Source organism: Mus musculus, chromosome 11, assembly GCF_000001635.26.
Source record: "Mus musculus strain C57BL/6J chromosome 11, GRCm38.p6 C57BL/6J".
Taxonomy (NCBI): Eukaryota; Metazoa; Chordata; class Mammalia; order Rodentia; family Muridae; genus Mus; species Mus musculus.
In genome coordinates, this window is record NC_000077.6 from 94986993 (window position 1) to 95095564 (window position 108572).

The 108572-nt window shown below is 52.4% G+C and overlaps 4 protein-coding genes and 3 long non-coding RNA genes across 19 annotated transcripts; 4 read left to right on the forward strand and 3 right to left on the reverse strand.

The window, feature by feature from the left end:
• The first annotated feature begins 4219 nt into the window (after positions 1–4219).
• Ppp1r9b (protein phosphatase 1, regulatory subunit 9B) lies at positions 4220–19906 on the forward strand. Its single transcript, NM_172261.3, has 10 exons — positions 4220–5926; positions 9543–9675; positions 11002–11122; positions 13215–13319; positions 14227–14362; positions 14850–15002; positions 15087–15140; positions 17569–17798; positions 18029–18125; positions 18313–19906. Exons 1-10 carry the CDS (start codon positions 4556–4558, stop codon positions 18364–18366), a joined length of 2454 nt encoding a protein of 817 aa, NP_758465.2. The 5' UTR covers positions 4220–4555; the 3' UTR covers positions 18367–19906.
• On the reverse strand, positions 19587–22342 carry Gm51875. Its single transcript, XR_003949594.1, has 2 exons — positions 22172–22342; positions 19587–20967 (listed from the first exon to the last, which is right to left on the reverse strand). It is a non-coding gene; the product is annotated as a predicted gene, 51875 (long non-coding RNA).
• A 60-nt stretch (positions 22343–22402) lies between these two features.
• Positions 22403–39095, forward strand: Samd14 (sterile alpha motif domain containing 14). Of its 6 annotated transcripts, none has more exons than XM_006533011.3 (10): positions 22403–23584; positions 27360–27414; positions 32369–32530; positions 32938–33226; positions 34206–34293; positions 34394–34468; positions 34557–34716; positions 36267–36386; positions 36468–36623; positions 37586–39095. In XM_006533011.3, exons 2-10 carry the CDS (start codon positions 27403–27405, stop codon positions 37739–37741), a joined length of 1218 nt encoding a protein of 405 aa, XP_006533074.1. In that variant the 5' UTR covers positions 22403–23584; positions 27360–27402; the 3' UTR covers positions 37742–39095. The 6 variants fall into 6 exon arrangements, with proteins under 6 accessions (XP_006533074.1, XP_011247238.1, XP_030101717.1 ...); NM_001364135.1 differs by having other exon boundaries at positions 22887–23584; positions 32369–32541; NM_146025.2 differs by having other exon boundaries at positions 22887–23584; positions 32369–32535.
• A 170-nt stretch (positions 39096–39265) lies between these two features.
• Positions 39266–54379, reverse strand: Pdk2 (pyruvate dehydrogenase kinase, isoenzyme 2). Of its 2 annotated transcripts, none has more exons than NM_133667.2 (11): positions 54147–54379; positions 52357–52498; positions 45473–45544; positions 44844–45028; positions 42925–43014; positions 42662–42739; positions 41930–42006; positions 41706–41804; positions 41487–41594; positions 40873–40986; positions 39266–40330 (listed from the first exon to the last, which is right to left on the reverse strand). In NM_133667.2, the coding sequence occupies exons 1-11, from the start codon at positions 54262–54264 to the stop codon at positions 40190–40192; spliced, it is 1224 nt and encodes a 407-aa protein (NP_598428.2). In that variant the 5' UTR covers positions 54265–54379; the 3' UTR covers positions 39266–40189. The 2 variants fall into 2 exon arrangements, with proteins under 2 accessions (NP_598428.2, NP_001348844.1); NM_001361915.1 differs by lacking the exon at positions 54147–54379 and adding an exon at positions 53544–53883.
• Positions 44018–45750, forward strand: LOC115486429. Its single transcript, XR_880156.3, has 3 exons — positions 44018–44117; positions 45136–45238; positions 45611–45750. It is a non-coding gene; the product is annotated as an uncharacterized LOC115486429 (long non-coding RNA).
• Positions 45765–51291, forward strand: Gm11513. 3 transcript variants are annotated; one of them, XR_003949596.1, is made up of 3 exons: positions 45765–46031; positions 50643–50714; positions 50879–51291. It is a non-coding gene; the product is annotated as a predicted gene 11513 (long non-coding RNA). The 3 variants fall into 3 exon arrangements; XR_003949595.1 differs by having other exon boundaries at positions 50643–51291; XR_003949597.1 differs by lacking the exon at positions 45765–46031 and adding an exon at positions 46666–47149 and having other exon boundaries at positions 50643–51291.
• A 3103-nt stretch (positions 54380–57482) lies between the features above and the next one.
• On the reverse strand, positions 57483–89852 carry Itga3 (integrin alpha 3). 5 transcript variants are annotated; one of them, XM_006532311.4, is made up of 26 exons: positions 89139–89852; positions 81720–81847; positions 81233–81312; positions 78771–79020; positions 76143–76229; positions 75561–75771; positions 74886–75082; positions 72787–72875; positions 72564–72700; positions 72332–72418; positions 71220–71287; positions 70975–71111; positions 70279–70428; positions 70092–70189; positions 69712–69859; positions 69449–69520; positions 68865–68944; positions 68704–68781; positions 67083–67185; positions 66740–66922; positions 66233–66355; positions 65452–65565; positions 64460–64558; positions 59929–60054; positions 59485–59598; positions 57483–58771 (listed from the first exon to the last, which is right to left on the reverse strand). In XM_006532311.4, the coding sequence occupies exons 1-25, from the start codon at positions 89342–89344 to the stop codon at positions 59488–59490; spliced, it is 3162 nt and encodes a 1053-aa protein (XP_006532374.1). In that variant the 5' UTR covers positions 89345–89852; the 3' UTR covers positions 57483–58771; positions 59485–59487. The 5 variants fall into 5 exon arrangements, with proteins under 5 accessions (XP_006532374.1, NP_001293091.1, NP_038593.1 ...); NM_001306162.1 differs by lacking the exon at positions 59485–59598 and having other exon boundaries at positions 89139–89666; positions 89776–89819; NM_013565.3 differs by having other exon boundaries at positions 59457–59598; positions 89139–89722.
• Between the last annotated feature and the right edge of the window lie 18720 nt (positions 89853–108572).

A 108572-nucleotide genomic window follows, 5' to 3' on the forward strand; every position in this document is an offset into this window, starting at 1 on the left:
TTGGAGGAGCCATGGGCGGGAATGCTTATAGAGCAGAATTTCACATAATGGACCTTAAAAAGAAGCAGAGGCCCAGTGTCTCACTAAAAGAGATTCAAGAGCTGTAGACACCAGAGCTCATTCCCAGCCACGTACCTGCCCACACTGTGCATGCGCACCCCGATACATGCTCCAATACACGTGCATTCATTGGCAGGGGCAGCCCACACTAAGCTCCAACCTCTGCGCTTTCTGCATTCAGGATCTCTCTAGTGCCCTGGGCAGCTCCTTGAGGTTGATCTATTGTCTCCCAGCTTACAAATGAAGAGATCTGGTGAAGTCCTTTAGCTTGGAAGTGGCAGCTTGAGGGGGGAGGGGGGGGTCTGTTCAAACAAAAATGGCCTGATTTCAAAGCCCCGTTCCAGCCTGTGCCTCACAGGAAGTAGGAGACACCCAGGGTCATCCATGGTCAGAAGATTTCAGACATTCAGGTTGAACGTGTTAGGAACTGAGGAATCCAAAATAACTAGCCCAAGGTCATGGAGCAAATGGGAGGAGCTAGGACTCAATTCAGACCTGCAGAACCCTAGCTGGGACTTGTGTGAGCCGGTGTTGCTCACTCCTTCCTGTTCCCAGGGACTCTAACTCCTCACCACCACCCCACCCCGGCACCACCACGCTGGGTGCTGGGTGAGCTCTCCTATTTGGAAATGTGGGTACACAAGCATAGCTTCACCGTGGATCCCAGAACTAGCTCAAGGCCCTAGGCAACAAAGGGGAAGAACTGGGGTGAACATTATTGAGGAGCCATAGAACAGCCAGAGGGCAGGATCTAGATCAGAGTCTTCACAGTGGCCAGGAAACAAACAAACAAACAAACAAAAACTGCTTTCAGAAGTTCTCTCAAAGGCCCAGGGCTGGGAAGAGCAGTCAGCCTTGGCACCCAGCCCATGCCTGAGCCCAGGGTGCTGAAGGCTGGGACTTATCGCACATCAGACTCTCTCCACCCATCTTCATCAGCATCTTTGCTGTTACACCTGCCATTTAAAGCAGGCAAGCCTCCAGGCATGTCATCAAAGAGCGCCTTCTGAGAGGGGCCATCCTGAGAAACAAGGGCGTTCAGGCCGGGAGAGGGCGGATAATCATTGCCTGTTGCAGTTTCTATTTCTTAGCCATTGCCCGGGAGACTTCTCCTTCCTCTACACAGGGTCATACGTTTCTGGGCTGCTGGCACCTCTCGCAGGCCTCAGTTTATCCCCTGGAAGCACTGAGGAGATACACGACTTCTGCCAGGTCACCCAGATAATAAGTGGTATAGCCAAGATCCTGGCCCGACTTTGGGGACCACTCCCCTCTCCTCTCTATACGGGACAAAGGAATGGCAGAAAGTTCCATCCCAAGACCACCAGGTACATTGGCGATGGCATCAACAGATTTCCTCTACCTGGGCCCCCGGGGAAACCAGAAGGTTCAAATTATCCTGAGATGCTAAACAGTCAAGAATCAGTGAACTTACAGCCCGAGGAATGAAAGTTTACCTCAGACAGGCAGGGACAGGATGGAGGTGACACCCCGTGCCCCACCCATCTCTTAGGCAGATTGGGTCGTGCCTGATTCCAAGGAAAGAGTGATGGTTAAAGCGGTTACCACTCAGCTCCCTTAAACGCTTCTTCAGAAGTTCCGGCTTGGGTGCTGCTCAGCTCCATCTAGGAGCCCAGGAAAAAATAATCTCCACTCATTAGCGGCAGCCACCCAAGCTCCACACTCACCGTACTTTCTCACATCCCAAAGCCCTTAAAGGAGTTTTACTCTGAGAAATCACTGAACAAGGGAGACCTGAGGGTACCTTTAAATCCAGTCCATCCTAAATTTCTGCCAAGGGTGTTGGGAAAGGGACTAACAGCTGGTTCCCAACCCCTCCTCCCACCTGGCCAGGAGTGTGGGTACAGACCCCTTGGGCTGGGGCCAGTGAAAAATGACTCACCACAAAGGGTGTGGGAGATTCTGGGCAGAACACCCAGGGCCCTGGGCCCTCCACCAAGTCCACAGAGGAACTCTAAGAACACTGCTCAGATTCCCAACTGGCAATGGGGTGAGCAGAAGGGCATCGCCCAACCACTGCAGAGGGAGCTGGGGATGTAAAACAGTTGCTAAAATGCTTGCTGAGCAAGAAGGAAGCCCTCGGTTGGAGTAACTGCTCAAGCCTGTAATTCCAGCACTCAGGAGGTGGCGGCAGTTGGATCAGAAAAGTTCAAGGTCATCCTTGACTAAGTATTTAGTTCGAAGCCAGCACAGGATACTGCAGGCCCTTTCTCAAAAAACAAGCCACTGACTGCCGTAGCCGGGTTAGGGTGAAGGGCTCAAGCCCCAGACTTGAATTTGAGAACATGTCCTAAAGCTTGTTCATGAAAGATGGGTCAGGAGGGGAGACGGAACCTGGATGGCTTCTTTACCCTGCACAGATCCCCAAACGCAGAACTGGGGAGGGGTAAGTCTCCTGCCCACTGTGCAAAAATGCAGGGGGCATCCGAAAGCCTGAGATTTGGGTTCATCTCCGGCTCCAGATGAGAGCCAAAAAATCTTCCCTCTCCTGGCACACTACTCTAGGGAGCCAGTCCAGTGGTTCTTGGCTCCTCCCCATCCCAATCTTCAGGGTTCCCAGGCGGTTTCCCCACGTCCCATCCCCCCCATGCACAGAGCTCTTTCGCACGTGCCATGGGTTAGTGTCCCACAAAACCCACACACGGAGAACGGAAGGGTAGAGGGTTCCCTCTATGAGCTGGGCCAGGCCAACCGGAGAGAGTGAGAAAACGGGAAGAGGAGGAAGAGGATGGAGGGGAAGAGGGCGGGGGAGGAGGCAGAGGCCGCAGGAAGGCCTGAGATGCAGGAAGCAGCTGGGGAGAGGGGGGAGGCTTTGTGCCTGAGTTGTTTTCTGGGTCCTAGTGTCCACCCTGTTCAGTTCCTGGGAATCTACCAACGACTGGAGGAGCTACACATCTAGACCTGACTGAATATTGGACGGATCCTCACTGCTAGATTGGGGAAGGATAACGGGCATAACAAGGCCCCTTGTTGTGTATGTGAGGAATGAAGGAGCTCTAAAGAAGCTGAGTTTTCAAGGTGGGATTTGTAGGGTACACACACACACAAACACGCTTGCACACAAGTGACCAGAATCCTCTAAGTCTGAGACCCAACGTAGAACTCTCAATAGGGAAACTTTAGCCCTGGGACTCTAGAATCATTCCTTCCAACCTCCCCCAACACCTTACAAACCTTCCTGTTTCAGAGATCTTTTCTGGCAGGTTATGAAGGCCAGGATTCTATACCTCTCCCCAAAGGGGTAGGTGAACAACGTCATTTTAAGACTTCCCAAGGCAAAAAAGCATCTTTGGTAATCTCCTGCCATATGGGTGATGTAACCCCCAACCCTGTCCCTTTCTTCATTTCTCCTCCGGACAGAGCACCACAAAGATTGCTGGGCCCAAGTTTTACATTCTGAAAGATGAAAAAAAAAAAATTCCTATGGGGAATTGTTAAAATGAAGAATCCCAGGTTCCGCCTCTGAGATTCCCCTTCACCTTTGGGAAGGAGCTAGAAATTATGTACTTTGATCTAGCACCCAAAAGTTTTGTTGCTGGTACCCCTGAACACTCTAAGGACCTTTAGAGAAATGATTAAGGGCCCTCCCCACAGAACCCCTTCACTTTGTGGGAGGAGAAGGCCAGTTCCTGCTGTGGCTGGATGGCTCCCCGCCCCCAGGGTTAAATGAGGGGACGCCTAAGTGGATTGTGAAAAGCCGAGTTTGGGATGGGAGGGCTGAAGAAGAATAGCCAAGGTCGGTGAAGCTGCGGAAGGCTGTCCGCCAACTATGAGTAGGAGAGACCAGGCGACAGGGTGGAAGGGAAGGGGAGGGCTCACAGGCTCCGGCCCCGGAAATCCGATCCCTTTAGGACCCAGTGGTACCAGTCCCCCAGCGGCGGCGGCGAGAAGGGCAGCCGCTCGGTCTCCGGCAGCCGCGGTTCGGGCAGAGCTAGAGAAAGACCGAGGCTCGGGGCGCGGGGGGGAGGGAGGGAGGGAGGGAGGCGCGGCGGAGCGGCCCGGGTCAGCGGAGCAGCCACGGGCGCGGGGATGCCGGGCACCCCGAGAGCCAAGGCCCCCGGCCGGAGTAGGGGGCGCCTGCGCCGCCAGCGCCGCTGACACCGCCTCGGAGGATGTGAGCCGGTGCCGTGGCCGCTGCTTCGCGGGCTGGGCGCGCGGTCCCAGCAGCTCCAGCCAGCCTCCGCTTCTTCAATTTGGGTGGGGGCGACCGCACCAGGCCGCTAGAGCTTTCGAAGGGGGCTGGCTGTCTTTGGCAGCTTGGTTGGGGGAGGCGACCCACACAGGGCGCTCGGAGATTTTTTTTTTTTAAAGCAGGGTTAACTGTTTTTTGGCAGCTTGGTTTCTGGGGGACTCTATAGAAGGCCTTTCGGGATTTCTTTCTTTGGGGGGAGGGGGCGGTGGTCCCGACTTGGCCAGCCGCCTGCTGGAGGGGGGCAGCGGGGAGCAGGGGGATGCGAACCCGGCTCCCCCAACCATGATGAAGACGGAGCCTCGGGGGCCCGGGGGTCCCCTCCGGAGCGCCTCCCCGCACCGCAGCGCCTACGAAGCGGGCATCCAGGCACTAAAGCCTCCCGATGCACCCGGGCCCGACGAGGCACCCAAGGCGGCCCACCATAAGAAATATGGCTCCAACGTCCACCGCATCAAAAGTATGTTCCTGCAGATGGGCACCACCGCGGGGCCGCCGGGTGAGGCAGGCGGAGGCGCAGGCATGGCCGAGGCCCCACGGGCGTCCGATCGCGGGGTGCGCCTGTCCCTGCCGCGGGCCAGCAGCCTGAACGAGAACGTAGACCACAGTGCCCTGCTCAAGCTGGGCACCAGTGTGTCGGAGCGCGTGAGCCGCTTCGACTCCAAGCCCGCGCCCTCGGCGCAGCCCGCTCCTCCGCCGCACCCGCCGTCCCGGCTGCAGGAGACGCGGAAGCTGTTCGAACGGAGCGTCCCCGCGGCCTCGGGTGGCGACAAGGAGGCCGTGGCGCGGCGGCTGCTGAGGCAGGAGCGCGCCGGCCTGCAGGACCGGAAGCTGGACGTCGTGGTGCGCTTTAACGGCAGCACCGAGGCGCTGGACAAGCTGGATGCTGACGCCGTGTCGCCGACGGTCAGCCAGCTCAGTGCGGTCTTCGAGAAAGCCGACTCGAGGACCGGCCTTCACCGTGCACCCGGCCCCCCTCGGGCAGCCGGGGCGCCCCAGGTCAACTCGAAGCTGGTCACTAAGCGGTCCCGGGTGTTCCAGCCACCGCCGCCGCCTCCCGCCCCGTCGGGGGATGGCGCGACCGAGAAGGAGCGTGGCCCCGGAGGGCAGCAGCCCCCACAGCACCGGGTGGCCCCTGCCCGACCTCCGCCTAAGCCGCGGGAGGTGCGCAAGATCAAGCCGGTGGAGGTTGAAGAAAGTGGGGAGTCTGAGGCCGAGTCGGCTCCCGGGGAAGTGATCCAGGCCGAGGTGACGGTCCATGCAGCCTTGGAGAATGGCAGCACCCCGGCCACCACAGCCAGCCCTGCACCCGAGGAACCCAAGGCCGAAGCGGTCCCCGAGGAGGAGGCGGCGGCGTCAGTGGCGACGCTAGAGAGGGGGGTGGACAATGGCCGGGCCCCGGACATGGCACCTGAGGAGGTGGATGAATCCAAGAAGGAGGACTTCTCGGAAGCGGACTTGGTGGATGTGAGCGCCTACAGTGGACTCGGGGAGGACTCTGGGGGCAGTGCCCTGGAGGAGGACGATGAAGAAGACGAAGAGGACGGGGAGCCCCCCTATGAGCCGGAGTCAGGGTGTGTGGAGATTCCCGGGCTCTCAGAGGAAGAGGACCCGGCCCCGAGCCGGAAGATCCATTTCAGCACCGCACCGATCCAAGTGAGTGACCCCCCTTGGGCCCCCCGAGCTGCCCTTGCCACGTGCGTGTGGTCGCTCCCGCCCAGACATCCGTGTTTGGCAGGCTGAGTCAGCCCCTGCCACCCAGCCGGGTTCCCAGAAGTTCCCACAATGAGGGAGGCGTGGGGGAACTTCCAGCTGTTTGTCAGAGTGGGAAGGTTTTCAGGTCTGTGATTGTGAAGGTAGCCTGCTGCGACCTGCCCTCAGGTTCCTAACCCCGCCCAGCATCCCTCCCTACTCCACGCCTACTCTGGGACACCTGCTCTCTCTTCCTCCCCCAGACATTCTTTCTTCCAGAAGCTGCCAGAGGCTGGGACTTGGCTGCCCTGAAGGGGTGTGGGACATGTCCTGGGGATACTGTTCCTACACATGTGCTGTCAGGAAGAGAAAGGTGGGGAGCTTAGGGACGCTTCCTGCTTCTGGATGTGTGAGGCTTGGCTCTGTCTGGGGTGACAGAGGGGAGCTAGGAACTTCCCCAAACAAAGATACAGTGGAAGGCTGACCCTCTTCCCTGCTAGTACTCCCACTCCCACTTTGCAGAAGTGAAAGAAGGAAGCAGTCTTCTAGGGTGAGCTGGACCAAGGCCATGTGACTGGGGCTGGGAGAAAGAACCCTACTCCTTAAGTCTGTGCTGGGCCAGCTTCCCATATCCAGGGTTGCATCCAGGAAAGGGGCATCTTATATGGTCCCTGAAGGAGCAGGCCCTACAGGAAGAGGGGGGTGAGTTTGGAAGTTCCCCTAAGGTGCCTGGGCAGGCTTTTCATGCCTATAGCCTTCCATATTCTCTATGGACTTTAAAAGAGGCTGGGGGCTTGCTTGTTCAGCCCCTCTCCCCCTTTCTCTAGCACCACTATTGAAGATTGGTTTGTGAACTGTGCCAGCCAGTGCTTTGAGATCCTCTGAGTAGTGGTGGTAGAGAAAAGATGTCCCCTGGGGAGAATTAAGCTCAGGAGACCACTCCCATTCCCCCCTGCCCTGTGAGCCCAGCTGGCACGTCCAGCTTGGATGGTCTTTTCTTCCCTACCCAAGCTCTATGGAGCCTAGCACCTGGCCTGTCCCTGGGGGAGCATACAGCACCAAGGACTTTCGTTGGCCTCGACCCTGCTCCTTCCTCCTTGCCCTCTGAAGCCAAACCCCATTGTGTTTGTTACTCCTGGACACCAAAGCTGCCCAAGTTTCTCTCACTCTCCACCTCCTCCTTTCCCCCCAGGCCAGTAGAGGTCCAGGAGGTTAAGGGTGGCCAGCCTTTCTTCCCTCCCTGCTCTGGGGTTTGGAAGACTCTTCCATGCCCTGTTCCCCTTGAAGGCAGTGGGATCCAGGAAGGAGTGGAGGCTGGTGGGAGGGTGTCAGAGGCAGTTGTCCAATCCCCATGGGGTTTGTGAGCAGCCCCATGCCCTCATGGAGAGAGAATGTGGTCTGGGCCTCTGTCTATATCTGACGCCTTACCCTGATTTTTTTGGTAAAAAATAGCACATGATTTGGAGCAGTGCTCCGGACTCCCTGGTGACTCTGGAGCAAGCCGGCCACTAGCGTGAAAGCCAGAGCAGTGCAGATGCCCCACGTGTCTGACTTTTGGCCTTACTGGGGCTTTTAGCCTCCTCAGCCTGGCTAGGGCCCCAGGCTTTTTCTCCTTTGCCACCTCCACACTAATTCTGAAGCCAGGGTTCTCCGCCCCTCCCTGACCCAGTTGTCACCGTTATGGAGGTCGGGGTATCTGCTCAGGGCAGAGGATATGATTCCAAACTGTCAGCCGAGGAGATAGCTGAACCCAGGGCCTTCTGATAGGAGGTGTGGTTTCTGGTGGTCCCTGGCCTCTGAGCCTGAGGCCTGCCTGGGATTCCCACGGGGGGCAGGATGCAAAAGGTGATCAGGTTGTGGACAGAAGCCAAGGCCCAGATCAGTTCCCCAGAGTGTTTTGGGAGACAGCGTGGAGTGTGTGATGGGGTGTGGAGATGGGTTGGGTGATGGGAAGGGGCTAGGGGCAACACTGTCTCTGGGCACAGGGGAAAGGCCAGAGGCCTCAGGTAAAGAGATGGGACAAGGCCAGTTTGCTGACCCAGGCTGAGGCCATTCTTTGTCCTAAAGCTTGGAACACCTTTGAAGTAGGGAACTAAGTCACTAGTGACCCGCCTACCACAGCCCATCTAGAATCTGATGCTGCCCCGCTACTGGATGAGCAACCCCTGTGACCTTGGGTAATGGATTATATGTGGAATAGAGTCTGTTGCTTCAAGGCTGGGACCGCTGGCCAGATGTTGGGGACCGCTGTCCAGATGTTGGGGAGCAATCTGCTGACCCGTGCACAGTAGCTGGACGAGCATGAAAGTGTCTGATACAGTAGAGTCGAGGGCATTAACTAGGTGAGCCCATAAACCCCAGCTGTGCTGATGGCTGGTCCTAGAAGTGTCCTCTCTGCCTCCCACCATGACAGTGTGCCTCTGTGATGAGACTGGAGATTTGAATGGCATTCAGTAAGCCCCAACAAAGGGGTAACCCTGCCTGCAGGGTGCCCATGAGCATGCTCCTAGAGCAGAGGAGGCCCTGGCACAGGTCTTGCTGGAGACAGTGTCTTCCTTTAACCCTTCTGGTCCATACAGCTGATAAGAGCTGCCTCTACCACTCCTGCCCCAACTTGACTTTAAGCGATGCCAACTTAGCTACCAGTAAAGCCACAAAAAAAAAACCAACAAAAAAACAAAAACCACCGTGGTTCCTCTTCATGAACACCAGGTACCTACAAAGCCCGTCTCCTTTTCTCTGATCCTATGAAAAGGTCTGAGTTAGACACCTAGAAGGAGAGAGACAGCAGAGGGGCACAGGGACTGCCGTGCAGGGGCAGACAGATTCCCACCTCACATGATCTGTGGTCCCTTTAGAGCCCCAGTCTTGGGGCCTATGCCTGGCTCTTCCGGTACCTGTGGACAGGGTTATTGTTCTTCAGGGACACAGTTCTGGCTTGTGGGAGGGCCATAGGGGCTCCACTTTCTCCCCTACTCTTGCTCTCTGGGGCCTACCTGGAATTTCACAGCCTTCCCTTCTCCAGGGAAGTAGGAACTTCTCTGCTTCCTCCCCACCCCTCTGTGACGTCCATTTCAGCATCTGGGTAGGGAAGGGTCCTGGTGCCTCTTTCCTCCTTTCCTCCTTCTCCCCTCCCCTTCCCCATCTGGCATCCTCCAGTGTCTTCGCCATCTTTCCTCCCCTCCTCCTCTTCCTGTCTTCTGCTCAGCCCGTTCCTCCTCTGTGTCTGTGTCCACCCTCAGCTGTCTGGCTCTTAGGTCTTGTCTCTTCCTTTCTCTCTGCCCTGGTATTGGAGATTCCCAGACCTTGCAGCCTCCCTGGGAGCGTCCATCTGGTCCCCCCCAGACTATACCATGTGGAATGGATTTCTTGCTCTCTTGTTCCTGGGGCTCTAGAACTAGGAAGCCCTTTTGCTGGGAGGTGGATTCCTTGTGAGATCAGTGGAAGGGAAGGGCCTCTGGGTGGACGGACGGACAGACGGATGGACACGGGGCTTCATGCGACTCAGCTGGCCCAAGGGCCTTCTCCTGCCAATGTGCTCTTGCCCTCCTACGGGCCTCTGAGAACTGCTCCTCCCCAGGTATTCAGCACCTACTCCAACGAGGACTATGACCGACGCAATGAGGATGTGGATCCCATGGCAGCCTCTGCGGAATATGAGCTAGAGAAGCGAGTGGAGAGGTTGGAGCTGTTTCCTGTGGAGCTGGAGAAGGGTGAGAGACCAGGCCAATCTAAGGCACACACTGGGGTCTCCCGTGATGCTAGCCTCGGCCCCGCCACCCCTGTGGGTACCCGCATGCTAGGCTTCTTGACTCTATCTGCCTTTCTTGGCATCCCTTGTCCGCATCAATAGCCACCAGTGTCTGCAGTGTATTGCCAAGGGATGGTACGTGGTGGACACATCTCCTAAGTACTGTGTAGGTGATCCTGGGCTCTGTTGGAGGCACAGAGACAGGTAAAAGCAGGCTCCCAGGGAGATGACTCCTCTAACTTCTTACTTCAGTGCTGGGAGGAAAGAGAGGCCACGTTTGATAGAGCCTCACCAAGGGAGTACGCTCTACAGTGAGCCCTTCAGAGCTGAGCTTTAAAGAGGAACCGTTTGGAAAGTGGGGTTGAACACAGAGGTACCCTCAGCACAGGATGAATGCATGGCCAGGGTGGCATGGACCATGGTGAGAGCACGGTCATTTCTGAGAGGGATTGGGAGCTATTGTAGGGACGGGGAAAGCTCTTCTAGAAATTCAGCGTCCAGGCAGTGGTGGTACACATGCCTTTGGGAGGCAGAGGCAGGCGTATCTCTTGAGGTCTAGGTCAAACTGTTCTACAGAGCAAGTTTCAGGACAGCCAGGGCTACACAGAAAAACCTTGTCTTGGGGGTGGGGAGAGAAAGAAAAAGAAAAAAAAGGAAGGGGAAAAAAAGAAAGATCACCGAGGCATGGGTACAGAGAGGAGTCATAGTGGATGATGGCCTCCAATGGTGGGGTCAGCAGTCGCTTAGTGGAAGTGGATGCACGGGGCAGGATCAATCAACAAGTGCTTGGTGGCCACTCGACCTAGCAGAGCCCGGAACTGGGAGAGAGGAATCTGGATGCTTCCCAGGCCTGGCATCTCATGGGTAAAGGTGCCCGTCCTCAGGGAGCGTTGGTAAGGAAGGTCATATGTTTGGATGCCAGAGGTCCATAGGTCAGGCAGGGCAGGTGTAGCTAGGCAGTGGGTATCCACGTTTGGTCAGTGACGCTCTGGGCTCAGAAGAGAATAATAGGAGATCAAAGGCTCAGGGCTAAGACCTGGCTCAGTCCCCATCCCAGCCACACACCCTTATCTGTATGCACAATAGCCTACCACACCCCAGCCACCCCTCACACACCCTGCTGCCTGTCAGCTCGTTGGATAGGGCAAAGGGCAGGAAGTAACCCGTATGAGTTAGCCTGGCAAAAGGGAGGTGGGAGGAACCATAATTCTTTCCCATCATGGGGTGACTCGTAAGCTTGGGTAGAAGATCCCTGCCAGTCATGGCTTACCCCCCTTCTGCCTCACAGACTCTGAGGGCTTGGGCATCAGCATCATTGGCATGGGCGCCGGAGCCGACATGGGCCTGGAGAAGCTGGGCATCTTCGTCAAGACTGTGACTGAGGGTGGTGCAGCCCATCGGGATGGCAGGTACCACCCTCCCTCCGCTCCCCTCCCCTCCCCAGGTCTCTCTTGGCAGTCATCATCTGGGGTGGGGGGGCGGTAGCCCCTGGGAGGCCTGCGTGTGTGTTGTGTGTGTCTTCGGATGTTCACGGAGCACCGCTGTGCAGGTGCTGTGCCAGGCTTTGGGGTGACAGCCGCAAACAGATGGAAGCCCTCCCCAGGGCCCCACACATTCTGTGGGGGAGGGGTGCGAAGCTCAGCTGTACCTAGTACGGTGTGTACTGGCTTAGGGGGTGTGTTGGCCCTCGCAGGAAGTACACAGGCTGCGTGTCTGGAATAAGGCTTCGCATTTCTTTCCTTTAACAAATACTGAGGGCCTCGCTCCCACTGGGCTGGTGCCAGGGCCTGGCAGTCAATGTAGAGGGCCTTACCCTCGGAAAGCAAGCAGTGTAGTAAAGTAGACAGATACCAGACAGAACAAACAGACTGGAAGAGTGGAGAGGAATATATGAAAGCCCAAAGTAGGAGAGCCTAGCCAGGAGTGGTGGCGCATGCCTTTAGTACTGACACTTGGGAGGCAGAGGCAGGTGCATTTCTGTGAGTTCGAGGCCAGCCTGGTCTACAAAGAGAGTTCCAGGACAGCCATAGCTATACACAGAGAAACCCTGTTCAAAACACAAAACAAACAAACAATAAAGTATGAGGGCCTGACCACTCTGACAGGTGGGCTTCTTGGAAGAAGTGATATTGAAAGAGCTGCAGGCCAAGCAGGAGCTAGCAAGGCCAAGTGAGGATATATAAAAGGTTCCTTGTAGTCAGGTGGAGTGGCTTAAGCCTTTAATCCCAGCATTTGGGAGGCAGAAGCAGGTGGATCTATGTGTTTTGAGGCCAGCCTGGTCAACACATAATGAGTTCCCAGATAGCCAGGAGTACATAGTGAGATCCTGTCTTGAAAAACAAAACGAAAATAAATAGAGATAAAAGGTTCCCTGTGAGCACAGAGCATCATGCATGCAGCATGACTCTGCCAGCTGAGCTATGTGCCCCCAGCCAGGTGGAAACCAATGGGGCAGGAATGTAGATAGCCAGGGATGCAGGGATGGATAGGATTGGGCTAGTTGTGGCCATGTTCTGGAGCCAAGGCTGCTCATTGCGTGTGCATAGGTGTGTGTGCCTGTGTGAAATATCTGTGGCCAGAGGCCTGGGGTTCCGTAAGTCAGAAGGTTCTCGAAGGGCATTAGAGCTCTGGCACCCGGGCTCCTCTGTGCCAGGTTTTCGGTTGTGTGTGTTGCAGGGGGAGGAAGTGGGAACGGCTAGGCTTTCCCTCAGGAAAGCTGTGAAGGGTTGACACCCACACCCCCTCCACGTGCCAGGCATGAGTGGTGAGGGCTGGGTTACTGTAGGTAGGGTCATGTTAGAGGCATGGGGGCCCACGTAAGAGGGCTTTTGCCTGCTGCAGCATAGGTGGCAGGAAAGCAGCGGGGACAGAAAGGATGGCGTCCTTCGGGCACTTCCCTCCCTTTCCAGAGCTTGGCCATTGCCACCTGTGTGCTAGCAGAGCAGGTATGTCAGCATCCTGGGCGAAGGTGGCCTATAAGGGGGAAAACTGCTCGCCTCAGGCATTCTCTCTATTTCCACCTGAAGCCCCAAGAGGCTCAAAACCTCCCAGGAGGTGGAAGAAGATATCCAAGTCTTCCCCCATCTTCTGCTCTTGTGTGTGTGTGGGGGGCAGGACACCCCCACAGCTAGATTGTGCCGGGGTGTGCAACTTTGTGGATGTGGATTGGTGTGTGAGCAGGAGAGGAGAACGCTTGGGTTCAAGGCATTTGGGTGGGCATTGGGGTAGTGGCATATGTCATGTAAAAATGAGCTCTGAGCAGGTCACATCACCCCATTGAGTATGACTGGAGACAAGAGTATGGTTGTTCCAGGAAGTATGCTGGCCACCTTTCGTAGTCCTGGATAACTGCATCTGTGTTGCCTGGCTCTCTCTCGGTTCTCTCGGACCTTTTCTGGGAACCTTGTCGGGACTGAGCCTTGAGTTTCCAGTGGGAAGAGTCCACCTTTAACCCAGCTCCTGTCCCTCTCATGACCCCCTAACCAACCTCACTTTCCCTAGGATCCAAGTGAACGACCTGCTGGTGGAGGTGGATGGGACGAGCCTGGTGGGAGTGACCCAGAGCTTTGCAGCCTCTGTACTTAGGAACACCAAAGGCCGAGTGCGGTGAGAGTCAAGGGAACAGTCAGAAAGCTGGTCCTCTCCGCACCAGGTCCCTGCCCGGGGAATTGTGCCTGCAGCCCCCTGCCAGGCCTGCCTTCCCATCCTGAGATCCCTGATCACCACTGAGACTCAGGCTTCCACTCTCCTTGTTCCTCCATGTTCTCCTCTCGGTTTATTCTCCTCTTCTTCTGCCTCTGGCTCGCCTATGGAAAACCAAACTAGCTTCTCCCACCTAGAGCTTCATCCCAGGTCCTGTTGGGCTCCACTAAGTCTGTGTGCTCCTCTGGCAGGTCACCTGGGAACTGCTGCCTGCCCCACTTCTAGAGGGGCACTGCCCCCAGGAAAGGGTGTTAGAGAGAAACAGGATGTGGGTGGCCAGGGGAGGGGGGAGGAGCTGATGCCTGGAAGTCCCACTGTTTCCTCCCCGTGCTAATCTGCAGTTGCCATCATCCTGCCCCTTCCTGACCCGGGGCTTGGAGCACACCCAAGTCACACCTCTACAGGCTATTCCCCATTCCCGAGGATGGGCCATTTTGCCCACTCCTGTGCTGTTGGCTTGGCTTGGCTTTGTGGTTGTTGTTTCCTCTTTGGTGGGAACAGCTCCTATGCCGAGAGCCCCTGAGCCCATGTCCCCTGTAGCCCCGAAGCATGGTTGACAGCCCCTTCCCACAGCTGGCCAGGAAGGTGAGCAGGTCTTCCTGCTTCTCCTGGTAGGCAGCCATGTGAGAGCCCCAGCTCCCCTATTCATTATTTATTCTACAGCTTCTGGACTCAGGCTCTCAGTTCACCTCCCCTGGGAGGGCCTAGGTTTGGAGGGAGGGCCCCACACAACAAGGAAGGCAGTGGCATTCCCAGCTGTAGCCAGGCTGGGGTGACGCCAGAATGACAGATGACTCTGGTGCCCCTGCAGGTTCATGATTGGCCGGGAGCGGCCTGGAGAACAGAGTGAAGTGGCCCAGCTAATTCAGCAGACCTTGGAGCAGGAGCGATGGCAGCGGGAGATGATGGAGCAGAGATACGCCCAGTATGGAGAGGATGATGAGGAGGTAGGGCCGTGACTGCCCTCTGGTGGTTAGATGAAGCAGCGCACTCATTTGCCTCAACTACTTTTTCCAGGCTTGGTAAAACAAAAAGCAAAAAACAAAACAATAACAACAAAAAACCCCCAAGTCCCAGGGGAACTTATGGTCTGAGAGAGAAGCAGACCCTCCCCTCAGAGAACTCCGGGTCAAACAGGAGAGTCCCACTCTTCTGCCTCCCTATAATTAGAAGGAAAACACAGTCCTCTCTGAGTCTTTTCTCTGGGGGGAGCCCCTAATCTAGGGAGCCTGATTAGGAGAGCGATGGGTCCTCAAGGAAGCCGAGTTATGGAGGAAACAGTACAGGGGGTTCTGCAGGCCTGCAGTGTCCCTATTCTAGCCGTGGAGACCCCCCAGTCCAACATGAGCATACTGCTGCTGGTGTCCGGCCTGGCTGCAGGGTTGCTGAGGGAAGTGGAGTAGATGGACCCACATTGCCTGCATCCCTCCACAGACAGGAGAGTATGCCACCGACGAAGATGAAGAACTGAGCCCAACGTTCCCAGGGGGTGAAATGGCCATTGAGGTGTTTGAACTAGCAGAGAACGAGGATGCGCTGTCCCCCGTGGAGATGGAGCCCGAAAAGCTGGTGCACAAGTTCAAGGAGGTTGGAAAAGGGGGGCCCTGGGACAGTGGGGGAAGGCAGATGGGTAGCTGGCCCTAGGAGCTGAGTGCCACCCTCTGTCCGCAGCTCCAGATCAAGCATGCTGTCACTGAAGCGGAAATCCAGCAGCTGAAACGGAAGGTGAGGGTGCGCGTGCCTGTGTGCTCGTGAGTGCCTGCTGAAGACCCCGGCTGAACGCTGGAGGAGGGAGCTCTGCCTTCACACAGGCAGCCTCCTAACATACGACGGTTTACCATGGGCTACTGTGAGACCAGGGATATCAGGATTAAGGGCCCAAGAGCTCTGGCCCATCTGTTCCCCTATTCATTCACTTGGGTGTCTTCCCCCTCATATGTAAGGTGTGGTATAAGAGCATAGAGCTGGGTAGATGAGAAGCCACTGGGACGATATATGGAAATCCTGCAGCAGAGCCAGGAAGGCTGCAGCCTGCTTTAGGGTCAGTGCTCAGTCGAGAGTCAGTATCAGCAAGTCCACGGTGATGAACCAAGTCTTACTCCTTGTGTATGTGTGTCCTGCTCAGCAGCCATCCACTCTGCACGGGCCCTGAGATAAGATAGAGACTTTTTGACACAGTGGTGCATATAGTGACACACGCCAGCCTGAATCCACAGACCCATTCAGTTAGACACCTACACACTCCGTCTGCACCGATAATGATTTCCAGACACCCGTGATCGATTCTGTCAGGGGCATTGTGGCCTGAGTAGGTAGACCCATTCTGTCCTTGAGGTTCCAGAAGCGCACAGACACAACCACCATTCAGGCCACCCGGCCTAGGAAGAGTGTCAGAGGACGTGCACAGTTTTACCTGGGCCAGCAGCACACATGCTCGTACTAACAGCACCAGCTGGTAACCACACATGGCTACTGTACATGCCTACCAGATGCTTACAAGCACATTGGGTACCCACACGCTCCCAGGCATTGGAGACACACAGATTTCTATATATTGAAGGAGTCCCAACTCCCACGGGGTTTCCGGGATAGTAGGATAAACCAATCTCCAGGGGCCATGGAGATGCAGCACAATAGGAATATGTGTGTCCTCTCCCACATAGATGGAGGAGGGCAGGGGACGGGCATCCAGGGCAGTGCAGGGGTTTCTGGGAGCTTGCAGGCTGACTTTGGAAGGAGGCCTGGTAGGGTATGGTAGCTGTTCCTGCTGAGAGAGGTGAAGAGGCAGCTAGATGGTGGGAAAGCTAGAAAAATCGACACTGTGTAGACCTCACCCTTCAAGAACTGTAGCCTCGGTTCTGCAGGCACGGAGCTGTGGACCCTAGAATTGTGTTCGAAGTTCACCATCTAGGAAATGGGGGCGGGTGTGGGAAGGAGGCTTGGGGGTAAGAAAGACTTGAATATGGACAAACTGGTTAGAGGCTTTGTCGGAGGCTGTCAGGGAGAGTCAGGATACAGGCCAGGGATGAGAAGGAAGGACCAGGCTGCATTTTTTTGGGGGGGTGGGTGCTCTCAGGACATGAAGCAGACGGTGGGTCACAGGTGGTTTCAGGAGTCACAGGTGGTTTCAGGCTCAGAAAGCAAAGAGGCATTCAACTGACAGACATCTAAGGTAACTTCCAGACAGCTAATGCCACTTCAGGCACAGTTAGGAGTAAAGGCAGAATTGACCCTGGTCCTCGTGTGTCTTAATGAGTCTGCATACTGTTATGTTTCTACCTCAGCCTCTAGCTCAGGAAGAACCCTGTCCCGTTGCAGGGCAGGGAATGCTGCCCTACTGAAGTCCCAGCAGGCTTCTCTGGGAAATTGGTACACAACAGGCTTACAAGGAAGGGTAGATGGGGCATTCCTAGCAGAAGGAACTACCTGAAAAGGCCTTGTGGCAAGTGTGAGGGTCTGCAGGAAGGCCTGAGGCATCTAGGCTTAGAAAGCACGAGGTGTTTGCAGCAAGCAAGACAGAAGTACAACCAGGACCCGTTTGGACTGCTGTGGGACAGCAGCATCTTCCACCAGGCAGGGAAGTGATAAGAGCAGGCTCAGGCTGGGGGGGGGGGGGGTCCAGGGAACAGTGCCGTTTGGGGCATGGTACCTCAGACTTCGAGGTGGGTCTAGATTAGGTACAGGATCCTGCGGGAGCTCAGGACTTGGGGCTCTGTGCATAGAACTGCTGTGTGAGGTGCTGCTGTTTGAAGCTACAGAGAGCAGAATGCAGACTGAGCTGTCAGGAATCCAGTCCCCTGGGAGCTGGAAAGGGGCTGGATTATTCAGGAATCTCCAAAGATAGGGACTGGTCAACAAACCAGGGCTACAGAGGGCTGGCTCAGAGCTGGTCTGGTGGTGACTGTCTTTCGTAGCTACCATCTCCCTAGCCCTGAGGCATGTCACTCCCATCTTTAGGATAAGGCAGAAGTTGCTAATTGGTGGTGACTCATGGGTGCCTGCTACCGCCCCTAGCAGAACTCTAAGGTCAGCCTCAGAGAATTAGTAGCTGGGGGCCAGTTGGCTCCAAGAGTGCAGGAATCCTTAGAAGCTGTTGGCTCCCCCCAGGGCTCACTCTGGTCTCCTCCAACCCAGGGCTGCTCTTTTCTCACAGTTGCAGAGTCTGGAGCAGGAGAAAGGGCGCTGGCGGGTAGAGAAGGCCCAGCTGGAGCAGAGCGTGGAGGAGAATAAGGAGCGGATGGAGAAGCTAGAGGGCTACTGGGGTGAGGCCCAGAGCCTGTGCCAGGCTGTGGATGAGCACCTGCGGGAGACCCAGGCCCAGTATCAGGCCCTGGAGCGCAAGTACAGCAAGGCCAAGCGTCTCATCAAGGACTACCAGCAAAAGTATGTGTCAAGAGCGTTGGGTCTAGGCCCAGGCAGGTGGAGGGGCCTTTAGTGGTAGTCCCCACCCCAGCCTTCCTCCCGCTGAGGAGGGAGACAGTGGACACAGAGTTAGAGGGCACCACGATGGGGTACCAGACTCAGCCCTATGGGCCTTGGGAAAGCCTGCTTCTCTCTGGACCAAAGCCACACCATTCACCCGAACCCACCATCTGTTCCTTGCCTGTCTCCAGGGAGATCGAGTTCCTGAAAAAAGAGACAGCCCAGCGTCGGGTACTGGAAGAGTCGGAGCTAGCCAGGAAGGAGGAAATGGACAAACTTCTGGACAAGGTAGCGCCCTGGGCAGCCTACAGAGTGAGCAGCATGGAAGCTGGAATCCAGTACTCACTTAATCCATGGTGTTTGGGAAGGATTGTGGTGCTGGCTGGGAGCTCAGGGTCGTAGCTTAGGGTGGGGGTAAAGTTACAGGGCCCGTGCTGAGTGGCCAGGCCTGATGCCTCCTCTCTTTGTTCTCTAGATCTCAGAACTGGAAGGAAACCTGCAGACACTGAGGAACTCCAATTCTACTTAACAGGAATAACTCCTTGGCCGGACAATAATAATCCCCTCCCATTATCCTCACCCCCTGTCCTCAATCCCCACCCCACCCCTACCAGCCTGGGGACAGGTGCCCCGACTTCCCCTACTCCTCCACCCCACCTCCCCCAGCTTCAGGGACCAGAGGGCCCATATTACAGGCCCCTTTAGGGTGGCCAGGGCAGACAATGCTGGCTGGAAGAGTGGTCTCCTTGCCCTGTGGGGCTGAGGCGCAGAGGCCGAGAGAAGCTAAGAGCTGGCCTGGGTGGTGGATGGACACGAGGACCTGCAGACCAAACTGCCAGACTTTATAACCTCCAGCCTGTGTCTCTGGACCGGAGTGGAGCTGGGGCTCTCCCAGCATCTCACCACTTGGAGGCTGCTCCCTGCCCACAGGGTCCGTATGGCCCCTGGGCCTCTTGACTTGAGATTCTCCGTTCTTGGCCCTTTCCTCTTCCCCCATCATTGTGCTGTCTGTTGCATTCTGGCCTCCTGCTTGGAGGGGTTGCCTCAACATCTCCCACCCCTGCTCCCCATCCCAGGAGGGATAGAGCCCACCCTTGAGCCAGAGGCTGGGCCTGGGCCTGCACTGATTTGTATCCTTCAGGGGGAGGTGATTGGGCGTCGGGGGAAGGGTCAGTCCAGCACACCTGGGGTCCAGCACCCCTTTCCTAGGAAGGGCAACAGCCCTCAACTTCTCCTTGTGCCTCCCCTCTCCCAGGTGCCAAACAGCCATAGGCGTCCTCCTGGAACTGCCCTGAGGCCACTCTGGGCTTCTGGTTTCCTTGGTCTAGCCCAGGAATGCCAGGAGGGAGGGAGGTCAGCTTAGATGGTGTGCCTGCAGAGCTCTCCCTGGGGAGCTAGGCCCTGCCTAGGGCCACACCTGGAGGCCTTGTATTACCATCGAGGAGACTCTGCCTCCCCTCTTCCCCTCCCCCGCTGTTTTCCAACGTTTTCACTGGAGGGCAAAATTTTACTAATCTTTTTGGAGACCAGGGCTGCTTGCTGTCAGCCTGCTTTCTAAGTGAAATTGACTCAGTTTCCCCACTTTAACCCCAAATTGGGGCTTGGACCAAGGGAGGTGAGACCCCCTCAGGTACCCTCCCCTTTCAGAATCCATCTCTTGCCACTTCCACATTACCACCCTTGCCCTAAGCCTAAATTTCTGTTCCTTTTTTTCTTCTTTTGAAAACGACCCAGTTCTATCCTTTTCGGTTTCTCCGAGTCCCCTGTAAATAGACCATGCCATCAATCAGTATTTCTTGCCCGTCTCTTCCGTCCCTAGACGTGCCCCCGACTCCCCGGAAAGAGCTGGCTGTCACTGTGCCCGGCCCCTGCACTTCACCCAGGCAGATGGAGGGGGTGGAGCCGGGTGGGCGGGTCCTCGATGTACTTCCGGTTTTGACCGGCAGCGCTCCTGCCCCGCCCTTGGAGGACCCCGTCTCTGTATATAATATATATATGTATGTATTGTTCCTGGTTTTGTACGGACCATGCCCTCTGTCAGGTCGTCCCCATAAAAGCAGCCCCCAGAGCCTCGTCGCCTGGTTTCTTGATGCGCTGGAGTGGGGAGGGGAAGAGATGCTAGAAAGTCCTCTCCTTTTACTAATTTTGCACATGATCTAGAGAGGATCTTAATGCTGGTTCGGTTCTCCGACCCCAGCAAACTCACTTGCCACCACTCCCTAGTTTTCTTGAGCTCTCTAGACGATGTCTTTAGGTCTGTTTTTCACGAGGTCTTTAGAGTAGCCAGGGATGGGCTGCACACAGGGAAAGCAACTCCCCTTCCCTGAAAACCGAGCAATCTGCAAGACCCCAGAGGTCTCAAAGTACCAGGAGGACCAAAGATTCCCTAGGAGATAAGTTGTCAGAGCATTGTCCTCACGGTCAAAGAGAATGTTCTTTGGCCCTCCTGAGCTGGCTTGAGAGGCCTCATATAGTCCTAGCTGCCCCCTTAGCTAGCTCTCAGTTCCAGGAATCAGTTTTGGTGAGTCGCAGAAGTGAATTGTAATGAGACTTCTGCAGTACACAACACAGCCATTTCTTGTACAGATCCTTGGGAGGCAAATATGTTCAGTAGCTTGGGGTGGGGTTGGGGGGTGATTCTCATCTTTCCTTCTGTGATAAGCAAAAGGCCCCGTCTCCAGGCTCTTTGGTCACTTTGGTTAGCCCCTGATAATATCAGATATGAGTGAGTTCTCTATATATGAATGCCACTAAGCCCCTGGGGGAGCCACTCCCTAGCAGCTAGTTCCATTGCAGAGCTTGTTCCTGTCAGGCCAAATAATAGCTTCCTGTTAATCTACCCTCAAAACCGGTTCTGCACCTCGGAGGCCATGCAGGACCTGTCCAGCTCTGACACCTACTTTCAGGTCATCAGAAAACTAGCAATGGTGGTGGCCTCTCAGTGTGTCTCCTCTCTTCAGATCATCCTTGGAACATTGGGAGGCTGGGGAATCCAGGTAGATCCAGGGGTGGCTGAATCCCATGAAAGCAGCTTCCCCAAACATGAAGACTCAGGTCACCAGGTCACCATGCCTAGGTGAGAGGTCGCTGCTCAGGAGTCCTCGCCAAGAAACGAAGCAGCTGGCGCCTCCTGGGTGGGGAAACAAATGAGGGTCTGTAGGAGCCATGCCTACCTCATGGAGGGGACCTTTCCTAGATGTTCCAAGGAATGCTTGAATGGTAGCTCGTGTTTAAATATTGAGTATGTTGTATGGCTGACCATCTTGTGTGTGTCTTTTCTGGGAGTTTCTCAGGCCTGAGCTGTGTCTTACCCATGAAATATGTCCATTTGGGGGTCTGTCAAATGGTGTGGGTAGATTGTGGTCATATTAATTCCATCAACCAAAGTAAATACTCCATTACCATCATCTACTGAGGTTAGATTTGCCTTAACCCAGGCATGTGCTGTAGAGGAGGAGTTCAGGTAGGGTTCCCCCCATATCTCAGCACCTTAGGCCTGACTAGGAGAAACATTCCATTCAAGCATTGAAAGACACACACACACACACACACACACACACACACACACCCTATAATGGCCCTAGAGCCACAGTGCTTAACCTGTGGGCTGAGACCCCGCTTCCCAGGGATCATCTAAGACCATCTGAAAACATATTTACATTATGATTCACAACTAGCAAAATTATAGTTATGAAATAGCAACAAAAATATGGTTTATGGTTGCAGCATCAGGAAGATTGAGGACCACTGCCCTAGAGAGTGTCTATCTGCACAGGTGGTCGGTCACCAGAGACATCATCTCCTCCGTGTGAACCTACAGCCTAGCCAGACTTTCTGCAGGTTCTACATCTATCCAGAGGTCCGCAAGCTCTGGGATGCCCTGAGACCCACTGATGCTGTTCCTACTCACAGTTATCAGGAACTCCTGGCTCAACATGCTGCTGCCCACGGGCCCTTGGCAGTGTCCCATTCCCACAAGCCATCAGGAGTACTCTATCTCTCCAGACTCTACTACGCTAAGTCCTGGGCTCTCTCCAAGGTTGCCACCTACTCCTAAACAAGTCATTTCCTTTTTGTGAGTGTGTGGTCTGTGTACCTTAGAGGACAAGAGAAACCCCTAACTTAGAGGTTTATTGGGAGGGTGAAGTTAAAGAATCTGAGAAGTACCTGACATACCCCGAGCCTTGCTCCTCGGTAGCTAGCTGATGATCACACCCACCACCTCTGACCTGCCACCATCTCTGGCTCACCAAGTCCAAGTCTGAGCTCATCCACTCCACGTCCCACCCCTAGCATCAGAATTGCCAGGCCCCCAGCCAAGACCCACAGCCAACCTAGACTCCTCCTTCTCTCTCAGTTCTTTGTCTAGCCGGCTCCAAATCCTGTCTGTGTCTTCAATTCTATAGCCAGAATAGCTCTCAGCCTGATCTTTAATCTTCATGCCCACTGCTGTCATCATTCAACAATCCCTTGAGGCCAGCGCCCAGACTTCCGGTTGCCCTCTACAGTCCGTTCTCCACTGGGGTGCCCAAAGAATCTTTCTAAAATCTATGTTGGAACTCCTTCCTCCTCGGTTAACCTTTTATTGGGGGGCGGGGCAGGAAGTAATAGAATGAAGTATCAACCCTCCCACCTCAATTTTCTCTACTGGTCCATCCACCCTGCAATGCCCAGGAGTAAGTCTCCCATAGCTTGGCCAGCAGGAGTAGCCACACTTCTCTAGGAATCTTCCCTGTGTCCTTCTCCAGTGCCTCGGGTGCACGCCCCCTCCAGAACTTAAAGAGTCTTTCCCGCTCCTGGGCCCACAGTTCTCAGGCTTGGGAAGTCCCATTTGGCTGAATCAAGACTACACCGGACCACGTCTGTTCTGTTCAACGGCGGTCCCCTTCTGCTTCAGCGCCCCAGGCTGGCCGCTCGCCCGGCAAATGCTTGTTGAATAAGAGAATCAGAAGCCCTCACAGACCCTGCAGAGGAGATGGAAAGCCCCGTGCGTCCTAAGGCGGGACCGCCTCCCTGGTCGCTTCCCTGCCATTCGCGCGCAGACTCCCTAGCGCTGAGACTCCCGCGGTCCGAGAAGTAGCGGCAATTGGGATCCCGGGGCCGGCCGCGGGCACCCGCCGCCTCCTCCCCTCGGTCCTAGCTGCTTCCGCCCCGCCCGCCCTCCTCTTCCCTCCTTCCCTACCGTTCTTTGTCTCCCGGGCGCTCGGCCTCCCCATAAGCGTATCGCCCCCCCCGCCCCCCCCGTCGCCTTATCCCGGGCGACCCCCCACGGACCTAGCCACTGCGACGCTACACAAATCGGCCGGTGGCGCGAGGGTTCGCGACCCCCGGGGTTTGGCGGGGGCGGGGCGGGAGGTGGCGTTCAGGTTCTCTCTCTCTCTCTCTCTCTCTCTCTCTCTCTCTCTCTCTCACACACACACACACACACACACACACACACATACACGTACACGCACGCACACACGGAGCATCCTCCCGTCAGGTTTCCCCGTCCAGCCCCGCCCGCGCCTCCTGCTTCCCGCAGACCTTCTCCCTGCATCCCTACACACCTCGCCTCTCCATTCTTTCCGGGACTCTCCCCGCCGATCCCCCACAACACCCTGGAATGGAGCGACTCCAGCCAGCCCGGAGCCCCCCGCGACCGGGGTGAAAGTCCTTCGCCCCTCTCCTGCCCGGCAGTCGCCCCGAACACCATGGGCCTGAGGGGTTCCCGGGGCGCCGGACGCTGAAAATGACGGATGCTGGAGGTGAGGGGCCGGGTCCCCTAGGGTGGAAGGGGAAGCGTGGCTAGCGACTACTGGACTCAAGGTGGGACCCTCAGTAGGGCTAAATGGATTTAAGCCACAAGGGCCTTTCTTTCTCTATCCCTAGGGAGACCTCACTGGAGGGGGGAGCTGGGCTGTCGGGAGGGAGCAGAAATAGGGTTTGTGTCCCTAATCCCATTTCTCCCGCCTGAGGAAATTAATAAGAGAGAGAGGAGAGAAAGGGAGAGAGAGAGAGAGAGAGAGAGACAGAGAGAGAGAGAGAGAGAGAGAGAAGAGAAGAGAAGAGAAGAGAAGAGAAGAGAAGAGAAGAGAAGAGAAGAGAAGAGAAGAGAAGAGAAGAGAAGAGAAGAGAAGAGAAGAGAAGAGAAGAGGAGAGGAAAGAATGAAGAGAAAAAGAAATAAGAAAAACTGGTGTGGGGGCAGGGGGAGAGGCCTTAACTCCTTCCTATCTGGCAGTTAGACCTATGGGTTGAAGAAACTGTTCTATCCTCTGAGATTGGGGAGAGGGGATTCTATGATAGGTGTAGGTGCACTGTCCATTAACCCCATTTTCTAGGACGCTTGGAAGAGCTGTCAAACTCCTGCGGACAGCTCCAAGCCTGGGGCTGGCTGAAGACTGGGGGCCTGGGAGGGGCTCGGCTCCTTAGCTGCTCTACAACTGCCTCCCCCATCTCCAGCCTGCATGTCAACCACTTCTGGGACTTGTCGGCTCTGTGTGTGTGTGTGTGTGTGTGTGTGTGTGTGTGTGTGTGTGTCTGTGTGTCTGTGTGTGTGTGTGTGTGTGTCTGTGTGTCTGTGTGTCTGTGTGTGTGTGTCTCTTTTCTGACTCCATCTCTCTGTCTCTCTGTCTCTCTGTCTCTCTCCCTCCCCTACTCAGGATCCTTCTCCCTTCTTGCTTGTGGGGCAGGCATTCTGTTCTATTCTCTCACCCCATGATGGGGTGTCAGGGCTACCCAGCTGCTTTCCCTGAGCCTCCTGGGTCTGTTCTTTCTTGATCTTTCTTCCCAGCTCCCAGTGGACACTGCCAGTCTCTCCCTCTGCATCTGCTAGTTCCTCCTTCTGTTCCACCCGCAGGTTGTAGACCTTTTGTTTGGCTTTCTCCTTCCCTTGGGCTCCAGGTAGCTTGGAACTCACCTGCCTTTCCTTTTTCCAGAGAAAGGTCAGAGGTCCCTAATGGTCCTCCAGGAACTGGAAGCTGTTGGGGAAGGGAGTGGTCTGTTGACCAGGGAGCCCAGAGGTTGTCCAAGGGGACAGGTTCATTTGCATCCTTGTGTAGTTAACACTCCTGAGTAAGAGTGTGAGCCAAAGAGGGAAGAGAGGTGAGGTGGGGATTTAATTTTCCTAGGGTGTGTTTTAGGGAGGAGAGAGTTCAGTGACAGGGGCAGGTGACCCGAATACTATGCATCCATGGAGTTTTACATGGGACAGAGCGGGAAGGCTCCCTGACAGTTATGGGAGCTGGCTGTTAAAGATAGAGATGAAGAAAGCAGTTTGTGCTGAATCAGGATGGGCTGAAAGGCTGAGCTGGAGGCCCCAGTCTACCCAAGGGGGCCTAAAATAGGCCTTAGTGCACAGGCTCTCATCACTGGATTGGGACCATCAGGAAAGAACGCAGGCTGGCCTGCTCTGTTTAAGAGAGGAGGTGTCACCACTGTCTGTAGAGAGCAGCCACTCTGATAGGAGAAGCAGCTACTATCCTGAGTCTCCAGTCTGAAGGGAGGGCACATGGCTCATCTGTCAGGGAGAGATAAAACCCACATAGGAAACCAGTAAAGAAACGACAAGGTCTTCATTTCTCAGAATTGGAGTAGCTTTAGACAAATAGGGGCGGCATCCTAGGACAGGGATCTGGAGAAGGGACAGCTGGATCCTAATCAGAGAAAGTTTTGCAATCCAATGATGAGACACTGTTTATGTTGAGGACCGACCTACCTTAATCTGGCCTCTCAGGCCTGGAGAGAATATTCTAGATATTCAGGGGGCTGTTAGTCCCCAGAGTTCAAAAACAGCAAAGGGGTCCCTTGCTGAGACATCCTGGACCTCTCCTGTATGGCATTGTTTGGCTCAGCTCCAAGCATCCCTCTAGCCTAGTGGAGGTGGTTTTAATGCTTGCCTTAATCCCAGCCGGTGCAAACCAGATCCCCCCTCCCTTTACCCCAGCCCTCCCCTGAGAGTACCCTTTCCTCATGAGCAGCGCCAGAACTGCAGATCATGCATTCTGGATAGAGCTGAGAAACAGGAGACAGGGGTCAATGTCAGCATCTACCTCTGAGCTCTTGCATATTAATGTTCACACCTGTAAAGTGGGGATACCAAGATGCTAATAAGCCTAGCAGCTCACAGAGAAATGTCTGTGCAGCGAAAGGAGAGCTAAAGGGCACGTGGTCTGGTCCAGTGCCCTGCCCTTCTCCCAGGAACCATCGTATTAGAAGTAACTGGAGATTGTGTCTCAGCCATTCAGCGGCTCCCTACCCTAGGTTGTCTTCTGTATCAGGCTTCTATCCTGCTAAGAAGCCTGCCTGCCTGCCTACGGTGTTTCTGATGCATTCCCCCTGCTTCCCTTCCTTACCTGCCTGCTCTTCTTTGATTCCAACCACAAACCAAACCAAATGCCCAAACCTAAACATTACAACTCTGCCCATCTACATTCCTTCCCAGAATGCTTTAGAGATGTTCTGCTGTGGAAACTTAATGTCTCGATCCATCTGCAAGTCAAGAACTGTGGGGACTAGCTGGGCGTGGTGGTGCATGCCTTTAATCCCAGCACTTGGGAGGCAGAGGCAGGTGGATTTCTGGGTTCAAGGCCAGCCTGATCTACAGAGTGAGTTTCAGGACAGCCAGGGCTATACAGAGAAACCCTGTCTCAAAAGAAGAAGAAGAAGAAGAAGAAGAAGAAGAAGAAGAAGAAGAAGAAGAAGAAGAAGAAGAAGAAGAAGAAGAAGAAGAAGAAGAAGAAGAAGAAGAGGAAGAGGAAGAGGAAGAGGAAGAGGAAGAGGAAGAGGAAGAGGAAGAGGAAGAGGAAGAGGAAGAGGAAGAGGAAGAGAAAGAAGAAGAAGAAGAACAACAACAACAACAACAACAAACTGTGGAGACTGTGGTTCTGTGGTTCTGTGGACCTGCTGGTGATGCTGGCTTCCTGAATAGTTCAAAACAGCAGGTGGTGAGGGCCCTGGCAACTGAGGAAGAACTGATAGATACAAAGATGGGTAGAGACATGGACATAATAGATGTTGGATCGGTAGGGTACACAGTGGGAGGGAGGGTGGAGGGAGGACAAGCAGGTAGATAAAAAAGGTTGGTAGGTAAATGGATGCAAGAGCCTGGGTTTTAAATCTGGATTTGCCATAAATTGCCTCGAGATCTTGGGCCATCCACTCCCTCTTCCGTTTCTGTGTAAAATGAGAGATCTGGATTTAATCGTTTCCATGACTTCTAGATTGATGCGGGATACTTAGTGATGATGGAGGCTTTTAGGAAATGCTAGTGATTGGAGGGCCTTATGCAATGCAGGGACTGATGTAGCTGGTCCCAGCTCACAGAAGCTGGCTATGGCTTGATTGGCTTTGCTATCTATGGCTTTCCGGATTCTGTCTCCTGCCTCTGCCCCCACGGGCTTCTCTTCCAAGGGCCAGAGAAAGAGGACAGTGGGTGGGCAGGAAGCTAAAAGCTATTGACTCTTTACTGCCACAGCCAACTGGAGCCATTTATCCAAGATAATCTCTCTCTCTCTTTCTCTCTCTCTCTCTGTCCTTCCCAGCTCTCTTGAGTCATGGCTTCCTCAAAGCTCCGAGAACCTGTGGATGAAGTTTTTGGTAAGTTCTGTGTGACTCTGTGTCTAGCAGTAGACTTAGCCGTGGAGCCCCTCCTTTGAGTGTAGTGGGCATTGCGCGGGGAAGGGCAGATAGGGCACTTAGGGTTCTTCAGTACATGGTGTACGAGTGATCTCACATGCAGCGTATCATTTAATTCTCAATGTTAGATGTACAGAGAAGGGGTGTAAGGTGCAGATGCTGATGTGACCTGCCGTAAAGATCACAGGGAGGTAGGCTGGTAAGATGGTGCAGCCATTAAAGGCATTAGCTGTGCGACCTGAGTTGATTCCCACTCACATAAAGGTGAAAGAAAAGACTCAGCTCCACAAAGTTACCCTCTGACCTCCACATGTGTGTTCTGACGTGCACACCCCTATTCACACATCATGGTCACAGTCACACACATGCGCGCACACACTAATTATAAAAATAATATTTTTAAAAATAGCATGAAAGTGTGAAGACTTGAGTTCAATCACAAACACCCACATAAAAACTGGGCATAAGGTGTGTGTGGAGCATGCTTGTAATTCCTGTACTTGGGAGGCAGAGGCAGCCGGGTTTCTGAGTTCGAGGCCAGCCTGGTCTACAGAGTGAGTTCCAGGACAGCCGGGGCCACACAGAGAAACCCTGTCCTGACCTCAGGTGGAGAGGGATTGAAGCCACCAACCTCTGACTTCTATGCACACATGCATAGACACTCATGCATGTATATACATGAATAAATATGAATGAATAAATAAAGCACATGGCAAATTAGTGGCAGAATTGAGAACCCTAGAGAGCCGGGCTCCCAGCCCTTAGTCACTGGGCTAATCCTCTGTATACTCCAGTTCAGACACGCCTTACGTTTTCTCCAAGTCACACATATAATAAGTGCCTGAGATCTCATCCTTCACACACACACACACACACACACACACACACACACACACACACACCCCTCCATGCCTTCGGCATCCACTGGGGTCTGTGTACACACTGTCATTTTGAGAGATCACCCCACCAGGGCAGAGCTGTCTGCAGACTGTGTGGCTGTGTTCTGGAAAAGCTGTCCCTACAGCTTGATTTCAGTGAATGATTCCTGGGTACAACTCCGAGGGGCTCCTACCCATGGGATGCCACAGGACCCCCGGCTTCTGCCTTCTCCCATCTCTGCCTTTTCCTCTTCTCTTCCCTCCTATCATCACCACTGGTCCTGGTCCCTGCTAGTATGGTTACCTCAGTCCCTTTGGGAACACTGCTCCCTGGCACAGCCTCTACCCCCTCCCCCAACACTTCCTTATCTCTTAGGCTGGCTCTACACAGGTCCAGCCTAACCTTGGCAGGCCCATAGAGGTGAGCTTCTCTTGTTGGGGGGAAGGCTTTTCTTTCTCCTTTGACCCTCATCTCCTACCCCAGGCTCCTCACCAATCCTTGCTTGTTTTCCTCCTGTCTGCTGAGGTAGCTAGGCGCTGCCTGGAGTGCTTCCTCTTAGGAAGATAATTAAGTATTCATCTCTCCCACCACCCAGGACTCAGAGGGGGAGGCAGGGAAGGGCAGAGATGGAAAAGGGGTTTAGGGGGCCCTGGTTAGCCTGGCCCCACCTTGCCTTGTACCCCCAGTTCCCCAGGAGACCCCTTGCTCTCCACACTGTGGGTGATACCCATTTTGCCATGTGAAGCAAGGCATCACCCTGGTGGAAATGGCTGGATACTGGCTGGGTTCCAGAAGCGGAGAGGAGGTCAGAGCACTGGCCCAGGGGCCAGGAGACCTGGAGACCACGTTGACTCCCTCCACACAGCTGATCAAACCTCTCTTCTCTGAGTTCAGTTTCTCCACCCAGTAAATGACGGCTTAGACTCCATGTTGCCTCCTTCCCTGTTCAGAAAGGTCACAGCTGATCTGTTTGCTGTCTCCAAACAAGTCAGACTGCCTGTCTCTGACCCTAGCTAGCTCTTACCAGCTCTATGCTCTTGGGCAAATTAAGGCTGCCCTGGGGATCCCAAATCCCATCTTCCAAGATTGTAGGAGGTTTCAGTGACCGGTAATTGTGAAGCACTTAGAGCGGTGTGAGCTCTTACTGGCTCCTGGCTGCTTCCAGGGGCACTAGGAAGTTCTTCATCAGAAGTGAATTCAGGGAGCTACATCTGGATCCAAAAGAGCAGTAGCTGTCCCCTCCCACCCCTCACCACACCCTTAGACAGTTGCCATGGCCTCCGAGTTGACTTCCATCTTCAACCAGGCTGTTCCCTAACGCCTAACACCCAGAGCTGTACCATGCCCTCTCCTGAGAGAATCTCCTGGTTCTGTTTACAGCCCCAGCTCTGTATGGCTACCGGATGGGAGGCAGGAGCCCTGGTCGATATCGTTTCCTTGTTCATTCGGGATAGCTCCTTATGTGCCCTTTTCTTTTTTCCCTTCTTTCTGTTTGTTTGCTTTCATTATTTTTGTTGTTGGGTTTTGTTTGTTTGTGTTTTTGAGACAGGGCTTCTCTCTGTAGCCTTGGCTTTCCTGGAACTCACTCCATAGACAAGGCTGGCCTCGAACTTAGGGATCCACCTGCCTCTGCCTCCTGAGTGCTGGGATTAAAGGCGTGTGTGTGCTGCCGCCACCACCACCACCACCACCACCACCACCACCAGGCCCCTTTCTTCCTTTAAAAGAGAGTATGCTAGGCACCTGTTATGCGCTAGTCACAAACCGAAAACTCGATCCTTAAGGAGCCGACAGTTTAATAGATGGAAAGAGGCAAAAGACTTAAATGACAAAGGCATTCAGAATGCTGGAGAGTGACACACGGTATAAGAAACAACAGGAACGGTCCTTTGGAGTATATGGAGGGGAGTCGCATGTGCAAAGGCTGGGAGGTACAGGCTGGGAGGAGGGGATGGAGGCAGACGCTCAGAGATATAAGTGGGGCACAGACAGCCACTGGGGGGGGGGGCTGGCTCTGATTCTGCCTGAGATGGCTCTGAGCAGGGGACTGACAGCGTTGACACATCAAATCAGGATCACTCTGGCTGCTGTGTTGAAAATCCTCTAAGTGGGAAAGGGGAGAGGAGGCAAGAGAACAGCAGAGACCTAGTCCCCCCATCCCTCGCTCCTCCCTCCCCTTCCTCCCTCCCTCCCCTGTCCACTATGTGCACATGTATTCATGTGTATTCTCACTCATAAACAATATTTCACTGACAAAGCCTAAGAGCTTGGGCTGTAGAGTGGGCAGTTTAGAGCAGGCAATGCTCTTGTTACAGGATCCAAATTCAGTTCCTAGTACCCACCATCTGGCAACTCACAACAGCCTGTAACTCCACCTCTAGGGGATCCGAGACCCTTTTCTGAACCGTGAGGCTATCTGCAGTCTAATGTATACATGCCCCCCCCCCCATACACAAAGCTTAATAATAACAATACCCTCGGACATTCTCAGAAGTAGAGAGAAAAGCACAGTGCACCTTATGTAGTTGCTCAGGGAACAGGATTTAGGAGGGCTGAAGGGAGAAGGGTAGCTCAGAGCTGTCTAACCTGGGCAGATAGACCATTGGTCTAGGGGGCAAGATGCCTGATGATTAAAGAGCAAGCCAATGAGGGAAGGAGGGAGGGAGGGAAGGAGAGAGAGAGGGAGAGGGAGAGGGAGAGGGAGAGGGAGAGGGAGAGGGAGAGGGAGAGGGAGAGGAAGAGGGAGAGGGAGAGGGAGAGAGTCTTGGCTGTCCTAGAACTTGCTCTGTAGAGCAGGCTGAATTTGAACACAGAGATCTACCTGCTTCTGCCTTTCTGGGATTAAAGGCATGCACCACCATGTAGGGCTCTGATGGGTGGTGTTTGGCTGAGGCACTGGGGGGCTCTGGTTTGGGGGTTTCCTGGCGGCTGCTTCTGGGCTTAGGCTTGGCATTTAGTGGAGAAGTCTGGGCTGGGAATAGACAAAGTGGCCATTGAACAAGGGTGCCTTTGGGATGTCTACAGACGGGAGAGGAGCAGGCAAGACAGAGGGTTGGAAGGATGGAGTGGGGTCCCAGAGATATTAAGAGAGGATCGAACAGGAAGGTCTTGACCCATCCTGAAGCCTGGGGAGACCTCAATGCCGATGTCAGGGCCAGACCAAGGCCAGTGCTGCCTAACTGGGCAGGTGACAAAAGTGCATGTGAGCTTTCCTCACTCCCAGCAGGGCTCCTCCTCCTCCTCCTCCTCCTCCTCTTCCTCTTCCTCCTCCTCCTCCTCCTCCTCCTCTTCCTCCTTCTCCCAGTCCTCGAAGGACTTGGCACTGCGCTGCAGAGTCCAGGACCCAAGAAACAAGTTGCAGGGGCCTGTGGGAACTTTGCTCCTGGGTCTGACACTGGTGTGTGGTCACGAATAACACAGCTATCCTTAAATACAGCCTTGAGTGTGGCACAGCAAGACAGTGTCACCAGGAGGGACTGTTCCTAGAGTCACACTCCAGATGATACACTGTCACTAGTCAGTGGCTCCAGTTGTGACTTGCCTTCTTTGATCCTAGTTGGCTCAGCTATGAACCATGGCCCAGATGCTGTGACCCTCACCCCCAACCCAGGTAGCTCTAAGGAGGAAAGTGAGGTGTATAGCATTGGGTACATGAAGATGCCTCTTCATCCACCTGGTCTCCACTGCTTTTCCAATCCACTGGGGAGTACCTATTTCCACAGAGCTATTTCCTGCCACCCAGGGGTTCCATCTCTACTTCTTACTTCCCACCCATTCCAATAGTTTGCCAACTCTTACTCAAACTTTAGGATCCAGGTGGGTGTGCCTCCTCTTACCCCTGTTTCTGTGAGTGTCTGCACATAGGCCAGCCATGCCCACAGGAGGACCTGGGATGATAGCAGGTGGGGTTATGAGCCCAGCCCAACTGTGGGGCACCCACATTTCAACCCACAAGCACAGTAGGTGGTACTCCCAAGCACCAGTTAAATGACTGGGATGTTGGCCCATCTGAGGTGGCTCTGGTCTCCGTTTGCAGACCTGGACTTGGCTGTACCAGAGACCACCAGACTGGACAGCAGCTTACACAAAGCCAGGGCTCAACTGCTGGCCAAGGGCCGGAGACACCGGCCTTCCCGTTCCAGGCTACGAGACAGTGCCAGCTCTGCCGAGGACGGTGAAGGCTCTGATGGGCCCGGAGGCAAGGTTGGGGTAACATACACACACCAACATCCTACCCCTGGACCATACCCCCTCCCTCACGCTTCCAGGGAAGTGTGTGCCCCCGGAGATGCTCCCAAAGATCAGTTAGCAGTTCACTTCTGGCTCCTGTACCTCTGTACAGGAAAAGGGATTGTTAGCCCATTTTACAGATGAAGCTGAGACCAGAAGGTTCGGGAAGTCCCATTAACTGTGGGATGTGCAAATGAAGCAGGATGTCTTCACTTCTTGTGAGAATCCATTTCTCCAGCCCCGGGTCCCAGAATACCTGCTCTCCAGACCCCAAGAAACAGAGCTTCCTTGGCGCTCCTGTACAGCCGATGGGGGAAACTGGCCTCCATCCTCTGGGAAGTCAGGGGGGACGCTGAACCGCTGCCCCTCTTCTAGGTGACCGACGGCTGCGGTAGCCCGCTGCACCGGCTGCGCTCGCCTCTACATTCGGGTCCAGGCTCCCCAGCCAGTGGATCTTTCTGCCTGGAGCCCCCGGGCTTGAGGCGCAGTCTGGATGAGGACGAACCGCCGCCCTCGCCACTCGCTCGGTACCGGCCCCTGCACAACGCCGCCTCGCATGAGGGCCTGGCCGCCACCTCCGGCTCGCCACCACGCTCTGCACCCTCCTCCGACAGCTCCCCCAGCTTCGTGCGTCGTTACCCTCGAGCAGAGCCGCACAGCGAAGGTGAGCTCGGTAGGCGCGGCGCTGCCTGCCAACGAGCATCGAGCATCAGAATCGCAGCTAGGCCAGGCAGTTGGGGTAATACAGGGGAGACAGAAGGCTGGCTGGCCATCAGGTTCCCTTCTTCATTTACAGAAGCTTACTATATGCCAGACACCGCTGTGCCCATACAGAGAATAGAGACAGCCCTTGGCCTCTGGGGACGTGTAGCTTAGGAAAGAAACAACCAAATCACCCCATAATTACCGTATAGGTACAAGCTGTAATAAAAGCTATGCAGGAAATATGCACAGTTGTTAAGTGTCCTCACCTGACTGGAAATGCTTCCCTGAGGAGGCAACATTTGAGCCGAGATTGAAAGACTGGTTAGAAAACGGTCAAGATAAAGTCAGTAGTATGCCTAGCAGGCAGGAAACATGACAGAATACCAGATATGGTCATGTACCCTGGTTTTCAGTACTCAGGAGGCGAATACAGGAGAGTCAGAAGTCCAAGGCCACATAGGGAGCTCCAGAGACCCTGTCTCAAAAAAAGAACTAATTAATACTAATACCTTTGGCTGGGTGGTAGTGGTACATATCTTTAATCCCAGCCCTTAGGAGGCAAGAGGCAAGTGGATCTCTGAGTTTGAGGCCAGCCTGGTCTACAGAGTGAGTTCTAGGACAGCTAAGGTAACACAGAGAAACCCTGTCTCAAAACAACAGCAACAAAACCAAAACGGTCCTGCCTTCTCAGATGTAAAGTGCTTTTACAGTTTGTAAAAGGCAAAAGCCTAGGCTCCCATTAGATACTGTAAAATTGGCTCATCTCTGCTTGAAATAAGACACACAGACAGTGTCTTATCCTGGGTCACACAGCTAATGAAGAACCCTAGGGCCAAATGGCCTAATTCTACGTCAAGAAATGTCTACCCGACACAGGCGGCGGCAGGAGGCCAGCAGACCATTGCGTTAGCTGTTTTCCTCCCCTTCTCTTTCTAAAGATGACAGCCGGGATGCCAGCCCCCCTGAGCCTGCCAGCCCCACCATCGGCTTGGACAAGAAGACTCGCAGGAAATTCCTGGACCTGGGGTGAGTGGGGACAGATATTGCAAGTGTCCTTGGAGCTGTTGGGGTCAGAGCATCACAGTGGGCAGGTATGCCCTACTTCTCCCCCCCTGCCTCCTTCCAGGGTCACTCTCCGCCGAGCATCCACCAGCAGGAGCAGGAAGGAGAAGGGTAGCAACCGCCTGTCCATGGGCAGCAGGTGAGAGGTCCCCATGGCACCCACCCGCCCACCCACAGCTCCCACCCACTCCTGGTCACCCACACCATGCTGGATGCTTTCTCCACAGGGAGTCTGTAGAAGGTTCTGGAAGGACAGGAAGCTCCCCGTTCCTGCCCTTTTCCTGGTTCACGGACAGCGGCAAGGGCTCTGCTTCCTCGGGGAGTACCACCTCCCCGACCTGTTCCCCCAAACACGAGGGCTTCAGCCCCAAGAAGTCAGCTTCCCAGGTAAGCCCAGGTCTTCATTCCTTCTTTTTCTCCTTCCTTCTTCTCATCTATCCTTCCCTCCCTTCTTTCTTTTTCCCTGCTGAGGCAGTCTTACTCTGTAGCCCAGGCTGGCCTGGAACTACACAGCCTCTTGCCTTAGCCTTCTGTGTGCTGGGACTAGAAGAATGTGCCATCCTTCCCAGTGTAACCCCGGGACGTTCTTGCCCCACACTGGCTTCTAGGCTCAGGACAAGAACATACTTCATCGTGGCTTGGACTGGGACCCAGGTTTTTCTGGGACCCATAGTGTCCCTCTACAGAGCTGCCTGGTGACTCATGGCTTGCTTCTACTCTCTGGCTTCATTCAGTCATGCCTCGTGCGTTCGTACCCATTCGTATTTCATGTGTTTATACTGCTCCCTATACTCAGAACTCCTGTGGGAACACTGAGGCCCTCCACTGCTCACTCAGTCTGAGGAGCCCTTCTTCTTACTGTTCTGCCTGAGTCAGGTCTGGACTGTGCAGTGCCATCAAGAGCTGGCCATGTGCATGATGGGAAGTCTTGGAGATAGCGGAGATGAGCAGGACCCCCACGTAGTCTTCTGAAAGCTCCAGACCCTAGGCGATAGGAACCATCAACACAACCAATACTAATGTCTCCTTATGTTCACAAAGACCACTATTGTCTGTGGCTTTAACTGTGACTTAGGCAAGGTAGTCATTATTATCTGCATTGTACAGATAAGCAAATGAGGTTTGGGGAAAAGGGGACTCACCCACAGATGTGCACAGCTGTGTATGGTGCTGGGGCTTAGGGGAATCAGAAATCGTGGGATTCAGGGGAAAGGCCCGTCTGATGTGCAGCTTTAGTCTATAACCACCTGATAGTCTTCCTCAGTCCCTCCCTTTGTGCTGGTCCCAAGGGACACCATGCTGAGAGAGAGACAGCCCAAGTCCTCACAGAGATTCAAGGCCATTTGGGGGTACCCACCAGCCAGGATGCAAGAGTTCTAGGAGAAGGATTCTTTTGTAAAAGACTTATTTACGTATTATGTAAACAAGTGTTCTGCCTGCGTGTATGCCTGCAGGCCAGAAGAGGGCGCCAGATCTCCTTATAGACGGTTCTGAGCCACCATAGGGTTGCTGGGAATTGAACTCAAGACCTCTGGAAGAGCAGCCAGTGCTCTTAATGTAACCCGTGAGCCATCCCTCCAGCCCAGGAGAAGAATTGTTATGTAACAGGGACACAAGACCTAGCCTGGGGGGAGGGATTCTGGTAAGCTGCCTATAGGGAACAGCACCTAGCCCCCTCCATTCCTCTTCATCCATCAGCCTAACTTAATGCTAGGACTATGTCCTCTAGGTAGTCCGCTCCCTCCTAGAGGGCTCAGGTTCTGATATGTCACTTCAGTCATCACAGCCTGTGTCTGGCTGTCTAGTTCTGAGTTCCTGGTCCTGGAGCATTGAACGGCTGCTGGTGCCTAGTGTAGTATTTCAGCTTGCTCTGGTCAGGTGATGGGCTTGGGGTGGGAGGTGGACTTACTTCTCGGCACACGTCCCTTTCCATGTAGGAATCTACCCTGAGCGATGACTCCACACCCCCCAGCAGCAGCCCCAAGATCCCCGGTGGTCCTCGACAGGAGACCAAGTGTTCCTATCCCTACCACACGCTGTCCCAGTCTTCGGATGAGGTGAGTGAGGCTGGCCTTTGTGCCTGCTGGGGGGGACCCAGCCGCAGGCCAGGCTTCCTGTACTCTCCCCATCTCTATCAGTTCCTGGATGAGTCCCTCCCTGCCGTACAACACTGGACCAGCCAGCAGGTGGGCCAGTGGCTACACAGCCTCAACCTGGAGCAGTATGCTGCCGAGTTTGCTGCCCGGCAGGTGGATGGGCCGCAGCTCCTGCAGCTGGACGGAAGCAAACTGAAGGTGGGTCAGAGTGCAGAGGTGATGATCTTTCAGATTGAGATAGCTTTTAGGGACAGAAATCACCCTTTGTCCTGACTTTTGACCCTGACTTACCTCCTGGACTGACCTGGCATTGGCTCTCCCTGTGTAGCCTCTGACCCGGTGTCTGACCTCTATGCAAGGTACTCCTTTCGCAGTGTAGTACAACACCTCCATCTGACTTGAAACTCAAGCCTAATCGCTTCTATCTGACCTTCTAGCTCCAGCCCGGGTCTTTGGGCTGACCTTGATCTTTGGACTACCATCAAGGCCACTTTCTTGGCCAGCTCCATCCCATATTCATTCTCAGATCCTGGATACCACCAGGCTCTGGCGTGCTAAGTGGACAGTGTGGAGAGGTGGCCTCCAATATCTGCAGGTTCCTGGGACTGAGGGAGAGAGAGCCCCATAGGAACTCTCTTATTTATTTATTTATTTATTTATTTATTTATTTATTTATTTATTTATTATATGTAAGTACACTGTAGCTGTCTTCAGACACTCCAGAAGAGGGCATCAGATTTCGTTACGGATGGTTGTGAGCCACCATGTGGTTGTTGGGATTTGAACTCAGGGCGTTTGGAAGAACAGTCGGCGCTCTTAACGGCTGAGCCATCTCACCAGCCCCCCATAGGAACTCTTGAAACGGGAAGGGACCTAGCCGATAAGCCACTTGACCTTGAACAAGTCACTCTTCACTCTGAGGACCTCAGAGGTTGAGCAGGATCATACTAAGGCTGAAATCCTAGGTTAAGGATCTGGCGCCAAGGACGGGGTCGCAAATGGCCTAGTGCCAGAGAGTTGTCATCTCTGACCACTTGCAAGCCATTCCTCCTACCTTGGGACCCCGATCCCTAGGCAAAGGCCAGACTTCCGAGCAGACTCTAGTGGGTCTGTGGGGCAGCGTTCTAGGCCTCTTTCCTTCATTCTGGATTTCTTCCCAGAGCCTGGGGCTCAGCAATTCGCATGACCGAGCACTGGTGAAGCGGAAGTTGAAGGAGCTGGCAGCGGCTGCTGAGAAGGAACGGAAGGCGCAGGAGAAGACCGCAAAGCAGCGGGAGAAGCTGCGGCGCCGCGAGAACGATGCCAAGAAGAGCTAGGGATGGCTGGCGGGGCTGGCACCCCGGCGCACTTGCAGCCACCTACATGGGCCTCACCAGGGAGGCAGGGTCCAGGCACCAGGCTCTCGGAGCACGCGGCCCCCCTCTCACCCTGTTTGGACTGAGTCCTCTGGAGGGAGACCCCAGGGGGGAGGGCCCAGTAATAAACCCAATTTCGAGGACTTGTTTGGCGCAGACTTCCAGGGGGAAGCAGGTGGCAGATGAAGAGGGCAGAGGCCAGGAATGCAGCAAACGCGGAGCCCAGAGGAGCCTGGTTCAGGTGGAACCTCCGCCCTCTGACTAGAGTGGTCCGAGCAGGAAGAAATCTAGCAGGAGAGGCCCTACCATGGCCAGGATTCCTAGGTTTAGAGAGTAGCCTGGGCAACCCGACTGGAGACAGGAGACAGCTGTGTCTCCTCACCTTTTGAAGGTGGCTGTGTGGTGGGAGAACAGATCTCCCCAGAGAGGCCAGTGGGCAGTGCCAGTAGCACTCAGGGTGGATTCCCAGACACCTCCTCAGAGGAGAGAGAGAGCAGGGCAGGATAAGCTGGCCTCTGTAAGGAAGGCAGAGGGGGAGAAGGGAGCTCTCACTCACTCTCTCTCTCTTCCCCTCCCTCACCTGCAGGTTCCAGCACACAGGTCTGCTCCTCTCCCATTGAGTCCCTTTCGCAGAGCTAAAATCCACTTCTTCGGAGAGTACTTGAGCCTTCGAGGGCAGGAAAAATTGAGAGCTGTTGGGGACACGGGTCACTCCCCCAACTAGTGTCTAGATGGTGAAGAGGCACACCCTAAGTGTGGCCTGCATGCTGCCAGATTGAAAGGGTCCATCAGCTTCCCTGGTGCCCTGGGTGTGTCAAGGCCTCAGAGGCCTGGGGCGGATGGACAGACACTGCTGGCTTAGGTTTGCTAGGCTACAGAGGGGGACTGGGCCAGCCCCGCGTGGGACTGGCACATGTCCTTTGTAGGGCGTGTTCAGAGATAGAGGGTCCAGGTGCAATGCTGACCCAGCTTCTTGGGTGCTGGTCAGTTACTACTAGGCCCAGGTTTTAGATGACAAACCCCCACCCCTCCCAGTTTCCTGGAGAGGTGAACAGGACCTGCATGTTAACTCCCTCTCTCCTGCCTGGGAAAGTGGCTGAAGGCCAGGGCCCTATGTTTGTGCTCAGTCACCTTCACTGGAAGAGGGGGCCTCATAGGGAAAACTAAGGTATCGGGGCACTGGCACTTCCTAGACTGGGTGGGGAGGGTGGAGGCTCTACTGTCCCCGAAGCCGTGAAGAGCCAAGTGTGCCCACCTGCATGTGAAGGGGGAAGATGGCTATCAACTTCTTTCAATAAATACTTACCACACACCAGTGATCTTCTTGTCTGGGACAAGGGACTAAGCTACGCCTGAGTGGACGGCCCTGCCTGGTGGCGTGTTCAGCTGGCCTAGGTCCTGAGTACAGTTAGTCCTAGGGGACCAGTCTTCACAGGTGCTTCATGTGTGGGCTCCCCCTCCCCGAGCAAGGAAGCCAGGCAGCAGTCACATTTCATCTGTTTACTGTGGATGTCACTGTCACCATCCCAGCCACTGGGAGGGCACACGGCTTTAACCCCTGTGTGTGGAGGGGAAGGGCAGGGCTTCTGAGATTACAAAACTGGCTATGTACATAGGGCTGTCCTAGGGGTGAGTCACTTGTGCACACATAGTGGGCATAGGGGTGGGGTGGGGTCTGAAGCTCAGGCAGCATAGGGTGGGTGTAGACTGGGCAGGGGAGGTGTGCACGTGAGGACATGCTGGGTGGGCAAGGCTTTAGGAAGCAGCTAAACAGAAACATTGCTAAGATCACCTTGGGGGCAGCTTACTCCTAGGCCTGCCCTCTCGGTGGGCCCCGGGTGAGAATCGCTACCTACTCTCAAGTTCCCAATTGCAACTTCATACCATCCAGAGTAGAGATAGAGGCTGCAGGATCAGAGTCAAGGGTGGACCCTATCTTCCCCCAGTCCCTCTCCAGACTTGAGGGCACTCCATCCTTCTTAACATTGACAAAGAACCCAGCCCAAATGTGCCTGTACAGTGTGTGGGCATAAGGCAAGCGGAGCAGCCACTTGGAAGGCCAGGACTATGCAGGCAGTGAGGGGGAACCAGGGCTTCTAGTAGAAAACAGACAGTTCTGATCTTGGGAGAAGTGTCTCTGGGCCACCCCATCAGGGAGAGCCATCCCCAACCCTCAAGCATCACTATGGAAACCGGGTTCCAGGGAAACCCCCTAGGGTTTCTCCACAGAGACATATTGGCACTTAGGGACCACCACAGTTGGGCCACTGAGATTTCTACAAAGACAGATCTGGCCATCAGGGAGACCCAGTTTCACCCCTTGTACCCTAGGGGATAGATAGGGAAGGTCCCTGTGGTGGCTGGATTCAGAGGTGGCAGCATCCTACAGGTGCCAGGGAGGGAAGGCCCCTAGCTGACCCGATACGTCGATGTGTTCTTGGGCTCTGTGCTGGGCACACACCAGTCGCCGGCCTCCTGGATGGTCTGGTAGTGGCGCCAGGCAGACTTGTTGTAGACAGGCAGGCGCTCCACTGAGTCCGTGGACAGGGCCTAGAGAGCATTGCCATCAACCTCCTGCTTGCCCACACCCCAGCTTACTACCCTCTCCCACCCAGGCCCTGATGGTCTCCATCCCTGGAGTCCTAACCCAGGTCTGAGTCAGCCTCATAACCAGGCATTAGCCTGAGACATTACCCCAGACCTGGAAAAGCCCCTAAAAGAGTCAGCCTTCTGTCTCTTGCCCTGGCCCATTCCATGAAGCTGGCCCCTCCACGATCAGGGGGGCAAAAAGGATCAAGAGGGAGGGAGGCTTTGCTGTGTGATCCCTATTAATCACCAAGGTACACTCGGATCAACTGAAGTTCAAGACCTGTAAGGTTCCCTTCCTTCTAGCCTAGGGTTTCTCAGAAGAGGGGCCTTACTCACAGACCTTAGACCCCCTGAAGTTGCCTACCACATTAGTTTAAAGTTACAGTGCTTGAGGAGCCAAGGCTCCTCTGAGTCTTGGAGAGCCAAAACTGAGTTTGGAGTCAGGAAGGATGAGGGATGGGTAGAAACCCGTTAGCAGCCAGCTTGCCCCTGGCGGGCCTCACCTTCAGATAGATGACAGCATCTGTCCCAAAGCCCTCCATAGAGAAAAGCTGCAAGTCCCCCTGGAAGTACTTGGCGTAGAGGCGGGAAATGGGGAGTCCGTACCCAAAGCCAGCCTACAGAGGAGCCACAGGTCATAAAGTGAGCCAGGAATGCTGGACTGGGGACAGGCAGGGGCGCTGGAGCAGGGGTGGAGAAGGGACATTTCTGAAGCAGATGGGAGTAGGTGGGAGGCAGGGGGACTGCAGAGGATGCATGGAGAGACGCTGGTCTGGGCGGGAGAGTTCTACCCAGGCCGGTGGTTAAAAGCTCCTTAGAGTCTATTCCCTAAGCCTAGGACTGCCTGTTCCACAGGAGCAGGGACAGAGGCGACAGCAATTAGCAATGCGGTGGAGAAAGAGGAGAGAGGGCCAAGGAGAAGTGACAGCTAAACAGATGGGCGGATGATCAGCAGGCAGGGGGCTATTAGCAAACGGTAGAGAGAGAGGAGGCCCTGGAGTCACAACAGGAGACTGTTGTCACACCACACAGCCATGGGGTGGGCTGTGGGGAGGGGGATATGCTTGGGAGTTTAAAAAGCAGGAGCCAGGGGACTGGAGGAAGGCGTCTATCTCACCAGCGGGGTACCCCCAGTGCCAGGCTGGGGTGTGGGAGCTGTGGAGTACATGTAGCTGAAGAGCCTCTCGATCTTCCTCAAGGGGACACCCCCGCCTCGGTCACTCATCTGGGAGACCAGGGGGCATGTGAGATACCCTCCAAGGTTATGTGCTCCACTCCTCCCTCTGCCCCCCGCCCCACCCTGTAACCTCCCATGGCCAAGTCAAGGGTCACATACTTTGATGGACAGATCTTCTTCACCGAGGGCCACCATAATCTTGATGGGGGGGAGTGTGAGGCTGGACTCGTGGCTTTCCACAGTGGCCCGCATGGCATTCTGGGAAGGGAATGAAGGATGATGCAGTGAGAGAAGCCAGCCCCAAAGGTACCTGCTGAAGCTGGGGGCCAAGAGCTGACCCTGCCCAGCCCCTACCCCCACCCCCGAGAAGGGTAGCCTCTTACCTTAAAGAGTTCAAAGAGCATGTGGTACAGGTGGGAAGGGACATAGACCATGTGAATGGGCTGGTTGGCGTTGGTGGCTGTGGGAATGGAGACCAGGGCCAGGAGTCATACAGCAAGGTCACCTTCAAAGCAGACCTTCCCTCTCTCCACAGCTGTACCTAGCCTAGGTGGCTAAGTGGCTGCACCCACTCCGAGCAGCCACAGCTAGTAACCCTTAGAAGCCCCAAGTTCAACCCTGCTTCTTCCTTCCTTCCAGGCATGGGAGGCCTGGGTACCGGCTCTGACCACCGGAAGCACCTCTCGATGAAGATGCTGGTTCTTGGGTTGGGGGCATCACGCATCACTCTCCAGTCTCCGGCCTGTTACCCCACACCCTGCCCCTCCTATCATTTGTGAGGTTTTCAAATTAGCTGGTGTGTTTGCATGGTCAGTGGTCACCTATCACAGGTCTCAACCTCCCTAGCACCAAGAATGTACGCTCTGTGAGGACAGGGGCCTTGCCTGTCTTCTTTACATGTTGAGTATATCAAATAGTGAGCAATTATCCAACAAATTGGTAATACAGAGCAGCTCCTCTCTAGGGGGGTCTGACCTCCTAGCTCCCCTACTCTGGCCTGCCTGGGTACATGCACACATACATGTACACACATATACATACACATACACATACACGCGTGTAATCATATGTGCACACACATGTAGATACACATGTACACACACTCATTTGCTTACCATTGACTTCCTGGATCTCCAGGTCAGGGGAAGCCATGTAATACTTGTCACACAGGAGCTTAGCCATGTCATAGGCGTCTGGGAGGAGACAGGACCACTCAGGTTATGGGAGGCTGACCCAGCAGCAGTCCCTTTGGCACTGACGTGAAAACTGACATGCCCCCCCCCCCCATCTGCTGGGAATGGATCACCTTCTGACCTGGCTATTTGGGAGGGGTCCCTGGAGCTCCTTTGTGGGCCAGGCCTATGGTGGGGGGGCTCACCTTTCACCACATCAGACACGCTGCAGTTGGGATCGATGCTGCCAATGTGTTTGGGGTGGGCTGGGTTGGTGCTGCCATCAAAGATGAGGGCTGTGGGCAGAGGGAAGGGCGCGGTTGGCAAGTTCACAGGATCTAGTTCTCCCTCTTCCTAAACACCCCACTCTTCACCTCATCTGTAGGCCTTTGTATGGTCCATGCTAACCATGCCCCCCAAGTCTTGTTTCCCTCTAGCTTGGGCCTTCCAGAGCTTCTGCACCTTACAGCAGTCCTTCCATAGTCCTCTCCACATCATACCCTGTTAAGTGTATGTATATGTATACATGTATATATGTATGTATGTGTATATGCATGTATACATGTATGCATATGTGTTTATGTGTGTACATATACATGTTTGTATATATGTATATATGTATGAGTATATGAATTATGTGTGTATCTATATATGTATGTGTTTATATATATGTGTGTATATATGTATAAGTGTATGTATGTGTGTATATGTGTATGTATATGTGTATTTATGTGTGTATGTATGTATACATGTATACATGTGTATGTATATATGTGTGTATGTATATGTGTATTTATGTGTGTATGTATGTATGCATGTATACATGTGTATGTATATATGTGTGTATGTATATGTGTATTTATGTGTGTATGTATGTATGCATGTATACATGTGTATGTATATATGTGTGTATGTATATGTGTGTATACATGTGTATTATATATGTATGTATATATGTGTATGTATGTGTACATGTGTATACATGTGTGTATATGTGTGTGTTATGTATGTATATGTGTATATGTATGTGTGTATGCATGTGTGCATGTATGTATATATGTATGTGTGTATACATGTATGTGTGTATGCATGTATGTATCTGTGTGTGCACATATGTATATATGCATGTATGCATACATGTGTGCATGTATATATGTGTGTGTGCATGTATATATGTGTGTACATGTATATGTGTGTGTATATATCTGTATGTATGTATGTGTGTGTGTGTGTGTGTGTGTGTATGTATTTTCTTTTTTTTTTTTTTTTCAAGACAGAGTTACTCTGTGTAGCCCTGGCTGTCCTGGAACTGACTCTGTAGACCAGGCTGGCTGTGAATTCAGAAATCCGCCTGCTTCTGTCTCCCAAGTACTGTGCATCACCAAGCCCAGCTTTAAAGGTACGCTTTGCTTTCATATCTTCACACAATACTGTAAGATAACTTCCATCAGCTTGCTTTTCTTAGAACATAAAGAACTCACTTAACTTAGCTCTGCTTTGTCAACCAGCATAGAAAACTCTGGACAGGAAAGGGTAAATGATAAACCGTTTTTGAATACAATGGAGTTCTTAATGTGTTGGGTGTGGGTATGGGTGGGTGGGGGACAGCATGTGTAAATGGCTCACAAGGTGGCTCAGTGCGTAAAGGTGCTTGCAGCCTAGCCTGACAACTTGAGTTCAATCCCCAAGGCCCAGATGATGAAAAGAGAGCGTAAACTGCAGGATGTCCTCTGCCCACAACATGTGCACATGTGCATAAATAAATAAATATAATTGTTTCAGAACACGTAGCATGTTTGACATTTACAAATATTTACAACAACAGAATTTCACCTCAGTGTTGCACTTTTTACTTTACTTTGGGAACCAATTACTTTTTAAATTTTCTATTTACTTAATTTTTTTGAGGTTGGCCTCAAACATATACTATTTTCCTGCCTCAGCTGCCCACGTGCTAGGGTTATAGACACATGACTTAAGCCACACTCTTCAGTTCCCAAATGCCACTCAGGCCTCTGAGCCCAGAGGCTGAAGTGGGGAGCCTGCTTTCTTGTGGGGGCGGTGCCCTTCTTGGCGTGCCCTGCCGGGCCCCTTGCCCTCTCCGAAGCAGCCAGGCAGGACTCACTGTGTTGATTGATTAGCATTCGGATGGAGATGCGGCTGAGGTAGAAGCGGTCCAGGAAGTACTGGATGTTCTGGTTGGAGACGGGGTCATCTCCATAGGTGTCCTTGTACTCCAGCACTCCCTGTGCCATGGTGGGCACCACGTCATTGTGCCGGTTCCGGATGGTGACCAGGGCATCTGTGAACCTTCAGAGAAGGCAGACACTTGCCTCTACCCAGTCTCAGGTTTGGGGACACCCTGGCTCTCCATTATTCCCAATGGCCTATCAGTTCCTTCATTTTCTCCTCCCCAGACCCACAGACACACGGAAGCTCACCCACTGGAAGCCCACCACTACTGTCCCAGCTCTCCATCCATCTTCCTGTTTACAGCTAAAGTTCTCGGTTTCTCTGAAGGTTTGTTCTGGGGGCAGGGCTCCCCCACATCCTCTTGCTATACTGATAATTAGCATTCTCGTCTCTCGCAGCAGACCTGGTTTTCCCAGAAGTAGCCTGTCTCCCCCCTTTCTTGGCACATCCCTGAAGGCAGGGCCTTTCCCTGTACCCAGCTGGCATTCCATCCTTGTGGCCCTGACCAAGATGTCCTTGCCTGCACCTGCCTTCTTGTCCCTAAAGAGGGTGCTCACTCACTGGCTTAGAGTCCGGTGGTCCTCGGGGTCTTTGTCCAGGAATTCCATGATGTCCAGCAGACTCTGGACATACCTGTGTGAAAGCAGAGAAGTTCATAAGCCCAGCTGAGACTACACAATGTTCCCTCTCACCCCTCAGATGCTATGGTAGGTGGCGCACAGAGCTGAACAGGCTGACAATCAACACCCCATTCTATCCGCTCCGGGTCTCCCTGACAACCTAGTAAGTTGTCCAAGAAAACCTTGAATTTGTCAGTTCCCTTAACAGTGCATGTCTTTGCTCCAGAACCCGATTAGCAGCAACCTTGGGAGGGTCCAGAAATCACCCCCTCTCTAGAGGCTGGAGAGAACAGGGGTCTGAGGCCCAAGTGTCCTACAGTAACAGAGGGCTCAGACATCTACCTGCCTCGCTGAGCCCCTTTATTGACAAAGATCCTGGTATCTCCATAGGGGGCTGAGGCTTCTAGTGGACAACGGGTGCTGCCAGCAGGCTAGCTGCTGACACAGAACCTCTTCCCAGAGTGATCTGGAACCTGCCTCGGGAACCCTCGGTTTAAAAGGTGAGTAGGTGTGGTTAGCTCTGTCCTCAGGGAGGACCAGGGAGGCTCATTCTGCTCTTTGAAGCCAATGAGCAGGGAGGGTGTGGGTGAGCCCTGCTGTCCGTACCACCTCTAGGCCTGGTGGGTGGGGCAGGCCTCCTCTCCAATTAGGAAAGGTTAATGAATAAAGAACGGGGGTGGGGGGGGAGTTGAGCCCTGAGCTTCTGCACGTGAGGTAGGGCTGCCTGAGGCAGTAGATGGTGCCAATCTAATGTCACTGTCCCCTTGCCTGACTGAGCCACGACCTTAGCTTCCCCTCCAGGCATGCTCCAGCCTGAGTCTTATTCTGGAAATGTGAACTGTGAGCCTAGGGCAGAAACACTTCTGGTCTGAGGGCTGGGAGGGCTACCTGGAGTCCTGTCATGGGGAGCCCCTGAGTCTCTAGTGGAGACACTAGGTTAGGACCTATTCGAAATCACCCAGAGCTCTGAGAGGAGAGGAAGGAATGGGCCCCGCAGCAGTGTCCCCACTGGGTGGGAGTACAGCCGAGCCTTGTGGAGCTCCAGGGCTCCTGCCACCAACAGGGCTGCCGTTGCTCTGGATCTCACCCCGGCCTCCCTTTCTGTGTAGAATGCCCTGCTCTTTGCACCCCACAACTGCTCTTTGCTGGTGCCGCTGGGTTCCAGTGTGGCCCTGGATTAGCTGCGGCACTTCTCTGGGCTTGTTTTCTCACTAGGAAAGGTGGGAGTTCTTATCCTTATCTCTCACTGCGCAGTGAATGCGCTTGACCGATGGCCACTCAAAACCTGTCTCCAGCTGAGCACACCCACTCAGCTCCACTACTGCCGCGCCTTAGGCTATTCGGCGCCGCCGGGAGCAGGAGCAGGCTTGGTCTGGGGCTCCTTCCTCTTCGTCCCAACCAGAACCTAACACAATATCTACGGGGGTCGCTGTGGATGGGATAAATGAAGAGGCCAGCTTCCTGACAGTCTCCCTTCACCCCTGCCCAGATACCTGCATCAGGAAGACCTTAGTCTCCTTAGACAGGCATGGCAGCTGGCGTTCACTGAGCTACTTCTGTGCCCTCATCACTGCTGCCTATCTGGGCTCAGAGGCCCACACAGGGCCTTTGATCACTAGTAGGTGAGGGGACTTTGAGGGAGAGGGGACTTGGGAGAGAAGCTACAAGTGTGAATGTGTATGGGGGGGCGGGGGAGAGGAAAGGACAGAGCAGTTGGAGGGTGGGCCACATGACTCCTCCTCAAGATCCACGGGGGTGGGGGGCAGGGCCCCAAAAGGCCAGAAGCAGTAGGCTCTGTGCTTGCCCAGAGGTGGTGGATGTGGGTGAGCCGTGGGTGAGCCGTGGGTGAGCCGTGACTGTTCCACCTCTAGGCCTGGTGGGAGGGGCAGCTCTCCTCTTCAACTAGGAAAGGTTCTCAGGAGTAGGATGCTCTGTGCACGCCCAGAGGTATAAACAGGCAGGGTCCTAGCTTCCAAGGCCGGGCAGGGCTGTAGAGTGAACTTTCAGGAGAAGACATAGAACTGGTGACATGGCCACTGCCGTGGAACAAGGGCCACCTGGATCCTTTGACAAAAGTCAAAACTGTCTGGGTTGCTGTGGGGGGATACTGGAGACTGACATCCCTGCCTGTCCCTCAAGGGGCCATTTTCCATAGGGAAAAAATGCTGGGTGCTCCTGATTCTCCAGGGAAGAACAGGGGAGGCTGCTTCTGCTCAGGGCCCTTGGTAGCAAGCCCTAAGGTGCCCGTGGGCCTGGCCTTCCATGTCACCCTGGGATTGGGATACAACTAGATCCTCCAGAGAGAGAGAGACACTGAGGTAGGGTTATGCTGACCCTTGGGTAGCCCCTCTCCAGAGCCAGGGAGAGGTTAAGGCACAGTATGAGTCCAAGTTGAGAGGAGGCAGCCTAGAGTCTAATCTACCCCCCTCCTTCTTGGTAAAATCTAGTGTCTCCAATGCCCCGGTATAACAGAGACACACACCCACTCCCTAGCCCATACCCTCCAGGGAGTGGAATGCAGGCCCGAGGGGAGAGGCGGGTAGTAGAACTAGAAGAGGGAGGAGGGCACGCAGCCACCTGCAGGCACTGTGTGGGAGCAGAGAGATGGCTGAGCCACGGGAATAAGTGTGTAAATGGAAAGAGTGTGCGTCTGTGGGTGTGTAGCAGCATCAACAGCTGCCGCCCACGGACAACAGTGTGAACCAGACCGCAGTCCTGGGAGGGAGGAAGGTGGCTACTCACACAAAGGGCGAGGGCAGAGGTAGCCCCCATCTGGAGTCACTCTGTGAATGGGCAGTGGGCTTGGGTTTGGACACTGGCTGTTCACTGAAGGCCACTGGGATGCTCCAGCCCAACTGCAAAATGCACTTCACAGCCGGAAGCTCGGGGCTCAAGGTTGGGTAGGGCTTAGCTTTAAAATCGCCTTGGGGATCACTCCAAGGGAGACTACTGGGTCAGGTGTGCTGGTGTACTGAGGAACCGGCTAGTTTAATGCAGGCTCCACCTCTTGTCTATGGACCTTCTGCCCCTCATTCTGCTCAAGACAAGGGCTTGCTGGCTTTTGTGGGATGGGAGTGGGACTCTTCACAGGCAGGGCTTGGGGTCCACATACCATACCCTGTGGACAAGCCAGGGAGAAGGATGTCCACTCTCACACACATACATACATACCCACCGAATCATCCGCTCCCACACACCCCTTACAACTCTACAAAACCCAGCGACAGCAGTGGCTCACTGGCTGTGTTTGGGGAAGCACCCTCTGCCTATCCACGCCTCTTCGGGTGGTCTTCCTCCCGAGAGGGTCCACTGGATACCCCTGTGCACCCTGGCATCACTAGGAGACATTCCACTCTGTAGGTGAGCCCTACTTACCCCCAGGCTTGCATGGGAACGTGGAAATCATTGCCCTGTGACATGACCCCATACCAAACTTTCCTGTCCCTCAAATGCAGCCTCCAGAACCCATGGGCCTGAATCTGAGTCCCAGACCCACCAGGACTCCCTAACCAACCTTAGCCAAGATGCCCCACTTCTTGAGCCTCCGTCTCTCATCTGGAGATGAGGAGGAGACTCGCTAGGGGATGCCATCCAGATTACAGGACCATCTGAGTTAGCAAACAGAGGGGAGCCTGATACTCCACGAGCCCTCAGGTGTGTTAGTCTTGGGGCGGGGGTGTCTACCCTGTGTTCTCATTGCTGTGTTGCCTCTGAGACCTCTGACATAATTGTGTCACCTTTGACTTGCGGGTACAGCTGCCCAGGAGCATAGGACTGTGGCCGGTACTGTTCTAGATGTGTGTGCTGGCTAGTTTTGTGTCAGTTTGACGCAAACGAGGGACAAGAGGAGGGAGCCTCAAGTGAGAAAATGCCTCCGGAACACTGGGCTGTAGGGAATCTGTAGAGCATTTTCTTAATTAGTGGTTGATGCAGGAAGGCCTAGCCCATTTGGGTGGTGCCATCCCTGGATTAGTGGTCCTGGGTCCTGTAAGAGAGCAAGCTGCGCAAGCCCCAGGAAGCAATCCAGTACTGATTTCTTCAGTGATGGGCTATGATGTGGAAGTACACACTGCATAAACCCTTTCCTCGCCGTGCTTGTGGCCCCGGTCACAGCAAGGGTAACCCTAACAGAGACAGTGTGCTTTACATTTTCAGTAGCACAGGACCCTGAGATACAGCATGGGACTCCACTATACAGCCCATGAAGCTGAGCCCAGGAAAGCCCTACTGTCCTGTAGTGTAGGGTACCTATCAAGACTCTACCGTCACATAGGTCACACATGCTGTTGCTAAGCCTAGGGGGCAGCCCCACCTTCTGGTAACCCCCCCAAATATGGCCCCATTCCTCCAAGCCTGAACAGGCTAAGAGTTGATCCAGTTTATTCTGAACTGGGAAGTTATCATGTTGAGTGTCAGCCCAGGCCTCGAGCGCTCTCCATTAACTATGACTGTGTAGTAACTACTGGGCTGCCAACAGCTCCCTCCCTCTCCACATCCCCAAGGGCAGGGTCTGCTCTCTAAGTCATCAGACTCAGGCTAGAGGACCTCTTCCCAGGCTCTCTGTGAAGTCAGGCCTTGTTCCTCTTCTTCTTGTGAAGGCCTTGCCCACCTCCGTCGCTCCACCATCTCAGCCCCCTTGAGTTTATCCTAGAAGAAAAACTCCACTCTCTCATAGAGAGCAAGTCCTTCCTGTTCTGCCATGTTAGCTTCTCTTGCTGTGGCTGCGGCCCACTGGCTCTGCAACCCCCCTCAGCGTCTCTCTTTAGTGTACCAGGATGACCGACCACCCCTTGGCAATGCCCTCCTGCATGCTGAATCCTGCGCTGCAAGAAGTGTTTTCTCTGACTCTACCCCTCCCTGCTGTGCCCTGGCATTCCTTCCAAGCTTTGAGGGGAAAATAATTCAAGCTATGCCTCCCTGTTCAACAAACCCTTGCCCTCCTCTGGTCCTCCATTTGTCAACCTTCCTGGCTGCCTCAGAAAACAGTTTCTTGGGAGGGGAGATCTTGTCGTGAAGTCAGGGACCAGCTGGTTAGTCAGCCACTCCAGTCAGCCGGACAGACTGGAGGAGGGCTGGGAGAACAGATGGTACCTTCTGGTTCCTCCCCACAGCCCCGCCACCCTGTGGGAAGACACGAGACTGGCTCAGAGGTCTTGGACGTCCTAGTGAGGGCTCAATGACAGGTAACTTAGTTGGGCCACCTGAAATTCAAACCCTGCCCTCCACCCACCCATCACCTTCTTGGGTCTATTCAGAGCCCCTCCTGTCTAGCTCTGAGTATCCAAGTCCTTCCGTGTGTACTTTTCCTTTTCCCACGTGTTTTGGCTTCAAACATGTTTCACTACAGTGCCTAGGCTGGTCTTGAACACTTGAACTCATGATCCTCCTGCTTCAACCTGCCAACCACCAAGAAGACTGGAATTGTCTCCACCCTGCTCAGTTTTCCTCATGACGTCAGTTAGCATGCACTGCATACCTACAACGCACCTGGCCTGGTGTGTACAATGCTATCCCTTACCGGAGCCCGTCTCTCTAGAATAAACCAGGGAGAGACATATCCACGCACAGACTCAATGCTGGAAGGGCATCGGAAAACCGCAGGACATTCTAGCAGGGGCTGGTGTGAAGGAGAGTAATGGTAGACATGTTCTATCTACACTTTTGTGCTTTCCAGGTGTCAAAAGAACATTTTACCCTTCTGTAAGTGGGAGACGTCATAATCAATGACGTCTTTCATTTAAAAAGAAAAATCGAACCTTCCATGATCGTGACTCCTCCACATGTTTGTATTGCATTTTGTTTAGCCTGTCTTGGCAGTCTCCCAGGAACGCCTTGGGCTCCTTGTGGGAAGCTGCTGCTGTCTTGGTGTTTGTCTGTGTGTGTGATATTGAGACTTGAACACAGGGCCTCATCTATACCAGGCAAGTGCTTTCCCGCTGAGCTACAGCCAGCCCTTTGTTCGTTTTGAGACAGGGTCTCCCTAAGTTCCTCAGGCTGGCCTTACAGTCGCGATTGTCCACCCTCAGCCTCTGAGCTGCGATTACTAGGCCCGTACCACCAGTGCTGCCTAGATCTATTGTCTCAGCTGCAGAGGAACAACAGCTCAGGGCAAAGGCAGCTTTTATCCCCGAGCCGCACAGTTAGCTGCTGCCACCCGCTTAGCCACAGGACAGTGCTGGGACCACAGGTATGATCCTCCCAAGCCCCAGAGAATCCTCAGTCAACCCATGTTGCAAATCCTGATGACTAGGTTGCTGCCCAGTTGTCACAAAAGTCTCTTGATGATCAGCCAGGGACGTGCCCAGTGACAGACACACCTTTGTTTGTTTCATGTGAGGCTATCTGGCCTCCAGTCACTCAGCAATGTCCCTACAGCTACCTGTAATGAACTTTTGATCCTTGCCCTCTGAACTCTTTGGGAAGGGACTGTATTGTCTGTATTTAACTGAGTGTTTCTTCAACATTCAAGACAAGTTAGATTTGCCACCGGGATAACTGAATCTTCACCTTTTTTTTTTTTCTTCTTCTTGTTTTCCCAAGTTACTGAGCAGGCCAAGGGTTACTGCTGATGTCAGCATGACTTCTGCTCTTGACTTTGAAAGCTACGCTTTCTTGAATGGACACTAAGTCCCCAGGGAAAGTGGGATGGTGAGAAACAGACTGAACTTGACCTTTGACCCTGCTCAGGCTGAGGAGTCCAAGAAATCCTGGCTAACTCTCCAGCCTCTTGGGGCCCCTGTGCCTTGCCTCTGTCCTAGCTTCTGACACAAGAACAGAGGAACACGGTGAGGATGGAGGGGTGGTGGCATGTGAGGGGGACCTCACCAGCTCTGCACCAGCTGCACCGATGGGGTGCCCAGCACTCGGTCAGGAAGCAGGTTGATCTCTTTCATGATGTTGGCCAGGCGAACGGGCAGCTCCTGCCGGAGGAAAGTGAATGACGTCTTCTCGCAGGCATTGCTGGATCCTGAGGATGACAGAGGGGTCGGTCAATCAATAGCTGCAAACCATGGGGACAGTCACCCATGTGGAAACTGGGCAGGCTGAAATGACCATGGGACCTATCTGTGGCACACAGCAAGGTAGCCCTCCTAGCCTTGCGATGCTTGAGTTTTCCCCAGACATCCTACCACGTGGATGTCAATTTAGGAACAGAGTGTATCACCCACTGACCCTCAGTGAAAACCCTGTTTGTTAACCAGGGAAACAAGATGTTCCCGGGGCTGACTCTGAACTGTTCTGGCGTGATTCACCTCACTTTCCTTTCCATCTCTCTAGGTGGGCACTCATCACAGGGGGCTAGCCCAGGGTGCAGAGGCACCTAAGAAATCCTTTTCTCCATGGGGTGCTAGGACTAGGTTCCCAGGACTGTAGGAACTCAGCATTATCCCTGAGGCAGGCCATCTCATCTAGGCTGAGGAGACAGATGAATGCCAATGTAGAATTGGCCATGTTAATGACCATCTGTGAGGCAAATGGGGACCTTGGTCCAGGGTCAAGATTAACAGGCAGTAGAGGAATGAGCTGTGTCAGCTAGAGACAGGAGACCTAGGATCAACAGCAGGCGATGCTTCTGTAACTTACTGTATATCATCAGCAGTTTTCCCCAGATAGGTGGACCGAACTACGGCCAAGTCCCTTCTAGCTGTGGCATTCATTTGGCGGGGACTTGGAGTGGGCCCTGGAGGATTTCCTACACAAGCAAAGCTCACAACTCCAACTGAACAGGGAGTAACAAGGCATATCCTGGAAAACAGGTGCCCAAGTCCTGTCGGCCATCTTCCTGTCCTCCTGCCTGTGACACAGCCAACTCTTGAGAGACCTGGGTCCACTCCCTACACCAGCTGGCACCAGGGAATACCTTGCAGACAGATGGGGGCCACACAACGTCTCCATCCTCCACTCCGCAAAGCTTTCTCCTGCCCCAAAGCCACCTCCACCCTCAGAACACCGAGTGGGTGATCTTCAGAAACCCAGGGGTAGCCATAGGAGGGTGAAAGCCACCTGACTACCTCATGGTAAGTTGGGCTCTGCCCAGCTAGGAACCGCTGCCAGGTCAGAACAGATTTGATCTTCAAGTGTCCTTGCCCAGTGGGCAGCTGCAGTGGGTGGAGGCTCACCAGTCAGGGGAGTTCCCCTGTTAGCACCTCCTACTTCAAGGGGCCCCCTTCCCACCTGCCCTGGCTTTTCTCCCTTGCTCTGTTCAGAAGTACCCCGCCCTTCGTGCACAGCACAGGTCTTCCAGATGGCTGAATCTCCTTAGCACTCCAACAGCACGTCTCCTGTTTACTCTTGGCTGCCCACTCTCAGTGGCCGGGATCTCCCACTAACTCTATCATGTCTGGATAGGGTCCTATGCCCTCACTGTCTCTTACTCTCCACGATCCCTCGCAACGCTTTCTCCGCGCCCCCATTCTTAGTTAACTGTGAAGGGGGCACTCTTAACTCTTTGTGGGCAGCCAGGTTGGCCTCGCCGTTTACCCATTCCTGTCCATACTCTTCCAAGCCAACCCTCCTACCACCCAGGACCTCTTCCTCCGATGTTAACCTCTCATTGCCAGGGTCTCCTTCCCCGCGCCCACAGCCCCCGGTGCCCGCCTACGCCGACTCCGTACCGAAGTCTAGAAACTGCTTCATGGACAACGGGGACGGGGAGAACTTGCTGAAGTGCTCGATGTACTTGGGTGCCCCTGCCAGGGACGCATTCTTCAACAGCGCCCGGACCCAGCGCATGGCGACGGCGCCTGCGGCTCGGGCTTGGATCTCGCTGCTGTCCCGGGGCTGGAGGCGCTGGCACCGGCCGTCAGCTCGGCCCAGCTTAGCCGGGAGACGGGCTTCGGCCGCCTCCTCCCTACCCTTGCCCTGGCGATGCCTCCAACGCCTAGCCAATCGGCTTGTCCCGGCGCCCCGACGTCGCCAATGGGCGCGCACAAACAACTCTGGGAGAACCAATAGCCTTGCGCTTCGACACGTGGCTCTCCTCGAGGCCCACCTCCTTAACCGTGAAGGTGCTGGAGACGGCCTGTTGTTTTCCTGGGCTGTGCTCAAGTCCCGCCTCCTGTCGCCAACTACACTTCTTGGGGGCCAGCCCCGAGTTAACCCTTTCTTCCCCAGAGTCCCGCTAACCCTTCGTTTGACGTTCTACTTTCCCTGGTTCTTTCCCCTGTCTCCTTCTTTAAAACCTCCCTTCCCTGCCCTGTCCCTTTCCTAAAGGCACCTGTTTGACCTGACAACCTGCTTACCTGCTCTGCTATAGGGGCTCACAGTGGTTTCTCACTCCTATGATGGACCCAGAATGAACACTTGCAAAATCCGAAACCAGTATGCGAGCTTATACTAAGCTATCCTATATGCGTGCAACCCGCTGACTTCCATAAATATCCAAAAAGCCCAAGAAAAGGTCTCTCTCTCTCTCTCTCTCTCTCTTTCGAAAAAGATCCGATATCAGGGTGGGAATGTAGCTCAGAAGGCATGGCACTTGCTCAGTATGCATGAAGCCCTGTATTGATCTCTGGTACTTGGAAAACAACAACAAAAACAGCCAGAGCCAAACCCCCTTAGGACTGGCAGAGGCGGGAGCAGGAGCTATGGTCAGTGCTAATTTTAGTTAAGTTCCATTTTATTATTACCTCGCTCATTTGACTGAGCATAAAACCTTGCGCGTCTTGCACAACCACCTAAGAAGGTAACCTTCTGTGCACCTAACCCGAGACGAGCAACTGTCTGTGCCGCTGGCTTCCTTATTGCGAGTCCCCAGGAGCTAAGGCATCTTAGTGGTTAGCGGCTTGGGAGCCCAGCCCAGTCTTCCTAGCAGTTCCCTGCCTCTTCCCTGAGAAATGTCATGCGCCCTCTTTTGGTAAAACTTGGTATGTGCCCCACTCTCTGGGCCTTCCTAGGTTCATTACTATTGATTATCCAGTGGTTTCCCGGCCTTTACTATGGCCCTGTGAAGCACAGACAGGATTGAGGTTTGGCCTTTAGGAAGTCCTGGTGCTCCTCTTGGAGGCTGAGGCAGGAGGAGATCTGTCCAAGGCCCACCTGAGGCAGTGTGAGTTTAAGTCCAGCCTGGGTAATTTAGTAAGATCTTTTCTCCAAAAGGTAGAGAAGGTGGGTTTGAGCTGGTAGTAACTCAGTAATAGAGTGTTTTCCTAGAATATGCAAGACTATGGGTTTGATCCTCAACCCCCCCACCCCACACACACACACACTGCAAGTTATAACAGTTTAACTGTAGCCAACACAAAACAAGAGTTCACCTTGGAAAGCGTAATGCTGTGGGCCAGGCACTGCTTGCTGGATTATTATATCGTTTCCTCCATTTTATAGGCAGGAAAACAGAATTAGCAAGCATTCTCAACTACAAATCTGGCCTGGTTGGTTCCAACACACAGAGCCTTTTCACTTGAAAAAAAAAAAAGTATCGGTGTATACCTTTAATCCCAGGCAGAGGCAGGAGGATCTCAGAGTCTAAGGCCAGTCTGGTCTACAGAATGAGTTCCAGGACAGCCAGGGCTACACAGAGAAACCCTGTCTTTAAAAAAAAAAACAAAAAACAAAACAAAAAAAAACCCAAAAAAAATTTTTTAAAGGATCTATTTATAATCTGTATGTGTGTGCACCCAAGTGAGTTTTTGCATACCACAGCACATAGGTGTCTGTGGGGCTGGAGGGCATCTGCTTGCCTGGAATTGGAGTTACAGGCGGTTACGAAGCTGGTGTAGATGCTGGGAACGCAGCCCAGGGCCTGTGCAAAAGCACACACAGTAAGTACTCTTAACTGCTGAGCCATTTCTCCTGGTCCACCTTTCCACCTCTTACTGGAGCCTTTCCAGTTATCCCAGTATCCACTTTGGCTCCATTCCTTAGCTTCATCTTTTCAGATTGCCAGGCTCAACAACTCCCAACTCCATCTACCTGCCGCCTTGCCCCAGCCTCTAATCTTTAAACCACTGACAATGCTATCTCTTTTTACTTGGAGAGGTGGTGGGGTGGGGGTGGGGTTCTGGATCGTTCTTCTCAACCTCCTGTACCTATTCTTCAGGTCTTGGCTGCTTAGCCATGTCCTTTTGCTGAGCTCCTGGGCTGGGCTGGGCTCCCTACGTGCCTCTCCTGATCTTAGGATGACATGAGAGCTTCTCACAAAGTGGGCTAACTGCTGATTCGTGGGTCTTCCCCACTGGACTTTAGTTTAAGGAGGACACGGGTTGTGTCTGACCTAGTCGTTGCTTTATTTGCAGTGCTGAACACACAGCCTGGCATGTAGTAGAGCAGACAGACAGAAGAAAGGAAGTGAGGTTGGCAGAGAGGCTTCAGGTCTGTGAGGGAGGATCGCTAGACATCGACCAGCCTAACAATTAGAGGTGGCGGGTAGCACAGAGGGTGTACTTTCAAGGGCCAGGCCAATTGGATGGGACCTCTCTTCCTCCCCCTGCCCCCTCTCTCCCTTCCTAAAGTCAGCTTGGGTCAAACCTGATGATGGACCTAGCACGGGAGAGGATGAGTTCAAGAAACCTGATACCCTATCACGGGAGAGGATGAGTTCAAGACCATCCTGATCCACATAATTTGAGATCAGCTGGGGGTGCGTCAGGTCTGTTCTCAACTCCCCTCCCTCCCTCCTTCCCTCCCTCCCTCCCTCCGTCCCTCCCTCCCTCCCTCCCTCCCTCCCCAAATCCAGGCCAGGAGCGTTTGATGTTAGAATGAACCCAGCAGGAACAGGCCACAACTCTGACAGGTAAAGAAAGCACTCCCCCATGTATGGCGCTCTCCCTAAAACTGGATTTCCGTGAACTCTGTGCTTGAATCAAAATCTCTCATGTGTGGCTTGCTGTGGGGTGCTAGGTCCATCGCCAAGGGACCAGCTAGGGAAGGGTATTACCCCTCCAGACTGAACGGAGATTGGTCAGGACGAGGGGCGTTGGGGCGGGGGCAGGTAGGAGCAGACACAGCAGTACAAACTGGGAACAGTTTATTTATTTTAGTGAGAAGCCCATATACAAAGAAGGCACAGGATCGGGGAAGTTGTTATAGTACCGTGGGGTGGAGGGGACAGAGCTGGGGAGTGGGCCTGCCTGTGGACCGGGATGGGGAGAGGACCTGGGAAATCAGCCTCCACTGCTAGAATGGGGATGCAGCCCCTGGGGGAGGGGAAGAAAGCCACAGGCAGCTCAGAATCTCATCTCTGTGGTCAAGGGAGCAGAGTTAAGTCTGGCCAACTGGGGCAGGGGCTGGGCCCTCCCCTGCCATGCTACATTCAAGTATCACACCCCACGTGGTCTCGTGGGGATCTCCAGGCCTTGCCCAGGCTGAGGTGGTCAGGATGGATCAGAAGTCTCTCCTCTTCATCCTACCAATGTCTGCTGCGCCAGGACCCTGCTCTCTGAAGGATGCCGCCATGCTCCAGGTCAGTCCCAGCACAGTGTGTGCGTCCAGGCTGCCCACGGTCTCTCTTTGTTCCTTCGGGCTGCGTTTCTTGCCAGCTCTCTCTGTAGCCACGATTTTAGAGATGCACCCATAAAGCCCATTCCGGCGACCTGCTTTCTAGTTCATTGCTCTTGCGTCTGAGCACGCAGGTCGTAAGAACATCCCCTGGGTAGCCTTTAGTGTAGCCCTGCGCTCCAGTGCCTGGCAGGAATTGCAGCTGAGCCTGACTGTCTCCTCCGCATCAGTAGTTTTATTCTGGACAGTAAACTCCATCCATTGACAATGGCTCAAGGGGGATTCAGTGTGGAGGAGCCGTGTCCCCACATCAGGGACCTTTTCCTCCTGTCTCCCAGTAGAGGCGCTTTGGCTTGGTTTTGGCACAGACAGAGACTTGGATACGGCACCCTCCATGATATATCAGAGCAGGCCATTAGCAGTAGGCCCTGTGTGTGTGTCCACTGTGCAAGGGCTGTGCTGGGCTCAGCATTGCAAGGTCTTGAAGGAGATTCCAGGGCCCCAGAAAACATGCCTGCACTGAAGAGGGATAGATGCCTGAGCCTGCTGGTGCCAGCCAAGGGCGTGGCCCCCTTTGGACTGTCGGAGTCATAATTTATGATAAATAGGAAGGAAGGGAGCGCCGGAAGGTTTGTCGGGGAGGGCATCAGTAGTATCGGTCCCGAATCTGCCAGCTGGTGACCCAGTGCTTCTTGGTGGGTAGCGTGCTCCCTGGAGGTGGGTAGCGGTCCTCCTCCCGGATACGCACTGCATGGTACTTGGGCATAATCCGGTAGTAGCGGGTCGGCTTAAAGAAGTCACACTGGGGTTTAGGCAGAAGAGAAATTGTGTCAGTATCCAGAATTCAAGCAGGAGAAGGTCTGCACCCCCCACCTCCACCGCCCCCACCCCTATGGTCCTTACAGCAGGCCATAACTCCAACATCCCAACTTCAGTATGAAATGGGCAGATGAACATCCCCACCCCAGGCCCAGAGGAAGGAAGGGCTGAGGAAGACACAGAGGAGAGCAGAGGCAGTGGAGACTAAGCGGCTGCAGAGATTGTGGACCAGGAAGATGCGGTGGTCTCAATGGCCAGTACTAGAAGTGGGTAAGACAGTTATCCTAGGGAGATGGTGGGACTCAAGACAAAAGAGATTGGCCTCCCTTGGCCCCCTCCTTGCTTGTGGGAGGAGAGAGGACTTAGAGTAACTGTGGCCATGCCTGGTGATCAGACAGAGACAGGGTCTAGCCTTGACTATTTCTCTTTTCCAGTCCTCCAGAAAGCAGCACGCTCATTGGGAGGATTTCCCAGCATACTCTTGGGATTTTAAGCTCCTGAGAGCCAGGTGGATGTGGGGGCACGGGGGAAAACCAGAATGGCCTGCACTTTGGGGTGGTAGACAAGTTGAGATCCAAGCAGACCCCAAGGCAAGAGGAGCAGACAGGACAGAATCAGAGGCCCCAGGCAGCTGGGGATTTGGAGAGGAGATTCATAGGCCATGTTACCCGGGTGGGCCGGGGCAGGGGGGCTGACCCCTCAGTAGTCGTCGGTCAGCCTTTCTGTCTCTGACGGCTGGCTCTTCATCTCAGCCTTCTGCCTCTTAGCTTCATACAGGGCACGAGTGCGGGCTCGCTTGAAGAAGCCGCACTGGAGGGAGGAGGTGGGGGTGGCCATCAGGGTTGCTGGTAGACCTGGCCATCAGCACTTGGGGAGCTGGGGCTTAGAACTGAGGAACCTGGAAAGCTAAGTCCTGAGCCCAGCTTCCTGGATAGCCAGATACCAGAGCCCCTATTCCCCTTTGCAGCCTGCAGCTCCCTGGGGCATGGGTGGGACTGGAAGCTATGGGGAGGGGCAGGGAGTATCTGGGATGGAGATGAGGAATGGGATGCAGAGCCACGGGATGGAGGGAGGTTGGGTGAGCAGTGCTGGCACTGGCGGGTCTGAAGTGGGAAGCCCCAGTAGGCTGGGAGGTTCTACCTTCCACAAGAGGAGGATGATGAGCCCCAGCAGCAGCAACCCAGCACCCACGGCCACAAGCACCAACCACAGCTCAATCTCAGCCGGCAGCTCCTCCACCAGCTCTGAGTCAATGTCCACAGAGAACTGCAGAGGAGAGACAAGTGCTGGGTTAGCCTGCTGAGACCCCACATTTGGCCATTTTCTCAGTCTCTGCCCAGCCCATGTTCCTGTCATTTGACCTACAGCCACTAGGGGGCAGTCAAAGAGTTAAAAAGCCCCCGCAGTACTCATGGACACCAGCAGGTCTTAGACAAAGATTTGGCCACAGGGGCAGGTTTAGATCTGGTAGGCAGCCTGATGTCTGAGTTTGTGACACACACACACATTTAGACTTGCGTGCCAACTCTGTTCCTGATAAGTTGTGTGACTGTGGGCTAGTATAGTAATTTCATCTCTCTCTAGTTCTTTCATGTGCTCTGTAGAGACTATTTGCAGTTATTTTACAGTATAGCCATGGCCAAAAGCATGCGTTGGGAAGTTGGGCTACTTGAGCTCATGCCCAGCGTTGCTATTCACACTGGCTGAGTGGCCTTGAACGAGTTACTCAACCTCTCTGTTATTGTCTGTAATCTGGGAATGCTAATTTCCTACCTCAAGGGCAATTGGACAGGATTAAATGGTGGTTAGCATGGGGGGACTGCTCCGAGTGGCACCTGTTACATGGCGAGCTCTTCATAGTTATTATAAACACAAACAACGCATAGCAATTGGCATGGTTTTTCCCCTCTGTGGTGGCATGTGTGTGGTCATTATGTTCCCGTATGCATGTGTGTGTATAGGTTAAATAGCCTTCTGATGCTTTGGATCTTAAGTGTTTCAAGTTTGGGATTTTGTTTTATTTGTGGCTCAAAAAGTTCCCGGTTTGGAACGTTTGCAATTCCAGTGTTTGGAGTCAAAGTTCTCTACATGACTATGCTTGATTTTTCACTTCTTTTAACATTATTTTGATTCAAAAAAAAAAAAAAGGTAACGGAGAAAATTAAGGGTCTCCAGTAATTCTGTGCTCTGGAAAAGACTGTTTCCACAATGAACAGTGGTTAGTGTACGCTGATGATCCCAGCAGGAGGAAAGAGGATCAGAAGTTCAAGGCCAGCCTGCATGACAGGCGGCCCCTATCTCCAAAGAACAAACAAACAAGCTGGCGTGGCCTTTGATCCTAGCATTGGGAGGCAGGGGCAGGTGGATCTCCATGAGTTAGAGGCCAGCCTGGTCTACTTAGGGAGTTCCAGGACAGCCTGAGCTACACAGAGTGAGCCTGTCCCATGAATGAATGAATGAGTGAGTGAGTGAGTGAGTGAGTGAATGGATGAATGAATGAATGAATGAATGACAGAAGTGCAGAGTAAATCTCTGTACTGAACTTTTCTATTTTGGGGAGAGGGTCTTGTTATGTTAGCCCAGGCTGGCCTCAAACTTTTAATCCTCTCTCAGCCTCCCACATGTTGAGATTATAGGCATGCATCTGTGTCCCCTCCCAAGCCATCTCCATATTTTTAATACACCTGGTCCACACTGATGGAATCACACTACATGCACACTTCTGCCAGCTTCATCTTCCCCAAGTTTTTTATGAATAACATCATCTTTCTGCCTCAATTGATAAAGGCCAATCTGATCTCTTCTGAGGACCGCACACGCAGTCATTGTAGAAATGGACCACATTTTATTGAGCCAATCTCCTACTGACAGACATTTAGAGCCTTTCCAATTCCCTTCTCTTATTAACAATGCTCTAAAATACCCTCACATTTTTATTTATCTTTGTATACTTGTCCTGTTAGCTCTTGAAATATATGAGCATGTGCCAGATCAAAGGGAATGCGTGCTTTAAATTTTAATGACTATTGACAAATTCACCTCCACAAAGGAGCCACCAATTTAGACTCCCGTCAGCAGTGTTTCCTGCCACTGAGCATCGCCGGATGGCATGTCTCTTTTTAGTATTTTCCAATCAGATGGGCAGACAGCTCTTCTTTGTTGTTTTTATTTCTTTGACTTTTAAGGTTTTTTGTTTAATTTGTTTGTTTGTTTTTGAGACAGGGTCTCAATATTGTGTAGCCTTGGTTGGCCTGGAACTCACAATGATCCTCCTGCCTCAGCATCCAGAGTGCTGAAATTTAAAGGTATACACCAGTATGCCCAGCTAAAGGGTTTTTTAGACAGGGTTTCTTTGTGTAACCACCCTAGCTGGCCTGGACTTTGCTTTGTAGACCAGGCTGGCCTCAAAGTCACAGAGATTCACCTGCCTCTGCCTCCATAGCACTGGGGCTAAAGGTGTGTGCCACCATGCCCAACAGGTTTTACATTTTAAATGTTAGAATTTAATATTAAATTGTGTATATGCATGTGTGTGCTGTGTGGGGATATGTGTATATTAGTGCAGACTCCCCTGGAGGTAAGGAGAGGTTGTCTGATCACCTGGAGGAAGCATTACAGGCTCTAAAATTAATGTATTAGCATCTTGTAAATTGTGATATTATTGATACATAAATCTGATTGGTTAATTAAGAATCTTGATTCTACTGGGGTATTGTGTATTGTGATGTGATGGCTGACCATGGGGTGCGTAGTAGCAAAAGGAACTTGGTGGGGGGGGTCCGGGGTGGGCACCAGAGAGATGACCCTGCGGGAGCCCTGTGGTCCAGCATGGCCAGAGACTTGGCTTCTCAGAGAGTTGACAGGTTCATTTTTAAATATTTCCCGCAACAGTAACACACAACTTTAATACCACCACTTGGGAGGCAGAGGCAGGCAGATCTCTGTGAGTTTGAGGCCAGCCTGGTCTACAAATTAAGTTCTAAGCCATCCAGGGATACATTGTGAGGCCCTGTCACGGAGGAGGAGGAGGAGGAGGAGGAGGAAGAAGAAGAAGAAGAAGAAGAAGAAGAAGAAGAAGAAGAACAACAACAACAACAACAACAACAACAACAAGAACAACAAGAACAAGAACAAGAAGAACAAGAACAAGAAGAACAAGAAGAAGAACAAGAAGAACAAGAAGAAGAACAAGAAGAACAAGAACAAGAAGAACAAGAACAAGAAGAACAAGAAGAAGAAGAAGAAGAAGGAGGAGGAGGAGGAGGAGGAGGACAACGACGACAAGGGAGAGGAGGAGGGAGAAGAAGAGGAGGAGGGAAGGGAGGATGAGGGAAAGCAGGAGGAAGAGGACGGGGGAAGAGGAGGAGGTCTGTAACATGACTACATTTCCAGTGTCCAGCCCTTTCCCCACCCTTCTTTGTCCCATTCACTTACTTTAGGAAATGCATCCCTGAGTCCTTCACCAGCCTTCCATAAACCCTGCTTTGTGTATCTCCTATGTGTTTTCACTTATATCCATTTCACAACAAATCATTAGGAATCTGTCATATTTCTTCTTCCAACTTAGAACATCCCCGACCTCCCCCCCCCCATCTCAGAATTTCCTGAATCTCACTTGGACTGGGATAATTTCAAAAAATCTGACGATGAGAGAATATTCCCTATCCATAACTTTAATTTTTTGTCGTATGTTTATCCCCAGGTGCTTTACGCTCTTTCAGCCGTACATACGCGCATTGTTCTTGTTCATGATTTATTGATTGGCTTGGTTTTGTGAGACAGCCTTGCTATGTAGCCCAGGCTATCCTTGAGCTCACTAAGTTGCCCGGGCCAACCTCCAACTTGAATCAATGCTTCTGTACCAGCTTCCAGAACACAGCACTCCAGCACGGCCAGCCCTTCTTAATTTTTATTTATTTACTTATTTTATTTTATTTGGGGGGGGGGGTGTTGAGACAGGATCTTTCTATGTAGTCCTGGTTGTCCTGGGACTCACTATGGAGACCAGGCCAGCCTTTAATTCACAGAGATCCACCTGCCTCAGTTTCCCAAGTGCTGGGATTAAAGTATGTGCTACCATGTCCTCTCCCCTACCTTTAAAATTGTTTGTTTGTTGTTTATTTTGTGTGTGTGTGTGTGTGTGTGTGTGTACATCTATGTGTAGGTCCCCTGTGTGCCCTTTTGGAAGCCAGAGGTCAATGTTGGATGTCTTTCTTCTATCATTCATTCTCTACCTTTTTAAAAGATGTGATATCTCTCAATGAACTAGTAGCTATTTTGTCTAAATTGGCCATCAAGTCCCCAGCATCTCCCTGCCTTCACTGACCTACAGCTGAAGTTACACACATGGGCCAACACACCCAGCTTTTAACTGGGTGCTAGGGTACTGAAGATCGGAATTCAGGTTTTCATGCGTGTTGAGAAAGGCCTTTGCCTGCTGAGCCATCTTCCCAGCCCCTCGCTTTTAGTTTTGAGGCAGAATATCAGTAAGTTGTCCGGGTTGGCCTTGAATTCACTATAACCTAGGCAGCCCTGTGACTTAATGATTCTCTTATTCTGTCTCCCAAGAAACTAAGGTGGCAGGCCTCCAGCAGCAGGACCAGCATCATTGTCCTCTTAGAGATGCTCTGTGCGGTGTGGCCTGGCCTGAGGCTGCTGCACACCTACTCACCCATGTGGTCTTGTTCTCCATGTTGATGGTAGGGATGCTGGTTCTCAGGAACAGGGTAGCCCAGCCATCTACCCTGACTCTGTCAAAGTCTTTGTAGTCCTACCAAGAAGACAGAGGGGTCACAACTAGCAGCTGAAGTCTCTCTTGGCCTCCCTCTTTGACTCTACACTCTCTACCCTCTTCAGTGCCCCACCAGACAACACCCTCAAAGGATCTGTTATCCAACCTCCCCTGCACATGCTAATGCCTGCCATTCACTCCTCTGCCATCCTGGGCCCTGTGCCGATGCCAAGACAGCAGAGACAGGGAAAGTAATGGTCTAGGTCAGGCTCCTGGACTAAATCTATCCAGCACCTGTTTCTGGTAGAGAGCCACGCCCCTTCATTTAACTAAGGTGACTTTTGTGGTCCAGTGTTGGAAACTGAGTAGATATGACAGAAACCAATCAGAAGGACTGATAGTCTAGTATTAAGAAAAGGTTAGACTAGGTAGCAAGAGAAGGCTGGTGTAAGGGTAACCATAACCTATCCCAGCAGGACAGGAGACCCAGGTAACTTCCAGGAAAGACGTGTTATTCAGAGGAGAGAACTCCAGCTGCTGAAGTTAGCTAGGATCTCAGAAGTGAAGGTTGCTGGAGACCTTGGTGACTGAATAGGGAATTCACGCACAGAGACAGAAAAGAAAACAAAACAACAAAAAAGCTGGCATTCCAGTGGGCAGGGAGCACCAGGGGCAAAGGCATAGAGATAAAATGTAAAGGACATATAAAAGGTTATTTTGGAAGTATTACACATTCACACACATACACGCAACCATAACACTGATGTGGTCACAGTAACAGACACACAACTGTGCAGAACATGATACCATTTTACACACACACACACACACACACACACACACACACACACACACACCATGGCTTCAATCCCTCCCTGTCATTCTCCTCACCCAAGTGGATAACAGTAAAGACCTCCAAACCCAGCACTTACCTCAATGAAGGTGCTGTTCCACACCCGTGCTTTCACGGTCACATTGGTAATGTTGGAGGTGTCTGGAAGGGGGCACTCCAGCCACACACAGCGGGCACGGCCATTGGAGCAGGTCTGAGGTGGACAGGAGGACAGACGGGGGACAGCCTGAATCTCTAGACGTGGTGCTGGCTCCTTACCTTCTACCCTCCTAGATTTCATCCCAGCCTGGAGTGACATGGGGTCTGGTCGTTGTTTTTCTCGTTCTCATTTTTCTACTTCACGAACATACATGCAAGATGGACTCTCGGACCAAGCTCATCTGACTCAGGGAACACAAGCGTGAAGCATAGCCCTGCTCAGGCTGGCAAGGTGCAGCCTCAGAAACCTCTTCCAAGCCAAGCACATTGAGCGTTGTCTATTGTCTTGGGATACCCCTGCAACCTCTCTAGCCAGTTAGGCTTCCCCTGGGTCCCCATATTTTCTTCTCAACCTCTTCCTGCATAGACCACTCTGCTCTACATATCCTCCCCACACCAAATGCCCAAGCTACACCCAACAGGGTGTGAGGCCTCAGAATCTGCCAGCGCTTCCTCTTTGGGTCCATTGTGTTGGATGTGCTCTAGGGTAGGAGGTAAGTCTGTTTTTCTGTCAGGAGGCTCTTGAGGCCCAGGTCTACAGCACCTCTCTAACTGATGTCTCTGTGTGAGTGGCTTCTATCACCCTTGCTTGTCGGCCCCTGATGCCCATGGGCCTTGTGTCAGGCTGAGCAGTCCTCCCCGCCTCTGCCCTGGCCACTCACCAACACAGTCTCAGACTTGGCTTTTTTGGCAGCAGCTAGTGTGACAGGCGGGGAACTCTGGTCTCCCCCTGGATCCAGTTGCCGCCGGCGGCGCTGTGGCGACAGTGGTGTGACTCCAGGGTCCTGAAGAGGGCAGAGATATGTTGGGAAGGCAGAGAGTGATAGAATAGCTGATAGGAGGGCTGGGGAGATGGCTCAGCGGTTAAGAGCACTGACTGCTCTTCCAGAGGTCCTGAATTCAATTCCCAGCAACCACATGGTGGCTCACAACCATCTGTAACGGGATCTGATGCCCTCTTCTGGTGTGTCTGAAGACAGCTACAGTGTACTCAAATAAATAAATAAAAATAAATAAATCTAAAAAAACATAGCTGATAGGAGATAGGAAAGGAACAGGGAGAAGCCAGGCTCCCAAAGGCCACCAAGGCAGCAGGGGAAGACACTGGCCTTTCTGCCCTCCGGCATGCAAATGAGACACACATGGAGCATTCCTGATAATGGACTTACAGAGAGAGTAAGGTTGAGAGGGTTGACAAGGTTTCCAGACGGCTGGCAGGGCCAGGAACCATTGCTATGGATGGTGATCTCCGTGGGGTACAGCAGCCACTTGCCATTGGTAACTTCATAGGGCCACTCCAGACCTAGAACCAGTGTGCCCAAGGCTGCCAGCCCATCTCCCACTGGGCTCACCTGTGGGCACACATGACCCGTGTGTCATGGTTACCATCCTTTGGAAAACCACCCACAACTCAACAACCCTAAACCCTTCACTTCTGAACCCCAGACTCCTTACGGTCTCCCCTCTGTCTTTCAGAAGAGTGGACATCCTGGATCCCAGAGGTGCCCTTACCTGGAATTCATATTTCAGGGGACTTCCCACATCCTCCGCAGTTTTCATGGCAGCCTCACCCATCACTGTGCCACCAAAGAAGCTCTGCAACCGATGATTCATTCTGGATAAGAAGACACCAGAGTCAAAGAGGACAGGAGGCTAGAGCCCTGCCAGAGGGGACTGCAGTGTGGATGCGGGTTGCCTACATTGCCCTTGGCACATACGACCCAGTTCTACTGTGGCCCAGCTGTGCGGCCTCACACAGACTACCCATCCTTCCTGAGCCTCAGGTTCCTCGCCTACGAGGTGGGGTTAGTAATAGTTGGTGCAGTATGGGGCAGTGATGCAAAAATCACTAAGAGTCTTTGACATCTTTGCACAGTGGGCTTTTAAGAAGGTGGGAGAGGGGCTGAAGAGATAGCCCAGGGGCTAAGGAAGGACACTTGTTGCTCTTCCAGAGAACTGAGGTTCAGTTTTCGGCACCATCTATAACTCCAGTTTCAGGGGACCTGACTGACACCCTCTTCTGACCTTCATGGGCACCAGGAATGCACATGGTGCAGAGACATACATGCAGTCAAAATACTCCATATATATGAAATATAATAAATCAGAGAAAAAAATTTTAAGCTGGGGGTGGCTGGGGAGGTGGCTCAGGGGGCAAAGCACTCGCTATGTAAGAGTGAGGGTCTGAGTTTAAATTCCCCCTCCCCCCCGCAGAACCCACTTAAAAGCTGAGTGTGGTAGCACACATCTGTAATCCAAGTGCTCCTTATATGAGGTGGGCAGGGGATCCCTAAGACAGAAGGATCCCTAAGGAAGCCCATGGGCCAGCTAGCCTGCATATGCATGCTTGTGAATGCAATGGCCACAGCAGAAAAACCCCCTGCCCCGCACAAGGTGTAGGTGAGATGCAATACCTCATACTGTCCTCTGACCTCCATATGTGTTTCATAGATGCACACATCTGCATTCTCACACATGCATGTGCTAACACACATCATACATACACATACACAAAGGTAAATATCAAGAAAATAAAGTGGAGCCAGGCGTGGTGGCACACACCTTTAATCCCAGCACTCGGGAGGCAGAGGCAGTTAGATTTCTGAGTTCGAGGTCAGCCTGGTCTACAAAGTGAGTTCCAGGATAGCCAGGGCTACACAGAGATACCCTGTCTTGAAAAACCAAAAAAAAGGGGCTGGCGAGATGGCTCAGTGGGTAAGAGCACCCGACTGCTCTTCCAAAGGTCCAGAGTTCAAATCCCAGTAACCACATGGTGGCTCACAACCATCCGTAACAAGAACTGACTCCCTCTTCTGGTGTGTCTGAAGACAGCTACAGTGTACTTAATATAATAATAAATAAATCTTTAAAAAAAAAAAAAAAAAAAAAAAGTGGAAAATTTAAAGAAAAGGGCAGAGACCATCACCTTAGCCCCAAGTGCTAATCCTGCCCCTCCTACCTGTGCTACATACAAGGAATACTAATGCAGCCATCATAGCAACCATGGCTATCAAGAAATGATGACCCAGGAGGGCCCGAGACCAAGAGAAGTGTCAGGGGAGTTTAGGAGGCTCCTTGAGGGTAGGGAAGCCCTGGCTCGGGCACAAAGGACTGGGAACAGAGCGGTACCCACAAGCTGAGCGAGGCCTGGAGGGTGTAGTCCACCTGCAAAGTCAGGAGTACGGGCTGCAAGTTGTCCTGGTGACTCGACCTGAGAAGAAAATGCAGCTGGTGAGCAGGAGACTCAGGATGTGAGCTCAATCCTGACCGGACTCCCTTCACTGGGTCACTCACGTGGACAGCTGAAGAAGTACTGGGAGGTCCCTCGTGTGCAACGTTACCCCGATGACCTCAAAGGCAATGAGCAGCTCCATCTAGCACCAGGGTCAGGGAAACAGAAAGGAGCGTTGAAAGCAGCAGGGGGCTATGGCATGGGGAAGATCCAGGCAAGGGGATCTCCATCCCTCCTCCTTATCCATCTCTGCCTCCTATCTCAGTGATAAGATCACTGGACATCGTTGCAGCTTTGGGAATCTCTGCCACTTTTGCGAAACCTTAAGCAAGCTACTGAGACTTTCTAAACCTGCATTTCCTATTCCGTGAAATATAGCTATTGTGTTAAGGTAAGTTAGGATGGTACATCAGATAAAAGACACAATGCTATCTATAGGGCGAGCATCAGGGCTCCTTGCTTGTGTCTTCCTTAGAATCATGCATAGATCCCTAGTGGCTCCATACTTTAGTCTCTGGGCCTCTTCTCACCCCCTGTTGTGCCTTCCCCTCCTCCACTCTGGTTCTTTGCTTCAAGAAATCCCATGAATTGGGCAGGTAAGATGGCTAGAAGCTCGCCAAGAGAGAAGGATGTGGCCAGGTCTCACCCTCTGGTTCCGTTTGAAGGGGTTTCCTAGCTCACACAGGATGGTCTCGTTATTAGCTTGGCAGGTCCCAGACTGAGGAAAGAAAGCAAATAAGGTCAGGGTTACACTGTCTTTCATCTACTAGGGAGCACAATTAGAAGCCCTGAAGGCTTGTCTACCGAGTAGCAGAGGTACCCCAGTTCCGAAAAAGGTCAGCACACCACAGCAAACGATAATTTAAATAAATGTCATATACAGTGGGGTGCAAATAGCCTGCCACTCACCGGGCGCACGGAGGACAGTAGCAGGGCGGATGGCACCTCTAGGGTGAGCAATGCCTCATGCGCATCTTCCCCAGCCCGTTGGCTGCTCGGTGAATTGGTCACATTGATGCTCAAAAACAGTTTCTTAGTGTCTCTGCTGTACTGGAGCCTGAAGAGAGAAGTCTGGGACTAAGCCAAAAGCCTCACTTCCACTAGGCTCCGCCCCTCGGGCTTCCAGTGCTAGGAAAGCCATTGGGGGCCAACCAAATCATACCGGGCAGTCTTAACCCTGGCTAATTAAAGCACCTCTGCTCACATCCCCCTACCCCTGCTTGCCCCAGTTCTGTCAGCCAGTGAGGCCCCGCCTAGCCCTTAACCAATCAGGGTCACCCAAATACCACCTGCTTAGAGGCTGCAGCTGCTCAGACAGGAAGGCTGCTCGCATCTGCAGGTTGCTGTCGCACTTGTTGTCTGGCCCGCACTCTTTCTGGAAGTGGACCTGGGGACAGTGGAAGGCTTGAGGAGGCTGTGACCCACACATCACCTTCTGACCCTGCAGCCCTCCTGGCCCAGAGAGGGCCTGCTCACCTCAGTGTGATTCTCCATAGCCTGTGCCTGGTTGAGGACTGGGTAGGCATCCAGAGACCGCAAGCCGAGCTTGAGGCGATCAGGCATGCGCAGAGGTAAGGAGTAGTTCATGGCAATGACGATAGGACGGAGTTTATCGCGAACATTGTCCTGGGGAAGAGGGTGCCGGGAACACAGTCCCCAAGCTAAATCCTCCCATCTCGTTAAACCCTAGCCAGACTAAGACCCAGGGGGGGTGGGGGGGCTGGGCTTCTTTCTACCCTAATCCCCTAAATAAGCTAAAACCCCATTAATTCAATCACCAGTCCTGCTATCCTGCGCTGCCCTGCCTCGCTGGGATGGGGCTCCCCTTTACTGTTTGGATCTCCCCGTCTACTTCCGCCTAACACCATGATGCCCCAAAGAGGAACTGAGCTTGTCCCGAATCAGGGTCCCATTCTTTCCAGACTGGGCCAGAGCCGACACCTCTTTTCCAAGACGATAAGCCCCTCGGCCCCATCTCTACGTCTGGACTTACCTCCCTCCTAACATGGGTGACCTGATGTGTTCGGCCACCATCGGCAGATCCATATTTGCCAGACTGACCTCCCCAAACTCTGGGGATGCCCCTATCTGTGAGCTTTGACTTAGAGGATCACTGGCCACCTCTCCCAGTGATCTCAGGGCCCCCATCCTCCCCCACAGCCCCTCTCTCACCATCAGCAGTAACTCCAGTGTCTGGCAATGTGTCTCTGGCATGGAGAAGAAGCCGTGGAAGACAGATGACTGGCTGCGGGCAAATCGGAGCCTGGGTGGGCGTCGGTCCCTGTCAGCCTCCAGTGTGTAAGCCAGGGCTGTGGACAGAGAGGGCAGTCAGCAGGTGGCCAGGTGAGCGCGGGATCGCGCCCATGAGCGCACACCCCATCTCTTTCCCACCTGAGCACACTGTGCCCAACACTTACTGATGTTCCGCCTGTAGTTGGGGTTCCCAGCGCTCTGGTTGTAGGCAAAACACAGCTCCACCTGAACACTGTTGTGGGTGGGGGACAAGAACGCATAGCAGGGCCTGGTCACAGTGGGAAGGATGGACACGTCCTGCTCTTCACTCCTGTGCTAGGCAAAGAACTCAGGACTCTTGTGGGGGGAAAAGGGGGGTCTACAAAGCTGCAGTGACTTCTCAGGACTTCTAGAGGTCACCAGTGGGGAACCTGAGGTCCAGGGAGCAGCAGGGTTTGTGTGATGTTATCAGGTGGCTGATGACCCAGTCTGGGTCTTGGGATCTCCAGATCTTACTTTTGTCTCCGATCCCCTGATTTTCAGCTCTACCTGCCCCCACCCCTTTTGCTACCAGACAGATATACACAAAAAAAGGCACTAGGGTCACTACTGATAGATCGCTCTATTAGCAACTGGGTTTTGTTTGTTTTTGTGTTTGTGTTTGTGTTTGTTTTTGGTTTTAGTTTTTAGTTTTTTCAAGACAGGGTTTCTCTATGTAGCCCTGGCTGTCCTGGAACTCACTCTGTAGACCAGGCTGGCTCCGAACTCGGAAATTCGCCTGCCTCTGCCTCCCGAGTGCTGGGATTAAAGGCGTGCACCACCACACCTGGCTGTTTTGTTTTTTTACAATTAAGGTATAGACTACTGTGCTTAGGATTTTTTTTTTAATAGCATCTCATTTAACCATCACAAGAGCCCTGTTAATTGGTTATAACCTTTTATACATTATCTGGAACTCAGACTAATAATTTGCCCCGGGGTGAATCTCCCTCCCCACGTCCATCCACCAAGAGCATTCCTCCCCCCTTCCTTCCATCCCTCAGTCTTCGGAGTTCCCCCTGCTCTCCCCTGGCAGTGAGTGGCTGCGCTTTGAGCCCGATGGCCCAGAGCTCCTGTTCCTAAGCTCATGCTCAGGCACTAGCTCCCACAAGGAACTTTGACTTTAAATGAGACTGGATAGGGAAGATGTTGCTGAGCCTAAAATGCAGCGGCTGATGGGACATCAGGCGTGTCCAGGGAAGGGCTTAGGGCCTGAGGCCTACGGAGGGGGTAGGAAGAGCTGGGCTGACAGTCTTACCAGGAGGTAGCTGTACAAAGCGCAGGGTCCAACACAGCTGGCCTGGCCACCAAGGTCCTATGGAGGATATTGATGACAGGCCGGGCCCTATAGTAACAAGAAAGCAGACAGACATCAGTATTTCCTGCCTACCCCAGGGCAGGGCTGGGGTTCAGGTTTCTGTGGATCACTGTGGAAGGTAGGCAGATGAGGGCGGAGGAGGGACATGACCCTGCCCAGTCTCTGAGCTCACCGCAGCAGCACGATGTGGTCCGACAGGCTCCCTACTAGCAGGTCTGGGTAAAGGTTTTCATCCACATCCATCTTCCCGCTCAGGGAGTAGCCGAAGGTGGCCAAGCCTGGCAGTCCGAGTTTCTCTCCATGGATTATCTGAAGCAGAGAGGAAGCGGTAGGGACAGGTTCTGAGACCTGCCTGGTGGGGGGGGGGTATCCGACTTGTCCCCACCCATTCATACCTGCTGGGGCTGCCTGAGGAGCCCCCCGGAGCTGCTGTGGTAGATGTAGACTTTGCCCAAGCCCTCAAATGGGGCTCCCACAGCGATGTCTGGGGAGGAGAGACAGGGCAGAGTCACCAGGCATACAGGGCCCCACAGCTCTTTCACTCTCTGCGGCAGGCCACTGAGCCCAGTGTGGCAGTGTTGCAGCGGTGACCTCACCCTGGCAGAAGTGTTCGGAGCAGCCAAGAAGGAATCTCAGCACTCCAGGGCTCTGGTGGCAATGGAGGCTCAGGAAAGAGGAAGAAACTTCCTCAAAGTCACACAGCAAGTGAGGGCCGCAGACAGAGGCCACATCCCCCAGTATAACCCAGGGTTCCCACTTTCCGTATCCCTACCCCCAACAGCCACCCACCTCTCTGGATATATTGGTTCTCCTAAATAACATTTACTCTCAGGACCAGAAAAGAAGCCGTTCCCCGTTGATAACCACCAACACAGCAATCACAGCATCCATTTCGTTTAACCCTTACGAGAATGTGAGTGTGTGTTGTGTGTGTGTGTGTGTGTGTGTGTGTGTGTGTGTGTGTATGTGTGTGAGTGTGTGTGTGGTGTGTGTGTGTGTGTGTGGTGTGTGTGTGTGTGTGTGTGTGTGGTGTGTGAGTGTGTGAGTGTATGTGAGTGTGTGTGTGTGTGGTGTGTGTGTGTATGTGTGTGAGTGTGTGTGTATGTGTGTGTGTGAGTGTGTGTGGATGTGTGTGGTGTGTGTGTGGTGTGTGTGTGTGGTGTGTGTGTGAGTGTATGTGAGTGTGTGTGTGTGGTGTGTGTGTGTATGTGTGTGAGTGTGTGTGTATGTGTGTGTGTGGTGTGTGTGTGTGTGGATGTGTGTGGATGTGTGTGGTGTGTGTGTGAGTGTATGTGAGTGTGTGTGTGTGGTGTGTGTATGTGTGTGTGTGGTATGTGTATGTGTGTGTATGTGATTGTGTATGTGCATGTGTGTGTATGTGAGTGTGTGTGAGTGTGTATGTGTGTGAGTGTGTGTGTGATGTGTGTGTGTATGTGTCTGAGTGTGTGAGTGTGTGTATGTGAGTGTGAGAATGTGTATGTGTGTGTGTGTTTGTGTGTGTGTGTGTGTGTGTGTGTGTGTGTGTGTGTTGCTATCATGTACTATTATTTACTCCCTTTATAGATGAGCAGACTCAAATCCCAAGGTCACACAGCCAGGAAACTGGATTATACATACAACACTACAATGGATTTTGCTTCAGTATAATGGAACTTCCCATGTCAAGACTTTTAAGATGCTAAGCAATGCCTCGTCAAATAAACTCAACACGTTCAATGATCTCAGCCTTTGCCTGACTCATCCGCTATGTTTGATCCCAGGCTGGGGTGACTGAAGAGGATGCCAAGGACAGTGAGTGAGCAGACCCTAGGCTGAAAAAACCTGACCCGTCTGTGGGAAGGGCTTGGGCCTGTGGGCTGACCCCTCTGGCATCCATGTCTGCTTTTCTTCCTTTGGCTCTCGGCTGTGTGGTGGGAACTGAGATTGTCAGAGGACTGACTTTTGGTAAGCTAAGTGCTTCCACAGTAATTGCACTCATATCATAATGCGTCCTCCCTGTGACTTCTCCCTGGGTCTGATTGTATTGTCCCTGGGTCCCACAGAACACTGGCAAAGGAATGGCACTATGCCTAGGACTCCCTCGTTGTGCCAGCCCTTTCTTATCACCTGATATGGTACATTTTGACCTTCCTCATGAGGTTTCTAACCTGCTTCCACCCCATACCACCCCACCCCCAGAATCACCCTCCAAAGCAACAAGCTATATCTCCCATCTTACTCTCGCTATGACCCAAACAGAAAGCCCCGTTTCCTCTGCCTGGCTCTCAGAGCATTCACCAGCTTGTCCCCAGTGTACGCTTCGGTAGTGTACATGACATTGCTCCTGTGTTCATGTTGCATGCTATGCCGACCGCTCTTTTGTGCACTCTCAACCCAACCCACTTATCACCCTCTATACATCCTCTCTGTTACGACTTTGAGCTGCGAGTCCTGTCAAGCTATGCAGCTGGTGCTCAGTCAGCGAGGGTTCTGAAGGAGGGATACTGGCTCCTACCCTGGAATCCATCCTGGTTGATGTCACCGATGCTGGCTATAGAGATGCCAAAGGCAGAGCGGCTGGGGCCGTGAAGCAGGAGGGAAGGTTGATCAGGGAAGGATGCGCCCGCCTGGTTCATGAAGACATAGACGGCACCCCCTACCTCCTCTTTCCGTTCGAAGTAGTAGGGAGCACCCACCAGGAGGTCCTGCCACCTGCACAGGGGAAGAGTGGGAATGGAAGTGTGAAGTTGGCCCCTGATAGACATTGAGAACGGCATCTAATGAGCATGATTTTGCCAAGGGCCATGCAATTAAGCAAACGGCAGGTCCTACCATGGTTCATGAGAAGGCCAGCACAACCCACCAAACAGAAAACACATGTCACAGAAAAATCACACAGGCAAAGATCACCCCCCCAAAAAAAAACACCCCTACCCCATTGGGCACCTTATGAATGACAGACAAGCAAGCACAGGTGTCATGCAAATGACATGCAAATATCCAGACTCATGCAAATGACATGCAAATGTCCAGACTTCCAAAAGGTGCAATTGAGACCTTGAAAACCGTGAACCGCAAAAAATGTGTGAACGGAAAAAGCTTCTACTTCTCTGATCTAGCTTGAGCAAGCCTGCTACCCACCACCTTTCCCCCTGGCCCCAGAGGATGCCCCATGTCCCTGGATTCTCACCCATCATTGTTCAGGTCTGCCAGGGCAATGGCACTGCCAAAATAAGCGCCCACCTGCGTGCCCTTCAGCACCTGCTTCCTCTGCAGGTCTCCACCTGACTCTTGCTTCAGCAAGAAGACAGCGCCCATATGTTGGTGCCGTGGGGCACCCGTCACAACAGTGATGATGTCCGTGGGATGTAGGATGGCGTTGCCTACCTGCACCGTGTACCCTGGGATGGGGGGGGGGGGAGTGTTCAATCAAAGCCCCAGTAAATCTATCCCCTTCAATACTGAACCTATCCTCATTGTCCACCCTCTATTATTTTTCTATTCCTCTAGGCCAAGTCGAGTAACAGATCCAGTCCTTGCACACTGGGTTTTGAGCTTCCTGATGGAACTTTGCGTCCGAAAGCTTAAACCATGTGCAGAGTCTCGCATGCAGGCGGTGCTCAATAAGTGTGTGCTAATTGAACAAAATGCCTCAGGTCACATCTGCACTGTACTTGCACCTCACAGCACACACCAGGGGTAAAAGGGCCAGTGTGTTAGGGATCAAGGTGGCTCCTCCCATTCTTCAGTAGGCCACCAGCACGGGGCTTACCAATATAAAGGTTTCCTTGCTCCTCTGAGCCCCTGTAGCTATATTCAGATAAATCCCAGTCCTTCCGCTGAATCATGTAGCTGTTTCCTGCAGAAAGATTGGGGAAGGAGAGTAGCAAGAACCAGTCACAACCTTTTCTTCTACCAAGCCCACCTCCCCACAACAACAACAACAACAACAACAACATGTGTGAGCACTGTGCTGATAAATCACTTCCTCATTTTTTTGTTGTTGTTTATTTTGTTTTGTTTTGTTTTGTCTTGATCTCCAAGACAAGGTTTCTCTTGGTAGTTCTGGCTGGCTTGGAACTCACTCTATAGACCAGGCTGGCCTTGAATTCTCAGAGATCTGTGAGCCTCTGCCTCCTGAATGCTGGGACTAAAGGTGTGTGCCACCATTGCCTGGCTGCTAAATCCCTTCCTCTTTGAGAATGTTTTTTGATGTAGGGGGTGGGTAGGTGGGATGGGGCTGGAGAGATGGCTCAGTGGACAAGAACACTGACTGCTGCTCTTCTAGGAGACCCAGGTTTGAGTCCCAACACCAACTGTAGCTCACAGTGGTCTGTAACTCCAGTTCCAGGGAATCGGACAGGCCCTGAGCTCATGCCCCTCAGGCCCCAGCCTTCCAGCTGTTGGCTGGTTTATGTGATTATAGGTATGGGTGTTTTGCCTACATGTGTATCTGTGCACCACCTGCATACAGTGCTTGCAGAGGCCAGAAGTGGGCGTTGGGTTCCCTTGGAGTTAGAGTTATAGACAGTTTTGAGCCACCTTGTGGGTGCTAAGCCATCTATCTCTCCAGCTCTTTAAGCAAGTATCTTGAGAGAATGAAGTATTCTGTAACCTGAAAAGGATGGTCCTGTAAGTATTGACCATGACACTGCTTTTAGCCTATGATGTACGAAAAGAGAATGCGGGAGGCCAGAACATTTCACTTGATCTCTTTGCTTTTAAGAAGATATTTATAAACACTAAAATAACGGGCTGGAGAGATGGCTCAATAGTTAAGAGCACAGGCCGCTATTCCAGAGGACCCAGGTTCTGTTCCCAACACCCACATGGCAGCTCACAACTGTCTGTAATTCCAGTTTCAGGGGATCTGACACCTTCCCACAGACACACACCCCAGCAAAACACCAATGCACAAGTGAAGTAAGTGTGAAAGGAGTCCTAAGACACTGTGAATGTTGGAAAAGGCATGAGGGAGGTGGAAGGACAGGAGGAGCTTTTTTTTTCTCTCTCTCTCTTTAATTTGAGGTACTGAAGGTTGAATTTTTTTTTTTTTTTTTAATCTTGAAACAGGGTCTTGCTAAGTAACCCACGCTGGACCTGAACTCACTGCACATCCCAGGCAGGATTATGGAATCCTCCTGCCTCAGGCTCTGAATAGCTGGAATCACAGGACAGTGCCACTGGGACTGGCCATTTTTGCTCTTGCTTCTAACAAATCCTTAGCTAAGATTTTAGTGCTGCTGTAGGCTGGAGAGATGGCTCAGTGGTTAAGAACACTGACTGTTCTTCCCTAGGTCCTGAATTCAAATCCTAGCAACCACATGATGGCTCACAACCATCCATAATGAGATCTGATGTCCTCTTCTGGTATGTCTGAAAAACAGTTACAGTGTACTTACATATAATAAATAAATAAATTAAATAAAAAAGATTTTAGTGCTGCACCAGCATGTTTGTGAAGGTTCCCAGCGGTTGAGCTGACTGACGTCAGACGGGTCGCAATCCAATCTAGGTTTCCTAATTTATTGTTGGCTTTCTCTAAGACAAAGTTTTTAATTAAGTAAAATGGGTGTAAAATGCTGTGTCACCGAGGACTTTAGAAATGCTAACACATATAAATATATTTATATGTGTGTTATATAATATAACATATATATTATATAGCACATGTAATTTTATTATATATATATATATTATATATTTTATATATAATTTCAGCACTCAGGAAATAGAGACAGGAGGCTTGCTTTGAGTTTGAAAATAGCCTGGGCTACATAGAAAGTTCATAGTATGATCTACCACCTTTCTCTCTCTCTCTCTCTCTCTCTCTCTCACACACACACACACACACACACACACATACACACACACACACACACACACACACACACACACGAGCGTTTTTCAGATTGCTTAAAATAATATGTGTAGGGAGCTGGGGAAATAGCAGTGAATTCTTTGCCATGGAAGCATGGGAAGCTGCATTCGGATTCCCAGCATCCATACAGAAGGCCAGGCACAGCATTACAGGTCTAAAACCCCAGCTCTGCCAGGCTAAAAAAACAGGCGCATCCATGGAGGTTACTGGCCAGCCACTCCCCTCCCGCTTTAATCAGTGAACTCCTGGTGTACCAAGAAACCTTGTTTCACAGAATAAGGTGGAAAGCAACTGAGGAACTAATGCCAGCCTCTGCCCGCTACAGCCACGTGCGCACATGTGGACATATGCAGAAGATTTAAAGATGGTGCATGTAAAGCCATTGGCACACAGTGAGTGCTTTAATACTGCTGTTGGCCTGGGGCCTTGTCTCTTGTGACCCTGACCCTGGATGGTCTTGACTGGCTGTGGCTTACTGACAGGTAGTCTCCGTAGCACCCCCTTCTCCCAGGTCCCCACCTTTCCAGTTGTAGGCACCAGGGGCACCGAAGTATACGGTGTTCTGGGTGAAGCCGCCGCTGGTGCCCAGCTGGCACATGCCGGTCTGCAAGTAGTCAGTGTTGCTGTTACACATCTCGTTGTGGTATGTCTGCCAGTCATCGCCGGGGTCGAGCTGTAGGTCATTGCCACGCACATAGCACTTGCCCACCATGCGCCGCTGGTCTTCTAGCCCAGACCACAGCACCTTGGTGTACCGATGGGCACAGACCTAGGGACCCACAAACACACACACATATGGCGTTAGACAAGATCAAGGAACCTATGGCAAGCTATAGCTCTCACCCTGGGCACTGCTGGCTTTGTGAGTCAAGGGCCAAAGTGGAAGTCTGGTTTCGGGCTGGAGAGATGGCTCAGTGGTTAAGAGCACTGACTGCTCTTCCAGAGGTCCTGAGTCAATTCCCAGCAACCACATGGTGGCTCACAACCATCTGTAATGGGATCCGATGCCCTCTTCTGGTATATCTGAAAACAGCAACAGAGTGCCCACATACAATAAATAAATCTTAAGAAAAAAAATAAGAGGAAGTTTGAAGTCTGGCTTCTTTTTCTTCCTGTGTGTATTCTGAAATCTGTACCTTCTTATCTATTATACTGGAATCAAGGGTCAGGAGTAGATCCGGGGAAGCCAGAAGGCATGAATTTGAGAGCAACTTAGAGGTCTTGGTGAAAGGAATTACAGGATGAGGGAATGTAGAACTTAGGCTCCTGGGTCTAAAAGGAGCTATTTACAGAGAGATTAGGGAATTCGGTTCTCTTGTCCCCAGGTAACCCTGCTGTTCAATGAAAGGGTCATTTAAAATTATTATTAATAATGATGATGATGATAATGGCATTAATAAGAGCAGTGAACGTTTGCTTATTTGTTTGTTTTGAGATAGGATTTCTCTGTATAGCCCTGGCTGACCTGGAACTCCCTATGTAGACCAGGCTGGCCTTGAACTCAGAGATCTACCTGCCTCTGTGCTACTACCACCCGGCTAAGCTAACACTTCCTGAGCACTTCCTTATACACCAAGCACAAGCTCTTCTCTCATAGCAACTTTCAAATTTTTTTAATCTTATTTTTTGTGTAGAGGTATTCTGCCTGAATGCATGTCTGTGTACCATGTATGTGCTTGGCACCTGCAGAGGGCAGAAGAGAGGGCATCAGATTCCGGGGAACTGGAGTCAAATCCAGCATTGGGAGGCAGAGGCAGGCAGATCTCTGGATTTGAAGCTAGCCTGGTCTACACAGTGAGTTCCAGGCAACCGTGGCTACACAGAAAGTGCTGTGAATTAGCCTCTGGGCTATACAGTATCTAGAAACAGGGGGTGTTCTTGTTTAGTGACTTTTTCTGTTACATCCCAGCTGTAAACACCACCAGCATTTCACATGAGCTTATCCTTAGGCACTGCTAAATCTCTGGTGCTTAGCTAAATATTTGTTGACCGAGTAAGGGTGGGTAAGGAGCTAATCCTAGCGTCTTCAACCACTTAAACAAACTTCGAGACACACACCCACAAACAACAGGGGGTACAGAAGGGTGGTCTCATGAACTGACTGACAGCCCAAAGCTTACAATAGCGTTCTCGGGACAGAAATCACAGTAGTGATGATTATAGGAGTGGCGACCACTCGGAGGTGGCTCAGAGAACTTTCTGGGGTGATGTAAGTATGCTCTGTTTCATGGGTGTTACTGACATAGGCTTATCATTGGTCAGAGCTCATAGAAAATCTGCCCTTTTCACTATAGGTAAATTTTATATAAACTTAAATAATGTCTATCCGGGACACAGAAATTGAGATTCCCAAGGGCTGATATTGAAGAACTGTCAGCAGCAGAAGGTGACAATTGACAGCAGGGAGTGGCACTCAAATCAGTGCCAGGGTGAGCCAGGGCCATCAGGGCTGTGCCTCTTCCGGCAGCCAGCCTCCCAGGAAGGAACGCCTGCCAGCGCCCAACTGCCTGAGGCACTCTCTGCCCTTTCTCCCTCCAAGTTCTCTCTGCTCTTTCCCACGGATGGTGAGCATCCATGCAGGTCGCCCAGGACCCACGCCATGTCCAGCCTCGGGAGAGTACCAGACAACCCTCTCCCCAGAGTTCAGGGATCAGAGAACCCACAGGCCTGTAAAGATACGAGGCCTGGGGCTGGAGAGGTGGCTCAGCGGTTAAGAGCACCAACTGCTCTTCTAAAGGTCCTGAGTTCAAATCCCAGCAACCACATGGTGGCTCACAACCATCCGTAATGAGATCTGACGCCCTCTTCTGGTGCGTTTGAAGACAGCTATAGTGTACTTACATAGAATAAGTAAATAAATAAATCTGTTTAAAAAAACAGAAGTGGACATTTGCAAAGGCCCCAGTCATCAGTGGATCCCCGCCCGACCACTTCTGCCGTCCTCCCTGGCTCGGGGGAGATGATATTAAGCCTTCACTTACCAGGACTCTACCTGCAGGGCCCTGGCTGGCCACAGTCACTCCAAGCCACATATCCTCAATAATGTGATGGTCAGGGTCACCTGTAAGAATGGGAGAGATCACGAGCTCCGGTCCCTTACCCCCTTACTCCATACTCCAGCATCCAAAGCCTCCTGAGGGCAGCAGCTCTCTGTCCTGTCTGTCACTGCTCTGAGCTCACACTGTATATGATCTTCCCTTTTTCCTGTTCCTCTTCCCAGACGGATGAGAAAGAAATCAGCGCTGCTTTTTTGTTTTGTTTTGTTTTGCTTTTTGAGCCAGGATCTCCATTTTACATCTCAAGCTATTCTGCAACCCACTATGTAGCCCATAGTAGATCTAGCCTTGATCTCGCTGTCTTTTCCCCTTAGCTTCAAATGTTGCCTCCCTAACAAGCTAACCTCGTATCTCCCCTTTGGGCCCCCTCTGCCAGGCTCCCGACTTAGCTCTGCCCTCAGGCTCGTCTCACTTTTCTCTGAAATGTCCATCCGTTCACAGTCGTCCTTGTGGGCCGTGAGGGGACACAGGTACACAGCACCAGTCCGGTTGGTATAGTCATCACCCACAGCGAGGTCCCGGGGAGCCCCGGCCAGAAGGCTGGAAAAGGAAGGCGGGTGGGTCAGCCTGGCTTTGCAAGCCTCCCTCCAGTCAGCCTGCAAATCCACACTCTCTGAACATGGGCTCCATACCAATGTCTGGAGATAGGACATCGATAAACCTTGCCTCTGTCTTCCAGGAGGGCCGACCACAGAGGAAAGTGGGCCAGGAAGCTCACACGCCGTAAGGATCTCACAGGGAAAGCATGGAGGTCTGTACACAAGGTGCCCTGGCCTCAGAGTAAGGACAATAGCCAGGGGTCACCCAATGATAAAGGGAGGAAGGACAGCAGAGACAGGGGTACAATATGTACAGGGGCCAGGAAGCATGAGCAAGCCAGTGATTCAGGCACCAGCCCTCTGGACAACGGGAACCCAGAAAGAATATTGGGGGAGGCATACAAGCCAGGACAAAGACCTTAGAGGAACCACAGAAGGGACCCCGGGCAAGGCAGCGACTTGGTTTTCTTTATTTCATTCTCTTTTTGAGACAGGGCCTCATGTAGCCCAGGCTAGGATACTCCCTATTCAACCAAAGACGACCTGGGACTTCTGACCCTCCTGTTTCCACCTTTCATGTGTTGGATTTTCAGGTATGTACCGCCCTGCCCGGATTTAGGTAGTGCTAGGAATTTAATCCAGAGCTTCCAGAAAAAGTACCAGATAGGCACTCTGCCAGATGAGGTTACGTTCCCAGCCCCAGCTGTGGGTTCTTAAAGGGATTCTTTGGCCTCAGAAGTAAAGGTAGTTGTGAAGGAATGAGAGTTATGAGTTCCAGGCCTGGGGGTATCAGAGAAGGCAGAAGAGAGAAGCTGTGTAAGGATGGATGGGTTGTTGGAAGCCTGGATCTCTCCTCTTGAGACTCTCAAGCACATAGCTCTGCGAGGCAGAGATTTCCAGGTGAGCTGAGTGAGGCCTCCACGCGCCCCACCCCCACCTGGAGACAGGCACACCGGTATGGGGTGGGGCTGGATACCAGTGTGGCCCAAGAACAGGGTTCTAGTGGTAGGAGTGGACAAGAGCTATCTGTCACCTTGTCCTCAGAATCTACCTTTAGGGACACCAAGAAATTCCCACAAGGGGGCTAGGACCCTAGAGTCCCATCCCACACCAAAAGGGTGACTTAGGCCGGGCAGACAGGGGATCGGTCCTGAAATCCTATCTCAGACAATCCCTGGGTATTTATAAAGGAAAATTTCTAACTACCACAGGCTATATGAATAGTATCTGGGGCAGTCAGCCCAGCTTCAGACCCAAGTTTTTCCTTCTATCTTCTCCCTATCAATATTCTTCTTAGAACATGCCCTCTGCCACCTTCCTGCCAACTCAGCTTTCTGGATAGCAGCACTTCCCAAGTTTGTCCCAGCAACACTGTGGCCCCGAGGCTCCCAGGCTCCAGGCCTCTGGCCAGTATGGAACTGCTGAGCAATGGCTGTACCTACAGCTCTGCTTTGGACCTGAGAGTGAGGCCTACAGGGAGTAGGCAGGGCAGGGCCCAGGCATGCTGGGGCTTGGGGTGCCTCCACCTACGAGGAGTCAGGAATGCATTGCCTGGAGGTACTAGGAAGTGGGTTGACCTGTATCTCATATAGGCAGCTCAGACATCACCCTCAGCGGCTGCTGTTCCTAAGGGCAGGGACAAAGCTTCCCCAAACAGAGTAGTGTTCTGAGCACCCTAGGGAGGGGTAAGGGAAGAGATAAAACAGGCAGGCCATTAGCCAATTTCTGTTCAGGCTAGGGAGGGTACCTGCCTGACTACCCTGGCACACCCACCCCCTGGCATGCTTGCCGAAGGAGAGAAGAAAAGGCCTGTGGGAAAGGAACACCTCAGCCTGAGCTAGGGCCCTGCTTCCAGAGTGATTTCCTTTCCTTGTGAGTCTTGAGTGTCTTATCTATAAAACAGGAATGCCAAGTGAACTCTCTATTCCAGGATTTGGAGGGAAACAAATGGGTTTCTGCAAAGGGACTCTCTGACTAAGAAGGCACCCGTGGGCACATCAACACTGCTGCTCCAGATTTCTGTGGTACCAGCCCTGGCCTGAGGTTGACTCCAGACTCTCCAGGGACCCAGGAATTCCAATACTGCAGGTTAGGGAACCTGACACACAGAGAAAAGGACAGACTACTTCATTGTTTAGAAGGAATGAGGGCTGAACAGAAGTAGAACTTCCACATCCTGAGGATAGTAGGCGGTCACTGGGGGGAAGGGAGGGATAGGCCCCCGTATCTGGAAGAAGCTCAGATTGGCTGGGGGGGCGGGGGGGGCTCCATCAATGAGCCTGTAGGCTTCAATGGATGAAATAGCCCTCTGGGAAGCATACAATGTAATATATGTACTACCATCATGGCTGCCACTATCCTGCCTAATTTGTCTAGCTGGAGGTGTCTGAGGAGCAGGACGGAACTGAGCGACCCCTCCTCTTAGCTCCTCTGCGGTATGGGACAGGCAGAGCCAAGCACAAACCGTGGCTGGATTAGAATAAGACTCCATACAATCTTCGAATTCCTGTTCTTGAGCGGTGCCAGCCTTGTGCCCACTGGTGGGGACTTGGGGAGGGGCCAGTTCCTAATCCCTAAACTCCTCCCTCCCGAGAGATTCCAACGGGAGCTCCCCCACACCCTTTGGAGTATTTTTAGCTCCTACTTGGCCCACTCAGAGGCCCTTTAAGGCCCTCTGGCTCCCAGCCCGGGATGCAGTGGTCTACAGCCAGAGGCCTGCACACAGATAGATGGAGGAAGGGGGTTCAGAGGGTAGAGTTCACATTCCTCCTGCCAAAGCCAGGTATGTGTAAGGTCAGGGTTAGGGAATCCCTAGACTGGAGCAAACCTTCATGGTATGTAAACTAAAATGTAAAGTACTATGTACTAATAACAACAACAACAAAATCTAAAAAGGGATCTCTTCCAGACCACCACTAAACCCACCTTCCAGGCACAGTCAGAGGGGGCAAAGACAAGTGGAGATGCCTAGACAGAGCTCTTGGGAGATAGGACCTCCCTTCTTGGAGTCAAGCTGGGCGGGGAGGGGGTGGGGAGCAGTGAGCACTCCAGGAAGAAATGGATGGATGAAATGGAAGACCAAGAGCTCTCAACAGCTGCCTGCTCACCCTTTCATTTGGCCCCAACTAGAAAGCCCCTCCTGGCCTCCAGGGAGCCCCTCAGCTCCAAGCGCAAGGAGTTGTGCTCTGCCCAGCCCTCTACACCTTCATTCCTCCCAAGCAGTTCAAAACTATAGAATAACTGCACAGAAAATGCCATTATCTGAGAAGGCCGGACAATGGAACCCAAGAGAACTCAGGGCACCAAGCTGGCTCACCCTGAAGAGGAAGAGGGGTTCTCGGAGTGTGGTGGCACTCAAAGAAAGTCTACCGGATTCATCTTCCTCTAGGGGTGGAGTGGGGTGGCGCCCATGGGGAGATCTGAGGAAGCCCCCAGGGACTTCTTTAGGGTCTTGGTTACTGTTCACCTCTGATACAGGCGTGGGAGTAGGAGTCGAGGCAAAAACTGCTCCAGCCTGGGTAGGAGGTAAGTCCGTTTGTGGATGCAAGCTCTATGCCAGGCTGCCTGATTTAGCCATCTCCCCAGAGGCTCTCCTATGGCGGCTGAAACTGCTGCCCTCGCCACCCTCCCCTCCCCCTCCTCATGCTGCCCACCCAGCCCCCTCTCCCCTGGTGACTCAGCCCTAGAACCAGAGCAACAAGCGGAGCCGGAGGGAGGAGAAAAAGATGGAGAGAGGACTGTCTTGGCGGGACCTTAGGTGGAAAAGGATAAAGCTGATTTTCTCATTTCTCCTCTTCCCTGGCTTTTCAGTAGGTATTCCGTATTTGACCTTTTGAATTGTCTAACCTCAGTCCCTTTACCGCAATGGACAGGGTCTTACTATGTAGCCTGGACTATTAGCAAGCTGCCACACCTCCTGCCTTCCTCTCTGAGTTGTGGCATCCCCCACTGCATGCCAATCCAATTCTTCCTCCGAAGGATCAGCCCTCCTCTACCTCCTTCCATCTTAAAGCTCTTTGGCCTAGGATGGCCACTGGAGAAAGCCAGCAGATAAAGATAAACCACATGCAGGCCTTGTGCCCACAGCCACAGCAGCTGTGCCATTTCTATTGGCACGAGCCGTGAAGGCTGCCAGGAACCCGCCCTGCCCAGGGAGCATGTTTTAGGAGAACACAGCAGGTGAGCCAGGTTCCTGCCTACCTCAGGCATGACCTCATTTCCAGGAGCCGCTCCCTCCCAGGTTTCCCAGACACCCTCACTTCCAATGGTGAAAGGGGGGTTGCACAGAGCCCAGAGGAATCTTCACACCTAGCCAATGGGGTCAGGCCAGAGCAAGAGGGAATAACAGAGCAGGTTCAGGAAGGGTCAGTTACCACCTCCTAAAGGAGCAGCTCTTCTCCCTCTAAGGGGCTTATGTAACAAGAGTGAGCCAGACAGGAGGGCACAAGCTTTTAACCATAGCTTGGGAGCCAAAGGAAGGCAGATAGCCTCTTTGAGTTTGAGGCCAGCCTGGTCTACAAAGCAAGTTCTAGGACAGCCAGAGCTACCTAAGAGATCGTGTCTCAGATAGATAGATAGATAGATAGATAGATAGATAGATAGATAGATAGATAGAGAGATAGAGAGATAGAGAGATAGATAGATAGATAGAAGTGAGGGGTCTATCTATTTGGGGGGTGTTGCTGCCTTTTGTTTTTGTTTGGGGGAGGCTTTGGCTTTGTTTTATTTTGTTTTGTTTTGTTTGTTTGTTCTCTTCAAGACAGGATTTCTCTGTGTAGCCCTGGTTGTCCTGGAACTCACTCTGTAGACCAGGCTGACCTCAGAGTCACAGAGATCCGCCTGTTTCTACCTCTGCAGTGCTAGAATTAACGTCATACACTACCACCACCTGACTGCCTCAGCTTCTTACTATCAGATATTGATATTGAGTTCTGAAAACCTGGGTTACGGGTGGGGTACCCCAGGATAGAGATTAAAAAGTCTATCTTGGATTTTTAACCGCTTCTAGGCTGAAATCTTTGAGGACATAGAAGCTCTGCTTTGCCCTCCCTGATCTCCCAGGGACTATGTGCAATCCCATGATTGTGCATATACACTCAGGGCTCTCTGAACAGCTAGCAGACCCCAAAGGAAGAACCGAGAGCCACTGCACTCTCCCAAGGACTCTATGAGACTGACAGAATCTGAGGCTGCAGTTTGACCTATTAGTTCCTTAGAATACTGGGGCAGCTGTTAACATCTGGCTACACAGCTGGCTATAGCGAATCCCAGCTGCTTCTCCCAAAAGGACGGAGAGCTGAACTCAGTAAAATGAAGACAGAGCCAAGACACAGAAGCAGATCTGGGCAAGACAGAGAAGACCCATCTGACCAGAACCACCTGCCCTCAGAGGTCTGTGAGCTTCGGCATTCAATGCAGCTGCCAGGAGAGGAAAGCAGACATCTTCCATATGGCCAACTTGGGTAAGACTCATAGGTGAAAGAAGTACACCTCTATCCAGTCTCAGCCCCAGAGCCTACTGGTGTCTGCTGGGGGACTGGACACTCCAGGACCATTCTAGACACACTATCACACTAAAATATTACTAACTCTGAGAAGATGTGTTCTCCAGAGCTGGGGAAACTAAAGCTCAGGTGTTGGAACCAGAGCCGAGACACAGCAGAGGAACTGGAACACTCAGCTTTTCTCGCTACAATGTCAGGTGCCTCTCACAGGTCAGCAGAGATAAGAGGGAACACACAGATCCAGGTATAAGCTCATCCCGGGGGGAAACCGGCCCCGGAGAAAGTAATATCATATCGTCCTCAAGGTCACAGAATAGAGCGGGAGATGTTGCAGAATCTCTTCTAGTGTGTTAGTTCCGGCCATGCACATTCAACAACAGAACATCTGAGAACTCTGGACTGGGCTGGGGGGAGGCAACAGCACTGCTGTAGCAACTAACTATTATCAGAGGGCCTCAGAAAGGTAGAAGGTTAAATCTGCCCAGCCAGGACAGGAAGGGTGTGGTGGATCCACCTTCTTCTGCAGGGGCCAGGTAGGGTAGAGACTAAGTCCAGGTGGGCAGTACGGACAAGGGCTGGGCCAGCAGGACAGAGGCAAAGACTGACGTTGAGTTGGACTTTGAACATTCCAAACTTCCTCAAGTTTCTACAGGCCCCAGTCAGAGCAGGGAGAGGTTTCAACACTTTTTACCTTGACTGTGTCTTCTGATTTAGGAACTGTCAGAGGCCGGGCAGGAGTAAATGCCTGGCAGACCACCCAGCTCAAAAAGGTAGGAGGGGCTTATATGATGGATCATCACTGTCCCTCCTGGGCAGTTTCACCACCTCTGGTCACCCTCTTCCCTCAGCTAGCCAACCTAAGCACACAGAACCTATGCAGAGAAACCTCAGACACCTGGACATGACCCGTTGGGCATGAGTGTGCTCAGGGAGGGGCAGGTGGCTGGATGCAATCTCCTCCCCTCCTCCACTCTGCTGGGCTCTTCCCGCTTCTTGCAGCTGTTGCAAAGAGCAGAAGAAAAGAGAAAACACCATTCCCCTCTTCAAACCAAAACAAACACACTCAGGGCTGCTGATTCAACATGAATCTGTGGAATGCAGGGAGATGTCTGGTGGGAGTACCCCCACTGCTTCCGGGTGGGCTCTGGCCTCAGAGTAGAAGACAGCGCCTCCTCTGTCTTCTACTGTCCGTTCCTCTAGGGGCAAGAGGAAGTCTCTGGACAGCTCCGAATGCCCAGCCTCTTCATCACCTCACTCTGCAATGCCAAGCCCTTGAGAAGTGTGGTCCAGCCTGGTTCTGCAGAGGGCGTGGCTGCTCTGGCCACAGGCTAAATGAGAGGGCTAATAGGGATTTGAACGCATATATTCTCGGTTCTCTTCAAGGAGGAGGGGAAGAGCGATGTAATAGGTGTTTAATATACAGAGTTCTCCTAGCCCGGGAAAGAAGCTAATGTTAGGTACTGGATTCTCAGGGTGCTGGGCAACAAAGACCCTACTTCCGAAGATGTCTGAAATGTGGAGCGGTCGCGTCTAGACAGGTTCTGGCCAGGTCAGCACTTGCCATGATTACTGCCCCCCTCCCCCCACCCCCTTCCTCCACTTGCCGCCAAGCCCCACAATCGGAGAACTGCCGTCTTACCCGCCCTCTTAATCCTGGCTCACAAGGAAAGGCCAGCAGCAGCAGGCCTGGAAGTCAGCGGGCCCAGGGCTCCAGTTTAGCTTAGGTCAGGTATCCGCGCACATACCCCTCTCTCTGCACCCCACCTCACCGCCGCCAGGCTGACTTACAGGTAGCGCTGTTGTCGCTCAGTCTGCCGATGGAGGGCGACCGAGTAGCCGAAGAGGCTACCGGGGTTCACCGCCTCCTTCACCACCAGGAATCGGGTGTCCAGGTTGAAGGCGAAGGCGACCCGGCCGCAAGCCGCCACCATCAAGGCCAGAGCGCGGAGCAGCCAGCCAGGGGCGCGGGGCACGCGGCAGGGGCCGGGGCCCATGGCTGCGGGCCGGGCCGTAAGGGGCCGGGCGAAATCGCTAGAGGGCTCAGCACCGGGAGTGATGAACGGTTCACCTGCTCCAGGCGCCACCAGAGGACACCCGAGCCCGCAGAGCCGCTGCACCGGTAGTCAGGCAATTTTTTACCCTAGTCCGGGTCACTTTCACGTCTGCTCCGGGTGCTTTTCCAATCCGTTTTCCAGATCCGTGGATCTACTCTCACGTTGGTTCGGTGGACGGGTCACCGTTCCGAGCTCCGAGCACCCCACACCCTAGATGGTCCCGGCCGCGCCCCCTTGGAGGTGTTAGCTCTTTGGACCTCGGCTAGGTGGAGGATTTAGAACGGCAAGCCCTCGATCACCAGGAGGGCAGGAGGGAGGGATCCTCCCCAGCGCGCCCCGCCTCCCCACCGCCCAGCCCCGCACCTCCCCACCTTGCGCGCCCAGTCCGGGCTCCGCTTTCCTTCCGGGGAAAGAGAAAAGGTCCCCGCTCGGCCGCCGCCTCTTAAAGGGGCAGCGCCGCCCCTCCCTCTCCATCTCTCCTATCGCGACTCCGCCCTCTCTCTCAGACACCTGTCGGGAACCCTTAAAGCCCGGATTTCCCCTTCCAGCGGAGAGCTTCTTCCTAGGAGCGTCGCCTTCGGTACAAGACGGATTGGACGGGCGGGGCCAGAGGTGGATTTGCTTGGCGCTTGCGGCGGCTGCTACTGGAAAGGCCGTTCAAGGCACCGCCAGCACCGCGATCCCCGCTGGACAAACCAGGCGTTGGCTCTTCGGAGAACGGTCGACTGTGTTCGGCTGCCTGGAATGCGGACCTCCGCAGTGATGTGAGTCCCTAAGAGGTGACTGCGGGTCTCCGGACTTAACTTCTTCGTGCTAAGTACACTCAATGTTATGTATGAAGGAGTATTTCTCCTGCCCACCCGCCTCCTCTCATCCTGTTCCCTGCTGGAAGCGGCTCCTCCGCAAAGCCAGACAGATATTTAGTGGTGGTGATGACAACCCATCAGAAATAATAATTAGCAAAGGGCAGCCTTTGTCTCGAAGCAGTGAATGGGACCTCAGCCCCCACAGGTGTGATGCTGGGTGGAGACAGGTGGGCTTGACTCAAAGATCTCACTATCCGAGGAAGAATTAGGGAACTCCAAGAGTGTATGGAATGTTGTTTTGGTCTAACTCAGATTTCCCCTAATGCAGAACAAGACTCATTTTCCCTGAGCATCGTTTTCTACATGTTTTTATAATTAAATAAGAACAGCACATGCAGCAGGCACTATGCTAACTGCTTTACAAATACTACTTTTTCAAGGCAATATACATGTATACAAGTATATATGTGTATACACACACATCTACACAACCACCAGTCTAAGGAAAAGGGAAAGCAGAAAATGAGCCCATCCAATGGGATTCTGCTCCGGTGTTTGAGGAACCAGCTCATTCTGTGTCTGATTCCCTATCTAGACATTGTGACCTTAGAAGGTACAATCATTTCCTCACAGCTGATCTTATCTCTTACACTCAAAGGTGCAGCCCTTAGAGACCAGGATGTCCTTTTGCTCATGACAATTACTGACAGTTTGTCGTTGCCACCACTATGTAAACCCAGGTCTGTACCTGTCTCTCTATTTACATATGGGAGCAGAGCTGTCTCTTCATCAGACACAGCCCTGGAGGGACCAGGGGGAGCAAGCAGCTTTCCCTGCATAAAGTAAGTTTGAGATCTTTGCAGCCCCATGTGGCCACATTGATGCAGGAGCAGCCCAGATGAGCCTGGAGTTAAATAGAAAGATGAGAAAGCAGAGGTGAGCCACCGGAAGGCGCGGGTCTACGATTATGAAATCCTTACACCAGTCATCAGGGAATTAGCTCTGCTTTTAAGATGAGAACACCAAGGCTCAAGGAAGTTACGCTATTCGGCTAAAGCCACAAAGCTAAGATTCTAATAGTGCGGTATCTAACCCCAGAACCCTTCTTAACCATTATGCTAATGATTAACCCTTAGGACAAATCAGATTTTGTTGAGACTTGGTGTGACCGGAGCCTCTCCTATGGGAGTGTCCTCTTCCATTACTTTCTACTTCCCTTTTGGCCTGGCAAATTCTAGATGCCCCGCCTAACTGGTTAAAATGGTAACTGCTAAACAATCTATCTTCCTTTAGCTTTGCAAATACCAGAAGATCTGATGACCTTTCTAGCCTTGTTCCTCTGTCTTTGCGTACAAACCAATGCATATTTACTACCCGGCTGTTTAGCTCCCGATAAGAAGCTTGTCTGCTTTAGGAATGGAACCGGTCCCAAGAGATAAAGTAGATTGTAGTGTTCTGGGCAGAGGGGGGAAAACAACAAACATACCAAAACCCCCAGAGATGTAAGCCATAGGCAGCAAAGACCACTCCCTCAGCCTATAGAACATGCTTCAGTCTGCATATGGAAGTCAGGACAACCTCATGGGCTAGGTGATTCTTCCACTTTTACATGCTTTCTGAGGTCAAACTCAGGTCATCAGCCTTGTACAGCAAGCACTTTATATGCTGAGGCATCTTGCCAGCCTGGTATGACTTCTGCCATGTAGCTCAGGCCAGCCTCAGAATATTGGCTACTGAGGAGCGAGCATCCTTAACCAGGTAAAGTTAGGAGCGTGGCTTTAGGATCTGCCCAGACTCCCACCTTGCTCCCATCCCCCAGCTACGGGCCTAGGCTGAGCAGTTTCCTGTCTTCTCCATGGGGAAAGTGGGGGTTAACGTGCAGGCCTCTGAAGCTTGGCGTCGTCACATCTTACAAATCATTTAATGTCCAGACTCGCGTCATCTTTCTGGGTGCCCTCTGAAAGTCAGGACTGCCGACCTTGTTTGCCTCGTGAGGGAGCAGCACTTCAGGAGTATACCTGGATGTCCAAAGTCACACAGCTCATGGGAAGGGAGTAAGGCACAGCAGGGACTGTACCCACTGACCACAGCTGTGTCTTTAAGAGACAAACTCCAGGCAGATGTTGTTCAGACAGTCAGACATACCTAAACAAGAGCAGCTGCGATAACAGTTTTCTCTGTGGCATTTGAGAGCAGACGCTTGTCCCTGGCTGCCCTTGGAACACTATTAGTCTGAGCTATGACTTCCAGGGCCACTCAGTGTCTCTCATGGTTTGACTTGTGGGCTAGAGCTACCAAAGACATCTGGGGTCAAGGAACAGGAAGCTAGATGGAAGTTGAGCCATTGCGTTTGCCCTTCTGGATAGCTCCCTTGGTTCTTGGCCCTATTCCTAGAGGAGTGTTGATAGCCAGAGCCAGGAGGGCCAGGGTGGGCACTTGGTATAGGCAAGGTTCTGGCCCAAAATAGCTTTGAGTCATGTGATGATGACAGATGGGCTCCACGCCAGGCCTTATCTAGTAAACCATCCCAAACAGGAAGGACCAGCATGTCCGATCTGGGGACCAGGAGCAGGAAAGGGACGAGGGATGGCATTTCCAGTCTAAAGGAGTGTCCAGAGGGAATGTGGGAGCAAGAGCAGAGAGAGCCATAGAAGACAGACCTACCTGAGGAATGTGGGAAGTGTCAGGCAGACCTATGGGGGATGGACTGGGGTGGAGGGAGACATGGGCTGCCTAAGTCAAGGCTGGAGATCTGGAGCAAGAACTCCCAGTTCCATGCTGTAAGGCTGAAACTCTTTGTTACTGAGTGTTTTATCTCAAGGGCCACATCTCACCCCTCTGGTTGCCTCTACACTGCCAGCTCTTCCCCGTGGAGAATGGATCAGCCTAGAAACACAGGATGTGTGGAAAATGTTGGGCCTCTGCTCAGCTTTTGAAGTGTAGCCTTTTAGCCCCTCCCTGTTCTTGTCCCTAATGGCTCACACCTGGACAAGCCCACAAGAATGGATGGGGCTACTCTTCATTGTCTGAGGGAAGGAGGGTCACAGAGCCCCTCCCTGGGTGAACCTTCACCACCACCCCCAACCACAGTGAAAATCCAGGTTAGTCTCCTCCCTGGCTCCCAAGTCATTTGGGAGCTGCTGACCTCAGAACCTGACATTATGTAAACAACTAAACCTTCCATGCTCTCTTGGTCCCTGAGTGGTCCCATCCCGTCCTGACGTTTGAATGAAACCTTTGATGAGATCCCTTCAGCTTTTGCAGGTGACTGCACCAATAGGCAAGCTGTGTGTTCTGTGTAGGAGTCAAGGAGGCTTCCGGGAGAAGGAAGAGGAGCTGAAAGGAGAGACAGGCCTGGGAGACCTCAAAAGAAGAAATGTAGTAGTTGGCTTAAGTTGGGGTAAAGTTTTCCCAGCTGGAACAATGACAATGTCAATATTCTCAGAAGGCGGCTTCCGTGTTCTTCTTGGGGCGCTTGCTGTGTTTGCACCAGCATGACAACACAGCCTCAGTCAGCTGCTGCAGGAATTACAGGGCCACATAGTGGCCTGCTGCTAGGGCCGAACACCGACTAATCTGTCTTCTTACCTGAGCAAAGCCACCTTCCTACCCCAGGCCTTGGAATCCCATCCAGTAAGCAAAAGGGCCTTCTTAGTATTCTCCATCAGCATCCATCGTGTCTCGTGTCCCAAACCTCCTCCGATCCGTAGAAGCAAATGGACCAGCTCTGCTACTGACCCTAAACTCAGGTCACTCCCTGACTCAGATTGAAGATACACATGACTTGGGAGGGAGAGAGGGAGTGGAGAGGGAAGGAGGGAGGAGTGGCCAAGCCTGAATAAATTTATCAGATTTCCTACTCCACTGACCCAGACTTAGCCTTCTCTACCTCAAACCCCAAGGCAAAATCCCTCTCTGTATCAGCTTAGAGCGGAGTCCTCCACTGGGACTAACAAAGGTGAAGATTTCTACGAGAAAGCAAGGGCTTCCTCTGGCCCCCTTCTCTGTCTTTTTTTGGGCTTGAGCCTAGTGCTTAACAGCTGAGACATCTTTCCAGCCTCTGCTGGAAATTCTGGGAACTTAATGTTAAACAGGCTAAACTGACAGTGTCTCGTGTTATAGGGTTGATGTGTGTGATCCAAGAGAGGCTATTAGAAACAGCATGTTTGGGCTGGTGAGATGGCTCAGTGGGTAAGAGCACCCGACTGCTCTTCCGAAGGTCAGGAGTTCAAATCCCAGCAACCACATGGTGGCTCACAACCATCCATAACGAGATCTGACTCCCTCTTCTGGAGTGTCTGAGGACAGCTACAGTGTACTTACATATAATAAATAAATAAATCTTTAAAAAAAAACAGCATGTTTACTGTATGGGATAAGAATAAGGGGTGGGGGCGGTGTTACAGCATGAAGTTGACATGGCCAGCACATAGAGGGGCTAGTATGGAACAGTGGAGACTATGGAAGACATGTAATGGTACCCACTGGGAGATAGGAAGATTGAGAGCTTGGGGCTGGCCTGGTCTAACTGGTAAGTTTCAGGCCAGCCTGGGCTACATAGGGGAGACCCTGTCTCAAGAAGAAGTAAATGATGGATAAAGATGTAAAACTGGCTGAATAGGAAGAGGGGTGTGGAAAGAGGGAGGGCAAAGAGTTTGTGAGTGGGAAAATGGACGTCAGACGCTGGAGCTGGGGGTGCTGACATAGGAGAGCCAAGGAGCAGGAGGGCTCAGCATTATTGCACAGTGGCCCATGGGGACCTAGTGAAGTACCCAGAAACAAAGGAAACGTTCCTGACAGCTGGCCACCTTCAGTCTTCCAGCCTCTTCCAGTAGGGTCTCCTTCTACTGCCTATGGCATAGCCTTGTGTCCACACTGTCTTGTCCCAACGTCCCTCTCCTTTCTTGTGTGGCTCCTAACTCTAATGGAGATCTGCTCTAGAGTCAGGATGGTCCCTTTGAGGAGAGACTGCTGGGCCCACAGGCTGAATCCTTCCCGTGTGTGCATGTGTGCATTCGTGCATGCTTGTGTGTGTGCATATGCATGTATTGGGCTGGGGGGCTGACTTCCCTTGGTTTTTAGTGGCCAGATTCTATGCTCAGGTGGAAAATCTGGGCAGGTGGGGACTTTATCCGCTCAATCCCACTCTTTTTTCACTAGGGGTAGAAAGTCCTTATATAATTGTTCACTAGGATACCTCTCTGCAAATGTTCTCTTGTATGCTATGATATATTCACACTGGTTTGCCTGTGTGCCTGCATTCCTGAATCTTTTACGTGTATGTGGAAAGGGACCTGGTATTTATTGAGCACATATTATGACCCAACTCTTTATGTGTGGTCTCTTCTAAGAGCCCTGTGGCAGAGGCATCAAGCAGTTTTCAGTTGAACTCACCAAGATGGCCAAGGTACAGCAGCTGTGAACACTCTCTGATATGACTGGAGCCAGCCACCCCCTAGGGCTGTCTGACTCCTCCTGCGGGTCCTTTTCTCCAGAGTAAGTTCCTCAGGAAGAGGGTATGTGTGGTTTGCCTGCCTATGTCTCACCAGTGGCTGACAGGTACAATGGGGAGCAAGTTCGCCCTAGCAAGTGGCTTTGGTGAAGATAATGGTGGCACATATCCACCTTGCACAAATACATCCTCCTGGTCTGGGCAATCCACATAACGAATGCACCCGGTCTTACCCTATGAGAAGCCGAGGTCCTCGTGTAGGAGGAGTTAGTCTTCTTTGTGGGAACCTATGTGATTTACTGTTACAGTTTCCATATGAAGTGTCACCGCAGGCTCCGGTCCCTAGCTTGAGCTGTCATTCTGGAAGGTGATGCAGACTTTGGTGGGGGGGGTGGTGGACCCGGCTGGTGGAAGTAGGTCACCAGGTGCGTCATCTTGGGGCTATATCCAGCTCTAGCCCCTTCCTGCCTCTCTGCTTCCTGTCTGTGATGAGGTAAGCTGCCTGACTCTACCATGTGTGCCACAGAATACAGAGTCCTGTGATGTTCTTCCTACCCACACCCCAGCAGCAAGGGAGCCAAGTGGCCAGGAACTGAAACCCTTGAGACTGAATGGATAAACCCTTCTTTTAAACTGTTTCGCTCAGGTGTTTGTCACAGTAACAGAATGAAGGTAAAACAAGACAAACAAGCAAACAAAAAGGACCACAGGCACACAATAAAGAAATAGGATTATGTGTTCAGGCAGGGATATAGATTACAAAACCACTGGGCACAGTCAGTCTCTTTGAGTTCTCCGTGCTTGGGAAGTGGAGGCAGGAAGGTTGTGAGTTTGAAGCCAGCCTGAGCTGCATGGCAAGACCTTGTCTCAACACAAAAAGTGGGAGGGGAGCTCTAGGTAGATTCTAGGGCGACGCCTGGCTTGGGGTCTCCAGTTCCATCTCGAACATGACAAAAACAAATGCCACCAAATCGGGAAAACCTATGTCCATGGGTTCTCCTTTTGGGTTTTGGTTTAGTTTTGAGACAGGGTCTCACTGTGTAGGCCAGGCTGGCCTCAGAGATCCATCCACCTGCCTTGGACCCCCCCAAGTTCTGAGATTAAAGGTCTGCGCCATTACACCCAACTGTTGTGTCTCCTCTACAATTAGGTAAAAGTTGTTCCAATGGCTCTTCATTTCCCATGTATGCAGTGTGCATGTGACATGTAGGTACCTGTAATCAAACTCAGGTTATCAGGCTTGGAGGCAAGTGCCTTAGCCTGCCGACCCCTCCTCTGCCTCCGTTTTGAGGCAGACTCCCTGTGTTGCCTGGGCTATCTTTGAACCCACAATCCTCTTTGCCTCAGCCCTCCAAGTACTGAAATTACAGTCACGTAATTTCATACCTAGCTCTCCCTGGCTTTTACTATGAGACCAAGGTTCTTAGACCTGAATCAGCACCACCACCCCGCCCCCTGCCCCCTGCCCCCTGCCCCCTGCCCCGGCAACCTAGTTGCAGTTGCTAAATGAAGTCCTGGTGGAGGACAGTGAGATCTCCTAGATGTCTTGCTTCTCAGGTGTCTGCTGGAAGCCTGGTGCCTGTTCCTTTTGCTCAGCGGCACACTGGGACAATGACTGCACCCCGCTGACCTCACCTCTTGTGTTCTTCACACTTTCACTTCTCTGCTCTCGGAGTCCCTCCCAGATCCCCAGGGAACCCTCTTCCTCCAGCTTCCTGCTGGTTCCCTGCTCTCAGCCCCCAGTTCTCTTAGCTTGTGTCTTTTCAGGGTCACAGTTTAGAACACACAGCTTCTGAGTCACCTGTCTGCCCTGTTCTGGAGCAGGGACCTTGGGTTATCAAGGCTCTCTCCTACCACTCCAATGTGGCTTCAGTCTCTCCATCTCTTGGAAGGCTCTTCTCACCCTCCAGAGGACGCTTTCTCAGGGGGACAGAGTCCCTGTCAGCTTTGGTCCATGGCTGACAGAGGCTCTAACCTCTTCAGGGTGGTAGCCATAACCTGTTGAGCTGGCCCTCTGCCTTTCTTTTTTTTTTTTTTTTAAAGATTTATTTATTATTATATCTAAGTACACTGTAGCTGTCTTCAGATGCACCAGAAGAGGGCGTCAGATCTCATTACGGATGGTTGTGAGCCACCATGTGGTTGCTGGGATTTGAACTCAGGACCTTCTGAAGAGCAGTCGGTGTTCTTAACCACTGAGCCATCTCTCCAGCCCCAACCCTCTGCCTTTCATTCAAAGCCCTGCTCTCCTGGGTTCTCCCTCACTGTCTCCTCCCACCATTCTTCCAGAGGTCACCTTCCCATGACCCCTATGGGCGAGTGTTCACCTGCTGATGACCCCTGCAGAGTCCCCCCAGGCTACAGCCTCAGACCCTACAAATCCCTCTCCATCTGCAGCCTGCTCCTCCCATCCCCCCACTGCCCCAGCCTGTCACTGAGTCTCATTCCACTCCCAAGGGAATTCCTCAAACAAGACCAGCCAGGCCACCACCCTTCACCTATGGCTACTCTTCCAGGGATGCCCTTTGCCTGCCAGAGCACTTGGAAAATGTCCACTTGTTTGTTCTTTGAAATCTTTTTTTTTTTTTTTTTTTTTTTTTTTTTTTGGTTTTTCGAGACAGGGTTTCTCTGTATAGCCCTGGCTGTCCTGGAGCTCACTTTGTAGACCAGGCTGGCCTCTGTTCTTTGAAATCTTTTGTGCGTTTCCACTCTCAGCGACTCTCTCCATCACAGTCACACGAACGCAAAACAGCAGAGACACACACTCACTGGAAACTTCCAGGCCTTGCACTGACTTCGAGTGTGAGATGGCAGTGTGGTTATTAGAGTTGTGGGATTGTGACCTTAAACAAGTCTCTTCCCTCCCATTAGCCTCAATTTCCTTATCTGTATATTGGGAGCAAAGATTCAAAACTCACAGGTTTCTTAAAGCAGCAAACCTAGGGCCCAGTCATTAACACCCTAGGGCCAGCTGTCATATTCCCTGTGATGACGCCTGTATTTCCCAGCCCTGTGACAGCCCTTGACGTTCAGCAGGTCTTCAACTTCCCATGTGTCTAGCTGGCCTCAGTCAGCCACATGCCCTTACAACCTTTCACCCTCAAAAAATAAATAAAACTCAATGGAACTGAGCGAGAGGCTCTGTCTCTTTAACTTCCACTGCCGCCCACCCCTCCCCCACCCCGAGATCCTGTTGGGACAAACGTTTTGGCTCAGTGGGTTGAAAAGGAAAGTCAGAATTTGGAGGCATGAATTGCTGTGCCCACTGACTCACTTCCTCCTCCTGGCCAACTCTGCATAACCTAGGGCCTGAGTAATACAGGTAGACACGTCCTCCTACCCCTCCTCCTGTTCTCCCCCCCTCCTCCCACTCCTCCTCCCATCCTGGGGTCACCTGGCAGGAAGGCAGTGGACATATGTACCACTGACCTGAAAACTCCTTGCAAGCTGGTGCAGAGCTGAGAAGGTAGCCATCCTAGGTCAGGCAAAATGGGAAACACAAACTGCGTTCCCAGAAGCCTGAAACTGGTGGTCAGGTCTGACTGGCCCCACGTGGGTTTAGAGCTGGGAGCCAGCCTCAGCTCGCCCGCCCCTCTGGTTCATGCTCTCTCCTGTTAGAATCACACAAAAAAAGCTCATCAATAGGACCTCTCTGGGATAGGTGAAGCCTGGCCTGTCGAGGACACCTACTAAGATGCAGGGAGTCCCACCTTAGCAGGGGTAGCCCTCCTCCTCCCTGGCAGGGAGTGGGCAGGATATGACAGCATTGCCAGAGATGAGGGCCCAGGGCACAGATGACTCAGACCACTGAGAAGGGGGAGAGAGGAAAGACCAGAGCCTGGGAGTGGGTGGAGACAAGGAAAGATTTAGTGGGGTCCGGTGGGGGCAGTCCATGGGGACTTAGATGAAGGTCTTACTTTCTGACTCTTTCTCTCTTGCCCATCCCCCACCCCGCCCACTCTACCCCTCAGGTGAGGCTTGGAAGGGCATCAAGGCTATGCCCTCAATGGCAGAACTGCTCTCTGTTATATTCTTGGGGTGCAGCACAGAACAGAGCTCACCTCACCTCCGTTACAGTGAAAAAGACAAGGGTTAAGAGAGGCAGATGTGGTGGGAGAGACGAGGGGACCGTAAGAGCAAGGGTAGACAGTAAAAACCACAAGCACAGATACTCCTGGGGATCGTGTTCAGGTAGCCCTAGGTGCTTCATCCAGAATAGGGCTTCATCAGTCTATACCCAAAGGGAACATTAGCTGGTTCCTTCAGGCAACAAGCTGACAACCTGGAGATTATTCAGAGCATCAAGGAGACCAGGTGTGTGTGAGTGGATGGAGGTAAGAGAGGATGAGGGGTCATAGAGATGTGGATGGATTTGAGAGATGTTTAGATTAGGATGTGTGAACAGGAGCTAGTACCTAGAAGGATGCGGAGGAGACAGAGAGGGCTGAGACAGGGAAAAGAGTCTGGGTTGTGAGTGTGGGACCAAGAGGGCCTTCTAGGTAGAAATCCAAGCTGACAACCTGACCAGGTCCAGGATGCTGATGGGGACAAAGAGTCCAGAGCCCAGAGGGACCCTATGACAGTCTAGATCCACACACCAACAAAAAGCTCTTTCCTTGTGCTGCTGAGCAGGCTATGGCTGGCCTGGCTTCCACAGGAAGCTAAACCAACACAGCCTCCCCAGGGGTGCCAGTTCCTGCAGGCCCTTAAATACTGCCCTGAATCCCTCAGTCCTGTGTAGCTCTCTAGGTGGCCTGGCTGCAGCCTGACTGCCTCCACTTTATTCATTTATGATAATCTTGTTTTCCTGTCCACAAATGACATCCACCCTACCTACCAGTGTGCAAATAGGGCCAAGGTCCTGGCCGGATGCCAGCAGGGTTGGGGGATGGGATGGGATGGGATGGGATGGGATGGGATGGGATGGGACAGATTTGGGGTGGGGGATTTTAGAGGGGAGTGACTCAGCCCAGTGCACATTCGACTCTAACCCATCCAGAGCTCCAGTCCCTTCCTCTGCAAAGAATGATAACCATGCCTGAGTCTCAGGACTCCCGAGGACTGGCTCCGGTCGGACTAGGGAAGCCCCTGGCATCTGGCCCAAGGCCGTCACTTCACTTCTGTTGGAGACGTCTCACCTGGGCACTGGGAGACCAGTCAGTTCCCCCTCGAGCCCCAGATTCGATGAGACACAGAACAATCCCTTCCCAGTCACCATGGTTCCTCCGCTGGTGACCCTATTGTCCTCCCCATGCAACCCAGGCAAGCAGGTGGCACCTCATGCTCACAGCCTGCTCTTGCTTTCTCAAGACCCGTAGCTTGGGTAGTCTCTGCCTACAAAGCCCCAGTCCTCTCCTGCCTAGTAGAAACCCACCTTCCCCCGGCTTCTTGCGGGCCCGCCCTACCAATGGATTCCACTCTTGAGAAGCATTTGCCATATTTGGTCACCTATTCGCTTTGGACGTGTGTGTGTGTGTGTGTGTGTGTGTGTGTGTGTGTGTGTGCTCTCTGTGCCTCACTTTTCCTAAGTAAACCATCGTGCCTTATAGATTCACTACAGTGTATTAGAACTTGTAAGGTGCCTTGCACTAAGTAGTCACTTAACAAATGGCATTTTTATTTGAGATGATAATGGTAACTGTAAGAGTGAAGGTGGACGTGGTGGACTTGCTTCTAAGAGCCAGGATCACCCGGAAAGCAAACTCAGACCCTCTCCCTAGGCACCATGCCTGGAGCTCTGACCAGAAGGCTCTGCCTGGTTTGGAGAGAACAGCGTGCTCCGTTGAGAACTGCATTCCCTGCAGGCCCCCCACAGGTTTGAGGAAGTTGATACTTAAGAGCTGACCAGCACATAGGCTACTGTCAGAGGTGCCCCCTGACACATAAGAGCCCAGAAAGCTTACCCCAGGACTCAGATTAAGACCCCTATGTGGTGACAGGGAGTTCTGAAAGGCATTCCGGAAGACTTTGTAAAGGAAGAAAATGCGGAGACACTGACTGAGAAAGAATGATGATGGGTTTTAGTGGACGGCTCCTTGCGTCAGCCCTTTGAGCGTCTACATTTCCTTTACGGTCTACAAAAAGCCTGGGAGGTAAGCCATGTTGATCCCCTTTCCCAAATCGGCTGCCAACACCCTGACTGGGTCAGTGAATGTCCAAGTTCAGGAGGTACAGTCTCACCGGCGTCTAGGGACTTCTGGGCTTTGAGGTAAGGACCCCAAGGGTGGAAGGATTCCAGTTCCAGGCCGGCTGCCCACTCAGACAGGGAGGCTGTGGGCGGGGCGGAAACAGCCACCAGAAGTCAGGGGCACGCGGCAAACAAGGGTGCCAGGAAATGACCCGGACCTGGGCCTTTCCTCTCGGCCCGCCCTGTGCCCCTGGCTGCCTGCCGCCTGCCTCATATTTTCAGTGCTCCATCCAGCTAAGGGAATAGAGAAGGCTGGGCTGGAGGCAAGGGATGACCCTACATGGAGGGGGTGCTCGGAAAAGGGAGGTTCTAGGAGCCCAAGATAGCTCTGCCAGGCTTAGCCCCCGCCCTAGGTCCCTAGAGGAGAGACCTAGGGCAAGGTTCCAGGGATCTTGTCCCTTCTGCTTTAGAAGATCTGCATTGGGCCTGACACAGGGGACCTCCTCAATGAATAGGCGTTGCCTGCCTAGGGGTGCAGAGCCAGCACGGGGTCAAAAGCATTGTGTAGGGAGTAATTAGCCCACATGGCCCTGTGCCACCTGATGACCCCGGGTGAGTCTTAGAGGCTTCAAACCTTCAAAGCAAGTTGCTGTCCTGGAACACACCCCACCACTTGGGTCCCTTCCAGTTCTGACAAAGTGGCCCCATTATTTTACACACTCCCTAACTTGTTATTTCAGCCAAAATACACGGCAGTACTCAGTAAATATATTTTGGTACAAATGAGGTGAGCGGAGTCATGGTGATAAGCAAAGTAGATGGGAGAACAGCATTGTGGCCAGAGCAGCAGCCCTCTCAGGTCACATGGCCTGAGGTCTTGGTAGGCTGGCATTTTCCAGGGCATTAGAGTCCCTTGAGCTTTGTAAACATACAAGGGGAGGGCTGAGTGACCACACAGAAAAGAATGCCACCAAACCCCTACTATAAATCTTGCACAAAAGTCAGCGCAAAGAAACGGTTCAAAGCCATAAATATGAGGTCTAAACCTACAAAACTCTTAAAACATGGGAGTAGATCTTTGTGATCTTGGATTTGGTAATAGTTCTTTGCTATCGCATCAAAAGCACAAGGAACAAAAGAAAAACTCAACTGAACGTCATTAAAATCTAAGATGGAAGTATAGTGCTGGAACTTGCTCTGTAGATCAGACTGGCCTTGAACTCACAGAGCTCTGTCTGCCTCTGCCTCTGCCTCTGCCTCTGCCTCTGCCTCTGCCTCTGCCTCTGCCTCTGCCTCTGCCTCTGCCTCTGCCTCTGCCTCTGCCTCTGCCTCTGCCTCTGCCTCTGCCTCTGCCTCTGCCTCTGCCTCTGCCTCTGCCTCTGCCTCTGCCTCTGCCTCTGCCTCTGCCTCTGCCTCTGCCTCTGCCTCTGCCTCTGCCTCCCTAGTGCTGGGATTAAAGGGATGCACCACCACCACCCAGCCTGCACTTACTGTTCTTATAGAGAAGCCAGGTTCGGTTCCCTGCACCCACATGGTACTTACAACCACCTGTAACTCTGGTTCCAAGGGATCTGACACCTTCTATCCTCTACAGGTTCCTGCATGTCCACATAAACCCATGCACGCATGCAGGCTTACACACACACACACACACACACACACACACACCAGGCCAGGTGTAGTGGCTCACACTTTTGATTCCAACATGAGGGAGACAGAGGCAGGAAGATTTCTGTGAGTTCCAGGCCAGTCAGGACTGCATGATGAGACCTTGTCTCCAAATAAATAAATAAAAACTGCACAGGACATTCTCCCAGGCTTAGTGACAAACACAACTAATGCCAACATTTGGGATTCTGAGGCAGGAAGAACTCCATCTCAAGGCCTGCGTGGGAACTCAGAAAGACTTTGTTTGTTTGTTTGTTTGTTTGTTTGTTTTAAAGTAGAACTTAAAGCTTCTGTGCTTCAAGAAAACATTATCAAGAAAAGGAAATATAAAGGACATGAGAGAATAAGAATTCTTAATTTGCCAGGTGTTGGTATTGAACACCTTTGATCCCAGCACTCGGGAGGCAGAAGCAGGCAGATCTCTGTGAGTCCAAGGCCAGCCTGGTCTACAGAATGAGTTCTAGGACAGCCAAGGCTACACAGAGAACCCTGTTTTGAAAAAATAAACATGGGGGGGGGAGTTGGTGGAGGGGTGAACAGGAAGTGGGGTAACATTGAGATGTAAATAAATGGAATTTTTAATAAAGTTAAAAAATAAACAAACAAAAAGAATCCTAGAGAGATGGCTCAGGAGTTAGAAACGCTGGTTGCTCTTCCAGAGGAGCTGGGTTCAATTCCCAGCAACCACATGGCAGCTCACAACTGTCTGTCACTCCAGTTTCAGGGGATCTGACACCTTCACACAGACATACATGCAGGCGAAATATCAATGCACATAAAAAATTTTTTTAAAAAATGAAAAATTTTTAAGAGTATTTTTTTCATGAATCTTATAGAGATTTGTAGGTGGAATTTTTTAAAGTAATTCAATAATAAAAACACAAACAGTCTAACTTAAAAACATGCAGGCTGGGAGCTGGAGAAATGGTACAGTGGTTAAGAATGCGTATACCCACCGGGCATGGTGGCTCACGCCTTTAATCCCAGCACGTGGGAGGCAGAGGCAGGCGAATTTCTAAGTTCGAGGCCAGCCTGGTCTACAGAGTGAGTTCCAGGACAGCCAAGGCTACACAGAGAAACCCTGTCTCGAAAAAACAAACAAAAAAAAAAGAATGCGTGTACCCTCTGGCAATGGGGAAAGAGACCCCTTGTTGGTGATAGCAGTCAGGGACAGAGCAGATGGCAACTCCTTTGTTCATCCTGGTGCCTGGCTTGGTGGCCAAAGCTGTTGTACTGGCTGGTTTTGTGTGTCAACTTGACACAGGCTGGAGTTATCACAGAAAGGAGCTTCAGGTGAGGAAATGCCTCCATGAGATCCAGCTGTGGGGCATTTTCTCAATTAGTGATCAAGGGGGAAAGGCCCCTTGTGAGTGGTACCATCCCTGGGCGGGTAGTCTATAAGAAAGCAAGCTGAGCACTAAGCAAGCCAGGGGAAGCAAGCCAGTAAGCAGCATCCCTCCATGGCCTCTGCATCAGCTCCTGCTTCCTGACCTGCTTGGGTTCCAGTCCTGACTTCCTTTGGTGATGAACAGCAATGTGGAAGTGTAAGCTGAATAAACCCTTTCCTCCCCAACTTGCTTCTTGGTCATGATGTTTTGTGCAGGAATAGAAACTAAGACGGCTGTTTTATGTAGAAGACTCATAAAAATCAAATCAAATCCAGGCAGCACAGAAAGAGGAAGACAGATAGACAGACACCTGCAGACCACCATGCCACCCCAGACCTGCCCCTCCCCCACCCCGCCCCCAGTGCACTGCACAGGCAGGTGACAGACACCTGCTGGCTGGTGTGTCATATAGCATGGATTGAGGATGTAACCCAGAGCCCCGCCAGCTGTGTGGCCAGCCTACAGCTAGAGCCCCCTCAGTGTGTGAGTATGCGGTGGTCAGATGGGAGAGAAAGAGAAGTGGAGTAGCTTGAACATTACAAAGAGAGACGAACCTGGAGACTCGAGAGTGGAGAGGAGTAGCCTGCTATGAGTGGCCAGCCATGCCACTTGGAGCCATGGTGAGGACGAACTGTTCTGTTACTGAGGGCCATGTTTGAGTCTGTGTAGCAGGGGCTGATGTCAATGTCTGTGGCTTGTATTACCACTAGAGAACATGGAGCTGTCCCTGGTCAGGGCAGCCACCAGGGACCACCGGGGTGTCCACAGGCTGTGCAGAACTAGCCCCACCCCTCACTGGATGCTGCACTCTGGAGAGTTAGCCCCATCTCTCACCACCGGCAGCACATGGGAGAATGAGCCCTGCGCCTCATCCAGGCAGCACAATGGTGCTGGCCCTGATGGGGGGTGGTGGTGAGAGATGATGTGAAGGGTCAGGGGTGCCATGGGGTGGCAAGGGCGCAGAGGTGATGCCCCTACCATTCTCCCATTCCTCACCACCTCTGGCAGTTGAGAAAGCCATTCAAAGGGTCATGAGCTCAGGAGAGCTATCCCTGCCTCTCACCAGCTTTAGCATTCAGGAAAGCGGGCCCTGAATCTCACCTGGACAGCACACCAAGGTCACCCCTGGTGGTAGGGGTGCAAGTGAGCCAGCCCCAAAGGCGTGAGAGCAGGAGAGCTGGCCCTGCCTCCGGTCAATGGTGGCATTGGAGTTCCTAGTCAGAGCAGTGCTGGAGAGCTTGCCCTGGTGGTGTGGATAAGGGAGAGCTGACCAGCTCAGCTACCAGCCAGGCCCACAGGCAGAGTTCTAAACTGGCCCACCTCAAAATCTCTATCATCTGCTAGTGGCTGGGAAGCATGAAAGGGCCAGTCCTGCTGTTCCAAACCTGCAGGATCTCCATGACCCAGGGCAGCAACAGGATAACCGGGAGGAGTTCAACATTGATGTCATAGAAGCCAGATATCTCGAACCAGACCAATGACTCATCGCAATGAACCTTTGCAAGATGTGTGGACAAAGGGCTATGCTGTGGGACACACTGTGACACACTACAGCGTCCATGATGAGGTGTCTTCTATGCTGTTTTTGTTCTTTGTTTGCACGTGTGCTTCCTGGGGGTGGGGGTGGGGGGAAGTTGCAAGGGCAAAGGGTGGATATGAGGGGACTGGAAGATGAGTGGGATTGGGGTGCGTGATGTGAACCTCACAAGGAATCAATAAAAGGTTAAAAAAAAAATCTTCCTGCTGGGCATGGTGGCGCACACCTTTGATCCCAGCACTTGGGAGGCAGAGGCCAGCCTGGTCTACTGCATGAGTTCCAGGACAGCCAGGGCTACACAGAGAAACCCTATCTCAAAAAACCAACCAGCCAAACAAACAAACAAAAAAAGAAATCTTCCCAGTATTTTATTTACTTACTTATATTTTTAAAAGTAAATCTTTTTTTAAAGACTTATTTTATTAGGCTGGAGTAATGGGACATGATGCCCTCTTCTGGTGTGTTTGAGGACGGCAACAGTATATTCACATATATAAAATAAATAAATCTTAAATAAATAAGTAATAGATGGGAGGCGGGAGGCAGGAAGAAATCAGGACCTCATCTGATTCTAATTCTAACAGTAAGAATAAGAAAATATAGCCTGGCATTTCTTCAAAGGGTTGGGTAGAGAGATGCCATTTGACTCAGCCTACCTGTGAGTCTATACCCAAGGAAAACAGAACAAGTCTACACAAAATCCTGGACATGAATATTCATACCAACAATATTTATAATAGCCAAAATATGGAAACAACCCAAGTATCTATTGACGAATGGATAAGCAAAATGTGGTTCACCCACACAGGAAACTTTCTTTGGCAATAGGGCATAAAATTTTATGCGTGGAGTATATGGGCAAATCTTGAAAACGCAGTGTCTTAGTGTTCTATTGTATAGAGACACCATGAGGAAGGCAACTCTTGGTTTGTTTGTTCTGTTTTTGATTTGTTTTGTTTTGACAGAAATTCTCCACGAAGCCCTGCCTGTCCTGAAACTAGTTTTGTAGACCAGGCTGGCCTAGGACTCAGAGATCCAACTGTCTCTGCCTCTGAGCACTGGGATTAAAGGTGTGCACCACTGCTACCACCACCCAGCAACCAAGGCAACTCTTATAAAAGAAAGCATTTTATGGTGGGACTTGCTTACAGGTTCAGAGGTTTGGTCCATTAGCATCTTGGAGGGGAGCATGGCAGCAGGCATGACAGAGGTGGTGCTAGAGAAGTTACATCCTGATCTGCAGGCACAGAGAGACTGAGCCTGGCATGCGCTTTTGAAACCTCAAAGCCCATTCCCACTGACACAGTTCCTCCAACAAGGCCACACCTCCTAATCCTTCTAATCCTTTCAAACAGCTCCACTCCCTGGTAACTAAGCATTCAAATATATGAGCCTATGGGGGCTATCTTCATTCACACCACCACACCCTGAACAAAAGAAACCAGGCACCAAAGGCTGCTTATGCTGTGTTCCATTTACAAGAACCATACAGACAAGGCAAGTAGAAACCACAAGGCAGATTAGCAGCTGACTATAGAGTTGAGAGTGGAAAAGTGACAGAGCAAAAAACAGTGGTGACTTTGAAAGACATGGGGTTTTATTTTGTTATTTCAGATGGAGATCTCACTACATTGCCCAAACTAGTCTCAAACTCTTGAACTCAAGTGATTCTCCTGCTAGGATTTCAGGTACACCTGGGGCTATTATCTCCATTTTACAGATCAGTAAACTGAGCCTTAGTTTACCATATTTGCATAATGAGATAGGGTCTCACCATGCAGCCCCAGGCTAGACTCATATGTACGATCCTCTTCGGGGTGATGGGATTACAGGCATTTGCCACTGGGTCTGGCTCAGATTTTCCCAGTATTACATGACAAGAAAGTTTCTGGCTTCTCTTCTAGAGGTCTGAGTTCAATTACCCAGCAACCACACGGTGGCTCACAGCCATCTATAATGGGATCCGATTTGCCTCTTCTGGTGAGCGTAAAGACAGAGCACTCAGATCCATAAAATACAAAAATAAATCTTTAGCTGGATGGTGGTGGCACATGCCTTTGATCCCAGCACTTAGGAGGCAGGTGAATTCCAGGCCAGCCTGGTCTACAGAGTGAGTTCCAGGACAGCCAGAGCTACAGAGACACCCTGTGCTCTGCCATTTGGGTTAGGGATGGCTCTGTACATAAGGCG

Coding starts and splice junctions, on each gene's coding strand:
- Ppp1r9b (NM_172261.3), top strand. CDS start 4,556: ATGATGAAGACGGAGCCTCGGGGGCCCGGGGGTCCCCTCCGGAGCGCC. Junction 11,123..13,214: donor GCAGCCCATCGGGATGGCAG/GTACCACCCTCC, acceptor CACTTTCCCTAG/GATCCAAGTGAACGACCTGC. Junction 13,320..14,226: donor AACACCAAAGGCCGAGTGCG/GTGAGAGTCAAG, acceptor GTGCCCCTGCAG/GTTCATGATTGGCCGGGAGC.
- Samd14 (NM_001364135.1), top strand. CDS start 27,372: ATGGCTTCCTCAAAGCTCCGAGAACCTGTGGATGAAGTTTTTG. Junction 27,415..32,368: donor ACCTGTGGATGAAGTTTTTG/GTAAGTTCTGTG, acceptor CTCCGTTTGCAG/ACCTGGACTTGGCTGTACCA. Junction 36,387..36,467: donor TGTCCCAGTCTTCGGATGAG/GTGAGTGAGGCT, acceptor CATCTCTATCAG/TTCCTGGATGAGTCCCTCCC.
- Pdk2 (NM_133667.2), bottom strand. CDS start 54,264: ATGCGCTGGGTCCGGGCGCTGTTGAAGAATGCGTCCCTGGCAGGGGCA. Junction 42,007..42,661: donor GGAGATCCAGGAAGTCAATG/GTAAGCAAATGA, acceptor CCATTCCCACAG/CCACCAACGCCAACCAGCCC. Junction 41,805..41,929: donor TGCTCTTTGAACTCTTTAAG/GTAAGAGGCTAC, acceptor TTCCCTTCCCAG/AATGCCATGCGGGCCACTGT.
- Itga3 (XM_006532310.4), bottom strand. CDS start 89,344: ATGGGCCCCGGCCCCTGCCGCGTGCCCCGCGCCCCTGGCTGGCTGCTC. Junction 75,083..75,560: donor GCAGACCTGAACAATGATGG/GTGAGAATCCAG, acceptor TCCCCTGTGCAG/GTGGCAGGACCTCCTGGTGG. Junction 71,112..71,219: donor CAACTACAGGCGGAACATCA/GTAAGTGTTGGG, acceptor CTCTGTCCACAG/CCCTGGCTTACACACTGGAG.